The sequence below is a fragment of the Buteo buteo genome, chromosome 27 (assembly GCF_964188355.1).
Source record: "Buteo buteo chromosome 27, bButBut1.hap1.1, whole genome shotgun sequence".
Classification (NCBI taxonomy): Eukaryota; Metazoa; Chordata; class Aves; order Accipitriformes; family Accipitridae; genus Buteo; species Buteo buteo.
In genome coordinates this window covers 7,376,161-7,520,339 of record NC_134197.1, presented here as the reverse complement: position 1 = coordinate 7,520,339, position 144,179 = coordinate 7,376,161, and the positions used below count along the sequence as shown (strand labels likewise).

Here is a 144,179-nt window from a genome sequence, read left to right as displayed (position 1 = left end):
GAACCCTTTGTTGTCTTTAAGCTAATGTCTACATTATTCTGCATTTTCTTCTTCTAATCCTTCCTCTATCCTGGAGGATTTTAGCAACATTTTACTGTCATTCTGTTATGAAACTTGTTTTCCCTTGAGCATGTGGCAATTTCATTAGGTACCTGAGGATCGTATAAAAATCAAATAACAACATAAGCTCAGCCAAACTAAAAAAAAAACCATTTCTACTTAGCTCAAGACAAAAATAAAAGCACATGGGAGGAGGAGGGGAAAGAAAGAAAAATAAGGGAAGCATTATTTGCTGCATTTTGTTTAACTCCTTGCTGGCTCTATTTTGGGGTGGATCTCGGATGGTGGCTGTGCAGTAGAAGCAGCCAGGCAGCTCACTCCTGTGGTGGTCCGCAAGCCTTTCTCCAGTCCGCAGCCTGGGACAGGGCACTGTGAGGCACTGGCTCTGCTCTGGAACTGGCAACACTAAGTGTAACTCGAAGGGGGCAGACATTCGCTATTTTCATATGGATATCTCTACCTTTCACATGGAAACACAAACTATATCCTGCAGTGATGCCTTTCCTCCACTCTGCTCTCCCCACCCCAGAAAAAAAAAAATAAAAAAAAATCTTCCAGTCTTCTTTCTGGCTGAACACAGCTTGAAAGAAAAGTGTTGGAGAAAGTCAAGTGAGATTATGCAGGACTGGACCTGATGACCTAGAAGACCCTTCTAATCTATTCCAAGGGAAATCATCTCAGCTAATCCCAGAAAAACACATTAGAGTCGCATGTCATAGACTGTCCTATAAACTCCTGTCTCTGACCAAATCAGACTGCTGGGGACAAGCTAGCCATTTTGATAGGACAGGAAGGCTTTCTACCATTTTAGCAGGACAAAAAACTATTCTTCTCATTAAATCAAGTCAAACAAGAGGTTCCTTCTCCTTGGGACCTGTTAACTACATGCTTGAACATTTTCTGAAATATTATTTGGCTATACATGGACGTGACTGATGAGTGTTGTCCTATTGACCTCTGCTTGTAGGACCCAAGGGCCACTCTTATTACCACCTCATTCACATTCATTTGAAGCAGTCATTCAGAAACTCAAGAGCTTGGATGTGTAGTGTTTGCATTTACCAGATAAGCAATCTGAATCTAGCTAACATCATCTAAAAATGGGTATAAATCAGGAGCAAACCATTCAAGCCAGCTTTCTGTGTAACGTCACTGTACAGTCAAATGTTTGACTATACGTATGAGTTCCAGCTAATTAAGCACAGTTCGGTGATACCAATACAGTAAGCAGCATAGCAAAGCTGGCAACAAAGGAAACCCCTTGGCAGAGAAGGCAATGTGTGCTGTTAACGCTGTACGAATAGCATTTTAATCAAAGCCAGGTTTCCACAAGACACAAGCCCCAATCTCTTGGCTTTGGCTTAAATCTTGAGTCATTTTTCTGTTACACTCAAGCCCATCCCTTAGGATTTAATACTGCTAAGATTTTACATACACACACACACACACACACCCCCGAGAAAAGTAATAACATCAGTAAATAGCAACACCAATAAAACAAGCTTTTCATGCATTAATTTATGGCCACTATGCATGGACAGTACCACACAGGCCTTTGCCAGGCACAGAAAGATGGAACATAAATTGTTCTCAGAGTGTGTCAGTACAACAGCTGTGATAGATCACTTTTTTCCAAAAAGGAGATTTTAAAGTTGAAAATGGCTTATATAAAATTGGCTTAAAATGAATTAGCGCCAAGTTAAGCTGAATGCTTGCTAAATTTTTTTAAATAGGGTTAAGAGACAACAGAAACAGTTTTTACTTGTCTTTAAGTATCTTGAGTGGAATTTTCAATGCAAAAGGGATTTAATTAGCCAATGCTCATTAGCCCTGAGAGAGAACTGGGCAAACTAGTCCTTGAATTGGCTTTGATAATTGCAGTTTAAGATTTAGGAGCAGAAATAAGATTTGTCCTTTTGTTTTTAAAAGCAAGTCATGTTTATGAGCAAGAAAATTAAAACAGGTCTTTGTTCATCACAGGAGAGTTAAGATATATTTGAAGACAGAAACATGCAAACCCTTTGCTTCTAATTCCTCCACAGTTACCCACCCTGAGTGCTTACCCTGCCTGATCCTTCTGGGAAGCAGTCCTCCCCCTAAAAAATTATTTACACCTCTTGGACATGAAAGGTGTCTGCATCAAGATAGACATCTAGGAACAGACCAGCATTCAGGGGACAGCAGGATTTACTGAAGAAAGGATTCAGTGAATGGAAGAGAGTTTTGTCCACTGCAAGTGCAGCTAAAGCTCTGCACTGCTTTGTGTGTCCTGGCTACCCTAGGTAGACACTATGAGATCTTAGTAAGTTTGCAGATGACACCAAGTTGGGAGGGAGGGTTGATCTGGAGGGTAGGAAGGCTCTACAGAGGGATCTGGACAGGCTGGATCAACGGGCCGAGGCCAATTGTATGAGGTTGAACAAGACCAAGTGCCGGGTCCTGCACTTGGGTCACAACAACCCCACGCAGCGCTACAGGCCTGGGGAAGAGAGGCTGGAAAGCTGCCTGGGGGAAAAGGGCCTGGGGGTGTTGGTCGACAACCGGCTGAATGTGAGCTGGCAGTCCACCCAGGTGGCCAAGAAGGCCAACGGCATCCTGGCCTGTATCAGAAATAGTGTGGTTGGCAGGAGCAGGGAGGTGGTCGTCCCCTGTACTGGGCACTGGTGAGGCCGCACCTCGAGTCCTGGGTTCAGTTTTGGGCCCCTCACCACAGGAAAGACCTTGAGGGGCTGGAGCGTGTCCAGAGAAGGGCAACAAAGCTGGTGAGGGGTCTGGAGCACGAGTCTTATGAGGAGCAGCTGAGGGAACTGGGGTTGTTCAGTCTGGAGAAAAGGAGGCTGAGGGGAGACCTGATCGCTCTCTACAGCTACCTGAAGGGGGGTTGTAGTGGGGTGGGTCTCTCCTCCCAAGTAACAAGCAATAGGACAAGAGGAAATTACCTCAAGTTGTGCCAGGGGAAGTTTAGATTGGATGTTAGGAAAAACTTCTTCACCGAAAGGGTTGTCAAGCATTGGAACAGGCTGCCCAGGGGTGAAGTGGCTGAGTCACCATCCCTGGAGGTATTTGAAAGACGTGTAGATGTGGCATTTAGGGACGGGGTTTAGTGGTGGACGTGGCAGTATTAGGTTAACAGCTGGACTCAGTCTTAAAGGTCTTTTCCGACCTAAATAATTCTATGATTCAATTTTATTATCTTCAGGACTATTGAATAGTCAATTCTAGTCCCATCTAGTGCCCTTGAATTAAGGGATGTAACAGCATTTTTATCTTTGTTTCGCTGAGTGTATTATGCTTTGTCTGAGCACATTACACAGCCCAACAGGACAGAAGAAACTAGTTCTACTGCTCCACTTACACTAGAAGGATCCCAAGCAGCACCCCAGTGCTCACTCTGTGACAGGCTGTTCATTTTCAAACTCTTCAGCCACTGAAGTATTTTTCCATTTTAGCATTAAGCAAAATGCAGATCCGTCTTTAAGGCAGTAGTAGGCGAGGGTGGTCTAGGATTTAAAAGGCCATCCAAAGCCTAATTATTCTACTATTTCTTTGACAAGGCTAACCCACAGCTGGCCTGTGCCTACAGCACACCAGACAGACAGACACCACGTTCAGCCCATTCCTTGGGCACCCGCCCCAGGGTGGGATTAAACAGACACATACAGCATCTGTTTCCTTCTGTAGAGCTGTTCTGCAGAGAGACAAAGAATCTCCCTATTTCCCTCTTACACATGTGCATGGATAATTAATGAGCCCTATACAGTCAATTGCTCCTTCCAAGAGACAAAAGAAACAAGGTTACTCACTCTCCATTCATACTGTGCAGAGTGTTTTCAAGGCAGAGACCGTATCTGGCCAGAAGAGTTAAAATAAAGCCCTTCTCCCACCCTCTCAGCAATTTTGAGGATTTATCCATACCTTATAAAGCTCCATGACACCAGACTGCTTTTGAAAATCTACTTTCTGCTTGCAGAAATGAGCAGCCAGGTGGACAGCAGTCTCCGTCCCTGCAGGACAGATAAAGCACAGAAGGGTCACAGGGCGGTCTTGTTACCAGGACTGAGTCCTACTCTGGGGAAACTACCTCTTTGCTTAGAGATCTAGACACCAACAAGGACCACTTACTAAAAAAACAGAAATCTGAGGTCTGGAGACATTTTTGTATAAAGCTTTCTATTAAGATACCTTAACTTATCTCAGACCTGTTGGACCGTTTCATCAGTATTTGTTTCTTTTCCTCCCATTCCTTTCTCTGGTTTAATCTCCCGAGACATCTTCTCCCCATTTGATTTTTAATTTTGTGGAAAAGGCACAGATGGAGGAAGCAAACAGAGCCTCCTAGAGGCAGCATCCAAATAGTCCCCCCTCCCCAAAATGAGGCAACTAGGCTTAGAGCACTGCAGAAAAGGCAACTTCCAAAAAAAGACTCTGCTACTTTACCTAACACCAACCACCCTCATAAGAGAAAAAAAGGGTGAGGAAGGAAGAAAGCACAATTTTCTCCCTACCCCAAATCCTCAACAAGTCCAACCTCCGCACACCCCAGTTTCAGACAATCAAGCTTGCTGGAGCAAAGTCATTTTATGGGTAAGGGAATCCCTTAATTCATGACAGCTGTCCCTGCCCTGACACCCCATGTACTTAGGGCATGCAGCTGTGGTCTCTCTTCTGCTAAAGAGAAGCACTTAACCTCTTCCCTGCTAATCCCAAATGAAGGCTACAGGCACTAGAGCAGACAGAAAGTGAATGAGACTGATGACTTTTTATTAAACCTTGTGTATGTGATTGCTATCAACTTTACCGTTGAAACAGATTCAATTTCCAAACAGAAACAATTGCCAGACTTTGCTCTTCCCCCGCAGAGTGACCACACCACATGCCATTCTGGTTTCCCCTTTTAATTTCAAATTTCTTCTTTTCTGGGAGTTCATCACCTGGCAATGAAACACGGTCTCTGGAGTTTCCTGAACGATAATGAGTTCAGTAGATCTGCAGCATACAAAATAGAGATAACAGATGGTGAGTTTGCATTAGTGTGATAGTTCAAATCAGATAGACACGTTAAAGACAATGTCCCAAAGGTCCCCAAATTTGGTTCACCCTGCAGAGAGGTGCAGGGACATGTGAACTGGATTGCTTGGGTAACTTCAGCAGCATTACTCCATGGGCCAGGGGAAAATATCTCGCTGATAGTAAGGGTATTGCCAGTAATTGCAAAAACCAGGTGGCAGAGGAAGAGGGGGTAGGTATTGATATGGAATGGACCATGCTCTTCGTTCAGGTTAACGTACTAGCTGAAGATGGAAGGGAGGTTTGTCCATGGGTGTGCACCTCCCATCTTCTTTGAAGGCATTTTGCTCCCTCAGCCTCAATGTTTCCCACACATATGCTCACTTCTAAGCCTCCTGACCTGAATATTCATTTAAGGACCAGATCTCATTCTCCACCGCACCACTGTACACGGGGGAAATGTACCGTTTTAGAGTGGTTTTACTGAAAGGGCAAAGAGCCCCATGTGGAATTACAGAAAAAGGATTCTGTGAGAAAAAAACTTACAAAAACACGGGGCCCAGCCTGAAGCTTACTGCAGCTTACGTGAATCAGGAGTAACTTGGTAAGCTGGTGAAGTTAAATGGACAGAATTCAGAGCAGAGAAAAAAGCAGACCTTTTAGCCTCATAAAAAACAGTGTGTGTGTGTGGATTTACCCAAAGGCATTAAGGAGAGGCTGTAGTACCCCATTAGTGCTGCCAGCTGCCACACACTCTCACTTCACATGGTAACAGTCATATGGCCTCAAGACACCTTCACTCTCCCATCAAGACAGAGTTGCATCTGCCATTAGCACATTTCAGATCTAGTTTTGGACTCTGGTTTGCCCTGCAAGCTCCTGCATGCCATTTGGCAAGGGTTTATGTCATTATACACAATTAATCTGTAGCCTTCTCCCTTTGGATTGGGAAGAACAAGCTACGACTGTACTCAGCACACACCCTCACTGGGCTGCAGCTTTTATCCTACATCTGGATCCGCTCACTAAGTCAGTCAAGCACTGTAAATATATTTTAAAAACACCAAGACTTGTAAACGCTGCAAGAAATGATTACTGTATCTAAGTGATCAAGAAGAAATATGCCCTTTCAGAAATATGAACCATCTGACTCCAGAAAAGAAAAAAAGAATAAACAAGGGCAAGAAACTGCTGTTGCTTACAGTTGGATTAATCCTAACTGTGCTACACAGACACCTGATGCCATTAGGTTTACACCGAGTGTCACTGCATGTTGACCCCACTTATAGATGTAAGAGGTGGATGGTCCCTTCATATTTTTCAACAGCTGGGACTTGCATGGGCTTAAATACTGTAGTCAGGTAGGCGACAATACTAGTGGTACATGGCTACATGGGAATGATTAGTTTAATTAATTTCTGGGTCATTATAGGGATCAATTCTGGTGTTGTGGCCCATTAAGCTAGTTTGGTTTGTCCCAAAGCACTTGGTCATTATTAGCTCAGAGTCAATAAGCTACATCACACAACCAGAATCAATAGATGGAAAAGAATTTTGAAGGAAAAGAAAGAAAAGGATGGATTTTGATCTCACTTAGATCAATAATTTCCCAGAAATTGGTGGGATTCCCTGATGTAAAATCAATGTGAGCAAGTTCAAAATTGAGTTGTTTTGCTTTGTCAAGAAGATAAAATGGAGAGCTTGGACTGTGCCTTTAAAGAGAGACATTTATAGATTAAATTTTATTTGCAGCATCTTGCTCTCCAGAGATTTTCTCCCCATTTATAACCTTGAAATATCTGTGTTCAGGGAGGGAATAAAGGGATTTTGCACATCTGCCTGAAAGGAACCTTTGATAGTACTTCAGGTCAATCATCATTCACAAAAATATTTACCCTCTGTCCTTGCCTAAGATAGAATAACTGATGCTCCATTTAAAACCAGTATTTTCATTTAGGACACACCATTGGAGACATCTGACATTTATTCCCCATGGTTTTAGCATTAACCTAATGTGTAGCCTGGCCCAAATGTCACCCACGGGGATGTGAATTCTTCAAGGGAGCAGCCCCATTGCCCCATGCATTTTGCACAAGTGCGTTATCATTAGAGGTGTGTTTTTGAGTGCTGTTAGCATCAGATGGTCCCACCCTGGGCTATAAAAGTCCACGGGGATAAATCTCAGTGTGACCGAGCTGGTGGCAGCCTTTAGGACCCCTGGAGAGAAAAGCTGTTGAAGGATATATAGATGGACCAAGTCCATACAGTAGGTGTTTCCAAATCGTGAACTGAACTATGTACATAGGTAAAATAAGCTTTTTTGCTAGCGATCCTTTGAAAAAGTTCCAAGGTGGTTTTAGATTACTAATTGGCAAGTAGTGAAGCACATTTCACATAGGACTCCAAAACGTGTGTAAAACCACACATAGTAGGTAAATGCATGCTCTGCTGAGTTCAGATATAATTAGTTTGTATGGCACCATTCAGCAAAGCAAACAGCAAGTTGTAAAGTCATAGTTATATGATCAGGCTATGCAGAAGCAAAAGAGGATCCCCTTACATCTGCAAGTTAACAAGTTATAGAAAGCTCTTCTTTCAAGTCCGAGCAGGACAGGGGATTAGTGAAACCAGTTTTCACCTCCAGAGTTTGAACTTGTGTTTGACCACTCATCCAAGGAAGGTGTGAGTGAGTCATATGGTCTCACCCTTGTGAATGTAATAAAACCCATGAATGGTACAAAACAGCGAAGCACACCTTGATGTAACGATCTGCCTCTGCTTCAAATTTCAAAGGAAGCTTTTGGCGAAAGAATAACATGGTGTGCTGACTACAGCCTCTGAGAGCTCAGTGTTATCTCCGAGTCCATGGTATCTGTGCAGCAAGTCAGAGGCTCCAATCTTCAAAGCGTATGGGCAGGGGTTACTGCAGGGTTACCCTCAGCATGACCCCGTGGGCACTCCGTTATTTCCCAGTAATTGCCTGTTTCTAGCTGCTACAGCATTTCCTGCATATAAGAAAGTTCACTTCTTAACTGAGGTATTGCTCATTTACTGGGTAGGAGGTAAGGAACAGCTCTTAAGGGTAGTCAAAGAGCTGCAACTTCAATGCCTCATTTTCACTGCAGTGACTTGTTGAGCTCCTTGTTCTGTAAGAAAGTTACAGCTCCAACGGCAATTTGTAATCATTGATAACTGGTAATGGTGGCCCTCTGAGCTTTGCTGAAAATCCTAGCCAAAATGATCATCTCCTTTGGCTATCAACTATCCCGTTCACTTACAATGAAAGTGCCAGAAGATGGAAACACTACGAAAAGTCACTCCATTAGGGTTCCTTTTTTTTTTTTTTTTTAAAATATTACATCTGTGCCTGCAGTAGTTCATTTTAGAGTTGTGACATTTGGCAAGCCCCCAGAAGCCCCAAGTGTTCATTAACAGCACAAGCCAAATGCTCAGCAAGGAGACTGACAGTGTGAGTCTCTGAACTCACCTCTTCAGGCTAAATCTTTGCAAAGAGAGAAAAACATGATAGCTTAGGAAGACATGCAGATAGAAACTTCACACCCATTCTGGCCACCCAACTGAAGTTAACTCCCTGTCCCTATTTCAACTCTTCTCCAGTTAATGGTTGCTTTTTAATGAATGTCGACTGTTAGGATAGGAAGCACTGTCAGCATGGAGTAAAGGTCGTGATTAAGAACACAGATTTGTTTCTAATGTATTTGTAAAAAATACTGGAGCATCATTACAAACTGCCATGGGCTTTAGGCAGTTCAATCTCCAACGCCGTTTATAGACTGTTTTGCTACAGCTACCCAAAGGATGATAGTGACAGCAAGATACGATGACAAATTCTGCTCTCTGGACACTCGTGGTGGGATTCTCTGCCTCCCCCTTTCACCATCTAAGGAAGGTGAAATTATCGCTGCTGTGAATTTTATGCAGTTGAGGGTGTAACAGAAAGGTTGAGTGAGTTCAGCTTTGGAGGTGGAGGTAGAAGTTCAGGCCTGGGAACAATCAGGACTTTTTATCAGACATTTCAGAGCACCAATCAGTGCACGAAACCAAACTCTGCCATGAGGCAGAGCAACAGCTCTGTTGCCTTGCAGGTGTATCTATTACTGATGTAATGCACCTCTGTGCTTCCAAAAAGTCACATCAATTGGTATTGTGTACATTTTAATGTTTTGCTTGTTCTCCTTCCCTCTAAGAGGATGATTATGGTCTTACCTCCTCTCATTCATTAAATCAAACCTTGTTCTCAGCACAATGAAGAGCATTCCCCACTGGATAAACTTGCTCTTGTGCTGAGACCTTGTCAGCTTGGTTTCAGCCTAAAGCAAAATTTTCTGGCTGGGTTTATAAGCTCTTCAATATAAAGGGATTATAATGGAAATTGCAATTTTGCCTCAACTCTGAGAGCCTGCATGCCCTGCAATGAGACATTCAGTACCCCACCAGACCAGTACCCGTGCCCTCGGGCAGTATGAAATGACCACTTTCCTGTGTGACAGCTAAACCTCATGACTCGATACAACTGTGTGGTACGTTGCTCCACCGATTTGTTTTTATAGGAGAATAATTAATTCACAGTGACTGACATTGTTTTATTCCCACCCCATCACTGGCATCTTGTCTGAGTTACATCATATCCCACAAATTGCGTATCTTTTTTGGCTGCTGATGCTCTCTATTCCCCCTTCTTAACTATGATACTTATTATAATCTGCTCTCTTATACTAAGGCCAAGACTCCTGCTGTGTTTCCAGGTAATGTATTCTTTTACTGAGTGATTCATTGGGGAGGAGAGAGGAAAGAGAGAAGGAAAAGCCTCGAGACGGAAAATGTCCAAGTTTCATGATTTCTGAGTCTCTGAAATAGTTCCAAAATTCCTTGGTGTTCTGGAGGTCTTTCCCTGCACGATGAAAGCACTGGGCTTTTGTATTGTTTGCTTTGTTTTGCAATATTTTATGATTCTCATATATTCTGAGTTGTGTTGATTTGTGACTAGTTTTTCATCATTACCCCGGGAGGAATTTTCTCTGGAAACACAGGAAAGAAACAACGCCCTGAAGTGAGACACTGCAAATGAGCAACTGCCATCAGACGATGGATTCCGTTATTTACCCAGTTCTTGCAGAATACTGCAGCATCTGATCACTTCCCAAAATGATAAAAGTGAAAATACAAGCCTCTTTCTCCCCCTCCCTCCCCTTCCCATTTACCTCCTGCATCAGGTCTACAGGCTATTACATAGTGAGGAAGAGCCACAGTCTTCCCCAGCCAGGGAATAAGGCTCTGTGATTAAAGAGGTAACCATGGATGCAAAACATGTCAGCTCAATTCCATCCTCCAACACATATTTTCTGAAGTGAACTGCCTAGTACAGAGCATCTAAAGCCCCTTGATTTGTAATGAAACCAACAGAAGTTATAGATTTAAATCTTGTTAGGAAACAAGACTCCAGTCTCTCTCTGTCTCAGATGCAATCTGTGAAATGAGGATATTAGCATCTCCCCAGCTCACAGGCAATAATTGATCCATATAGATATAGAAAACACTCAGATTCTGAGGCCATGGGAGCTGTTGAAATACCTAAGAATGATGACTCCATCTCCTTGCTCTGGGGTTATTCTTGATTTACAGAAATATAAATGAGACCAATTTCTCGCCATTCATATTCGAGAACACTTCCACAAAAACAGTGGTTCCTTGAGCACTAGAATTCAGGAACCTAATTTCCTATGGATTTGCATCTCTATGCTAGGAGTCCCTCTGGATCCTCTAATGAGCCCTGAATTCATGATACAGCCATTCTTTCAACTGGGCACTAATAGGATTTCTCTTCTTTACCTAGCCGCCTACGTTCATGAAATGTGTTGAGCTTGTTCTCCCTACCTGTCTGTCTAACCGGCCACCAAGGCTCGTTTCCACTAAGAAATTGCCTTCACTAATTTAAAACATTCATATCCTCAGCTGCTGTAGCAGAAAGGGTATAAAGCCTAATACAATTAGTTTCAAGCCAGCTTTACTTACACAGGAAAAAAATTACACTTGCTTTCAGTTCTGATCTCCCAAAAGACTCTCATCATTTCAAATTCTGTTTGTATATCCCTGAAACTATATTGACATCAAATCAGCATAAGTTAAGTGAGAATCAGTTAATGGAAATTTAATCTATATCACTTAAAATTTTGCATGTCAAAATCTTGGCTTCACTACACAGTGTAAGGGGTAGATACAGAGCATTCTCACTACAGCTGGTAGAACTACTCCCAATGTGCTAGTATAACTAAAAGCAGATTTGCAAATATATCCATATCTAGGGAAAGTGGGTAAAATCCTAGTTTCAACTTTGTAGTTGAATGTAAGGGGCAATAATTTCACCATGAGTTTTCTCTGGAGCAAGAAAGAGTGATTCCATCAGCTGGGAAGGGTGTTTTCATGTTCCATATTGTTCCGTAAAGGAAAATAAAAGCAGTAAAAGCTGATTTTCATTGGAATTTGCTTGACCAGGTTTATAAAGACTTGTAATAAAGAAGCATCAACTTTGAAACACGTATACAAGCTCAAATTTGAACAACAAGCTTCTGGTGCAGTCTGCATTTTTTACCCATTCTTTTGCTTCAAAAGCAAATGGGCCTTTTTTGGAGTATATATAGAACAATGTCTTTTGGACAGCTTTCACATTAGGTGTCATTTTATGAAGCTGAGTTTCTTATTCTTGGCTACTGACACTAAAGCTGCAGTTTTTATGAGCACATTTTAATGTATCAATTTATATTCAGAACAAAGAACTTAGGGTTATCCCATCATCAGAAATCCTTATGAGCTTGATTTTTTACTGCTTCCATCATGCAAAATTATGGTTTGCACAGAAAAATAAAACAAGGTTTTCCTTTCTTTTCTTTTTTTTTTTTTTTTTCTTTTCTTTCCTCCCACAGTTTATTTTTGGAATAGCAAATACTTGTGGGTTTGTTTTTTTTTTAAAAAAAAAAAAAACAACAAGCATTTGTTGCATATTATAAATTGGAATGGAATGTGCCTTTTCCTACAAATGCATTAACCTGCTAGCCAGATGTGTATTTTGGCACACTGACTGAATGCTGGTTCTCTCATGTAAAGACCCACAAGACAGTTTGGGTCTGAGCTGTGTTATCTAGTAGGGCAAAATTCTTGCAGTATCAACCAGTACCAGATAAGGGTTCCTTTTCTCCGGGTTTTTTTCAAAGCATTGAGAAAACCCTATAAACTCTAAACAATTTATGTGAAAGTATTGAAGTGCCTATTAAAGATGTTCAGGTAGGGAAATTCTCACTAGCATGAAGTAGCCAAAAAAGAATCATATGTTTCTTTGCACCGATACTCAGAGATCTGCTACTTATTCACAAGACAGTAAGATGACATGTCAGTATTGTACCATTTGCCAGAATGTATGTGTGTGTTTATCAAGGCAGCATGAGTCTATAACTCTCAAGGCAATTTTTTTTTTCCAATGAAAAACTGCAAAAATACATCAATTCCCCACCTCCAGAAATTATATTTTCTTTTGAAAAAGCATTTTGATGGAAAATTTCTAGTCAGCTCTTCTTTGCATAAATTCTTAAAGAATTTATGTGTGAATTCTCTGATGCTTCTTGGTGGGTGATAGCATCCCTTGAGGGCAGAAACTCTTTGCAGCATTTCTTGCACAGAGCTGCTCTGACCTCCGGGGACTGCACACCACCATATAGCTCCATGTGTGTCACGGTCCTTGCAGGATCAAGGTCTTACATGGTATTTTGGAGTTTTCATTTACATAAGCATCTGTGAAGGAACATGCTTTAAGTATTTTACTCCATTTAGGCCCATGACCTCAACAGAGGAAAGCAGAGCAGAGACAGAATTTATACCAACATAGAAAGGAGCTATGTTTTATAAATGTCTCTATCCATCAACTTAAAAGTTTGTCTTTTTGTTGCCTCCTATACTATAATTCCCTTGCACAGCAAACTCCTTAGGCAATACCTTCAGATTTTAAACTATTTGGGTGTAGTGAGAACTCTACATTTTTACAGGGTGCTCCACCTTTTTCCTGGAGTCTTGCCACAGCTTTGCAAGTCAAAAGAGATGAAAATGGACCTGGGAACCAATCCAGCTGTGTATTTTACATCAGATAAGGCTGGAAAGATTTCATCCTGAGACTATACTCCTCACTCACTATGCTCAGCAAAGAGAATATATGCTGTATCCATGGGGAGAAAATACATTATACAGAAAGCTGGACTCCAGAAAAAGATTCCTAAACCCCACCCATAACCCATTTTAAGAGAAATACCATTCCAGCTCTTAAAAAAACCCAACTACTCAAAGGTACCAAAGATCCTCAGGTCCATTTTCCAGAAGACATTTGCTTTGGTTGCTTTCAAATCCCAGGGCTTGATTTCTTTGCTATGTCTCACTCTGTTAATCCTTTAGTCACTTAAACTGAGATGGAGTTTGCAAGAACCTTCTTGAATGTTGCCACCTAGAAAAATCCACGTGCTGTCTTGACACAGTTCATTAGGAATTTATCCATCACTGATAGCAGAAACAGATACTCAGCATTCAATCCAAACATGTGACACTGCAGGAGAGAGCAATCGACGCTGAGTATATTTATGAGGAAATGAAAATGGAGAAAAGCTGGGCTTTTGGCTTCTGTCCACTAAGTTCCTTCACTTTAAATGTTTGCCCAGGCTTGACTGTATCTCTGCATATTGTATTAGCCCTAGCCTTACATAGCTCTGTTTTCATTATTAACCTACAGAGGAATTACTGGAAGACTCCGGTGTGTTATGTATCACATAAACCCTCACAGAGCTGCTATGGCAATAGGCTGGACACCAGCATTCTTTTTTTAACGCTCTGGGGAATGGACCGATACTTCAGAGAGACTAAATAAGTTGTCCCAAACTAAGTTACTTAGAGCTCAATATAATTACGTTTTTCCCTGCAGAGGTGGTAACAGGAGGCTAAACTGTATTTTGGGCTTCCCATTCAGTAACATCCACTTTTCTGCAAAAAACAAAGTTAACTTCATTGTTTCTCCTCATTTAGGATTACGAGAGACATTCAGGGTCCTGTGCAAGATGATTAATGTCTTCAGCTGCCAGTGAGGCAAATGGGAGTTGAAGATGCTCAGGTTTGCACTTTAGTTAAATGGATTTCTGCCTGGACGCAGCCGCCGGACTGCAATATCCGCTCCGGAGGGAGTGCCCATGGCTGGGGTTGCTTTGCAATTAAGGAAAAGCTCCTGAAAACAGCCAGGCTGCACCAGAACAACATACCAGGGCTACTTGTTTCCAGCAACGCTCATCAGAAGATGCTCAAGAAAAGTGGCTAAAAATGAGGATGCTTATAGACCCGCCTTTCCCAGATACACCCTCCCAGCTGCCACCCAGAGGTTTATTTCTGCTTTGTGAAGGTGATGTTATTCTCTCAATTTTCCAGCCTGTTCCGTGTTCATGGGACAATGGCATGTCCCTGCAGACAAAGGACAACATTGTCCCTTTTGATTTGTCCCTCTAACCTGCACTGCACATTTGAATCTTGTCCCATGCACTCAAAAATCTGTCCCTAGCCCCAGCAGCATAGATAAATAATATTTCCAGCCTTCCAAGAAAAGAAAGGGAATGAAGGACAAAAATGTCCCTTCATTTGTCTTTTGCATGCTGGATTTTACTGCAGATTTATTAATGTCTGGAAAAAATCATTAGCATTCTTTAAAAAGTCTAACTCTCCAGCCAAAACTAAAATTAATTTGATAGATTCTCCTTGACTCTCAGTTATTAGGTGAGTGCAGAAAATGTTCATAAACATGAAGGACCTTGACACTGCAATCTGAAAATTGCCCTCATAATAAATTAAAGATTTTTTTATAATGTAATTTCTCATTGCACTTTTTGCCCTGCTCCTTCTTCCAAATAATTTTTTTGTATATATTTCAAGCTCCCTCACTTTCTTACAGTTGCAAGATCTTTTATGTGACTGAGCGGTGTATTTTGAAATATTATCTTCACCAAATAGTTCTAACAGCAAACATGAAATAAAAATGTGAGCAGTACTGTTCAGTGTCACTTCAAGACTTCACAGTGTGCTACAGTTTGGTTCAGATGTTCATGAAGATATTCTAATTAAAAATCCCAGTGGATTTGCTTTCTAAGAAAACTATCATTTACATGATAATGTTTTATGTCTCGCAGAGAAACTGCAAATAGGCACTGAAAAGAAAAAGAAAGAAAAAATGCCTGTGCTGCAAGGACATTTATATATGAAAACTGGGTCAGAAATCATTACAAAGATTACAGCTATCAGAAATACGGTGTTTTCAGGTGGATAATTGGGTTTATCAAACTGCTTTTTAATTTTGGTGATCTGATTGGAAATCTGACATTGTAACCTGCATATGATATCCTTCAGTCCTCCGATTTCCATGTAAATGAGAAGAGAATTTAGCCCACTGAGTGTGATGGGAGTTTGCCTTAATAAGCAATGAAAGTTTGGGTCCAATGCAAGACAGAGCTGAGTGTGGAAGAGCAGTATCTTGCTGGGCACAGGTATGAGATGTTGTCACTAATACAATCCTGAGATATATTTTCTCGAGTTTAAAACTGTAGAACCCAATTGTACTGTGTAGCCACATACATTTGATTAGATTATTCCAAAGTCCCTGTAAGTGGAATTTAATTCTTTTTTTCTCTCTCTTTATATTATCCGTGGTGATAGTATCCATATGTCTCAAATGTAAGATAATTTTACAAACTTTATTTTGGGTTTTTATAAATATTTACATTTTCTCATAGTGCTGTTTCTTTTATATAAGTCACACTGTCTCTGTCTCACTGTTGGTCACACGCTTTCGTTGCTTGTAAAACTGTACAACATTTTCACACATCGAGTGAAAGCAATAAAATTCCCCTTTTGCTGGTGTCAAGAGCACATCAAATTAATTTACTTCAAGGTTCTTTTTTTTTTTTCCAGATTTTAACAGTTAATAAATTGCTGTTTTGCTTTAGAGAAACTAAATGTTTTGCTTTCTCTGACAGAGTGTCGGAGGCTCAGTGCCACCCTTAATTACCACAAACCATGGGAGATCTATTGACTTAGGTGGAGCCACATTACTCTAACAACTGAAGACCTGCTCTCTAATGTGCTGTGAAAATCAAGTTTTCCAGGAAACGCAGTACAATGAACTTACAAGCTAAATAGGGAAAATGTGATCCTTTGCTGCCTTTTTTACTGCACAGGCCATTCATAAGGCACCCACCGTTATGGCAACCCGCAATCTTTATGCAGCTGCTTTAGAAGCTGAAAAAGACACTCCAAGCAACAGGCTTAAACATTCACCTCGGTCATATCTCAACCAGTTGCCCTACATTTTCAATAATTTTTTCCACAGTGAGTACTCATACTACAATGCTTTTGTCTTGTGGCGTTTTAGCACAACCACTCTAAAACAAAATTGAAAACCTGTATAGACAGAAATTCAACCTCTGTGTGTGTATATATATATATATGTATGTATGTATGTGAAAGTTATTCTTTCTCCAGGCTCTGCAGTCTTCACAGTGGCTGAACTAGTTTAGTTCAAGTTGCCAGAAATAGCCTTTTCAGGCACACAGAGCTCGTAAAATGGTAGGTGAAGTTTTGAGCGATGGCAGCAGGGGACTGGGACAAAAGCTGTTAAGCTACCTTGACTGTTTTCCGCGCTTGTGCTCCCACTGTGATTAACCAGTCAGCTGCACTGAGCTGGGATCCCAAACCCTACATCTTCTCATTTGCTCCAGTTGTTCTTTTAAATCTGCAGAAGAACTTAGAAACAAAACAGGAAAATGAGTCTTGTGACTTATTGTAGGTGGACAATTAATTGTTCCAAGATTACAGTCATGATTACAGAGCTTTCATCTCAGGTGATGCTAATTAGGTATTTTAATTCTTCTGCACACATACATGACATCAGAGCAAATTCACTGCAATAGCACTGGGGAAGCCGCATGCAAAGCCCCTCTGCTTATCATCTCCAACCAAACAGCCCTAAAAACTACTAATCAAACACATGGTTTACTGAAATAAGGCACTATCTCAGTTTCTGCAGTGTCTAAAGCCCAAGGTCTCTGCTCAGGACAGTTTGCTAGTTGGGTTTAGGAATATAGTTTTACCTATCACCTATGGTAAAGCTATGCCCAGGTACAGCAGTCCACCCTGCAACCACTCCTCCAACTGCAGAGCAGACAGACAGACAGACAGGCAGGAGATAAATCTGATATATATGCAGCCCCGACAGAGTAAACACAAGCACTTTTCTTATCAGTGTTTGGGTGAAGTTCAGGCAAAGCCAGAAGCCGAAGGAGACATCCACTTCTCCCTGCTCCTGCTGAAGTTGGAGAGGACCTGGGGTAGGTCCGTAAGGGATCCGGAGGAGGAGGCAATTAATGCCACGTAGGCTGGGAGCCATCAGCCTCAAAATGCCTGGCAGTGGGCGAGTGTGCCGTCCCTGCTCCGGCTTGGAAATTCAAGTACAGTCGGAGGGAGCTGCGGAGGAGCCGCACGCCCTAACGCGGAGTGGGATGGGGCTGCTCTCTGCCTGCACACCCAGAACTCTGGTGAGCACAGGGAGTTAAACTGGTTACGCCAGTGATGTGGAATCAGGCTGCTAATGCAGGAAAACGAGGAGGAGGGAGGAGGGCAAAGCAAAGCATGGGAAAGCACATGGGAAATTTGGGAGGAAAAATAATAAAACGGGCTATAACTGCTTAGTAAACATAATTTTTTTCTCACCCTGGGAGAACCCTGTTTTTCTGAATGTATCCTACATCATAATGGCACATGGAACAAATTAACTTGCAGCCGTGACCTACATTAGGATCAGAAAAAGACTGTTCTAGCTAAAACAAAGTTGTGAGCTGATGTTGTCAAAATACTGAGCTGTTGTTTTCTTACAGCCTTTAGGATGTTCCCCTGCAGCAAAAGGCTTCAATGTATTCAACAGCAGAGTGTGTCTGTTAATAGCTTTCAAGCATTTAAGTCCTCAAATCCCTGGGAAGCATGGCTATCCCTCAGTCATTAGCCTCATTTGATCTAATGGGACAAGCACAAACAAGAGCAAAACCAAGGAATTGCAGGAGTGGAAACAACATTTCCCAGAAACATTCAGTAGGTGTGAAATATCTGGAGTCCCCAGCATAACCACATCAAACTAGTGAGATATATATCTACTTGGCACATCCGTACTAGTTTTGAAATTGCTTTAGCCCTTTTGGATTATATCCAAAGTAGGAAAAAGCCAGTACAATCTCCTCTTCTGCAGAAAAGGCAAAGCAATATTTGTTCAAGGGGCCTGTGCGCATAAATGAGCCGTGCACACTGGCAGAAGGGCTGGATCCTATTTTTGAAGCCATATTTTTTGCAACCTAAAGATGCAAACCTGAGAAGGCAGAGATGGTTCTCAACCAAGACGTTGAGTCCCAAGCCCAGGAGCAAGCGCAGAATCTTCCTCTTCCCTCTGGCTGGTTTTAGTCTCGGTACGTTTTCAGCAGTCCGGTTCCTGCGTTCACTTCCATTCCCCGTGTCCCAAATTCAGTCTACACCCTGTATGTGGAAATTAGCCTCTTGTGAAAGGATTTGCAGCACTATTCCATAACAAAAAGCTCCAGCGTGCCCTCCCTGTCACTCTGTTCTCTGAGGCTGTTGAAGTGGATACACTAACCCATAACCAAACAACCTTTGCCAATGGACTTGAATATCAAGTCACAATTAGGAGGCTGCAGCTGACGACGCATAACACAGAAAAGTATGACAAGACTGAAGGAGTGCCACAAAATGTCACCAAACATTATCAACCGCCATTGGGCCTGGAGCTTTCCCAGGGAAGCCTGCCAAGGAGGCAAGAGGGTCCGATGTCTGCGACTCGGTGGCAAGTAGCTTCAGACAATGTAAGAGACCCAGAGTTGTCGTATATAAATCTCCGAAGGCTGGTTAAAAAACAGCTAGTGAAAGCAAGTGAAGCAGCAGGGAGAGAACTCTGGAGGCAAATGTTAGAGCATCACCGAACCATATGCAACCCTACAAAGATAATGGCCCTAAATTACCTCTCACTTGCATTGGTTCATTAAGAATTTGATAGAGCTCTACTGGTGCCACTGGAAGCCTGTTCAGAGAACTAAGTGGACTCTGGATCAGGCCCTAGGACTGGAAAATATATTAGGTCATAAAGTACACTATTACACATTTTATAAGGGAAGAGCTATCAACGTCTGCTCCACCCGGAGAACATACAAAAAACAGCTGGAAATAAAAACAGCTGTGCATATCCCAGCCCCTCTTTAGCTGCAGCTTCTTCCAGCTACTCCTGAGCTCATGTTAGAAAGACATTTCTATGGCTCCCTATCTGTAGGAGGAATCTTAAAACACTGAGAAAACAATAATGTTCAGTGACGTATGTGAGTAAAATAATTACAGCATAAATAAGATATAGTTGACATTATTGTCAATTATTTGAGCTACCCTCTGGCTATGCAAATGTGGACAATGAGAGATGTGTTTGCAGGCATCTTTAATAAGTGCTTCTTACATCACAACTTTTCAGCCAAGATTTTGATATTTGCTAGCCAGATTTAAAACTATTCTATGAATACAGTCCAAATCAAAGTATCCGTTGCTTATCATAAGATTCTTCTGTTAAGGTCTTCACAGAACAATGGGCAACAGGGATATGTAGTGGGTGGAGGTATTGCTAATGAGACTACTACTTATTCCCAAGGCAGAGATTTTTAGACCTGTACTAAATTACCTGCCTCCGGGGCAAAATTCTTCACTCTCACTCACACAGCTGATTTTGATCACACGTTCTGTGCTAGATCCATTTGCAAGTCTACCACCATGTCATCTGCACTTCCAAGAGGGAAAAAAAGATATATTAATCTGTAGATGGATGGATCCGTGGTGCAATCTGGACAATTTTGCATTTAATTTCTTTTCCATCGTGTCTGGGAGTTGGACCCAAATGGTGTTCTTTCATCATGATTTGCCTTCTCCTTTAGTCATATAAACTAAAATATGTGTTGCATTGAACTGGCTGCTTGATCTCTGAATCTAAATATCCAACAGTTGGTAAAGAAATTGGTTTACTTTTCTGGCATATAACCCTGGCTCCCTGGGAATAACAGACAGATATTTAATTATTATAAGGACTTCTATTTATTTTCCTAAAAATAAATGATAAAAAATATAGAATGCTGTACTTCTCGGAGTGCCCTTGTAAAATATAATGTATCTGAGTGGAAAACTTGCCCAGAGTTTTCCATAACACACCAAATTAAATACGAGCTCTGTTTGGAAAAGACACACAGTATGCCTAAGGCTGTTTTAGTACTGCTCACATGGAAACATCACACCATACAAGTCTCCATTGTAACCCACGCAAAACTGATATTGCTCCCCAGGAATTCAGTCTCATGGCCTGGGCTGGTGGAGTAATAGATGTCAGTCTGCATGGATAATTGGGAGATTCCTGGGGTTTTAGCTCTCTGCAGTAATGCTAGCCTCAAGTTGCACATAGAACAGATTCTAGTAATTCACTGTCTCTTTGACTATGGCAGAACTACAGATGTCTATACACAAGCGATGACTTTTGGAGACTAGCGTTGCTAATGCATATATATCAGGCATATATGTCCTGAAGTTTTAGGTGAAATGCTTCTCCCATCTGATTTTATCCATGGGATGAGAAGTAGAACTAAAACAATTGCTCAATCATGACAGAAAAGCCTGAAGGTGATAATATCTGCCAATTTAATGCGAAAGTTGCCATGATGTAGAGGAATTCCTGGGTGACATAGTGCTGTGATGGCAGGTCCCCCTCCCAACACTTAATAGTAAAGCTATTGCCACTGAAGAGGAAGGGCACAGAGAACACCAGTGACATTGAGTGTCTGGGCCATGAAGATCGAGCCTGTTGAAATTAGTTTTTAATAAATATGCTAACACAAAGGAAATTCCTGAACACTGAACAACAGCTAGTGTGGTGCCAGGAGTCAAAAGTGGAGCTGAAGTGTGAGCCAGCTGGCCAGCAGCAATGCCAAGCAAGGCAATGGAAAGTTGATAAAAACTTCAGTTAATAAAGATAATTAATTAAAATAATAAAGTATAGAAATATAATTAAAGCCAGTAATCATGGTTTTATGGAAAACAGGCCACATCATATAAATCTGATGTCACTCTTTGATGAGATTACAAGTTTGATTGATAAAGATAACTGCAGAGATGCAACACACTTAGAGTTTGGTGAGTCATAGAACTCAGCAGAACACAACATGCTCATTATAAAAAAAATTATGAAACATCTGTAGAAAAGAGGTTGCCTGTAGCATGATATGGTTGCAGGCCAACCACAGTCAATGGTTGCAAAGCTTCAACAATCTGACATGCAGGAATCAACATCAGAAAATAAGAAGTTAATCATGGAGAGCAGTGTGCATCATTTAGCAATTTGGGGCACTTGCGATACATTTTAATGCAGCCAAATGCAAAGATTCAGAGCTATCAATGAGGAATGTAGGCCATACTTGCAGCAAGGAGGACTACATGGAAAGAAGTGAGTTGGGAAAGAGTTAAGCAACTGAATATGAGCCCTTGTTCTAGGAAAAGAAAAAAGAAAAAAAAAAAAAAGGCAAATAAGCAAATTTGACCTTTGGATACACTAGAAGAAGAGAATTGGCAGGTGGATTTTTACCTCTGCACACAGCACCAGCAAAACCATCCTGTTTTAGCACTTGCATTTCTTAAGGCTGCTGAAAATTGGAGTGAAGTGTCTAAAATAATTTAGTAAAATGTTTTACATATTATTTATGGAATTCAATCAGTTTAACTAACCAGCAAGACAATGGAAAGGTGACTTGGTTCTTGGTTGCGGTGTGTTTGTACACACAAAAGAAGAAAACTCTGGGTATCAAAGGACCCTTTCATCTAAAGGAGGAAAGCATAACAAGAAGCAAGGTCTGAAATGTGAAGCTATACAATTTTAAGTGAGCAATTAAGAACACATTTTAATAGGGAGAGGTATAAATCCCTTGGAGAAAACACTGAGGAAATGGTGGATTCTGCCGTTCTCAGCATCCACAAATCAAAACTAGATTCTAGTTGTTTTTCTGGAAAAAAATAAAACAAATACAAGTTTTCAGGTTAAATATGGGGGTAACTGGCCTTCATTAAACAAAACGTCAAAGTAAATGATCTAATGGTCCTTTCTGGCCTTAAACCAAATGAATCTCTGAAGAAACAGAGACTGCTTTCTCTTTAAAAAAAATCACATGATGACTTTTGGTTTTAGCCAGTTGAAAACACGATCTAAAATTTTCAAGGTTTTGACTGGTTTTCCCATTCTGCCTTGAGTATTTCAAGCAGATCAGTATAAAAATTGATAAAACATATTTCCCACCAAAAAGGAGAGAGTTCAGTCAATAATTTCCATTGGCATTCATGTATTTTTATATGTTTATGACTGGCTTTACAAAGTGCTGGATTCCTCTCAGCATTTCCTGGTGAAAAGCAGAACACTTTGTCATTGAAACATCCATGCAATTTTGTTTTGTATTTTCTTCTTACCTGTATATAATATTTTGTGAGTAATCAATGAAGTGAATGAACCTGATGTATGAAGTCATTGTTTATTTCTATCTCTGCAGCCAGAAAGAGTTACATCACTGCCATCTGCTAAAGTTTTTCATTTCTGTAGCACATGATGAGATCATATTAATGTGGATCAGTTTCTCACTGCAGCACCGTATGTGGCATCACATTTTTTGCATACCTCCATTGCTGTATCATACATTAGCTTAACAGACAACTACGTGGATTTGTGCAAATTTTGGATCCGAAGCTCATGAAAGAAGATGAAGAAATTTAAATCACCTAATGGGATGGGACCTCCAGGACCAGTTTTTCCCAGCATTGCTTATGGTACGTCTTAGTCCTTCCCATCACTTTCCCATCACGATGGGAAGACAGTGTGCTGCTGCACCACGTGGCGCTGATTCACGTGGTCTGAACCGCTTGACATAGCTCACACTCACAGAGCAAAACCTAAAGAAAACAAGAAACACCCTTTTGTCTCGCCAGCAAGGTCAAGGTTGGGTGTTTATTTAGTGATACGGCCAAATACGAGTTGGTTTATCTCACTGGGGCATTCCACTTTGGGAAAACAAAGGATGAAGTGGTGGTTCCTCATGAAAGGCAGACACTCTGCTGCGACCTACAGGCCACAGCCGGTATGAGTTGGACAAGAAATGCCTTTTTTTTTTTTTAGTAAGAGATTTTTCACTCGGTTTTCCTCTCAGTGCTTTACTGATTGCAATGGAATTATTCCTGAATTGTTCAATAGCAATGAAAGGAGAATTAGGTGCACTCTGTTTCCAAAACTCTTCCCTAAGAAGTACCAACATATTGTCCTCCATCCATCTCCCACCCACGCCGGGCATTTACAGCTACTCTCTCTTTGTAGCACTATATTCACAAAGTAAAAAAAAAAAAAAAAATCCTGCTCCATACACTTGCTTAAGGTATATTTGGAACAAGTACACAGCAGAGTCGCAGTCAGAGCTGCACGCTTCATACCAACCTTCCTCCAAATGAAGTGAAGGACTCAGGGGGCCAAATTACATCCGAGGTGTCAGGTTGGAGTAACCTTGGGCATCTTCACTAGATTTTCCCCATCTACCAAGTTTGAGAAGATATTTTGTCAAATAGCCAAGTCTCTATTTCAACTCCTTTACCACAGACGTGTGAAGAAGCACTTATAATGCTTGGAAACATCTTCTCGTCCACCCATGGGGAGCTCACAGCCCCTTGGTTTTGCTGATGACAGTCAAAACTCATTCCACGTTCCTGGTTAAAGCATCAGTTTTAATTATGGGAAAAATCAATCTAGGACCCCAAGGAGAGAGCCACAGCTTTGCCCGGCTGGTAGTGGTCTGACTCGCCATCTGTTCTTCCCTTCGCCTCATTTTCCTGTTGGGGGATGGTTGCAACCATCAAATTACTAAGTAAAAAAAACATGTGGCTGATTAGACTCCACAAATAATAAGTAACCAAATCACCTAGAATATGGTACACATAGGACGTGGAAGCTGTGCTTTTCCGGTCTTTCACCATTTGTTTGTCGCTATCCTTTGTGCTTTTGAACATCTCCCTTTGTACATGAACACTTCAGACGCTGTCAATGATTTGCTTGAATCATACACATTTCCAAATAACTACATGGCCCTGCACCTAATGGTAAGCTCAGAAACCAGAAGCAGTTTGTAAATCATTCACAGATCAACCAGAGAACAGAGCCTTGGAAAGTACTATTTGAACAGCTATAATATACTTAACAATATTGCAACAAAATGTTGATACTTGGAAATCAATAGGGTCTGACAAACTAAGTATAACTCTGCGGTCACAGACCTGAGTTTAACTAACTTCAGAAATATTACTAGGCTGGATGAAGATGAAAATTGGCCTTTTCCTTTACAGAGGGAAGAAAACAATGATTTCCTGCACTGTGGTCACGTAGAGATTTCACCTCCCTGCTGCCGCACTGCTCTCCTGATAAACTGTTTAATCTCCCTGACCCAGGGAACACCGATTCTGCTGATTTTCTAAATGCAGTCAAGACACGCAACATGCCTCCATCTCAGACAAGTCTGGAGCCCTGAATGAAGCAGCATGACGGGACATGCACCAGAGCTGCAGTGAGGCATGAGTCAGCCTCCTCCAGCCATAAATCTAAGTCATTGCAAAACTCCCTTCCATTTATTCCATCTGATCCTCTCCCCTGATTAATTTTGCAATGGTGTAATTTTAAAAGCACAGTTACACTCTCTGAAGGAGGTACAGGATCTCTCAGGGAGTCTTGGAACAGTGTTGCCAACTCACATGATTTTTATCTTGAGTCTTATGATTTTTGAGCATTCTTCAGCTTTGGCTGCCAGAAGCGTGCAATGACATGAGAAACACAGCTAGCTCCTCTCTTAATTTTTATTAATAGTAATTTTCTAGACTTTATGATTGTACCCTAAAGACCCAGAAATCAGAACGCAAAGGAAAAAGGGGCCAATTTATTCATTTTAACTGTGATTTTTAAGATTACTGGGTAATTCGCAAAATCCTGACTCAAGATACTTTTCTGTTGAAGTTGGCAGCACTGTTTGCTTTCCATCCTCACTAAACTGCCCCTTAATATTATTATAAATTAACTGTCTAGGTTATTAAAGAAATGGGGAATACAAACTCTCTGTATCTGGAGGCAGAACAGCAACCCGAGTCATTTTTCTCAGGAGCTTGCAAAGGGGTTGTCGGTACTGGTTGAGGAACGGGGCCATTGGGATGCTGGGGAGGAGAAGGGAAGGAGCTAGGTCCTAAATGGAAAGGCAGAGAAGAGAAAAAGAAGGTGAATTTGCCCTCCCTTAAGGAAAAGCCACTCCACAGAGCCTCCCAGAGGCAGAACAACCTCTTTGGCTGCTTCCTCCAGGATGAGATGAGATGAGATGAGATGAGATGAGATGAGATGAGATGAGATGAGATGAGATGAAATGAGATGACATGGGCTGGTGAGAAGCAAAGGCACCTTCTGCAAAGCAGGTCCCCACGCCCATGGCTGAGTCTGCTTTTCCTCTGGTTTCCACAGGACTGCAACTAAGACCAGCTCAGAGTCAAGGAAATACTGTCCATATTTAACCAGCTTTGAACCCAGAGGGCCAAATCATCCATATTCTTGCAGTTACCCAGCTTCCAAGCTGAGCTTCTCCTTCACCTTTCCAGGTCCCAGGGGCTGTGCACACAGCGGATGCATCCGCAGCATCACTGCTCTTCAAAACATAAAGGCTTGTGAATAAATGGGAGGGGATTAATTCTGTTCTTGGGCATTCAGAAAGGGTTTTGCTGCAGTCTGTTGTGGCCCAACCGTGCTGCTGACAGGGCCAAAATCTCTGTGTCGTTAATACAGCATCCAAGCTCCCATATAGGGGAGCTTTGTTAGGGACAACCAGTTTTGACCCTGAGGAGGCATACGACCGTCAGAGCCACTGTGTTTTTCAGGGGTAGGCAGGAGGCTGTGCACAAGTCACCTTTTCCTCTCTAAGAAGAGCTGCTTTGACACCAGTTAGGCAATGGGGACTGTTGCTTATAAAGGAAGTGCCTCTGCCCCAAAAACATCATGCCAGAATATTCTGTGGGTGTACGTCCCCTTGCTGAGCTGTAGCACGGTCACTACCTGGTGGCCACAACATGAGTCCTCTTACACTTGGCATCTTTTTGAAAATGTTACCTACTGAAAGCATTTAATTAACTGATAATTTTAACCTTCAGAACAAACAAAACAAAGCGCAAGTGTTAAGCTCTGATGACTTTGGAAAGAACCTCAAAAACATAACCTAGGCATCCCCTGTAGGCACCAAAGGCAAGTGGAAAGGTTGCCAGACTTTGCATTTGTTTTCAGATACTGTGGTCATAAAGTCAGCCTTCTACTTTTAGAGAACCTGACATCATTTTTGCATGGGAGGAGGCATTAACAGCCTATTTGGGCATTATCTTTGAGAGAATATTCATTTAGCAGATATTAGCTATCTCTGGATAGTAATGCACCACTGAAGAAAAATGTGTTTTGCTTAAGTGTTCATTACAATTGCAAGTTTCACTTGCTTTAAAACAACTTGCATATTAAGTAGCAATAATGTAAGCCTCATTAGGGGCTGCCCATATGTCTGGCAGTGAAAAGATACATAGCTCCGGTACTGTGAAAAAAAAATAAAGATTTGCAACAGTAAGCTGTTCCCAATCTTTTCCACTGGCAACGCCGCTCTGCCAAGCTCCTTATCCAGGTGGAGGCTCCCACTTCTGCTGCTGGTTTGACCTGCAGTCATTCCTCCTATCCTTTATGAATAACTACTCGCATATCTTTCCATCTGTCAAGTGGTATATTACTCTGTAAGTGCAAAATAGATGACTGGTATGTCCATTACTAGATTGGACGACTAGCAAAATAAAGTGATATTCAAGGAAGATGAGTAAATGTATCAAAATGCAGCACTAAGGAAGCATTCATCCCAGTACAAATGGAGAATTATGCTTAGCTGTACCGAGCTTTGCCCCAGAGAGAAGGAGAGAGACCTGGAGAGCTGAGCCTTGTAGCTTGGTAATGTATATAATAATATTGGGAGAAGGGTTTTGACAAACTGAACACGTAAATATGCAAATTTGCATTTGTAAATTTGCAAATGTAAATTTGCACACAAAGATGTAGATTTCTAAGTGTACTGAATATTCTGGGAATGTGGAGATTTGGCTCTTTCTGAGTGAAAAAATTCAAGATTTGGTGTATTAATAGCCAGACCCAAACTAATAATGGAAGAATTTCACCCCAAACTGTAAGAAGTAGTGTATTTTTCATGCCTCTAAGCAATAAATATTGGTATTTCCTGCAATCTATAATACAATTAACTTCAATTTCTTCTAAGCATGCATTTTTATGAAGTTAGAGGAATAAAAATTCTGACTTTGAAACACAGTCATACTAATAGTAATAAGCTACAAAACATGTAAGATCCAGTTTATCATTATGCCTCAGTTGGATGAGATTAGCTAATCATGCAGCTTATTTTCCAAACATCTATATGCTGCTATTGTTTGTTTGTTTGTTTGTAGTTTTGGCAGACAAGCCTCAAAAGGATGAAAAGCATGATTAAGGATTTATTTACATTTTCTTTAAATATCAGCAGCATTATGTTATGAATGATGCTTTTAATCACCTACCCAATTCTGCATTTATAATGTCACCCATAAATTTTGAGCACTGATTTTTTGACAAAGCATTGCTGGTTTTATGTGCAAACCTACGGAGCCTCATCTAACCCTCATAAGAGTCAAGAATCAATGGCTCTTACATACATCTGGGCATTCAACCAGGTCCCATTGGTACCTTTTCAATCACACAAGAGCAACAGAGAACTTGCAGCTTCACCTCAAAATCTAAAGTCATGTTAAATCTGTAGTTTTAAAGCCAGTCCTTGGAAAGGCAGAGGTGAATGCACTCACTTTTACAAAGAGCAGACCTACTCTTATTGGTGGCTTTTTAGCAGTAGCTCTGAAATCAGTGTGCAGAGAAAACATTTTTATCCCTATATTTCAGATAGGCAAACTAAGCATGAAATTACATAGCACGCCTGAGAAGATCCCTCAGTTTACCATTGCTAAACATGGGAATCCTGCTCCCTTGGCCATCACTGCTCCTGCCTCCTCCTTGCACAACCTGTCCCTTATAAAATACACCACTGAGCCAGTTCAACCCACTAATCCGGCAGAAAACTATCCACTTTTTCCACCTGGTTAGCAAGTTTGCAGCAGTTAGTTACCTTAAACCCACACTTTTGCATCTCCAAAGCCACTTTATTGCAGAGGACTACCATGATATGATCACAACATTATATAAAATTATCAGCATCAATTATCAGCCTTGAGCCTGATTTTACCCCCACTCACACAAATCAAGAGGAACCACACTAGCACATAAAAGAGCCATAATTGAGGGGAGACTCAAGGCTTCAAGATCCCTGGGTACCCCAAACTGCTCCTGCCTTTGTGGGCTGTAGTACACAGGCGACCCACTCAGCACCTTGGATGCTGCCCCTGAGAGGGGAGGGAAAAAATCAAAGGCTGAGAACAAAGAAGGTCATTCAGCAGCTGTTTCAATCCTATCTTTGTTTTAACCATAGCCTCCAAGAACTAAGAGCTGGGAAGACTTATTAGGTCATCCTAGTCAACTGCCTGCCAAAGCAGGAATACACTCTGTAGTATTTTCTTGAGGGCTTTTATCCAGCTTATATTTAAATGATTCAAGTAATGGGGATTCCACGTTCGACCAGACTTTGCTGTTTGGAAAAACTCACTGACAGCCAGCTTACATTTCCTCCTGCTCATTTTCATGCCATTCTTACTTGCCATGCCTGCTTCTACCAACCAACACAACTTTTCCTGTGCTTTTGAAGCAGCTTCCCTGTCCCTGCCATGCTGCACTCAGGACGGGATAGAACGAGGGAAGAGGTTGACTCATGTGAAGTACAGCTTTAAGTACAAATGTGTCTCCAAGATCTTGGGAATATTTGCTCCTTGGCTGCTGGCATAAAACACAGCATTCCTGGCAATATCCTGAGAGGTTTAAAGCACAAACTGGTGATCTTAAACTAGATACCCTGCCCTGCTGGGTGTCTCCACTGTCACTACTGACAGCTGAATTATACCCCTCCCTTGAGCTTTTATTTAAGCCATTCAGGCTTCTTTTAAGCATCCCTCCATTTACAGGCCTCCCGCCCTAACTGACATCCTTCCAATCTGTCCAAGGGAGCTTTTGTTCCCCCGACCCACTCCAGAGAAACGAGGTCCTTTGCAAATTGCAGACCATCCTTTCAATTATATTTCTATAGTAATGCTGGCACATTAGTTCCACTTATCCTTGGTTAATAGTTCAGCTTATATTCAAACAGCCATTAACATAAAATCAACACAGCAATTTTGTATGAATTCTCATATCATTAATCCATTTAAAGTGGATACACAGTTCACACTCCAAATTCACTTAATTATTGACTTAATAACATTTAAAGAGGCCATGGTCTTTGGCTCCATTGGAATGCAATTTTTTTTTTTTCCCTCCCCTCTCCCTACTTCTATAGGTTTTCTGCAGAAGTCAATTTTGCGAGGTTTGGTTAACGCTTGGAGGTAGTGAGGAAACCCCCACCTAATTAGAAGTTCAATCTCATAAGGAATAACCTTACAGAGCCTGTGGGCTGGTTGGTAAGAGGGTTGAAAGAGCAGAAACGTCCGTGACAGGCCATATAAAATGGACACCATTCGCCCAAACCCTTCTGTGGGAGGCAGCCCTGAGCATCCCAGCCTGAAGCACCCCGGGGGGGCTCTTTCAGCCTCCTCCATCGCCGTGGGCCGCAGGAAGCCCCCACGCTATCCTGCTTTGGTGGCAGCCACGAGCCCTGCTGAGGAAAGGGAAATAATTACATCTTCCTCTGTATCTGATATAATTAGCTCTCTAGCTCTGGCAAGGACGGCGGATATATCATGATAATTTCTAAGCACTACACACCAAATTAATAGTTTCATCAAAATTGTCTATGGAGAAGCTTGTTTTCCTCCATGCTTCGATTCAATACTTTTTTCTCACTCCTTCCCCATCCCTCTCTTTTCTCTCCTTGATGTCATCCATCGCAAATGATGTTTGCGCTTCAGCTGCTGTTACAGGGCAAAAGCAATCAGCAAGCAGCGGGTCTTGCATTTCACTTTGAAAAATGTCAGGTTAGGACTTGTCTGAGTCCTCGCATAATTTGTGCCGCTGTTGGAAGCCGTTCCCAGAGACTCGTCTTCCTCCAGTGGCTCCGGTGGGATTTGGGAGCATGAAAGAAGATCTGGCGAGGATCAGAAAAACATCTGAGAGCCATGGGGAAAGGTGTGCGTGGCTGACAGACCACTGACCCTTCCAGCCTCCCTGCGTGGTCTGGGCACTTCCCTGAGGACCTCTGGTGACAGAGAGGAGGGTGCCCAGCACCACGCAGTGCCGCGGGCTGGATTCCACCTCACTGTCACGCAAGGCAGGGCTATCGGACTCAAGCAGGAGGTAAGTCCGTGCTGGATGTGCTGCTTGCCAAAAGTCCTTGAAAACTACTTCGAGCCACCCCTGTGATTATGGTAGCTCATTTCATTACCTTAAGGCCACTTCTGTTTGACCTGGCTACGTGGCAAAGCCACATCTCACAGTACAGACATATCCTACACCCCCTTTTTCTCCTCTCCAGGATATCAGGGCAAGGCAGGCATCCCTGCTGCCCGTAGTACGTTCATAGCACTATACTGGCAGGAAAACTTCCCTATAATAGACACCAGTGCAGACTAATTGCATTAGGCTTTCTGCTTGAGAAGGGTCATTGGAGCCTATGAGGCTACTCTGCTTTTCCCTGCCTTTCACAGAGAAGGAAATGCTTGGAGGACCGTATCAATGGAGAGGAGCCAAGTTTTATTAATGCATTCTTGCCACAGACATCAGCAAAAGCAGAATCAGATGCACAGTGCTGCAGATTATAAGCAAAGATTTCAATTTGGATAGTGTAGTAAAGAAAAGAGCAGAACAGCCCAGGATGGACGATAACCATAGTGTGTGGTTTCTTCTTCTCAGTTGGGCCTTAGGGTGTTTCCCACATCTTCACCACACTTAACGCCATTCCCTCTTAATTCAGGCACATGGGAATCCCCAGGCAGTATTTGCTTGTGACTGCCTTTAAAAGAATGGGTAGGAACTTGATAAAGCTAGGTGCAACTTTGCACCCATTTTATTGCTTGCTTAGTTATCCCTCTGAGAATAAGTCTCAAATCTCAAATAGGAAACAACATTTATCTGCACCAGTAAAAGCAGTCCTTTTTTGTTTAATGTCTGCTGATGCATCTACTTATTTTATAAGGCAACACTGTAATCCTGCTTTTACTAGAAAACACAATAAAAACATCGAAAGGAGTCATAAAACTGCCCCTGAAACTCTGTGACATTTCACAAATACTGGCAAACATCTCCATGTTCTTCCTAAATTTGCCACAGATTTTCCAAATATTGTGTTTAGAAAACACAGTCCTCAAAGAACAGCTTCTCTAAACAAGGTCCAGAGCCTGATTTCAGGCATTACGGAGATCAGCAATCTCACTGCGGGCATTTACGTGTTCTTTGGGACCACGGCTCCTCTTGCAATTGCTGGGGAGACGCAGGAATTGAGCGCTTGCCCGTCCCTACCCGCACACGCAGCAGCGATCACGACTCTTAGCAATTTGAAGGGTATGACAGGCCAGGAGAAAGTCTACTGAAAAACACAGACTGCTCCTGAACGGCCAGATTCGTGTCAGGATATTCATTATATCGCCCAGGCAGCGCACAGTGTGCAGCACCCAGGGCAGTACAACTACAGCAGGGGCTGGATCTTGCCGTGGCCTTATGGCTCAGCCCTGCAGCGGAGCTCACCGCCCTACGGCACAGGCATCACACATGGGACTCAAGAGCGTGAAAGGCTTTTTAACCAAAACAGCTATATTTCCACCTAGCATTTTTAAGAGGGGGGGGGGGGGGGGGAATAAATAACCAAACTCAAATTGTTTGAGTACAGCACACGAACAGGTCAGGGTGCAGAGCACACCCACAGTCTGCCCCCCCCCCCCCCAAAAAAAAATTCTGCATCAGATAAATCCCCCGTGCAGTGACTCAGACAGCGTGTCCCCTGAGCTGCGGGTCGGTGCATGCGCTGCTGGCGCAGGCAAGCTTTCCGGGCAGGCAGCCCTGCCAGCGCTAATGGTCTCACTGCGCTGCTTCTCATCCTTGAACGCCCAACCTGGGACGTGTCTGGACAAACACGGCTGCTGAGCTCTAGCCTCGAGCCAGAACAGACTCGGCAGCCGGAATGGAAAAATACCTCTTTCCCGTGTGTATCCATTCACTCCTATCGGCTGCTGCTCCGACCTCCCCGTTCCTCTCCACGCTATACATGAGTTAATATAAACTAACTTGGAGGGCTGCCCTGCTTTGGAGATTCACGTCATGCTTCCTGTTGGGCCCCTTGCCATCCTCATAAATCTGTACTAAAATTATGGTGGTTGTTCCCAGAATAGATCATGTCATAATCAAATCTGGAACAATGCGGTTAAATATTTTCTCCATCTTACTGGATCCAGCTATTTGCTGTGGAGAAACACCATTGGAGGGGACAATTTAAGGTTAAGGGACCTCAAATTTAACACAAACACCTTTTCATGAAGACACTTCAGAGAAAGAAAGGAAATGAGTCACTGCTGGGCTCCTCTGGGGCATCCGCCAGCAATGCTCAGCTGGAGGGATGTACCTGTGGATGCCCCAGCTGTAGCCAGCTCCTGTACACAGCTTCCCTCTTCCAAGGTGCTGCCTAAGAGGAGCACCGAGATGGTCAGAAATACCAGTCTCAGAAATAGAGGTAATTTGCAGCAAGACAGCTGTCTACGGTCCCATCGACTTCGTTGGGATGAAGATTCAGAGTCCAGTTGTAGACCTGGAGACCACAAGAAGGTCCAATGATGCACAGCTGTAAATCAGAGAACAAACACCAAAAATTGTCTTTCTCTCCAAAAGGTGGAAGTTATGGAGATACATCCATACACCCCCCGACGGCATTTGCACATAGCAGGTATTTCAGGGAGGACACTACAGCACAATCTGCTTTGTCTTTCTTGCAGAAACAGAACAAAGAAGAGCAATACTTTGATTTCCATGTTTGTATGAAAACAACATAATCCTGATTACTGTATATGCTTCTTGAAAGGTAGAAGGACACATCTACACTTTCATCTGTATTTAAAAGAAAAAAAAAAGAGGAAAATGAGAAAACATGTTCATACCAATCAACAAGACAGATTAGGATTTTATCCAGTGTATGTTTTAGACAGATGGGCCTTTCTTAATGCCTTGGATTTTCCCTCTCCCCACTTTTTGCAGTTAAGATGCTCAGCCAACTATTCTTTTCTATCTGTGCTGAACCATGCCTACTCCCCAGAAAAAGAAGACAACAAACAATTTAAAATCTCATGTCCAGCCTTGCTTCCCAGACCTGAGAATTCACTGTACTTCTTATAGAATTACGTCTCTGGTAATTCAGCCCTACCTGAAATCTTTAGCTCCTCTCACGATTTTCATCTAGAGTTCTATGATCTACATAGTCCTGATCATTTCTGCAGAGATAAATGAAGTGCAGAAAGACTGAACTACTTGAATAGAACATAAGAAAGTCTGTGCTAATGAAGGGACTAAAAGCCATATCTGCCAAATCATTGATGGACCTCAGAGCACTGGAATTTTATCTGTAAGAGCATTTTATTGCAGCCCTGGGTCACAACTGGACATCTTGTTTCATGGAGGACATGTTCAGATGAATTTCTCTTCCACATCAGAACAAAACACCAACATTTTAAAATTCCTTGCAACAGAAATTTTGGATGAAATAGTTGCTTTGGATTTATCAAAACATTTGGTTTCTGCATGAATTACTTATTTTTGACAGTTTCTGTGACAGTAGGAAAAACAGAATTTGAAATTCCCCAAGGGGGAATTGAAGTTTCTTGTTTTACTACTGCAGACATGGACCATCCCAATGCTGCTGCAATTTTCTTGTCTGTTTTTTTTTTTTTTTTTTTACCCCTCTACAACAACAACAAAAACACAGCTAAACAATATGATTTCACAGTTTTGATTCTGTCCCCGATAGAAAGATACTCTGTGAACATTCCTATGGACAGTCCTGTCTTGTTGTCAGAGGTACCAATCAACTGAACAAGCAGATTTTGCTCCGCCTTTTTTGCTTGTAGATGTGCATGTACTGCCCAAGCACAGGGTTGCTGTCGTACCATTGCCTCTCTCCCATGTCTTTTTTTTTTTCTTCTCCTTCCTTTGCTCCATCAACACAACTTTTCTGCAGCAGAAAGGGATGCAAGGCTTGAGTCAGTCGAGCTGCAGTTCACAGCAGGATTCTAGAAGTGCTGGGGTTCTCAGATTGTGAACAAGGATTTCAAATAAGAGGTATTTGCTGTAACATGAAGCAGATCTAGTCTAAATTGAGTTTTTGGAGACGAGCAGGATTCTCAGCTGCTCTTTAGGAGGAAAGGCCCATCTAAATTGTTACATCAGTTCTGCAGCCGGGTTTCACAGTACTCATTAACTACCTTGGGGGTTTGGGTGGATTTTTTTTTTTTACTCTGCATCAAGTATGCATTGCTGTCCATGTGGGCTTTTGCTGTAGGCTGCCACATATTTTGCTATTGTCTCTTCCTTCCCGCAAAACCATTGAAAATTCCTCTGCCTCATGTGTTATTTACAAGTTTTTGTGGTTTCTTGTTTTATCAGTTTGAGTGGGTGGGGGAAACTCAGTTTTATGGGTTTTTTTGCAGAAAAGTAGAGAATAGCTTATCTCAAAATCTCCCAGTAATGGTTTGCAATTTGTCAGGGACTACCCTGTTTGACAGAAGATAGAATACATGTTCCTCTGCTTTGGGTCCTGAACTGAAACAAACTTTCCTCTGAGCAGGCTGCGATACGGAGTGCTCAAGTCTGAACACCAGACAAAAAAAGCGAGCCAGCACCACAGTTCTGGTCATGCAGTAATCTGTGGCTGACAGCCTGTTTTCCACAGTGGTTTTTGCTGTACTTACTGGGTTAGGTTAAAACTCCTCCCGCGTTAGTCGGGCATCAAAGATGGGAGGCAGATTTCTATCCTCAGAGTATCAGGATCAAAGGAAACAGCAAATGGAAAAAGACAATACCTACATTAAAAAAAAAAAAAATGTATAAGAAGAGTTTAGAAAACATGGTGGCGTGTAGCACTGTTTCCTCCTTCTTGGGTAAAGATCACACAATGATTATTTCCTTTCCTGGTTCAATCTGTTTTAGCAGAGAGCACAGCTCCACCTCAACGTGCGGCACATCAGGTGGCAGGTTGTACCAACCCATCCCGGAGAGATTCTTCCGAGAACGATGCACTGAACAGTCCTCCCCAGCCAACACACAGGAAAAAAATAGCTGTTTGACCCCCCTAGGGGCTGGGAACAAACAACACTCAGGACCTGAAACATTCGCCTCTTGGAGCTAGCAAGGGGAAAAGGTCTGCATGAAATGTTCTGTTTGTGCAGGTGAAAAAAAAAAACCAAAACCAAAAGCCTTGCTCTAGCTGAGAAGCCACCCATATTTTTTCAGCTGCATTCGGCACAATTTTGTATTTGCATTTAAATCAGCACCCTTGGAACAGGGTGGAGTCCAGGTTTGAGAGCCAAGAGTCACTTGAAAACATCTTGCTCTGCGAGCCAAACTTTTCTTATTTGATATGGCCAGAAAGATGGGAAATGCCTTGATGGGGCCTTTGAGAGATGCTCCCTATGAAGCGTCCTTTGAGCCTGTGTTCACGCAACAGCGACGCGCTGCTCACGACACCCACTGCCTGGTGTGGGTGCCCTTACACCAGCAGAAGAGTGCCTGCCCCAGTGCAGCTTATTCCTCCAAGCCTAGGGCTGGCTTGCATTAGGAAGGATGTGCTGGTACAGCTCGACCACACACACCCCTAAGGGAAATACAGCTCACACCCATAAAAGAATTCATTTGTCAGGATAGCAAACAAGCTATTACAGCAAAGGGATGTTGTTGCTGTATAAGTCTCTCTCCATTAAGGCTTTTCTCCAAAATTAAAACAAAAAAAAAACGGTAGAGAAATTGTACTTCTGTGAAGCAGTAAAATGAAGGTCAGCATTTGAGAAAAGATTTTTCTTTTTTTGGAGGGAAATATATGTAATCCTGACCATTTTTCACTTCATTGAAAGAAATCATGGGTGGATACTGTTATGAAACAGTTCTGGAGAGGTCACAGAAAGGTAGTGGAAATTGGCTATTCAGAATGAGAGAGAAAAACTCATGTTTAAGTACAGTACAATTTTACTCAAACAGCTAAGAAAGATGGGTGATAAATATTAAATAACTCATAATACTATCATTATTTATAATGCTTACTACAGACACAGGACACAGATTTGAAATAGGAAATCAAGCCAATTTTTTAATTACTAGTGATAAAATGCTTTAAACTCTGCATTAGCTGCAACCAATACAGTGCCTTTGATTCCACTAATCGATCTTAATTGATTAAATGAATGCACTTCATCTTTGAATTTTATTGCCAGCGTATTCTGCCACTTTCTATTACAATCCATTTCGGAAGATACCTGATGATCATACCTGAACACCCTTGATTTCATTCTCACTTTCATCCTCTGATTAATTACCTGGTTTCAAGCAAACCCGGAGCGCACGCGTCCCATTTCTTATGAAAAGATGGTCCCATTGGCTGCCAGCCAGCTGCTGACAACCCAGCTTTCCTGCAGCAAGGGACTCCAGCACAAAAATGCATCTAAAACACAGCACATCCAACCTGACCGAGAACAAATAACCTTTTCTACTCGAGCCTCTGCCTCGGTCAAGTGTTGCACTGCATAGAAGACCCCTTTCGTTCATGTATTCCTTTCCATTAAAGGGTCTTTGGGCATTTTTAAATGAAGTGTCAATATACAGCTGCTTAATAGAGAGTTTTATATGTGCTTCAATATTCTGTTTAAATCTAGTTAATATTACGATGTTTTTCCTCTGAAATTTACTCTGGGTTTCAGGGTGCAGTTCTCATTCTCTAGAGAATCTGCAGAGTGCCTCTTTGAAGGGGAGGGTGGCGGAGAAAGCCCCAAGAATTTGGATAATGTGAAAACTGCAGCTGCAGTATTTGAGTTAGAGACAAAAGAATTTATTCACCTAGAAGGGAAATATTCCCTGAGATGGCAGACGGCAGAACACCCAAGTTACATTTTGCATAACATTAATCATGAAAGTATAGGTACTCAAGCAGTCACGTAATGAGCAGTGTATTACAACCAAGTTACTAGAGGAATACAGGCCTGCATTTTGGTTATTTGTCCCTAGGGAATTCAGTCAGAGCTCATCATGTGAACTCAGAATACAATCTGACCCATATATGCTATGAGAGTATTGCACATAGCACTGACTGGATTTCTGAATGCAAGGGAAAATGTGTTAGCACAATCCCCAGAATCTATATTCATGAGGGCAAGCGAGGTAGATAATATGCAGAGACCAGCAGTGCAGATAATTAAGAGGAAAAGGAAAATAAGTTCTGCAAGGGAGAAAAATGGACAATCTCTTTTGCTCTGTCACTGTTTTGAAGAGGGAATGTTCCAAGAAAAGAAAACTCTCCTGCTTGGGTTTGAGTTATCCTAATGACTGGGGATGCTGTCATCACAGTGATTAGGTTAGGCTGAAGAATGATAAACCTGCAAAATATCTTTTTGTCCTCACCACAAAACAGAAATTCAGGAAATACTCGTCCACACGAGACACAAGCCTCACAGCCTGCAAAGATCAGCAATTTTTACAAATGATTGCCATGCATGTTAACATGGCATGAAGGCGCTCTCAGAGCAAAGAACTTCCCCAGCTTCCAAAAGCTCCAGAGGGGGAATTACAACCTGCAGATGATGCCTTTGTTACAATCCACAGTCTCCAACAGAAAATACATCTGGAGCCAGCAACTGGGATGTGCTTTAATACCAGAAACATAATTCCTCTATAACACAGTATAAATCAATGTCTATTTTCTTTTTCAAACTGATGCTTACTAAGGCTTGTCTCCAAGAAAATGGCTCTTCCAAGTTCCTGCTGCACTTAAGTTTTATCTTATATATAGATCTTTATCTTATCTACTGCATGAGTCAAGTAGGGGAGGAGGCTTTCTTATCTTTCTTAGCCAACAGGGAAGAGCTTAATGAAAAAAAAATATCTTATTGTTCTTCTGTTACAATCTGCTTGCAGCTCCCAGTGAGGCTCTGATACCCGATGGAGATACGCTGATACCCATCACACTGCTACAAACATTTCTTTAGATCCAAATCGCCCATCTGAGTTATTCTGCAAGAGCCTAGACAGCATTTCACTATATTTTTCCTCCATCTTCTGGACTTCAGAGCGTGCAGGTATGGCTGTATTGTAATCCGTAGCTGGAAAGTTTCCTCATTTATATTAAAGATTTAGTGTGATAAAGTTAACCATGTTTACACATGAAAGGTGATTCAGATTAAGACAGCAGTCTTCATAATGTCATGGCTGTTTCTCAATAAGTCCTTGTGCAGACAGCTGTAATTTCAAAAGATCCTCTCCAGAGCAGACCTGTATTTGGGGCATTTGTTGAATTCAGAAGTTAGTATCTCTGCTGCCACAGTTTCAGGAGAACTTGAAGACAATTTAATCTTACTAAAGAAATGCACTAATAAGTTTAACACCTAAAGGAGAACCACCAAAAGACTATTCCTTCTGAAGTGCTAGGAAGTATTTTGACTTTGCTAATTTATTCCTGCAAGGGAAGGCAAATAAGATATCCCAGCATATGTCAGCTTTTATGATTTTAAAAGTTTCACACAGGGATTCACACAGATATAAGTTTTTCTTACTCTTTCTGAATTACGGACACCAGAGAATCAATTCTTCAGGTGTACCAAGGGCCACAGCCCTGACTGGCTTTGTTTTCCTTTATCAAAATGTGATTAAAATACCAATTCCATCTTATCTTTGCATCAAATTTGTGAAAAGGAGCCATTTTCTTGCAATAAATTCCTAAAGATTTCGTGACATGAGCAGCAGAGCATAGTAGAAGTGCATAATAAATCAGTCCAAATTCTAGCTGTGTCTAAAGGGTTTATAGAAAGCTCTCTATCCGTTTTTCACACTCCAAAATCTGAATTATAATTAATTTCAGGAATCAACCAACCTACCCTTACTTTAAAAATGTCAAGCTGAGGAGTGCATTATGTGAGATTACAATTAATCAGAAGTGCAGGCGCGCACGCACACATCTTCCCACTTAAATTCTTTGGCCAAAAAAATATTACAGGAGCCTTGACAGATACTAAATGATCTTTCCAAATAACACTTGCTGGTGATAAATGTTACAGTTTTGCAGCCTTGTGCTAATACAGAGCTTTTCAACAGCAAACAGGCATCATTTGACAACTCCTGCATTAACTCTAACAACATGCTGATGGCCGTGACAGCTTTCTTTCTCTTGCATTCGCTATCCCATCTGGAAAGAACTCCAGGGATGGAAGAGCCCAGCATGGTAAATTATATAAGAAAAATTATCAACATTCACGAAACATTAATGAAACATTAAACATAACTGTTTCTTAGGACAACGTTGTTATTTACTCATTTTCTTGCACAGATTAAATGAGTTATGAATAACTGCTGCTGTCTTTGGCCCCAGTGGTGCTTTCTAGTCTTGCATTGCCCCGATGAAGGGCAATGGGGCTTTCTCTGCCTGGGTCTAACACTCTTCAGAATACGTGACTGCACCCCAGACTACCCAAACGTCCTCCCAAAAAGCAACTTCACGTTGAGAGCAGAGCACTGGTATGCTTCTACATATATGACAGGAGCTCCCTGTCTCTGCCCTTCAGTGGCTAACCAGCCCTACGTGCTGGGAGGGAAAAGATCCAGGTTGCAAACACCACCCATAGTGAAAGCAACCCAAAATACGAGTGTTCGCAAGCTCACCCTCCCCTCCACTGCAGCAATGTCTGACCTTCCCTCTCCTCCTGCCCGGCCATCTCCCCAAATCTTCCTGCCTGGCAATCACACCAAGAAAGGGCATCTCCTTTCCCCTGCGTCAGCTCCCAAGGTGCTAATGAAAAGGCTGGACATAGTCTGTACAAGGCAACAGTCCCAGAAATATCATTTTGCTTCACTGTCACCTGCAAGGGGTGAGGAACAAAAATAACTGCTCCCTAATTTTAAAAGGATTTCAAATAAAAGCACCTCCTCTTCCATTTATCTACCCATGGAGCTATTTTTGTCCAGTTCACTGGGAGAATTGTTACATTCTCTTGCGCCTAAAATATTTTGCTGCTTTAATCACTGCACAGGACTCCTACCTGCAGTAAATGAACTGAGCCAACAAGAGAAATTTATTACAGCCGCTGGCCAGAGATCAAATTCTTCTCTCATCAATTATTTGGGCCACTATTGTTTCTAGCAGTTTCTCCTCTTAATAAAACTGATCGCAGCCAAATGTTTGGCTGCTTCTGTAGGAAATGCCAAGACTTGTTATTTCATTATATGTGTGTTCTCCTTACTTATATAAAAACCCTTCCAGAGAATATACAAGTGATGAGCATTGTCTGGCTGACAAAGTATGACTAAAGTACAAGCTGAAGAGCTGCAAAATAAATTCATCCTCACAGTGTTGTTGATGATTTTCTATGCAACAATTAATAAAAAGGACTTTTCTTTTGCCCCTCTATCAGAGGCAGAGCTGACAGTTTGTTTTTTTGGTGAGAGGAAAAGGAGTAAAGGAGAAAAAGTCTGAGCAAAGTCCATCCCCCTAGTCCAGCACTGAAAGGAGGACATTACTTCTGCACGACCCTCCAGGGAAGGGCTGATAGAACACAGAGTCATCTTGTCCCTAAGAAAGCTCTTCCATAGACTGTGAACCAAATGCAGGGATCAAGTGGTAAGGACTTAGAGTCTACATTACTTTTTCCTTCCCTTGTAGGGGCACAGTTAGGATGCTCTCTTCCAAAAAAAAAAAAAAAAATATCCCTTGGCAATTCCCACGCCACCTCTAGAGCAGCTCCAAGGGCCTGTGGATGGGAAAGCAGAGTCAGCCACAGCAGAGGCTAGGAGCAAAACAGTGATACTGGTCTGGCAGGGAAGATGCAACAGCACTAACCTGGGAAGGACTGGAGAGGAAACAGGGAGTTTCTCTCAACTCAGGAGGGGCAGAAAACCACTTCAGGAGTCAGAGCGCTGTGGTGAAATGACCCACGTGAGCTGGGGAGCAAGAAGCCGGAGGAAAATGCATCCCCAGCCCCTGGGTAAGGGCTCTGGCACGGGGCATTATGCAGAGAGGGACTTTGCCATCTCAAGCACCAACCAACTTGTTCCCAAGACCCACCAGTTGCTGGAAGGTGAAGCTGGATCATAGGATTTATCACTGGAAACACAGATGATTTGCTTGGAGGAGCCATCCTGACAGCTTCACAGAAACAGGAGATGACAGTGGCATGGCAGGAGATGAGTGAGGTCTCCCTGCCACCGTGAACTTGGCACCAGTGGAAAGGCGGCAGCGAGGGAGCTGCTGGGAACAGGCCTATTTCCATATGTTTCTTTTTGAGCATGGCATCACCTCAGGAGGGATTAGTGTGAGAAGTCAGGGCTCTTCCCCAGGCTAACAGGAGCTCAGCATTTCATAAAAGATGCTGGCAGCTTTGGGGACCCTCGGCACACACGCTGCAGAAAGACACTTGCTTGTCCTTGAATAAAGGGCTTTAGCATATTGTGTGCTGTGCACGCAGGTGGGATGCTCCTGTTGGAGGACTAAAAACCATGCTCCCACCTCCCCAGAATGAGAAAAGAAACCAACAAGAAGGAACCGAGAGCCCATAAAAGCACTGAAATACAAACCATGTTCCTAAGGGTTATAAGCCTTCGCTTTGGCAGAGGTGCCATGAGAAATCCTTGCCAGGGATGGGCACAAAGCAAGCACAGAAACAGAGAGGCCTGGTTGTATCTCAAGGACTTGCCTCATTCAGCCTAAAAGCAGCTTTTACAGCAGTTTTCCTAATGGCATTAAGGCAAACATCTCACAGCTACTCTAGCTCAAACTTGCTTCATGTATTCGCCCTGAAGTCTAGTTCAGCAGCCTTAACCAAAGATCACTTCAGCAGTCTCTAAAAGAACAAGCTTCCATAATCCATACTTTTCCAGCTCTTTCCACTGTCTCTACAACATTTACTCAAAGGCCGTCGAGAAATATCAGTCAAAAAAGCAGGTGCTATAAAACTTCTTCTGCTCTGTGCTGGGCAGGCCTCAGCACCCAAGCAGAAGGGAGGAAAGACTTCTGCTGGGAGACACAAAGCAGGAAAGTTGTGGAAAGCAATTATTCCGACACCAGCAGGAAGATTCAGGGCTAACCCATTAAGGCACCTCAGTGCTACGTTGCTCTGCCAGGGCATGTGAGCTCTCAGAAAAACAGGATTTAAAAGCTAGAAGATTTAACATCTCTGCCACTTAGTGAACTGAAATTTTATTCCCATAAGAAGACTTTTGGGTCCCATTCATGTTTCTGAAGAGACTTTGTGGCTGGAAGTGAAGCTCCCTTAATAACAGTGTAGATGTGACTAACCGTGATAGTAAACACTATGAAGTGAGTTAATCTGCTAGCAAAATCATCCACATCCCTAGTGGTGTAGCACAAGATATTCTTAATCTTGGTTTCATGGATGGTAGGGCTCCACACGACGATGAAAATCTCTTTATTTTAGACTTCTTGTTGGTAGAGCTGGATTTCACAGTTGCCTTGTGATGTGGAGAGAGAGGTCACAGTCCTGCGCAGGTCTGATTCCTGACAAACCATTTTTTATATCTGTTTTTGAAAATACACCATTCTGCAGCCCCAATCCAGGATTTCACTGAAGTCAATGAAAAGTCTAATTTGAAGAAACTGTCATTCACTTGATAACCTGAATTTTCCTCTCACATTTCTCAATCATAGTACTCCTATTCCCTCATTTTCAGCTATGGTTCATTGAATTACTTGTTTCAGAGGTCAAAACCCCAAACACCTCAAAGCTCTAGGTTTCTTCTCATTCTTCTGTTTCTAACCAACTAGAAAAGCAAGAAAGAAGTAAAGGCAAGACTCAGATCTCATTCACCCAGAACACAGCTGAGCACCTGCATGCACATAAGCAGTGCAAAGACCAGTCAAATTAAGCTAGAGAAAAAGGTTTGTACACATCATCCACTAGCTCTGAAGATATCTCCACGGAGTCTCATTTGCCCCGATTCAGGAGAAAAGCTCCAGAACCACTGAAATGAATGGCATCTTGCCATTCACAATGCGGACTTTTGAATTACCTCCGTTATCTTGCACAAGTCATTTTGCTTCCCTTTCATTCACTTTATCACTTTGGAAAGTGAGAATAAAAGTATTCTTCTACTCGACTGAATTACCTTTGAGATCTCCCAGTTTACCTTTGAGGCCTCCCCCAGTGGAAGTCACCAGTCTGTGTTATTACAGTTAGATCAGTCTAAGACCAGCCTTGGCAAAGCATGTCAGAAGACCTCAACCTTGGAGGTCTAATTAGAACTCCAGTTTCTAGTGGGAACAGAGTGCTTAATCTAGAATATGAAGAAATTGTCTTGAATCTACTATATAAATTGATTTAAGAGATAGATGAAAAATTAAATGGTATAATTCCAAAGGTTAACAAACTCAAGGGAGTCATTAGACAAACTGTGAAAAGATCATCAGTTTTAAAAAAGAGCTGAATCAAAGATAATGGAATTCAACCGTTTCAACTCAGTTTTCCTCAGTTGAGGAAACATTGTAAGTTCATGTCAAACAAAAGTGTTAAACGGTAATTTCTACAACGTTTATCTTTGAGTATTATGTTTAAGTGAGGCTTTATAAGGTAAAGGCTGGTGACTAACCTGCTGTAGTGGAGAAGTATTTAAGATATTAAACATGATCTAAAAATGATTGCTATAACCCATCATTTCCTAATCCCTTAACTCTTAGGAAGAATTTAAAATAAATTATATAAGCTTTAGTAAACAAATAAGTATATCATATAGGAAACTAAAAATTAAGCAGACTACCTGAAAAGGAAACGTACATATTGTAAGTGAGGTTTAAGGGAGAGTTTTCCAAATTACCTTGATGAATTAAGAACCTAATTCTCATTTAGGGGAACACTTCGGAGCTATGATAAGGAAAGATTTTCTTTGGGAAAATTTTAAACTAAAATTACATGACAGAAGTACTTATTTTATGATTTTTGACAACAAAAATACACAGTGCAAAAAGGCTCCTGGAGCTCCTGATTGCTTTCATTTCATTTCTCACCACAAAAGTGAAACAAGAGCATGAAGGAAAGATTATATTGCCAGGTTTCTCATTTAACAATGGTGAAGGAAATAGTTACCTTAATGCATTTGATTAGATCTTAATAATCACAGTCACCCAGTTTCTTTTTAAACATACCAAATCCTGTAACAGAAAAATATCTTTATACCGACCGCAAACTGTTTGGTCCTGACCACTGACAAGTTGTGACAACTGCACTGAGCCTTCTGGGAGAGTGTAAATATAACTGGCTTTGCACCCACGTGAGTATCATCTGTCAACACAAGAGCGTTATCAAAGCTGCAAGGAAGGTAGGGCCATGCGTTGCAGAAGTTTCCTGGGGTGCTTCGGGAATAATAAAAAGAGCCATGCACATGCATATGTAGGAAAGGGCTCAGTAAAAGTGTGCAATGCAAGAGCTGCCCTCTGAATTCCTGATGTTCCCAGGCCGTCCTCAGGGATATTCCCGGAAAAAAAGTTCTTTTTAATACTGGTAGAGCTGGTTGAGGAAAACTCTGCACCTAAGATGTGCCCAAATGCTGAGATAAGGCTATCAAGCGTGCCAAGCTGTTAAAAAAACCTGATCCTTTAATAGAAAAATAAAAATCAGTCACTGGAATGTAACTGAAACATCCCAAGCCTGAAATGGGCTTTCTTGAATTTGAGCTAAAGCAGCGCAGAGGACTTTCAGGAGCTGCTTCCCTTCTCTTTTTCTGTTTTATATTCTATCTGGCTTCTGGGTCTCTCCTGAAGGCCTGACCAGCCAAGGCTTGCAGAAATTGCAGAACGGCTTGTAAACTGCATCAGTCTCAGCCTTTTGTCTGCTGCCCAACAGAACCAAAATTCAGCATCAGAACTGAGGCTCCTTTGTGAGGAGCGCGTCAGCAGTCACACGGGAAGAGCAAGAATGCAAATCCACCACCTGCTTCCCAGGGAAAACACGGACCTTTCAGCAACAGCTGCATCTGACCACCGCTTTGTCTCCTCTAGCACTTACTGCTAAGTAAAAGAAATTAGAAGTTTGAAAAATTAAATGTTTCTTTAATAAAAAAAAGCCATCTCAACGAAGTCACACGCAGGGGCTTGTATGCTGGGACTTGGCATTCTGATACCCTCTGATGAGATACAGCAAGGCAGAATTTCTTCTACCCACCAGACTTTCTTGCTGCCTAAAACCCTAGGAGCTCAGCTCCCTTCTTAGTCCCTCACAGCTGGTTGTCCAGAGCAAGATCCTAGAGGGATGGAAATGAGGGAAGTGTGAAAATTTGCAAAAAAATATGCAGGGAGACGCACATGGGGGAACAGTAGCTCAGTGCTGCCCTGAGACTGCTGTAAAAGGATGCTGCAGATGGGAAGGGAATAATCTATTCTTCATGTGCATGGTAGGTTAGACAAGAAATAATGAGATAAAATTGCAGCTAGGGAAATTCAATTCTGACGTCAGGAAATACTTTCTAATGGTAAAGACTGTTATGCCCTGGAACAGATAGCTTAGGGAGACTGGAGAATATATGGTGCTGGTGGTTTAAAGAGACAGATGAACTAAATGACCTCCTGAGGTCCCTTCCAAGCCCATTTTCTTTAATTTAGGGTAAATCATTTCAAATTTCTCCATAGACTCTTGCACCTGTACTACCTCTAACTTTTCAGACTTAGTGGATACGCTTACTTCTGAATTAACGGTGCCTTTGGGATTTTTAAGAACAGTATATAAACCAAGTAATAATAATTATAGTATTTTATGATATCGTTTTACCACAATTATACACAGACTATAGCTCCATTTAATCCAGGAATGTCATTAGGCATCTGGCTCTGCATCCTTCATTCAGTCAAGAACATCAGCCATTCCAAATAACATTCTTCAGCTGCTCCCAAACAACATTCACAGGTTACAAGGCATTAGGCTGTGTTTAACAACACTAAAGTGTTTGAGGCAGTTAACTGGAATGGTTCAGTTTGGCATTACTCTGGCTGAACAGTTTCTGACAGTATGCATTGTAAAAAGTCTGTGAGAGAAGCACTTTTGGGGGGTGATTTATTTAGCCTTGCCACTTATTTTTATCAAAATCACAACCCGAAGAGTGGGCCTAAAGAGGCAAAAAAATGAAACCATCCAGACCTCCTGCATGTAAAAAACAAAACAAGAGTCTGGTGATCACTACGAGTCTGATCTTGCCACCCATTGTACACACTGGCATCAACCCAACAAAGCACTTAAGTGCATGCTTAATTTTAAGCATACAGGTAGTGCCATTTAAGCTAATGGAATCACTTAAGTGCTTTGTTGGATCAGGGCCAGTCTCCTCAGCATCTTGCAGTGTCAAGTATGCAGAGCAAGGGCTTCATCTAATTGCATCAGACTTTAATTGACAAAAATCAAAGTAATGCAGCCTTCAGACTGAACCCATCTCTCGAAGGCAGCTATTACAATCACCGCGAGTAGGGCACGGTTTGTTTGTGCTGTCCCAGTGCCTGAAGTGTCCTGTTGGATTTGATCCACCATGCCTCATCTCTGGTATAAGCCCTTTCTCAGCAGCTCTCATCTAAGTTTTCCATCCAACATGCTCTCATCGAAACAATTGATTTGTTCACCTGTCCCAGATGATTACACTAGCTTCTCACATAATTATGCTGTCTTTCATACCAAGTATGTTCTATCATTTGCTCTTATCTCCTCTTGATGTACACTCACGCTTAGGCTATGGACTCTTTTAGAAAGTGTTTTTACTTGTGCTTTGAAAGTCTTCATGCATCTGTGGAACTACAAAACAATTAATCAGGAGAAACACTATTGATGCTTCAGCAACTGAAGAGAGCAGATCACATAATGGACAAGTCTAACATCTCCATAACCTGAACAACAATGCTTCTTATATATCTAACTTATTATTCAACTTGCAAGCAAAAGAATAGCGTGTACATAACAGCCCATTAGCCTAGGTAGACTCACCTCTATATAAGCTCCTACAACAGCAACATTGCCATTCTGAAACAGTCCATTTCAGAAAAAAAACACCAAGATATCTAATTCAGCATGGATGTAGAATGAACTTCTCACCACAGTGCGTTCCTATAAACACAGTTATGAAAAGGAAAGAAATGACATATCTGGGAATTTGTCAGACTATTTAATTTAGTTAATGCAGTTACTGAAAAAGGGTCTTTGAGAGTTTTGTTAGTAGTGTGGGTAGAGCACAGTGGCAGCAAAGTGTTGAGTGTTCCTACATCTGTACAGCCCCACTCACATAGGCAAGCCCCTTGCTTTAATTGCCTTTATCCAAGCATGAAACAAGCACAGGGCTGAGCCACAAGCTAGAATCGAGATATGGCAACCAGAACAGTAATGGGTAAAGAAGAAGAAGTTTCCAGAAATGCAAGGGGAGTTTGTAACATCTTTTGTCATTCTATTTTTCCATGGTCACACTTAGAAAATAATCATCTTTCATCCAGAGTTGCTGAACAGACTTATGTCTGAAAGGCACGTTTCCCTATCAAATAGGGAAATATTAAGAAGGAGGTGGGGAGGGTCATGTAGTTGGACCTTGCAAAGGCAGGATTTCTGTAGTAGCTCTCTGAAACATAACTATGCCTTCAGAAATGCAACCACATTTTCCTGTGCCTTCTGCAGGAAGCGTATTTATGCAGTTAAGAGCTCAGGAAGCAGTTTTGCGCAACACCTAGAAACGATATGCCACTGAGCATTGACCGTCCTCGCAGCAGCTGGGGGAAGTGGCATCCCCAGATCTGCAGCATCTCAACTCCTCATGCTCTCTCTGATAGTACCTCTGCTGCAATCATCCTCTAACACAGACAAGGAGGCAGGAATAATTCAAATACAGAGGTAATATTTAACATATCAACACGTTTAAGTTAGCACGTCTGCAAACATGATTCGTCTTCTCACACAGTCTGAAAAAACATAAGTCTCCCCTGCATTGGAGAAGTTGTGCTGAATTTCTAAGTTCTTACCCACTCCAGACTTCTGTTGAAATTAACAGTCACGTGCAGCAACTTGGAAGATGTGAAGTTTCCAAAACAACTTGAAACAGCTCTTTCTGAAGAAAGACTTCACTTGTCGGCAACTTTGTAAAGAATTTTGTCTTTTGTAATGATCTTTTACAAGAAGACGAGCCCTTGTATGCACTTACAAACCAGGTAAAAATTAGCGATCCTCGATGAATGCACTTAAATGCACATGAATTTGGATACAGTAGCAATTTTGAAACTCCAGATTGCAGGTGCACCTTCACACCTCACAATAATACAAAAAGTCATTGGGACCCTTCAGCAATTGAGTTATTCATGGGGTCAGACCCTGAATGAATGCAAGAGCTTTCCAATTGCCCTTTGCAAGTACCTCATGTGTAAGGATCACTTTCTAAAATGTGTGGGCAAGATAAATATGAGGATATAAAAATCAATTCAAGGAAAAACTAATTTTAAAATGTCAACAAGACTATCCCTCAGCATTTACTCAGATCTCATATCAAGTCCTACAACTCTACAGTGGCTATGTCTACCAGGGTGTTTTCCCTAAAAAACACATTCTAGCTGCAAAAGTAATCCAAACACTTTTTTTTCTTTTTCTTTTGTACCTGTCCCACAGAAAAGGATTTTAGTTATTAACTCAAAATTTAGCTTTTAATCATATCTGCTCAGAACAGGGTTGAAGCTGTGATGCAATGCACAGCTTTCCTGCAAAGCATATGGTATTTGAAAAGTGAGTAGAAGGGAAAAACGACAGACAGGAAAAGGTTCAGACTTCTCTAGCCTCGGTTTTGCACTGCGTGGTAATTATACTGAAGAATTCATGACTCACTTTGGTGCACTACTGTGCGCTGCTAAATTAGAAGTTTGGCAAGGACACCAGACAAATGATGAAAGATATAATATTGCTTTCTCCAGCATAACTCATCACTATAGTCTCATGGTGTTTCAAAGGTCTTTTTTTAGCACTCTAAGAAAACAAGGTCTTTTTTAAACAAGAGCACCATATTGAATCAAAAATGTACTGTATGGAAGTTGGCAGAAATAGGTAAAATTCCTCTTAAAAAAATCAGCCTTTCAGGTAATTTGGTTAATTGTTCCCTAAAAGTTCTTTCTGTGTCTACACGGAGTATCTTACATGGAGACTATTTAAAACCGTTGTGCATTAAAGCGTAAGTGATGTGGAGATGAAGCTCTTCCACTATATAATATTCATAAAGGAAGAAAATGTTTTCTTACACCAGCTTACAAATGTCTATTGTCAAAATTATTTACATAAAGGCTCCCTAGTCATTTGACAGCTGCAGTGAGGCCAAACACACTGGAAGATGTACACATTGGGATAGCACTTAAATTAACTCTTAAAGACAAATCCTTTTCTCACAAGGATGGCAGTCTGGAATTATGCAGCACATTGGAATTAATCCAGTTTTGCCAGATGCAGCCAATCCTCCATGTAATGCTGAACTAGTTATTCTGATTTGTAGTGAGAAAGAATTGCTACCAGTCATAAGAAAGAGGCACCGGCATTTAAAAAGTTTGCTGTGTGACCCAGAATTAACTTCTCAATTTACCCAGATACAAAGCAAATAAAAATGCCCAGCTCCAGAGCAGGGCAGGGATGGGAACGAACTGCCATTAGGCATTTGCACATCTTTGCACAAAAGTTATTGTAACATGCAAGTAGTCATAAAGAATTTCACAGCTCATAGCAGTCAGAGGGTTTGAACATGGAGAGAGTGCTTAAAATGTTAGCAGAAATCCTGTCTATGAAACTTGTCATTAACTTCAAGGCCCCCCTGCATAAACCTGGCAAATTCTCAGAAATAGTGGAGGCAATTATTAGTGTTGAAGTCTCCATATGCTAAACAACCACTGCTCTGTATATTATGTATTTTGTTTAAAGGCAAGCATAGAGATTGCAAACAGTTATTTTTAACTCTTTTCAGTATACAGTACATCTGTTGTGTTTTTGATTTCCATTAAAAAGCAGAGTCATTTACTGATCTGGCTGTCATCCAGATTTCTACATGAAACACATGGACTAAGCACAAAATAATGCTGTTTTATGTGCATGGGTGCATGTATTTATTATCTGCTATGATAATTAGAAATGCAGTTAAAAATGCTTGGGGGAGCTTTGAAGGAACAGACTATCATACTTATCTTCTCATTTCCTCGAAGTCCCTGGGCTTAAAAACATTAAGAACAAGGCCGTGAAACTTTTCTTCATGTTTACATGCTGCTGCTGTGACATACAATCCCATTGACTGTAAAAGGGACACAGATCAGGGTGTACCAGATAACTTGAGCATAGCTTTAAAGAACACGCATTGAGAAAAGCCTCCAACAATAACGAGCTACCGAAATATCTGCCAACGTGGACCTCAGCCAGCAAGTCAAGCAAATTAAAAGCTGCAATCACTTCTCTGACAATTCTCCAGCAAAACTTGTCCTGAGTTTTGCCTCCCCGGCGAAAAACAGAAAATGATCAGTGTGCACCGAAGGTCAGCAGGTTCAGACTATCTGAGACCAGCAAAGGGAGGAAATTAAAACGCTGCGAGGGAACCGCAGAGTCCTCGCCAGCAGCCTTTTACAAGCTCACCCCAAAGCCTGCCGAAGTCAACTGGACTCTTTTTGTAGACACCACCAGCTTCAGGTCACATACCGGCTCGTCGCAGGGCTCCAGTGCCCTCCTCTCCCCTGCTCTCAGAGGTGGCAATGCAGCATTAGAGGAAAGAGGGACTCTTTCAAATAAGTCCTGAATTAGGGCTAGAGAGGCCAACACACCGCAACGCTGCTCTTACTGAAACTTTGAGCCGAGTGAAGAAAATATAAAGATATTCACTTGAATTTGAAGATTAATTCCAAGGTCATCGTCTTGGCAACGCTTCAGCATTTGTTTGCCATGCCTGCATGCACGGAGACCTATTTCTAGCCAGGACCCTTATAAAATCAGCAGGCCTAAACCACGAACAACCAGATGTTCAGAAAAAGGTGAAATCCAGATTGTATATTTGATTTCTGATGCGGTTACATAACCTGTCCAGGAGAAGAGGAGCCGATACCCAGCGGCTTACGCAAGCGACCCAGATGGAGCTTTGCTCGTAAGGCAATTCCTGTTATTATTAGCAAAGGCACATCTGGCTGGCCCCGCCATCCCAGCCACAGCCAGCCCCGAGCCTCTGTAGGTCCCAGCCCATTGCCATTAGGGGACGGTCCTCAATAAGGTGAGTTACAAGGCTCATCTACCTTCTGTGGCAGGTTGTGACACGGAGATGCCACTGGGTCCCCTCACCCCAAGCAGGGCAAGTGCTCACCATGTGCCCGCGTACCCACCGGGCAGATGAGAAAGTACAGTTGTTTCAGATGTGCGGAGTCTCAAATTTTTCCTCTTTAAGGACAATGTGATCTTCTCTCACTATGATTTATTCCCCTGGCCTTTATATGCCGGCTGCATATGGTACTAATTTCACACCCATTTTCAGATGATGCAATGAAATTAAATGACATGGCCATAGTCACACAGGGATGGCAGCATTAACGCGGACTCTGGGAAGAGCTCCTTGTTTTTTTGCTCTAAATATGGGTGTACCATTTTCTTTTATATTGTGTTACTGCTCTATGGCTGTCAGACTTGCCAGACTGACAATACCATCTTATGTTCCAAAACCTACAGTTCAGTTTAACTTTAGTGTCCTTCAGAGGTTAAACTTCCATGGGAAATTATTGTTGGAGAAATATGGCTTGCATATGTTTGTGCCAGAAAGCCGTTCCTGCTGCTTTTCTCCACAACTGTGATCCCTGCATTTTTATTTTTTTTTTAAATCATGACTCAGAAAGACTAAATAAAAGTTCAGCTTGGGTTTCAAGAATGCAAATGTGCATATTCAGCACCCAGGGCAAGTTTTCCCACTACTGGCGTTAGCCTGCCCAAGTTGAAAGGATAGCACTTCTGGAGGCTCCGGCTGGCAGCAATCGGAGTCGCCGCCTGCCCTTTGAATGCTGGGGTCTGGAGAGCAAAGAAAAGGAGAAAATAATTTTCCACAGACCTTTCTATTAAAAGACTTCAGAAGCAATTGCCACTGCTGTGTCTCTCACCTCTCTAAGCCTCAGTCCTTTTTTCTCCTCACTCTCCTTTTCTGCTGTTTGTTTCTCAGCCCTTCTGGCTGTCAGGTGCCAGTAAGTGAAGAACTAAATTACTTTAGATGGCACTTACTGTGGGGTACAAACAGGAGCATGTTCTTGCTGCCACTGCAATGAAGAAGCAGATGAGAAAGTGCTGCTGCATCGGAACACAGCCTCTATAAATTTAATGGCAGAAAAGAGGCTACAGGGGCAGACAAGCTGCCAATATTTCCCCCTGGGGTAAGGCTATTTGTATTTCAGTGCCTTCCAGCATCCTTACCCCTCCTGAACCGTTTTGCAGCAATGCTGATGTCTCCCTTCTGAGAGCAACCCAAAATGCCAGACCAAGTACGGAGGGGAAGGTTCAGCTGGTTTCTTTGAAGTCTTTTACAAGGAAAACAGTTTGGGTCTGGCTGGACTTGTGAGATCCATCGGCCATTTCCCTCTCATTTCGCCACGGGTTTGTAACACAAAACCAGGTGGAAAATAGAGCGATTAAGCTCTGACTTTTGTGCTGCCTCTGTAATGGGTTCACCCTGGAGTGTGCTTGGGCAGCTGTTCCACGCCGCGGCCCCGCAGCAAGCCTCGTCCCTTACCCCAGCGCCGCTGTCACCGCGCCCCGAGCATCGGTGCAGGGGGAGCACATTTGGAGCAGCCGCACAGCGGGACCGTTTCGTCCTAATTTATATGCTGATCTCCACACATCAAGTTTTCAAGTAACAGCTACGTGCCAAGAGTCTGGCAAATAGCATCTTCCTTAGCACAGAAAGTAACCCTACGGACTTTACTGGCAGTGGTACCTCCTACGTTCTCCTGCACCTCTCCGGAGGTGGCGGACAGAAGTCACACGTTGTGAGTCCTCCATCAAAGACTCCCTTCACCCTACCATCACGCACCCCCCCAAGGCCTACCCAAATTCAAGCACATACGAGTGCTCTGCCCTTTGCCATCTGCAACCCCCCCCCCCCCCAACTTCTGCCGGTGGTACAAAGCAAAGCATCCGAGCAGTTCCTGACTACTCACAGTGCTATTTCTACCTCTGGTCTCTAGGGTAACACAGAAGGCACAGCCTACCTGTAATTATTATTAGAAGGAACCTATAATTATTTTCTCTGGGTTAAGAAACAATAAAGTAAGTGGAAGAAAATAAAATAGGAAGTATAAAGCAAGTGTTCATACTGGACTGCTAGCACCTGCGCAAATGATACTCAAAGCTGCATCTCATAGTCTGTTATTTCCTTGTTTTATTATTTCATGTCCTTCATTTTCAGTCCTTCTATACAAGACATTTTGTTCTTTTGCTTCATAATTTTGTTCTTTAATTTATTTGTCCCCATTTCCTTTTGTTCTGCCTTTGATGTTTATCCTTTTAATGTTTCTTTCCAAAAGCTTTTCTTTTTTTAAAAAACCCTACCAAGTTACAATGTGCTGTCTTTGAAGCATTTTTGGATTTCCTGCTACTTTACTCTTCATGTAATTTTTATTTTTCTTGCTGGCTTGTTTGTTATCTGTGGCACAGAAGCAATCAGATACAAGGAACCTCATTGCATCAATCCACATCTTAACTAAATACAAATATTAATTTTAATTCTCACTTTATTACCCCTAGCACTTGACTTACCTACCTCATTTCCATTTGTAGACTGGAATTCTAGAGTGGACGTTAATGATAACAAGCAAAAAAATCTTTGTGGCCTTACATTATATGGAGGTCTCCAATATTATGAATGTGGGTCTTGCAGAACTCGGTCCAGCAAAGTGTTGACCATTAGCAAGTTGAGCAGGACCTCTACTCACATTGCTGGTGTTATGCACGAGGTCTCCACCACGAGCTGAGCAGGACCTCTGCTCCTGGTGATGGCATTACGTGCAAGGGCTTCACCAGCCTTTCAATCTGTTTGGTCCTTGAATATCAAACTGCCAAGCTGAAGATCCACGATCAGAGCTCCTGTTGACTTCAGCGAGCAAACAAGGAATCGAGACAGGTTTTGCTGCCACCTCAAGCTGAGGGGAACTGATCCAACTGCAGCAGCCTCTTCCATGTCACAACAAGGCAAGGAGCTCCACGGGCATGGCACTACCCCTTTGGGGATCTCGAGCATTAGCCATTTTTCAGATTTTTCTGGCTACATCAGTGCTGAAAGGAGTAACACCTTTGCAAAAAGCACAAAGAAGTCCAGTCCCTGGGCCCCGACTAACCTGCCAGAAGGGCACAATCTATATTTGAAGCCAGCTGGAAAGGAGATAGGGAGATGCATACCTTCACGCAGCAAAATGTGAGCATAGCAGAGCTTTGCAGCCACTGCTACTACAAACCCCTTGTGCTCTTGAAACTATTAGCTCCAGCAGAAACAGCAGATATGCCATCTGAAGAAGGATTCATATTTATAGAAGTCACCATATTAGCATTTGTGTGTATGGCAGTCACGTCTAAAGGGTCCCAGCTGACATGTGGGCCACACTAGCCCTGCTCTAGCTAGCTTTACTTGAGTTTCTGGAATATTTTACAAGACAACAGCTACTGCACTGGCTTGTACCTATTCTGCATGTTTTCCTATGAGAAAGGACAGAAATCAGAGCAGACAGCCATGTACAGAACGCTAATCTAAAAGATAATAGGAAAAGCTTTGCAAGGAGAGAATTCAATTCACTTTGTAACAAGAAAATGTTCCTTTCTCACAGTGACACCCAGAATGGTCAATGCTTGGTTCCTGCAGGCTCAGCTCTGTATACAGAGGTCGTGATATTTTGTCAGCAAAGAAAACAAAGGTGCCGAGATGGGCTAGTCAATAATTGACTGAGCCTTGTTACTCACTGCAATCTCCATCTCGTCACCATGTCCCTGTCTCAAAGTTTCAGTTAAAACTAGAGAATCACTTCACTGAAAAAGACTTCTTACCTTGAGGGAAAAAAAAAAAGAAAAAAAAAAAAGAAATCACCATCACTGACAACAACAAAGACTTCCTATCTGGTTTTGTCAAAGGTCACTCAGCAGTTAGGTCCATTTACACCGTGACTTCTATCAGCTGTAAAGAACACAGAACAAAGTGCACACTAATATTCACTCCTTTGGTTTCAAAAATTTCCATGGAAACCTTTTTTTTTTTCTTTTTAAGTTACCTCAGTCTTCAAAGACCCAGAGAAGGAAAAAGCCTGCACTTGAAACCACTTTCACTTTGCATGTCTGACATTCATGTTTGCAGCCCACCCGAGAGTTATAACCTTGACACTTTTCTTGGCAACTGCCCAAAGTTTTTACCTTCCAGCAGAGAAGGTAAGCGAGCAACCGCTTTCACCACTGGATTACAGGCACTGTGCATATATATTATCCCCATCCTTCTTCTAACCCGTATTCCACCCGAGGACACTGCTCTCTTGCTGTGGGCACTGTACAAACACAGAATAAAGGATAGGCCCTGCCTCAAAGCATCCCCCCTCTGAAGAGACAGAGCAGATAAATCAAGTCTTATTACTCCAACCTAGATATGGAAATCGGTGTTGGTGTCTCTCAACTAAATGACAACCCCAAAGGCAATTAGGTCTGACTTACAAGGGAGTCTACGGCAATTATGCTTCCAGCTCAGGCACCTAAGCTGTCTCAAGTGTTTGAACACATCCCTTGGAGAAGCTCAAGGCCTGACAAGAAATAAGAGAGCCAGAAAACAAACCTGCCCCCAACACCCTGGCACGCTCCCATCCTCATAGATCATCCCTCCCTCGTAACAGCACGGCTGCTTTACCGTGAGGGCTACACACATCCTCCCACCTTCAACGGCGAATGCAAGATAACCGCGTTTAATCGCTAGGGTTTACTGTTGCAACATATCAATAGAACAACCCAAGAAAGTGAAACAGTGTGAAAAAACCCTTAGGGAAATAAAGACAAATTTAGGACCAAAACTGTAGAAAAAAGTGGCGACAAAAGGGTTCCAGGAAACGTCATCCTGCTGATGGGAAGGGAGGGAGGAAAGGGAAAGGCCATCAAGGGAAAGGCCAAGCCAGCCCTGGGCCCACCTTAACTCAGGCTAAAATGGATTAATTCAGATCTCGAGGGTGTCTAGCAGGGACCACGCAGGCTGGGATTAGAGCTGCTGCCTCGGCCGGGTTACGGCAGCACTGGGACACCCTGGCAGAATAGGGCAAGTGGTAAGTCATTAGAAAGGAAATCTAGTTAGAAAGGAAGCTAATAAATTTTTAAAGCTACATATTTGTTAGGGACTAGGAACACAGAGAAGGTGCATTTTTAAATTTAAATTTTTGCAGAATTGTGTTTTCACCATGACCTACTAAGCAACAATTCAGGAGGTGGGAAAGTAAAAGGGCTGCTGGACACTCAAGCACCCTTTGCAAGCACCTGCCTTTCGCGTGTCTTTCTCTAAGCTGGCAGTGAGTTTTATGGCAAGGCTTGATTAGACAAAACTATCATCAACTGTTGGGAAAAAGAGGCTTTTTTGGGTTTTTTTGGTTGGTTGGTTTTTGTTTTGTTTTGTTTTTCAAGTGACAACTATTGCACAAGAATCCTCTGTGGTCAAAGTTTTCAGTAACTTTAATATCAAATTACCAAAAGTGGATCTGTGATTGCGTCTGAACAGTGTTCAGGAAAACACTTTAAGGACAGGATGCAAGAAAAACAGAGGGGACTGGGGAAAAGAGGAGGTGCAAGGGGGTTCTCACAAGCCCCGCTCTCATTAGAGAGACTCACTCTGCTTTGCATTTCCAATCACATCACAATGTCCTTAGGGATACATGATTGCTTGTCAATATAAGGACAGGACTAAGTTTAAGGCATTTCACGACTCAAAGACTCACCTGAAGTCCCAGTGTTTCAGACTTTCCTATGCAGAATGTTTTTAAGAGTTTGAGTTTCTCGTGGGGTTAAAGTCAGGTGTATGACTTATTCTCCAAAGAAGTGAGACCTAAATATCATCATTGTCCCTCTCCGGTAGTGGCTTTTAATAGATCTCAAAATGCTCTAGGTTATCCTTCCTACCAGATGAGGAAACCGAACTGAAGCAGCTTTCCAGCATCACATAGGCAGGGAGCATCCGAGTTGGGGAGAGTCCTGGTGTCTCCTGGGGGCAGAGTAATTTGCAGCCTGTGAGGTTACACTGCCTAGTTGTAAGAGTCTCCCATGAGGGTTTTTTATTAGTATTTAAATTTCTATTTCAGGCTGTGGCATGCTTAAAATGTCTTTGTGGTTTGCTCTCTTACTTCCTCAGGTTTTTAAAATTATCTGATTGAAAATGTAGCCAGCCAAGAGGAAAAAAGCTCAAGTTAAGAAGTCAAAGCATCCATACAAATCAAAATTAGACAGCAACAGAAAAAGAATTCCCAGAAGAGCTTCTTCAGTATACAATTAAACTGTTCATGTGTGCATGCATTCATGTCTTTGCATGCACTCAAATGGGTCTGTGTGTGACTGCACATTGCAGCACGCAGAAACTTCCTGCGTGCCTGTGTAACTACATCTTGTTTTAGCATCAGGACACATTTTCTCCGGGCATAAATCATGTAGCTCCATCAATTTCAATGAATCTGCAAAATGATTTTATGTGTAATTTAGCAAGCCATGTTTCATACACTTTAAGATTCATGCACTATTACCTGAACTCAGAAACTCCACAAGGAATACAGGTTATTTGACCACAATTCTTCTTAAAGGAATCATTGTTATTGGAAGACAAAATGATGATAACTCAAATAGTGCATGCTCTTACGTCATGCGCATCGAGATAATTTGTTTTGACTTAGTTTAAATAATCATTTTTAGATAAGAACACAACCTCCTAACAGCTAATTTTCTTTATGACATCCTACCACTTAAGAAGGTAATTTTTCAGCCTCTTTGTAATGTAGCTATATGCAAGCTTGCTGCTCCACTTGAATGACTAGAGCAAATGTGATCCCTCCACAGGCCAATCGCATTGCTCTAGCAACAACAATAACAGGTTTTGTTCTTGCATTGCCAGGCAGCTCTTTGTTCCAGCCAATGGAAGAATTAAGCATTGTGGACCAGATCCTCAGCTGATATAATTAGATGGTATTTCATTGAAATCAAGGCCAGCTGATACCAGCTGAGGAGCTAACCCTTGATCTGCAGCAGCAGCAGCTGAGCAGTACTAAACAGGCAGGGAAAAGCTTTCTGTTCCATTCCCTTGATAGGAGTTCTCTTTCAACAGGTTTACCAAGCAATCCCTGGGGTTTTGGATCATCCAGAATATTTTATCCCAAATTAAAGAATAGGAACACTCAAAGCAAAAGGCTGAAGCTGGAAGCTTTGGCCTTCTGAAATCAGTTGAGGCTGGTGATGCACTTCCAGGGCGAGCTACCCCTTGCCCAGCTCTGATGATCTGACAGCACCAGCAAGCTCTGCCGGTAACAGGGGAAGCCAATGACATGTCCCTCCTTTCACCAGTATTTAGCTCAAGCGTGCACTTCAATGTCCCTCCAGTCAACCTTAGCAAAACCATTACAGGAAGGAATGGTTAGCCACACTGCCTGTTTGATTTGGGGGAGGAGATTTGGTCAAGTTTTGCTCAAAAAATATCACATAGCTAAACAAATCGTGGGCTGGAAGGCAACAAACACAACATTAGTTTGCCTTTTAAAAAAAAAAATATATATTAGCACACCACTTCAAACACCTATCACTGATCCTCCATACACCAACAAGAAGTTGACTACAAAATCAAGATTATGGAATTGCCTTGTGTTCAGTGTCAAGCATACTCCTTAGCAATAAAGGTGATTTTCAGTGTGGGAGGTTAATATGCAGTACCCATTAGCTTGCCAGTGTGATCCGTGTTTATAAGGCAAAGCACCAATAAACTGGGTCAGCACATGAATCTTCAGAGGGAGGAAAGAGAGGGAGACCAGAAAGAGCACCCTAGGCAGCATCACCACAGGGGCCAGGCAAGGCATGCGATGCCCTCGGGACTTCTAGCATCAGGGGTAGAGGTTTTCAGAAAGGAAAATCCATTTTTCCATTAGAAGTAACAATAAAAATATTACGTTGATTGAAAATGTGCAATCAGGCCTGACTTACAGTTTGCCCTGCTGCATTCAGGCTTTACATCAGAAGGCTGTAAACTGTTATAACGGAAAATAATAGCTAGATATGTTTACTCACCTACAGCCATGCTTCATTTATTTACCTGAATACATTATCACGTACACTGACCATTGTCACTGCTCAGTGAGGCAAGCAGACAAAAATGGGGAAAATAAACATCTACACAGATTTCACCAGCAGATAAGCTATTAATTCATGCACAAAACAATGAAGAAATGCCAGGATATACGACAATAACCACTCCTGAGATCTTGATTGTATTATTAAATAAAAGCAAAAGTAGAACATGCAAAAGAAGTGCTTAGTATTAATTGGTAACATCAAATTAAAAAGCCTGTTAGATCCAAAGCAATCTTGGCTTGTGATTGTAGTAATTCAATGTGAAATTTCCAATAACATTCAAAGACTTCCAAGAAAACAGAGGAAAGCCATTTTAATTCAATGGCCAAAAAAGAAAATAAAGAGTTGATGTAAGGGACTTGATTTCATTGAAATTATTGAAATGAGCTGTATGCAATAACTTATTAATATCATAATATTCTGTTAAGAACTTATTATTTCCTTGTTTACATAATGCTAGCAATTATAGGGGTAATGCTGGTCCAACACACAGCAGAAATGAAAAGCTATTTGCCACGTACTGGAATTCCATATGAAGGCATACAGTTTAGATAAGGAGAAATATTTACATTTTTCTTACTGAGCCCAAGACCTTGAGAAGTAAAATAACAAACAACTAACTTCAACTACCCAAGTCGGGCGTTATTACAAGGACTCTATGGCTCTACACACACAAGTTCTGTGGTTAAAAGCTTGTTTGAAAAAAAGGCTGAACAACAGTCAGCAGTTACCAAAAATGTTTGCTTTCCCATCAAACCCCAAGTCTTGAAGGCAAATGTTTGAAACCAGGGAGAGGTAACCTGCATGCAAACGCTGCACTTGCGCCAAAAGCGAAGGGGCCAGGGCATCAAGGTACATAGGGAGGTAGAGCTGAAATCCAGCTGGCTGGACACATATCCCCATTTCTTCCCTTGCAGCAGGAAAAGGGAACCATTCCTTACTGGGCGTGCATCACACACACCCCAGATCCCAGCACAAGCACAAAAGCTCACGCTTGCCCCGAGTCAGCGAGGAGGTCGTCCTGGGAAGCTGCACCAGCCTTGGTAGCCCTTATACCTGGTCCCTGAGCTTGCCTGCCCTGCCCGCTCCTTATCGTGTACCTGCCACCCAATTTCCAGGCTATCCTGACTTGCAGCCCAGCTCCTGACTTATCTTAGTGGCTTCACGCATCTACAATCTGTGGTTTCCTAACCACAAGCCACCTCAGCCCTCCTGACCCAGCAGATATTCAGGTTCTCATCTCCAGCCTGGCCCCAACATCAGGCTCCCTGCCAGCCCCGCAGGGCCACCAACAGGAATGCAAACACGAGATTGTCACTTACTCTGCGTTCCCAGATGATTAGAGAGGCAGGAGGAGCCCCTTCGCTCACCCCCAAGGCACAGTAGCTCCAAAACAAGAGCAAGGTTTCATTCTTGCACCTATTCAGGGGTCAGATCAATGGGAGAGCAGGGAGGCTGGTATCCTCCTTGTGTTGAGATGTGCTAGAGATGGAGCCCATAAAGGAGAGGGAAAAATCTAGATGTGTCTTAGCTTCGTTCCCTTGCTTTACCAATCAGCACAGCTTAGAGGCACAGACAGGCTGTAATATACTACTGGTGCCATTCATTAACAGTCTCCAGGATGGGGGAAGAAAGACTCGGGAAACAGAGAATTACACATTGCCCCGTAGTCCAAAGCAAAGCCACAAGCTCGCCCTCTGCTAGTGTTTGCCAACTAGCCAGCGTGTCTTATTTCACAGATGACCACATCGATGGGTAAAGGCATCTGTAGATACTGAGGTTGCAAAACAAAGACTTATTTGATCTTATTTTCCTTTAAAGCTTGCTTTATTGCATTGAATAAGATGACAAAAGAAAAAATCTGATTCAGGTAACAGCATCTGCTCGTCCCTGCTGGGAAAGACTGAAGCCTGAAAGATATCAGGCAATTTAAGGAAAATTATACCTGCAGACTGTCAATAGGAACACAGAACTTCACACTGAAGGCAGCCCCAGTTATCCAGTTTGTAAGATATTTCCCAAGACTTCAAGGAGACTGGGACCAGAGCTGAAAGACATCCTCTTGTCCATGTAAGAACGGCACCAGCCCAAGTGACCAACCCACAGGAGGTCCACGGGATGATTGCAGCAGGAGTTGCCCTACTTTATTGCCCACACCGGGGTTACCAGCACTCTTCATCCTAAATCACCAGAGAACGAGGGGTACTTCAGAACAGTGCACTGAAAGACCCCATGGGTCTTTCTTTTTTTTTTAAAAATCAGACTTGCTAAAAGCAGGTGTTACTGCTTATTTAGCAAAGCAGGGTGAGGCGGCCTTTGCCCTTGACAGGCACCTCCAGGCAGTTAGCTGCAGATCAGCACAGGAGATTCTCCAGCTGGTGACACTTGCTGTTTCAACATTTTGACTTCACTAGCATATGGGTGCTATTTACACTATGGAAAAGCTCCCCCCAAAAGTAGTAAGTATACTCTTGCAAAAGTGAGACTCAGTTCTTCCGAATCCCACAAAAAAGATGGAAGGTGAAGGAAGAAATGCAGAGAGGGAAGACAGCTTTCCTTCATTCACATCTCGAGGGAACTGGCAAAACTTGTCCACAAAGGTTAGTCACAGAGGGAAACAGGGTACATCCACCAGTCTCCCATCTTCAGATAAAAGTCAGATGTTTGAAATGCTCAAGGAACAAAAAGCTCATGGAAGAGAGTTGGGGAGATTCAGTTCACAGGCAGACACAATTTAGATGAAACCATACTTAACTGGATAGCAAATATGCACCAAAGGTCATACTGATAAGAACAAAAATAATGTAGTTTCAAGGAATCAGTTACTTGTTCACAATACTGCTATTTCACCTTTTGAAAACCATGTAATTAATTACATCTAGTTGCTTATATTTCAAAGCTAATCTCACTTTCATTATATAACTCTCGCACGTGGAGTTACAACACGTTTGACACAATGTTCTGTTACTGCAAAGTAATAGATGTATTCAAACAACTTTAAGAACTCAAGTAATTTGCAACTTTCTCTTCATCATATCTGTAAAGGCTCACCCCCATCTAATACTATAGCCTTCAGCTTTAGTAGGTCAAACACTAAGAAAAAAAAATAATCTGCATAGCTACAACCTGTAACCTACAAACCCTACTGTGCCATGCTAAAGCAGATAATGTGTCCTATTATCTATTCTTACATAAAGTGCTACAAGCAGCTCACCCAGAACCCCTTAAAAAGCCACAGCAGAGGGAATACAAGTGATACACGTGGAACAGTGTACCCCCCTCCTCAGAGCACTAGCTTTAGCTACTCTCCTCCATCCCTCTGCTCCCAGAGACACAAGCTCTACCTTCCACCTGCCTCCTTTTGTCTCCTTGGGCTTGATTGATAATCCAGCTCAGCTGACTTCCCTAAAAGACAGCACCAGAAGGTCAGCAGGAGAAAGGCTGCAGCCACAGGCAGGAAAAAAAACCCAAACCAACCCTCCCCCCCAAAAAAAACCCCCACCCCAAACCAGGCAGATAGTCTTCCACACACCATTCATGCAGCACCCCAATCACATATCATATCGCTCTCCAGCAGCGTTGGGTTCCCCAGTTGAAGCAAAACTGCAAACATCTTCCTGATGGGCCTAAAATGCCAACTTGCTAAACTAGGGTAAAATAAGCTGAACTTTAGCTCTCTGCATAGAGAGGTAGTGAACTTATGAACCAAACTCAATTTCCCAAGCAGAACCGCACAGACTTGCTATCGAGCACTGGTGGGAAGCAACGGCACACAAGGAGCCGGTGTCACTGTCCTCATAGCCGACTGCCCAGATGCCCCTTGGCTGAGCTGATCTTGGGGAAAAAGTGGAAAAAGCTGGAAAAAGCCTTGCTTCTGGCTCCATAGCAAAACGGTTTGCCGTGATGAAGTACACCTGTACTTGAAGAAGCCAGGGTGACATAGTGGCTTCCAGGGGAATCGAAGTGCTGCATCTACAGCGAGTTGTACCTCGGAACCCTGGTACTAAGAGGTGCCCCAAGGGCAGCAAGTCTTGCTCCTCCATAAAGGTACAGAGCAGTCCATAGGATCACGGCCCTGTCAGCTCTTTTTTTTCATCAACCTTTTTTTCCCGTTGGAAAAGCAGTGGCTTCCCTTATGCAAAACATGGGGATGCTGTAACAGTGCATGGGGGGGGGGGGGGAACAGAAGCACATTACTTTTCTCACTCCTACTGCAGCCCCACTCGACGTCTCTTTGAGCCCTGCTAAGGACCATAAAATCTTGGGGACCCCCTGCCCAAAGATAAAATCAGCAGCCCAGAGCATCCCTGCCCGATCACCTGAAGACCATTGGAGTGGTTTTTCCTTCCCTCCAGACCGCCCTCAACCTCAGACAACCCTCAACGGCACTCGCTGGGCTCCGGAGGCTGCCCTGGCCCCAGGACCACCAGCTCCACTAGCCATTAGGCCACCCAGCCACGGAGCCGACCGCGCAGCTAACGGCAGCAGGAGAGAGGGCAGATTACCCCGCAGCACGCTCACGGATTATCACAGCCTACAGGACCTCGGATTAAGAATAAAGACTATTCCTCCGGTGGAAGCGGAGCACACACTTGCCGTGTTGACCTTGCTCCGGTGAGGGGCTGGGCACGATGGGGAGCGGACGGACGGACGGCCGCTCTCCAGCCCAGGCAATGACAGAGCAGAATCGCTGCTCCCAGCCTGGGCACACAGATCGCGCTTATACTTTGCAATGTTATTAGCGCAGATTCCTCTCTCCGCTACCACTTTTTCTTTTTTTTTTTTTTTTTTTTTGCAAACGTTTGTGGAACAGACGCCCTCTCCTTGCCCCAGTTGGAGCTGCAGTAGAATGAAAATGGGGGTGGGAAGGAGGGAGGAGAGGAGGGGAAAAAAAACCCCCGCTTTTGGTTGAGGTTTTCCTGTTACTATCACTGTAGCGTTTATTTAGCCAATCTCCTAACTATGACGTGAGGAAGGCAGGAATCATGGCTCGCTCATAATATTTAACACACCCACTGAAAGCTGGAGCTGCGGAGCTACTAGTCCAACCAGTCTCCAGAATTCAGTGTAGCTGAAAGAGGGTTTCACTCTGCACCTGCCAAAGATCTCTCCCCCCTCTTCCCTTCTCTCCCCCTTTCTCTCTCCCTTCCTCTCTCTAAAAGGCAGATCTGTAAGACCCAGCAGAGATCAAAGACGGGACCTCTTTGCTAAAAAGAACCTCTACTGATTTATATTAGTTTCTTTCCTCTAATCCTTCCTCTCCCCCCCCCCCTTTTTTTTTTCTGTGCCATATTTAACCTTTATGTTGCAGTTGTGCCATCAGACAGTTTTGCAGCCAAAAAAAACCAACCCAAGCCAAAGCAAAAGCCCAGCTCGGATACAGCAGCCACCCAGACTTGATCTCAGTTGAAGGTATTAATCTCTCCCAAGCACTGGACGCGATGGATGAAGAAACTGGAACCGCTCTAAGAAAATTATTTTCCGGCCAATGTTCTTAAACAGTCTCAGAGAAGAGAGGGAGCGAAAGCGAGCGGGAGAGCACTTCTGCTGCATCACTGGTCAAATTCAAAGGAAGGGAGTCAGCGTTTCCAGCACAGCCAAATATTATGGATGATTTTTTTTCTTCTGTCGCCTTTCCGTACAGGTTTTCTTAATATTATTCTTCCCCCTCCCTCCTCCCCGTCTTTTTTTTTTTTTTAATTATTATCATTTTATTTAATCAGCGCTAGCGTCTGATGCTGGTTTCTCTCCAAGAACCAGTTTTTCCCTATTTGTTGTGATCCCTGTAGTAAAAAGAGAGAGAAACCGTGAACAGATGGCTCTATATATTGCAGTGCCGCTGGCATTGTTTTCCTATTGATTTTAAAGCCTCGGTCCGGCGCTCCTTTTTTAATTTTTTTTTCCCCCCCTTTTATTTTATTTATTTTTGTTTTTCCCTCCCCCTCCTAAGTTCTTGATGATACTGAGAAATGAGGACCTATTGTTTTTAGCCTGTTTGTTTCTCGGCGCCTATGGAGATAACTTTATTGACTTGATCGCTCGCTTCCCGATCCGAAAGCAGCAAACCAAAGCCCCGGGGCGGGGGGGGGGGAGGCTGGAAGCCCCACGCCCGTCCGGGCTTTTTTCCACGAAAGCTTCTCCCTCCCTTCCCCCGCTCATTTATTAACTCCCCCCCACCCCACCCCCCCCGGCCATGAAAATGCTCCTGGTCCGTAAATTCCGGGTCCTGATCCTGATGGTGTTCCTCGTCGCCTGCACCATGCACATCATGATCGACCTCCTGCCGCGGTTGGAGCGGCGGGGGCCCGAGGGCCGGCCGGGCTGCTCCTGCCCGCCGCCCGCCGCTTCGCCTCCCCGCGCCGCCCCGCGTTGGCCCAGCAAACACACGCTGCGGATCCTGCAGGATTTCAGCGCCGAGCCGGCCTCCAACCTCTCCTCGCAGTCGCGGGAAGCGGCGGGAGGAGGAGGAGGAGGAGGAGGAGGAGGAGGAGGAGGAGGAGGAGGAGGCGGCGGGGGGGGCGCGGCGGCGCGGCCGAGGCGGTTGATCGCCCCCGGGGCTCCGCGCCCGCCGCCCCCCGCTGCCGCCACCGCCGCCGCCGCCGCCCCGCTGGCCGCCCTCTTCCAGCACCCGCTCTACCGCGCCGCCCTGCCCCCGCTGGCCGACGGCGACCTCCTCTTCAATGTCAACAGCGACATCAGGTTCAACCCCCGGGCGGCCGAGCAGCCCGAGTGGTGAGTAACCGGGGGGGGGGGACACACACACCCGGTCGGGTCCTTAACCGAGGGCTGGGGGGTTGCTCCCGCTGTGGAAACGTGGCCCGGTGCTTCTGCCCCCCCCCCCCGCCCCGGTCCCTGCTTTCCCTCTTAGAGCGTGGGGTTGAGTTCCTGGGAATTGATGGAATAGGCCGGCTCGGAGCGGGCAGGGGGTTAAACGGGGCGATTCGGGGGCACCGGGGAAAAGGAGGAACCCTACGCAGGCTCGACCGGTTGCGTTCCTTCCGAAAAAAGCCGTGAAGTCCAGAATAAACACAGGAGCGGGAGAAGGCCGGGCTACTGAGGCCAGGCCAAAGGGGTCTGTATGCCCCGATAGCCCTTCTCCAGCCCCGATAGCCCTTCTCCAGCCCCGATAGCCCTTCTCCAGCTCTGATAGCCCTTCTCCGGCCCCTATAGCCCTTCTCCGGCCCCTATAGCCCTTCTCCAGCCCCGATAGCCCTTCTCCGGCCCCGATAGCCCTTCTCCGGCCCCGATAGCCCTTCTCCGGCCCCAATAGCCCTTCTCCAGCCCTGGTGGCCCTTCTCCGGCCGTAGCCGGAGGCAGACGCTACCCAGAAAAACAGCGCAAGAAAGGGCAAGCGCGGAGAGCCTCCCTCTCCGGTACCTTCCCAGTCTCCCCCTCAGAGGTGTGGGGGCTAAGCAGTGGGACCAGGCAGTTAAATAGATGGAACTTTTCTCCCAAGCAAGGTCTGGTATCACAAAGGCATTCATCCGAGCAGGTATTTCTGCCTTCGGGATCTGCTCCGTGCTACGTTTTTCAGCCTCAATTAATTCCCGGGGTCCTAGCACCTCTGCTGCTCTCCAGCCTTCAAAGCAGCTAGTTGCCTCTGTGAATCGTATGCCCCGTTGGCTCGTAAGAAATGCTGAGAAATTTCAACGACTGAAAAATCAAAAGGCTTAGTCTAATACAACAGCACCCTCTTCCAAACACACTGACATTGTAATGTTTAAACAGCTGCATTGTACCGTGCAAAAGCTCTGTCAAGCCGCAGAGCAGCCAGCGTGAGCTAAACCTTTAGAAAGCGAGGCTAAATATTTCTGATTTCCGCCCCACAAGCGCGTGAATTGTCCAGGCCCCTTCCATCTAAGAATCAAAACTGACTGTGAAGTGAAATAACCTGAAGAAGTTCTGGTTTCTCGGAGAGGAGAGGGGGAAAAAAAAAAAAAAGAAAAAACAAGAGTCACAAATGTAGGAACATCTGGAGATGACTAAAACCAGAGGACTTCTGGATGGAAGAAATGTGACGGTGTAGGCAGTAGGTGAAGAGTGAAGTTATCGCTGCTGTCCACCATGCAGCTGCCTGTTGTACCTATTTTCCTTAGTGGCTGCAGCCAAAGTTCACAGAACTAACATGAAATTGAGGAGTTAAAAGTCATTTTAACAGTTCTTTGCTGTAATAGGGAAGGGGCAAAACCATCCAGAGTTATTTTTGAGCAGCCGGTTCAGAGTGATCCAGTTTCTTCTCGTTCTCTCTTTTTAAAAAAGAGAAGAAGAGAGAGTGGGAGTGTTTGGTAGAAGAGGTCAGGTCACCGCTGCGCTCTCCATTTCCCGACCCAGCTCCCTGTTAAATAAGGGTTCGGGATGATGCTGTCGTTTGGGTCCAACTCCTGAAAGATGTGTGCAACATAACACAACCCAAACACAACATCAAACTTGCAGCACTGTGTTTCTGCTATGTAAGGGCCTCTGCTAATGCTCTGTGGTGTCACCCCGAATTTTGCTCCTGACTTTCATGGGCGTTCAATGAGGCGCGATGAGGGGAGGTGAAAATCCATCTCCCCCTTGGCCCCAGGTGGGAGCCGGCTCCTGGCGTGCAGCGGGGACAAACCCGGGACTTCTCCCAGCCCTGTAGGGCTTTGCTTTTCCAAGTTGTCATATTTTGAAGCCCTGTTTCTTGATGCCTGTTACAAACCGTAACATTATTTTTCTCTCCTCATTTTTGGGTTTTTCATGTGTTGTTCTTTTTTTTTTTTGGTGGTAGGCAAAACGAAGATAATGAAGAATTTTTGCCAACTGGAGAAACCTCCATAGACTCCTACCCAAACTGGTTAAAATTCCACATTGGCATTAATCGGTACGAGTTGTATTCCAGACACAATCCTGCAATTGAGGCTTTACTACAAGACCTGGTCTCCCAAAAGATAACCAGTGTTGGTATGTTCAGATATATATCATTTTTTTATCATTATTTGCTCGTTGTTCAGGATCGCATTGCTGTTTGAATATTAATATTTTGCATGGCTTCTCTCTGGCATGCCTACAACATTGCTTCCTGACTTCTGTGCTCATTTTCCCTGTTTAACATAAAGAGATACTGCCAGCTCTGTATTACCTGAATAATCGCAAAAGTCTGCCAGCGAGGCAAACCCCATTCATTTTAGTCACGATCAGGCTGAAAGTGCCCTATTCAGTTATTTAAAATAAATACGATAATAAAAAAAAGGATGGAGAAAAGCAGAGAGCATCTCGCAGGAGCTAGATTTGCATGATTAGCCGATTATTATTTCGAAGGTTGGGTCTGGCAGCGCTCGTTTTCCCGAGGAAGGAGAGCGGCGGCTGACCCGCAGCCCTGCAGCGGTGGCTGCAGGAGGATCCGGCACCGCGGGGCTCTGCGGAGCCGCAGCTTCCCCGGGCATCGCGCAGGGAGCTCCCGGCGAGCCAAGCTCCCGATGAGCAGAGTTCAGCTCTGTTTATTCTGCTTGTAAATCCGCGACGGGTACGTGCCCGTGTCAACCTTTGGCTCTGGTTAAACAAGGTGACACAGTTCAGGGCTGTTCTCCGGGGCTGTGTAATGACAACGTGCGTCTCTTTGAATTTAGCTGCGTAGCAGCGCAGGGAAAAAAAAAAAAAAAAATTAACCAAACAAAAAAACACAACCCCAAACGAAAGGCCTGGGATACTAAACAAATGCACACCCCGTGGTTTGCAGAGGTAGGGAGCCGCGGCACGGCCGGCGGTTTCCGTCAGCCACGCAGAAAATGAAGTTGCTTGCGCTGACCGCAAAGTTGCTAAGTCTGTTTCAGAGGGATGAAATAGCAGGAGCTCTGGAAAAGCGCTGATGGTGTGTTGGCGCTGTGGGATGAGGTCAGCAGGTCTTTAACCCTGCAAGGCAAAAATTCCCCTGGCTTCAGCAGGAAACGGCCTGGGCAAGAATAGCACGAGCAGCCCTAAGGTTTACATTTTCCAGCGTGTGAATCACGGTGGCTGCTGAGCAGGAATAAGGGAGATCCTCTGTCATCAAGAGAGGACTGGTTTAGCTGATCCGGATGGAGTAGGTGTAAAATGCAGGATGCTTCGCCTCCGTGGATGGAGCTGCCCGCTGGCTGTACTCGGCACACAGCTCTCAGCTCCGCTGGGGCAGGATTTTGAGTAAAGCAGTTTGTGGGTACCCAGGTGCCATCCCACATGTTGGATTCGAGGGTCCAGTGGGCACCTAGCTCATGAGAGGTGACGGACGGGCTCGTTTATTAACCCGCGATGGGTTTTCTGTCCCGCAAACTCTGGATCAGAGTGATTCCTTAAGGAGCTCAGGTTTGACAATTAAGCCATGGATTTTCCCTTTTCTAGCTCAGATGTGACGCTCCAGGTAGCAGCAAACTCTGCCTGTGCTCCTCTGGTCCAGGCGGGAGGGTAACGAGGACGCTGTACGGATGTGTCCCGGGTGATTTTCTCCTTGACATAGCCCTCACCTTTCCTAACCTCTCCCGTCAACCAGTTTCTGGAATATTAGTGACACGGGCGAATGGGGACTGAGCCAGCGCTTTATAACACATTTGTTAGCGTTGCTCTTTGAGCACACCCATGGAGGAGGAAGAGACGCAGGCTGTAACCGCAGAGAGCGGCAGTGCCCAGGCTGTCCCCAGCGCTGTGCAGAGGTGATGCTCAAGCAAACCATCTCCTGGCTCATCTCTGGAGGTTTACACAAAATGCATTGGCCGTAGCGGTGTTTTGTACTGCATGGCTGCTAAGTGTATCGATCTCTAGTTCCCTCTTCAACACTTGAGAGCTCAGCCGCGGTGTCTGCGCAGGAGGAGAGCAGCGTTTGCAGCAAATTCGGCAGCATTCGAGCCACGAAGTCTGGCACTTCTGCAGAGTAGTGGGATGGTTAAGGTTGATGTAGGGACAGAGAAGCTGGTGGGAGAGAAAGGGAGGTAGGAATGAGAAGTAACAGTTTACTACTCACTCTTCACTTGATCTTCTGGGCTTGATCTTCGCTTGTGCTTCTGGGCATGTTGCTTAACCTCTCTATGCTTCAGTTCACCTAGCTGCAAAATGGTTATCATAAAAAATAGGAGTGAAATCCTAACCCTGGTGACGTAAGTGGAAGTTTTGCCATTTACCTCCCTGGGGCCATGATTTCACCTAATGTGTCGTATAGATGTGTCATGAGGTTTCCATTAATTATGATTTTGATAGAGCTCTCAGATCAAGGGGGAGAAAGGGCCACAGGACCACAGAGGAAGATTTACGATCGTTATTAGCGATTTCCTATGGGATTGTCTCTCTGTTAATGTTTGAACAAGGCTCTTCAGAGCCCAGTAGGGCCTCTTATGCCCCTAACAAAAACACCGAGCCATGGTTTCTATCAATGATTCAGTACAATTTCCATAAACTAAAACATGAGGTCCATTCGGTATTGGTGTCGGTCGCTGTGGGAACTGAGAGGGAATGATTCCTACACATAAATCCCAGTCTAAAATCCAGCGTATGGAAATGCAAGGGGTCTTTTGCCAATGTAGAGATGCCAGGATCTGAATTTTGCTGGTAGCATCCACTGCCTGCCTCTGTGGGGATTCAGGAGTTTTGTCAGGTTGCAAAGCAAGAAAAAGCATATTGTTAATATACTTTCTTTTTTATTACACAGTGCAGCATCTCTTATTTTATGTTGTTGCAAATTCTTTGGGTGTTTAAAAATATATGTTTTAAAATAACGCCTGTCAGTTTTCAGCTTACTGCAGAGCAGCAGCAGGGATTCAAAGGCATGTCAGATGATTAATAAAGAGTAATATATTTGACTAAAGGGCATTTATAGGGCTGTTATATTGTTTTGCATATTCCCGCATATCTTCTAATTTCGCTGGGTTTTTTCCTTACGGTCCATTTTTGTTGTTTTGCTTTTTGTTTTCTTTTTTTTAAGGCAGCTGCAAAGATGCCAGGTTAGAAGTACCAAATAAATGGAAACCTTCATAATGCCCAATCTTCAGGCTTCTTTTTGCAAGCAGGACAATTAAATATCCAGGCTTACATGCATTAGATGAAATGGGATATTGCTTTATCCAGTTTCTTCCCAGTGTTCAGATTTGCTTTGGCTCTAATAGAATTAGGTGATTTGCTGTGCGAGTTCTCGATACCTCCAGTAATTAGATCCAAACTGCAGCTAAATGGCTTTCTTAGCCACATTGTAATTTCTCTGCTCAGCTTGCATTATTTATGAAGGAGAGTGGTGACCAGATTGATCCCCCGCCATCTATCAGAACTGCTCACACGACTCTGTAACGTGCAGTGTTATTTTAAAATGAAAACGGTGACAGAAGCAATTCCCAAGAGCAGGGAGCACCAAGGTGACATTTTCTTGATGTTAAAGTTTAAATGGAACAAATCAATGGATGGGAAGGAGCATCACATTCAGCTCCCACAGTGACACCTAGAGCTGGCCTTGAAAAGGACAGGGTTACGCAGAGCTTTCAGGCTGAGGATGTATTCTGTGCCCTGCATCAATATATATATATATATTTCCTATTCATTTTGTTCAGCATAAAGGGATAGCTCTTAATTTGATTTAATTCGCTGAAAATTTCCTCTTGCCATAAATAGGAGCCTAGAGAGAATTGCTTTTGCACTGAGCACTGAAACCCAGTTTTCAGAAGAAGCACATGCACAGGCAATTGCACATTTCCTTTGCCTTTCATAACTGTTTATTGCCTGCATAAATAACCATAGTTAGCTATTTTCTTGCATATTTACAAGGCGTCTGTGCATAATTGTGGCAGCGCTGTCAGCAGTTTAACAACAAATATGGGATGGTGCATTGTAGAGGCAGTGTGGTCTTGGTCTTGCTTGTACTGCTGTCCAGAGGAGCTGTGCTGTGGGGTTGCCTGTGAGCAGAATAAGCTTTTGTCATTCCTGTGTTTCACTGGGTTTTATTTTTTGATTCTTTAAATTCTCTGGTTGGAAAGGTTTGGAAACATTACCTGACTGAGTTCATTTCTGAACCTGCAATGCCTTCAGTTTGTACAGGCAGTAATTAGAAAGCAAGCGCACAAGATTACTCAAGCAGTGAATAAATGCTGCAATTAACTGAGGTGGACTCTGCTTCAAGTCAGTTAAAAAAAAAAAAGAAAAGAGAAAGGCAAGACGCTAAATATTGAACATAAATTCTGGTGCTAAAGGAAATTATAAAAATCTCATCCAAAGGAATGGAAAAAGTGCTGTTGAGAACGTGTGAAAAACACAATGAAATGTAGCACCATTGATCTACTGTATAAGAAAACAATGAATCTGCCAAGAGTCAACAGATTGATTTAATGTACAGTTCCAGATGAAAGGAGGGGACTTAAAATGTACAACAAAGCCTCTGAATGGTTTCACAGATCTCTTCCCCTCCAGAAGTCTTTTCCTCTCTTGACTAAACCGAGAAAGGCCTTGGAAAAAAAAGTTAGCAGAATTGGCTGAACAAGAACAGATTAAGAGATGATGAGGGCTTGAATTTGTTTTGCAATATGTTCTTTACAGCTTGTACAGGGCCATGTCTCTAGCCTGGGGCAGAGTATTACTTGTTAAAGCCAATCAACACGTTTATGTTAGATTTAAGCTTGATCTATAAATAGGAGTCCAAAACGCATCTGAACGTCCTCTGTTTCAGATGTTAACTGCATCCCAGGCTTTGACTGGATCTCGCTTCTCAGGCATTAGCATTGCACAGCTAGATACGTTTTAAAATGAGGTAGTGCATCTTCTGTATCGGATAGTGTCTGTGGATCAGGAAGGGAATTCAGGTCTTGTATGGGCGAGGGGACAAGGTGGAGAAGTAGCAGACGTGGCAGGTGACCGTGACAACAGGCTCATAGGTGTAAATGGAGTGGGGATTTTTGGAGGGTTGATCCAAAGTCTGTCCAAGAAAACAGAAGTAATCCCACCGATTTCACTAGTCTTTGGACAAGACTCCAATCCCACAGACACTTGAGCAAAAAGATATCTCAGGGAGTTTTTTGCAAAGCCTCCTAAAGTTAGGAAGATTTCTGATCACACCCGAAAGCCGTTGCAGTGGGTTAGCAAGAAAAGTTAATGCTGCTTTCCATTTCCTTCTACTTTGGGGGGAAAAGAGAGGCTTTGAGTTGCCTGAGGATAAGAAGTAATGATGGTATTGGGATTTGTTTTTAACGCTATGCCAGTACCTCCAGGAACTGTATGAGACTTGATTTGAGGTACCTGCTGGGAGCTAGCAGGTTTATAAAGTCTTTTACAGAGCTGTTCATGACCTGTGATGATACGGTATTTTCAGAAATCTTAAAAAAAAAAAAAAAAGGTGAATTCAGAGTGTGACTAGTGGTTCCCTTGGAGTCAGGACAGCTTTACATTGCAAGGCCTTCTTAAAAACACCTAAGCCTGCTGATGGTAGACGTGACAGATTGCGATGGAGTAGCATCCTCCAGTGTCTTGGAAAATTGTATGTGCTGCTTCTGGGTATTACAATTTCTTCAGAAATGTTCCTGCGGGCAGTAGGTGAAGGCACAAGGGCATGTCCGGATGAGCAAACAGTGTTGGTTTGGGATAAGCTTCTGGAAGATGACGGGGCTCCTACTGTTTGGCCGTAATGGCCAGAGGGACTTGTTTAACTGAGGTCTGAGCAGGAAAGGGAGTTCCTGGAGGAATACAGCTCGGAAAATGAGAGGGAAGGCAGTAGGCAGATGTAACGCTAAGTTAGGACAGGGGAAGTAATCTGACCTAGAGGTCTGAGTGAGTCATCTCCAATGAGATCTGCTCTTTTCTGGCATTGCCACCCCCAAGATTTGGGCACCCTGGACTGCTCCCAAGTCTGCTTAGTTCAGAGGTGCACGAAGGGTCTTCCTGAGCTCAGAAGGACAGTCTAAGCTCAGGTGTTTCCCTCTCTGCAGGGATTACAATGTTAGACTCTGCCTAGTCTGGACTTGGAGGGTGGCTTTGAATCGCCTCCAGCCTGGCCAGCGCATCCGCGGCACCCAACGAGCAGCCAAAGTGGGAATATCTGTGTGCGAGTCCGGATCACGTGCGGGGAAGCCAACGCGGAGCTCTGGCACGGGTTTTTGGCCACGATGCATGTGGCTTCCAGCACACCCTGCCGTAAGGCACGATGGGACGCCGTTCTCACCAATGTCTGTTTTGGGGAGGTCCAAAGTTGACTCCTAGTAGCAGTGGAAGGACAACATGCCAGCAAAACTTGTGTTCAGTCGAGGCTACTATTGCAACCAATTAAGGCAATACAATAAGATGGATCTAAAAAGACCAGGGAGATGCTTTTGTCTTACTTCAGCTCAATTCCTTCTGACAGGAAACCAGGCCTTTGTGTCTCATGGAAGAATTATTCTGAATTGTTAATCTTCTCCATACCTTTCCCTGCTTGGTGATGACACACTCGTCGTTGAGTTCGGCTGCTAACAAAATCATTATGTGTCGAGTGGCTTCAATTTGCTGAGAAGGCAGTCTTCTTAGTGTATCTGAAACTTTGTGCTTAGAAAAGGGCGTGCTGGAACATCCTTTCTTCTTTTTCTTTGCATTGCTGTGATTTCCCAAACACTTGGCTTCCCAGCCCGACCTCAAAATCGGCTCTATCTTTCTCTTTTCTCTCATGGGCTTACAGGATCTTTGGTATATTTTGGACATACATGTCTCATGGAGGAGAGGGAGCCAATCTCTAAGTCCTGAGCTCCTCAGAATTGAATGAAAAACCATAAATTACATCAATTTTAGAGAAAAACCGTTCTGTCTTCGGTTGGTGTGAGCAGTCTGCAAGCAGCTGTGTTGAGGTCGGTGGGCTGGGGAGATTGTGTCTGACAGACGGGAGGCAATTCTGCCCTTTGGCACTGAGGCTGATAGTACTGACCTATATGGAGATAGCTCACATAAACAGGGGTGCAAATTCAGGTTCTGCCTTAAAGAGCTGGGCAAATCCCGCGCCTTCGGCAGCGGCTGGGCACGGAAGGTGGTTGGGGCTGGTCCTGGGCATGGCAGGGGAGCTCCAGCTGCCTCTTTGCTGTCCGGACTAACCAGGAGCGTTCCCAGAGCGCGTAGCTGGGCTGTGATGGTCCTAGGGCAGCACACGTAGGTTTTTGGCTGGAGGATTGCTGCTTCTCGTTGCCTTCAGGCTCTGGACTAGGTACAAAAACGCCTGCTGCTCCTTCTTCCCTCAGGTGCGGATCAACTGACACGTTCTGCCCAAGAGAGGGAGTTTAATATGGGTGAAAGCCATGTGCTTCTGCTTTACCTGTTCAGTACAAGTTATTTAATGCCCTTTAATTTCTAATTATTTATTTGTTCCTTTGGGATAAACTGGAAATGCAAGAGAAGGCTGGGGTCAGCAAAACAGCAAGGCAGGAGGGATTTTATGCTAGGGGAAGTATAATTACACTGACCAGATTTGCATAGCATTTTGTTGCAAAAATATAGATTACAAGTGCTGAAAGAGAGCTGATGACCTGTCAGTAATAAGGCACAGAGATGAGTAATTAAAAGGATGTGCAGCTAATGGCATTGGTTAGAGGAAAAAAATGTACAAGCTATATAGGTGGAACAAGGGCAGCTCTAAGCCAAAATTTACAGAGCAAGGTAACTTGACATTATGTAGTTCTCCAGTTGCCATAGGTTTTGTCAGAACTGTAAAGAAAGGGATTGATTATCTGGTCATTCATAGGAAGCATTTTTAAAGGACTGACTCATCCACACAGACACGACTGCCATGGCCTGCCTCTCCAAACACAGAAGTGAATTAAGGAATCAGGGTATAGGTCATTTCATTTATTCAGAGCAGTTTTGATTGAGATGGTAAAAAAGCAGCCGGTTTGCCAAAGTATATATTTATCTTTTTTAAGTAGCCTTATCATCAAGTGAAATGCGTTTTTATGAATTCTTATATTAAAAAAAAAGGCTTTAGAAACACTATAATCTGGCTGTTAACATGATACTGTCCAAATTGTTCAGACTGGTATGAATAAATGTCAGTCTTAAATTCCCATTAGCTCTTCAGCTGGCAAGTGAGCACATTTAATGTTTGAGCAAAAGCAGCCCTCGGTGTGCGGTGTGGACCCCAGTCCCTGCCGCCTCCACGTGCCCTCTCCCAGCAGAAGCAGTGACCCGCTCCCCACTGCTCTGCTCTCCTGTACGAACCGCCTTGGGATCCCTTCAGGTTAATGGATGGGCTTGGATACATATCCGTTGGGCATAGAGGAGGTGAATTTACGTATCTCTACTGCTCGGCAACAATTATTGAAATCGCAGCAGAGAGCAGAGATTGCTATAGTATCTGCTCATACTTTTAATGAAGGCGATGTCTGCTGCGCATTGGACTGTACATCCCCGCTGCAGTTGTCTTCAGAAGTCCCCCATCTCCTTCCCCAGTGCGTGTCCCTTGTTAGAAGGAACTCCAAAAGCGATTGAAGACAGAAAACAAGACTCCAATGGTCTGTTCCTATACGCGTTGCTCAGTTAGGGTGCTTATGGAGGTCGTAGTGGTCAGCTGAAGAAGGCAAAGGCATGTCAGGGAGTACGATCCATTTTTAGTCCTGGTCGGCAGCTCAAAGCCTTCTCTGATACTCTGCACCCACTGAATAATCTTTTGTCCAGTTCGGATTACCCTGCTTGGTGCTCAGATGCTGCAGTGCTGAATCTAATAGAGAGCAAAAGATACATGATTTTGTTTCAAGGAAGCTGAATGTAAGTAGATCCACGTGTAGCATTTTAAAGCGGTTTTGTTTTTTCCCCACAGCGATGAAATCAGGAGGCACCCAGCTGAAGCTGATCATGACGTTCCAGAACTATGGGCAAGCATTGTTCAAACCGATGAAGTAAGTAAAAAAAGTCTGTGTTGTAAAGTGAAATTGTGGTGGAATAGCCTGTTGCTATTTTCTAAGCTGTTAAAAGTTTACTGTAGTATCTCTCAAGGTTAACGTGCCTGGTTCCCTAGGCTCGCTGCTGAATGTAGAGCTTCAGGGTCCGTGGAAACCTTGCCCTGCTAGGCTCATACTAGGTACCAAAGAGTCTTCAGATACATTACAGCCTTCTCAGGAATGTTATTCACTCTGATCTCTGTGAAATCTCCCGTCATAAATACAGGATGTTTTCAGCATTTCTTTCTTATGTAAACTTACTCCGCAGGCCTGAGCTTTATCTCGTGTCAGTGCTCCTCTGGAATACGGCCAGACAAGAGGGATGGTTCAGAACAGCTTTGCAAAGAGCTAGATAGTATTTGTTCGATAAATTATATTTAATCCGTTGATTTATTGTTGTTTGTATTAAAGGTTCGTATTAGTCATTTGGCTGTGGCTATGCTGACTCCTATGAAAATAAGTTTATCTGAGAGCGGTACTGCAAGGTAATGAATCTAGAAAGGGAAGGACTGGGATGATGCAGCCTTGGTTTGTGCCTGCCTAGATCCCATTGAGATGAGGGAAGTTATTCAGATACAAAGCAGATGTAAATGAGTTCTGAATCCTGACCTGTATGTTTGTGTTGTAATAAAGAAAATGACTCTGTGCTTATTGTAGAGGGTTTAGCAAAGACACTCGGGGCTGCAAAATGTTTAATGAAGCTACTCAGTATCTGTGTCAAGGGTACCACCAGAATAATAAATTCATTTCCTCCTTTTGTTCCCACTGTAGGGAAGTTCAGTTAATTTCCTCTAAGACGGTCCATAAAAGACTAAAGTAACCGAGAACGAGTGGTTTGGAATATGTGTTGGCATTGTGTTACAGCGATAGTGGGGAGCACAGCTCAGGGGGTAAGCTGCTGGCTGGAGACTGAGAAATTCCCTGTTTCACTATAGATTTTGCTATTCTGACCTCAGACAGGTACAGATTTGACTTGATCTTACTTGACTGCCAGAAGGGCCAAATAATTGGTCCCACTTGCCTTCAACCCAAGTTTGAGCAGGAACCCTCCTTACGTGCTGTGTGTTCGTCCTGGGAATCACAAGGAAATCCTATGAACTTCCAGGGAGTCCAAAGCATTCGTGCAAAGGCCAAATGCCTCTGTGTTATTTCCCAAATTGCACACAAATTTCTCCCTGTTTCTAGCGGATCGTTGATTGCCTGAGAGAGGTCAGAGGAAGCCCAGGTAATACTGACAAGTCAGAGGGAAGGTGGTGCCAGAGAGCATCTGCTCCAACATCTTCCCTTCCTCTCTCTGCCCTCTCCCTGATCATCAGATCATCAGATTATCCGTTCATGGGTCCCTCCCCTATATCTACAAGTTTGATGCATATAGGTACAATTCTTAATTGTGTCTTGTCCCACATGCGAAATGAAGAACCCAGCAGGTTCGAGCAGCCTTTAAGTATTTGGCAGAATCATGGTTGTGCTGTTGGCTTTTTACATAATGTGTGATTTGTTTGTTCTCCGTTTGCTCAGATGCAGATAATCTCAATCTTTATCATTGGTATGACATTGTAATTCTGGGAATGCTAATGAGGTCAAATCACAAGTTTACCGTTTCTACTGTACTGTACACAGCCTCAGCAGGATGATGGATGACAATAGAGGTATAGCCACATTCCTGTGTAGAAGCAATTACTACCATCCACTAGAACAATAACAGAAAACGATGATGTCTTAATCACTCCCTTTGCTTGATTTGAAGGGCAGCAACACCCTATTTTCTCACCGCTCTTTGCATTACATACGCTACTGGAAAAAGCAGCGTTAGAGCTGCCGTGTTCCCAGGCACCACACCTTACGGTAGCAATGCTGCCGCGTTTGTGCTGAGCGTCGCTGAACACATTAGTGATTTTGAATAAGGATGTTTGCGAGCGTTTGTCTTCATTCTGATAACAGTGAACAGGGAGCCAGGTGCTCGGCTAGCGTAAATCTTCCGAGCTCCTTTGGCATCTGGTCCCATTGGCCTCTTTCACCAGCTTGTGGACTGTTGTTGATGAAGTTCTTGGAGAGGTTGGCAGCATCATTTCTTTATACAGAAATAAGCAGCCTAGAACTAAAAAAAAAAAATAAAAAATCAGGCTTTAAAGCTATGAGACTTCTTGTAGGACCTTCTTCAGGCCCTAGGCACCTTCCGGGCTGTTTCTGGTGCTCCCTCTTTTCTGCAGGGTACCCTTCTGATCCAGGCTTCTCAAAGCTGGCTGTGCCTTCCCAGGACAGGAGGCTATAGGGAGCTCACAGGTCAGGGCCAGGCATCTCTGGTCATCAGGACTGGCAGTATAAAGTACATTTTTTCTAAATAGAATAATTTGAGGACCATGAAATGTCATCTTGGTGGCTACTTCTGAGATGAGGTGAAGGAAGCCCTTGGTGGATGGTCAGGACGTCTCCATGCAGTGCATCCTGTGTGTTTCAGTTGTGACTCTGTTATCAGCTCCATGGCTTTTTGAAGCAGCAGAAATTATGCTTTTCTTTCTCCTGAGTTGATAAACCTCTTCATACAAGCAACCTTCTTCATGAACCCCAGGTAACAGGAACATTAAATAGTACTGAGTGTCCAGCCGCAAGTGAAAACTGGGGCCTCAGTTTATCTCTCCGTGCTGGAGGGGGCAATATGAGTTTCGTCTCTATATCAAACTGAACCGAGCCACTGTTTTTTAGAGAATAAAGTTGGCATCAGTAGGATTTCAGGCCTGATCCCAAGGAAAACTGGTAATCCAGAGTTTCCCACCCTGTCTGGGATGTGAAATGCTGAAAGCTGAATGGTGTGAAGTACATATAGGGTAACACGTAGACACGAGACCAGTCTCTACCTGGATTTGACTCATTTGAACTACCTGGAAAGCTGTTTTTGCTATACATTGCTGTAGTCAGTATCTTCCAAACTGAATAATACCTGTGAACCCTTCCCTGACACGGTCGGGCATCTGCTGGCAGGAGGGGAGATCTCCAGACCTTTGGCAGTGACTTCTGCAGCGGAGTCACAGCAAAATGTACTCGCTGGCAAATTGCTTGAAACCCCACAGAATTCATCTGACTTGCTCTGCCCTTTCCCAGCCTCCCAATTCCACGTTGAATTTATCCAGGGAGCAAGCCAGCTCCAGAAAGGCCCAGGCAGGATTTGGAAATGAGGAAACCAGAATCTGCCTTTGGCACCTTTTGTGCTCAGTGTTTGACATTAACTGACAACTCCTCATGTGGTCATTGATTCAGGCTAGTGGAGCAAATGAGAGGAGGGAAGCTTAACAGTCAGGGAAATGTGATAGCGGTAAATAAAGCCTGATCAGCTGCAATTATTTTATTTATTTGTCGCTCTGCATCTTCATTTCTGAAATAATTGCCCATAAAGTATTGCAGAGCAAGCCAAATCTCTTTATAAATCCTATGGCCCAGTGTAGATTCCTTTGCTAATTCCAAATGCATCATAGAAAAAGCGAGTATTTGCTAAAACTCCAGGGAAGATTTAATGTATTTGCAATGTATCTTACAGTTAATGTGTAGTTTTATTTAGCTCATAACAGTTCAATCATACAAAATTATTACCATATGGGACAGGAAAAAAATAACAACCTCCCCTTCTCCCATGATTAGTGTGTATAACTGTACTAGTATTGTACAGCATAATAAAATTTATTTACATGATCGCTGATATCTGCAGCTGCAGCTTTCTATATGACTTATCAGTCAGGTAGGGATGGTGTAGAGCCATAAATTTCAGAGGGTTTTGGCTTATTTGTCCAAAAAGAACATGCACTTTATAGTTTTGTTTGGTTTCCCTTTGTTTCTGCTAGCTGCTGGAGTTAAATAGCTGGCTCAGCAACAAAACCAACACACTATTTTTTTCCTTTCCAAGGCTTTATTCTTGAAGGGGGAGATTCTGCTCCAGCAGAGTCAGGGTTAGGATTCCTATTGCATATGCTGGTGCCAGGATTTTGAGAGAGGTTTTTACAGCTCCTTATGGAAAAGCCGAATAGGATCGAATAGAAAATGGCATTTTGTTATAGGAGTTGTGAGAAAAGTGTCCTGTGGTACGTGTTTAAGAATGACATCTCTCATTCCCAGTTTTATAGACTGCTTTGTAGAAATGTGTAGAAAGGGTATTCATTATAAAATCTTTGAGGTTTATTTGTTCCATTCAAAGAAATACTAGTGTATCTATCTAGTGAACTCGCTTTTGACTGAAACTGAGATAAAAGCCAGTTCTGTTCCAGCTTTAGATTTTGCTTGATATTTTTAACATCTTTCTTTCTTCTGTTTTTACAAGTCGCAGTACAGGATTGGTAAGAGCCACATGGCTGTTTCTTTCAGTAACTGAAGTTCGCAGTAAAGTCTTTATTAAAGTCGCACCAATTAGCATCAGGGTGATATCAGGCCAGAAGAGACTTTTGGGGTGATGAAATCCAGTCTCCTTGAATCGCAGGCGATTGTCTCACGAAATCCCGTTCATTAACTGATCAAACACTCTTGATCGCCTTGTTTGTACCTTTTGCCCCCGCTGTGCCTCCTGAAACTCGCTGCTGTAGAAATGTTGTAGAAATGTAGAAATGCTGTGGGAGCATCTCCTGGTTCCTGCAGCCCTCCGAGACACGACCCATCCCAGCACCAGCCACAAAATGAGCTGGGAGTCACGGTCTAGCGCAAAGCTAGCGCCCTGCCGAAATAAAACAAGCACACTCACCTTTAAGCTTCCGTAACGTTCCTGTGGCATATCTTTTGGCTCAAAGACATCCACACTGTTAGCTGGGCTGGAATCTAGCAGCCAAGGTCATGGGGAAGATAATATTTTTCTTTCGAGTGGCAAAGGAAAGCTTTTTACTGGCTTTTAAATGTCATACATATAGCGACAAAGGATTAGCAACGTTCTTTAAGTTTCTCTTTGATTTCCTTTCAGGATTGCTCAACAAATAATGCATCTTTTGATAGGGATATTAAATAAGCCAAACAATCCCCGTAATATAAACAACTGTTAATCGCTTTCATTTCCTACAGTAATATTCCCTTTCCAAAGCTGCAGTGTGACTGTTGTACCTGTGAAATGCAGCCTCCAGGCCTGATTATCATATCAATTAGGCTGGTATAATTCTTCCGAATTGGTAGCATTGCTTCCAAATCAGAGGAGTCGAAATGAACCTCCGAATCGGGGCCATTGGAAGATTGCTTTCCTTATTACATTGCATATCATGCTGTTTTGAGGAAATATATTTTGCAAACCTGTTGCATTTCAGCTGGCAGGCATCCAGTATAAACATACTGTTATAAGTCAACATAGCAATTAAATCAAATTGCAGTGTTTTCTCTGAGCAGCTAGAGAAGTGAGATATGCATACAGTAGCTGCTATGCTAGAAGCCTTCCAGGATTAACACTTCGGCACACTGGAATGTGCTGTGTGAAACCTGACTGAGCAGTCGCAGGGCAAAGTACAAACCCAGCCGCGGTGTTTTGTCACTTGGCTTAAGCCGTGTTACTCTCCCGGTCACTGGAGAATGCTGGTTCTGCGCAAGGTGTGTTACCGGCGACCTTAAGCTGAATAAACTGGTCGGAAAGGTTGAAGCTGGTAATCCCAGAATTCAATTTATATAGGCGTATTTTAAAATTGCAAGGAGCGCTGTCTCGTTACATCATGAAGAAGAAATGTTTTCTTTGCTGCTGGAAGTAATAATCAGTAATCAGATATTCTGTAGACCTCGTCCATGAGATTTTGGGGTTTTTAAGGTCATTCAAATCCTTACCTACCAAATCCCTGCTGAAATGTTTACCCGAGTGAGACTGACAGGCAGATTTGTTCATACTTACATCAGGAATAAATCTGGAGTGAACTGGATGAATTACATCACTTGATATTTAAAGTACATGAGATCTGAATGTGGTCCTAAATAAGGACAGTAGAGGTTGCCGTGTAGTATTTTAGTTCTTTAACTTTTGGTATATTGTGCATGAAATATTTTTCTCTTTTATAACTAATCCTATTCATCAGAGCAGACTTCTTCAGTATTTCAATGCAAATTGTGTTTTCGGACTCAGCCCTGCCTCTGGTCCAAATCTCATTTATGCAGACCGGAAAATTTGCGGTGACTTCAAGGGGAGCTGGATTAGGACTGAGGCTGACTGATGGCCCTGGACAGCAGTGAAATCCAGTCTTCTGTCTGTCAGCCTGCACCGCATCTCCCCTTGCCACAGCTCAGCAACTGCTGGCTGAAATATTGATCAATCCCATCCAGCCCAGGAGAGATTTGTTCTCAAATTCTGCAAGCATGTTTATGAAATGACCCCAGAGTCAACGTCTGCAATGTCCAGGTAGCGCAAAGGTTGTCCGTTTCGATTAGGATCCGCAGGGAACCGCGACAGCAGCGTTTCACCGTGCTGACAGCCAGGAAGGAGAAAACAAACCTCTTTCCCTCTCTTTGGGCACCAGCTCTGTTGTGGTGTCCCAAGCCGAGCTGCACTGGGTTTTCCCCTCCTGGAGCTGGGCAGGAGCTGCTCGGAGCCGGGACGGGACAAGATGAGTCCCGGCGGTGGGAGGGAGCAGACTGTTTTGCTGGATATCACCATGTCCGTGGGGTTCAGCCCCATCCCGCTTCCCAGCACTGGGAAGCTGCCGTCCACCGCTGCTGGTGAATTCTCCGCCAAATCCCTCTCCCCTCGCTTCCCACGGCATCTTCAGCTCCTGGCAGGAGAAGACTTCACTCCGCAGCTCACAGAAACGTCAGCCCCACAGTCCCTGGGACTGGGGCTTCTTGCACAAATAATTCAAGCCTTGCCTTTTTCAACTCGTTCGGGGTTTCTCCAGCAGATGATAACGCGATGCTCAGTATCTATTTTTGTCCGTGTCTTACACAGATGCAAATGGCCACAGGTACTGACTGTACCTGCCCCTTATCACCGTTTTAAGGAAAAGCTGAGTGGGCAGTCAGATTTTACAGTAGTGAAGTGTCTCTGCTTGATTAGCCGCTTTCTAAGTGCTTGTAGAATCTTGCTAATTAGTCTTCGGGAACAAAGACATCCTGGTGTTTATTTTTTCTTTAAAGCCAGTTATTGCAGCAGCTAACTTTTTTTTTTTTACATGTTACCACAGTGTATTAGGAAAGAAGCATCTTCAGTGTCTGATTTTAATCAAGCTACTTCTCCATTTTAATTTTCTACGTACCAAGAAATGCAGTCCTGTGGCTTTGTCTTTTAATCAGAGACCCACTTTCAGTTCCTCAGTTTATTATTTCACACATTTTACCCTGTATCATCTGTGTAGAAAAGCAGCAAATGTTATCGAGGGAAGAGCTGGCATGAAATACATAACCTGTAATTTACTGCTAAGTAACAGGGCTTGGCACACGGGGGACTCGTTGGTGCAGCAGTGAAGTAAGATGTCCTTAGTAAATCTAAGCAAAAAAACGTGTCCAAAATGTTTTCAGTGGGATATGCAGATACCACTACCCTGAAATATTTCATGGGAATTTGTCTCCGTTTCTCTACAATTTATAATCCTTAAACTAGGCTCAAGAGACTGAAATGCAGGGAGGGAAAATGATTTGTGCAAGACTTGTGGTGTAAACTAGAGGCTGAAGCTGTTTTCTCTCTGGAGCAGCTCGCACAGCTTTATCCTGGAGATGAGTTGCACTGTTCTCCTCTCCCCCCTTGGAAGGAGTTATTTTTGGATGTTTTATGGAGCTAAATTGCTCCCCCTCTGCCCTTGGTCCTTATCTCACACAGGGATAGCTCTGGGGATCCCCATGCTTTGGAGGATGGAGATGGGGATTTGGCCACTCACGCCAACATTTGTTTGGAGTTTGCTTACTCTTGGAACATCCAGCTCCTTCAAGCCCTCAACATTTCTACAGGTTTCTTGAGTTAGGGCTGCTGGCTCTCAGAAGGGGCAGGAGATGAGCAGCAGGGCAATGGAGCTGATGAAACGGCGTGTCTGGTGGCTGAGGACCCGCGTCCAGCGTTGCTGGAGGACACCAGTTCGGGCGATACAGTCCCGTGTGGTCAGTGACGAGACGAAGGCTGGGTGGCATTCGGGAGAGACCCACAACCGAAGGAACGGCGTCTTGCAGGTCAAGACAGGAAGGTTTTGGCAAAGCTGAGAGCCGTAGGAGAGAGCGCGCAGCGCCCGTCCAAACGACGCCCTTGGCGCGGTGCTATTGGTGACTCACTGTTGTAAACAAACAAAAAAGTGGGTTTAAAATAGCCGTAATAGCTGTTAATAACACAGCTTTAGGACATGCTGGACATTTTTGACTTTTTATTTTTTTCATTTTCAGTATCTGGTTCAATAGTGTTAGTACTTGTTGACTTACAATTTTCCACCCTGCCATAACATTCTGCATGTGGGTAAATAAAAGTGAGAAAGCCTGAAAGACTCATTTGCATGTGAAGAAGTAGCAGAAACCCAGAGTAAATAGCATCTGCAAATGTGTGGGAGCTGGAGAGTGGGGGGGGACAACAAAACTGTTGTAAATAGAAGCAGTTTAAAGTGCTGGATTATGTGCTATGGATAATAAAATACCCCAAGCCAGCACGTAAGCCAGATACTGTTCTCAGCAGCAGCGTCCAACTGATCCTGTTAGCACTTCAAGCCCCTTTTGTAAACCTTGCTAATCGGTGGTCCAAATTCTTCATGCAGGGGTGGTCACCCGGCCAGAGGACAAATAACGCCGTGGCTGTGCATGGAGACCTGTAATAGTTAGCAGAAATATTGCACACAGGATTCAGATACACACAGGCTGTATATGGATTTTAAGCTGCTTTGATTAGCTGGCATGAAGCGGCAAAAGAAATGAAGATGTTAAATTAATCTGTAGATTTAAGGGGAAATCTAGCAATGACTGGTATTATTTTCTTTAGTTTTCAATATGACTGGCTTGTATTTTGTTTAATTCTACCTCCTGATACACAAGAAGAGAATTTTGACCCAGCGTATTTGTGTCTCCCTGTATTTTGTGCCTGTTTGACTCACCACGATACGGTCATCCGGCCAAAATTTCAAACAAATCTCTTTTGCATCTGATTCTTTAGGGGTTTATTAAGCAGAAAATCTGACTCCCAGGGCACAAACCCCAGAGGTTTTTCAGCCTTTCGTGTTGCAAGCCCAGGTTCTGTGTCAGGGCCCTGAGTTGAGCCTCAACCAGGAGGAGGGGAAGAGCGATGCCGTGGTTCCGACGCCAGCTCTGCCTCCCCGGGGCTTTTTTTGCCGGCAGAAGGACGGGATGCAGTGAGGAGGCTTCGGGCCAGCCCTGGGCGAGGTGGGGACGGCAGCCGTCCCCTTCGGCGGACACCCAGTGCCCCCACGAGCCTCCGTGTCTCCCCCCAGTTCCCACCAGCGGCCAGCCTGACGTCTGGGGGCTCTGACACCCATAAAACAGGGTGCCCGAGGAGGGCAGAGCCCGCTTTCCCCGTTGCCTGCCTAATTCTCCCATTAGAAGAGAATTAGGAAAAAAAATTAGCTGGAAAAAAAAAAAAATTAGCTGGGAAAAGCAGCTCCAAGTTGAATCCATCTGGTTTTTTTGCAGCCTCCTGCCCCCAGGTACGAGAGCTGGGGAATTCAGCCCCAAACGTGCCCTTTTTTTGCTCTGCCTGACCTACTCGTTGCTGCCCGCGGGGAGCCGCGGGGGTTCCTGCTCTTCTCGTGCCTTTGCTTCGGAGAGTCCGGCTTTTGTGTTCCTGATTGTATCACGGCGTCTCGAAGTTCTCTTGGCGCGCGCTGGGTATTTTGGTACAGGAGCCGCTTTTTATGGGCTTCTGTAGCACTCGGGGCACTAACGCTTCGCCCGAAGCAGCGGCGAAACGTCCGCTTTGGTGCTGCGGCACCACGGGGCAGCGCCGATCCGGAGCGATTCCGCGGCTCCGGGCGGTGTAAACCCAGCTGGGGTCCTGCTCCCGTTAGCAGTCGGCGAGGCCAGACGGAAAAAATGGGTTTTGCGGCGTATCCAGGCCACCTCTTCAAATTCCGGCTCTTTTGGCACCCGTGAAATTGTCTGACAACTTGTGAGCGGGCACCGTGCCACGCAAGCAGATGGGCACGGATGTCCTGGCAGCCAAGAGCCTGGGATGTTCATCTGGCAGAGGGGAGCGAGAGCCGAGCTCCTCGGTGCTCCTGTCCAAATACCCGTCCCTCCCGAAGTTACGGTGGGAAGAGCGGGCACGGCGATGGGGTGTCTGCTTTGGGCACGGGGTGTTTCCCGGCGGAGGCGATACTCCCCACGGTCTCTCCCTGGTTCCTGCCGCTCCATCGCTGAGGACGAGGTAGTTTCCGAGATTTTTTCAGCCCCAGCTCCCCGTTTTGTTGGGGACGGCCAGCTCCAACGCTGTCCTGTGTCCTCCAGAGACTCACCCTGAAGGCGACAGCACAGCAATTCTTTTTTTAACTACCTCTGCTAGGTGGTTTCCTACGAGAGGCTGGCTCTTGGCAGAAGTGAATCCTGGGATAAAAGGATTAAACCAGCCTCTTCGAGGCTTCGCAGAAATTGTCACAAGGGCTTTCTTTAAAACATAACTCCGGGGAAGGCTTATCGCCCCAGGGGCAGCTTTTCTCACACAGGCATGCATTTCGTGATGATTGACACTTCATTAATTAACTGTTATTAATTAACCCCATAATCTGAAAGGATGGAGGGGAAGAATTCCTTGCAGGCCTGGATCCTGTCGTTTCTTTGAACACACGAGTCCCCTGTTCTGCTGCACTCCCAAACCCATCTGTCTTTGGGACCGAAGGAGCTCATAAAGAAGGCAGGAATAATGAACAACTTTTATAGCCCCCCCCTTCAACCACCTTCATTTCCTGACAGCCGCAGTTTAAACATGATTTGCAGGAGTGAGACTATTTGTACCTTTTACTCTGAGTTTAGAGGAAGAGAAACATGAAAAAAAATATTTTAAAAAAATCGGTTGTCGCCTTTCAGCCTCCCCCTGTTCCCTGCTGTGCTGCTGTGTAGGATATGATGCTGGGAAGGATGCGGGATCCGTCTGTAATATAATGCTGGCTCTGCGTGTGGATGGTCACATACCTCTTTTTAGGCTGGTCGTGCTACGAAAGCCCCAAGTTAGGACAGAAAATATTCTTGCCTCTGTTTTAGCTCCAGCGTGACGACCTCCCCGCTGCTCTCCGCAGCCTAAGCCGTCCTAAAGTGCCGAGCTGCACCCAGAGCAGCGGCAGAAGGGACAAATTCTTCCCCTGCTGACTTCAGCTGGGCTTTGCCGGTGTCCTTGAAGACTTTATTTTGCTCTAATCGTTTTGAGCCAGCCCATATCTTCTGCCAGTTCTGCCTGGTGGCCTCTAACAATCTCATATGTCAGGCAGCAGCATGATTATAGCTTTGTTTAACTTACTTTGCATTTGCCTTTCAAGGAGCAACAATGCAGCAATTCTGTAGACTAAATGTGGCCTAAGAAAAGAAATTGTCCTGTTTATCCACAAACACCAGCTTCTTGGGGTGATGCCAATCTCGATAAGACAGCAGTGGTGCTGATAAGCCAATAGTCATAATCACCGATCAGTGTTTTGCTGATGTTTTGGCAAGGGTTTGTGCCCAATATTGTTGACCCTACGCTTTTCCTATTATGTGCCGCATCCTTTGGCAGGAGAGAGCCCTTCTCAGGGATCAGAATGGTACCTATATTGCAGGAGGTGCCTAAACCCCATTATGTTTGGCATGGCTTGTTCCTTTTATTCAGGGTTGTGTATCAGGGTTCATCCCTCCCATGCAATTTCAGGCACAGCAGGATTAATCCTGCCATTTTGCATCTCTGCAATTGGGAATGGTCTCACATTGCTGACATCTGAATTACGTTTTTAACAACAATTTCCTTTGTTACATCAAACGAAGCCAAAACAAACACTGGTATTGGAGGCTCACTTTCTGGTTTAAATAACACAGACCTTTAAAAGGATGAGGGCTATGAATCATTTTTGTGTAGATACTGGGTTTGTGTTGTTTACTTGCTTGTCTGTGAAGGATTTTGTTCTTTTTTTTTTCCCTGGCAATGTAAGTCTATCACTCTTGATGCAGTAGGACAGTTTGGAAAAGCTCCCTCGTCCCTCTTATCTAACTCTACTGTTATTAGATTATTGTATTCTCTCTTCTCTCCCTTCCCCTAAAAATTTACTCACTAAAAGGGTAAAATTGCAGTGTATCGAATTGCCTGATATTGCACTGATTCTTTGTTGCAATATCTTCTAGATTTTAATAGCTACAGGCCTTGAAACTATTTTGGTGTTACCAAAGACATTTAATATCTGTGAACTTAGGGAAGGTATTTTCTGGCACTCAGCAATGACTCCGAAGCCCCAAAGAATTACACTCAACAGCCCTGAATTTCAAAGCCTGACATCACTGCGAGCAAGGAATACAAATCCATCAACAGGAGCAGGATTTTAATTGCTTTTGAATGATTCTATAGAAATCTAAAATTGCTTTGTGGGATGAAAAAAAAATCCCCACTTTTATCTGTGAAGAGGTTTTAATTCTGGTGAATAAAATAAGTGGCTGCTATAATAATACAAGATTTTTTCCCTCTGACTGTGTAGCTGTTCCTTCAGCCCCTGCCTGCTGGGATTTTATCCTTGAGCAGTGAGACATCGGAGTTCATCAGATATTATACGTGGCAATTGCCAAACCAGGAGAGGCTCTTTGGTGGCTGGAAGATTTGTGCTTCCATTACATTAGCTGTTAAAAAATGAGACCACCTGCATTCTTTTGCAATGTGACCTTCTCTAGCTGGTCATATGCTGTGTTTTCTCTGTGATCTGATCTGATTTTAAGGGTAATCAAAAGGCCAACAGTGCTTTAAAACCCAGTAATACCTTGACTCTTGCTTTATGGTTTTCTTTTCTTTTTTTTTTCCTCTTTCTTTTATGAAAGGAACAAAAACCCCTGCAGACGTTTCTACATCTGGCTTAGCTTCTGGTTAAATGCATCCTCAGGGAGTGCTGGAAAATACACCTTCTCCTGTTTAGAAGGGAAGCAAATGAGTCATATTTTCCAAAACAGTTTTCAAGGAAAGGGATATCAGAAGTTGTTTGTATTTTCCTGTTTAACAGATCTGGCGAATACTTAAAAATGGTCTGCGTCGCAAGAGAAACGCCACCGGGGTGTGAATATTTCCATTGCCTTGGCAAATGGCAAATGTCTTCCCAGCTGGCACGTATCGAGGGGGCGTTGGGATGGTCCTGTCCCTGTCCCACCCCTCTGTTTTGGGGGGGGGGTCACGTACTGTGGCAGGTTTGCGGGCAGAGTGGGCAGTTTTTTCCCCTCCATCACGGCCGGGGTGGGCTCTGAGAGGGGTCACATCGATTTTCGGGGTCTGGGGCTATCGGGTCTCGGCGGGCGCGGTGGAAGGGCTCTCCTGGGTTTCAGAGGGAACCAGATCTGGTTTCTCGTCTTATCTCAGCATTTCTGTTTGTCAATCAGCTGGAGGAATCCCCTTCCCTTGACCTAAAATATTCAGGATGCCCAAGGGAGGAATCGCAAAGAAGGAGATATACAGGGGCCCCAAACTGGAGACCACAGTGGAGATGGGGAGCCTGCCCCATCTCCTGCCTCTCCGCATGGAGACCCTTTCTGAAACCCTTTCTGAAACCCTGAACAAGCCTCAGCCCGGGCCAGGGCATGAAAAAGGTGCCAAAACCCCCATCTCCACCCAAACCGACATCACCAATGTAGCTAAACCTTTCCGAAGGCTCTCAAGGACACCAGCAGGCATCTCTCAAGTGGAGTCACAATATCATCTAATACTGGTCAGTAATAACATTTCCTTAACCAGGGATTAAAATTATTGTTGAGCTTGTTTTAGGGAGAGAAAAAAAAAAAAGACAATCTAGTATTTTATATTTTAGTTAGCATTAAACTTAAAAAAAGGTGATTGGTTGCAGCATCTGAAATTCTGCACTGATATTTTTCCTATCATGTGAAGCATGTTGATACTAACATGTATTAAAGTACAGAAAACCTTCCTATTGAGGGCTTTAAAATATTTTTAATTATTTTCAGAAATAAACCTGGCCATTATTGTATTTTTGAAGGACAATTATTTTGTCCTTCCTTGCATAACTACACATTTTAAAATACATTTTAAAATAATTATTTTTAAATCGTTTTTCTTCAAATTGACCATAACAAACCAGACAAATCTCTTCAGGATTAATTTTCCACCTAGCTGAAGAAATTAGCTATTGCTTTCTCCCTCCCACCTCGAAGCTGTGCTAGAACGGTTACCTGGATACCCTGCCTGTAAAGGATGTATGTGCTGAAGCAATTTAAATAGCCTGATTTGTCATCTAACTGCAGACATCATTAGCAAAGCATTATTTGGCTGGAACATTGTAGGCTGAACATGGATAACTCCTCTGTGTTGAGAGAGATTTAATTTAACCACCTTGTGACCAAATATTGCCTGTCTTGAGTGTGGAGCTGCAGCAAGTCTAGTGTGAGGAATACGAGCTGTATCTGCGTGGGAAATTATTCTCCTGTGGTGTATAGCTGTTGGAAATGTACTCTGCATCAGGAGGAAACAGGCTCTTTCAAATATGTTGCTTCAGAATCTACTGATTTGTTTATTTGGGGGCAAGGAGATATTTTTTGTATGATGGGGAAGAGGGAAGGGCAGGAAATAGAAGCCTGGCTTTTGCTTTTTTCCCTGTCACTTTTCTCCTTGTCACAGTCCCTCTTTTAATTTATTCCTCTGGTTATTGTCTGTATTTTTCAAATGGTAATTCCATCAGGGTGGAAGGACCCTTATAATCAGGTTTTAAAAAACATGCTGGTGAAATTACAATGATGACTTGAAATTAATTTTACTGCATACAATAGTGTGTAAAGCAGAAAATAGTGGCCTCCTCTGATAAATCCTGCATGTCAGAAGGCAGAAATAGTCATTTACTTGGAATCTGACTATTGAGCATGATCAGGGAGGTGGTCTGTGCATAACAATAAGGAACACGTAAAACCAAATCTGAGCTTTATAAAGAGGATTTTGTTAGTTCTCAGATCACTTTTTAGGTCTGGACTGAACCTAACATACCATTTTAAGGCTTTAACCAAAATCGGGTTATTTGTTATTGATTCCAGTATGATTTAGAAAACTCAGCTAGAGTCTGGAGATTTGTCAGGTAGGTTCAGTAGACCTGCATTTGCTCATCTAAGCTAATTCTGCAGCTACAGCTGAACTGCAGGAGCACCGCTATTGCATAGGTGCCAATTACATATTTCTGAACATCCTTCTTGGCAAATCAACTCCCAAATCAGGTTCGGGACTCATAGTCTTAAATGAAGCACGGTTGCAGAATATTCTGCTGATCTATGGTGCAAGTCCTTTTCCTTTAGTAGTAATTGATGTTACAAAATGTTTTATGGCTTCTGTCATTAGTATTCCCAATTGGCTCAATCTACAATTTACTTCATGCTGTAAAAATGCTCAGAATTTTCTACTGATTAGCAGCAACAGTAGGGCATGTTTCTAGATTTATCAACATGGGATATTTTTGGGTGGGTAAGGAGTCTTTTGTCTTCGAATTAAAATGTGTCTAGGCACTCTTTTTTGTTACAAATCTAGCAAAACGAAGATACTTTTGACGTGGTAATTAAATTCTTTCAGTGGCATACAGTCTACTATGCACAAGGCTTCAGTATAATGAATATATTTATTTCAAGGAAACCTACAGTATTTTCCTTGCCATTTGTAGGACTCAGCATATAAATAATGCAGACCATGCTGTGCTGCTTTTCAGTTCATCCCAGGAAATTATGCCATTAAAAATGCCACGGTTCTTTCAGGCACACACAGACACAGCAGGTAAAGAGAATATTCATGTGATGAACAGTGACAGAAGCAGCATCAGCAATACATAACCCTGCAAAGCACACCTCAGACAATGAAATTGTTTGCAGTAATTATAGCGTGGAATGAGACTGTTGTTTAACTTAACATCATGGCAGTCGAACTATGATCCGTCAAAGTGGGCTCTGAATTTGTAACCCAGGGTTAGGACTCAGAGATGCAAAATAAGGTGAAGTGCAATGAAGAGCTCTGGAGCCTCCCCTGCCACCCCAAACACGCACAGTCAATAAGCGTAATGAAAATTACGCACATTTGAGCAGTTTTGGAAAGAAAAGGTCCCCATAAATTCTTCACAGACTTGTTTTTGTTTGTGAGCACATGCTGCCATTTGAAATCTGTAATTCAGATGTTAAAATATCTCCTCCGTGAAAATAGCGGTCACTTTTGCAGTGTTCAGGCAGCAAAGATCATCTGGTGTGTAAAAGCGCAGTCGTGTCCCTTTGCTTGGTAAGGTAAGACTGTTTTCTATGTTTAAAAAGGAGAATTTACCATCTACCATTTGTAGGCATTACTTATGCATAAGCAGAGCTTTAGTACGTGTTGCAAATGGAAATCAAGTACATGATGTGCCTAGAAGGAGTTTATCTAACTATTTATGGGCTGATCACATTTTGAGCTAGAACTCACTTGGTTATTTTTAGTTAAGTAACGTTATGGTAGTAGTTGCCTTTTAAAGAAGCAAGAAAATTCTCCTGGAATTCACGGACCTTTCTCGCTGGGTCTCATTTCAAACCTTCATGTCCCCACGCTCAGTGTCCTTGGAGGAGAAGCTGAATCCCTAATGCCGTGGGGCTGCCCGTCTAATTGCGGATCAGTGAGTCGCAGCTCAGAGACGGACTTTAAACTCCCACAAAGCAGCTTTGTGTGTCTTTGTGCCTTTCCATTTTCCCTCCCAGCTGCGTGCAGAGCGCTCGCGTGGGTTTTGCCAACTTGGAGCCAGCCGCTCTGGTTTGGAAGTGGACCGGGTCTGCGGTCTGGCAACCCAGGTTAGGTTTTCCCATCCCTCAAAGGTGGTACCCACGTGGAGCGCATGTGTTTGCCCGGTGGTTTTGGAATAGATGCGTTTTCGGAGTTGGAGTTAGGTGTAACTGGTACAAAGGGACATTGTACAGGAATGAATTCAGCTGAGCACGAGGCTCGTGTGTGAAAAGCTTTTGCTGGATCTCTCAGAATAGTGCAAAAAGCCCAAAAATCTCACTGTCTTTGAAAAAAAGCCTCAATCTGCTTTCTTGTCTTTATTTTCGTGATAAATATCAACAATTTCAGGCAGTTGCTCTTTGATACACCTTTGGAAAGAAGTTCCAATAACTTTAGAGATGCGGCTGTAAAACGTAGCTACAGCACATCATTAGCATGAGTAACTATTCCTTCTTTCCAATAAAAAAGGAATGGAAAACCATTAAAACTCACGAAATAATAAGGCAGAAGCATATAATTTAATATGGTCATCTATTTGGAAATGCACATCGTGCATAGATAATCAGATGTATCAGCAGGGAATCCGCAGCCATCTAACAAGTAAGTTGTTTTTCAGTTACCATCTGACCTGTAGATAAGTGGAAACAATGTCTTCATTAAACTTACAAAACTGAATATTGATCATTAGCAAAACCAGCACTGCAAGATGCAAGGGAAGTCTTGCTATGTCCCCAGGAGCTCTGTGTGTGTACCTAATGGCCGGATTTAACTATTAAGGTCATATCAAAAATAGATCTGCTATTTGGCCACAGTGCTTACTGGCCTGCTGCAGAGGCAATCGGATTTAGGTTCTAGTTTAAAGACTTACTGTGTGTTGGGGGAGGAAAAGGTGTATCTGGAAATATGTCCTAAAAGACTTGACTTCACAAGCAGAGTCCAACAAAGAGTCTTTCGTGGGGATGAACGGGCTCTGTAGTGGAGATGAACGTTGTACTGAATGCACTTTCTTAGACTGACTCGTCCCCCCGTCCTTTCCAGCAAGCTATGAAGCAACCTGTACTAGTGCAGAGCTTTTGGAAAGCGTGTTTTCCAACCCTGCCTGGGACTGCTATAGCCTGGTCTAGTCTGTACCGGTTTCTCCAGTGCCTTCCGATAGCACTGAGCTGGGAGACTATTATCTGCCAGGTGTGGTTTCTTCTCTTTTCCTCTTATTTTTTTCCTCCGGTGTAAAAGATGAAGAATAATTGAGTGTTTAATTTTGATAGGACTTTACGGAAGGGGTTTTTTTTTGGTTTTCAGTGTTCACATTGCTCCGTCCTCTGCTCCCTGTTAGTGGAGGTGGACCAGAGCTGGATGGTGGGAGCGGGAGGTGGCAACGCTCCGAGATTCCGGGGACAGTCCATCTCGCGCTCTCAGAGTGCACAGCAGTTATGTAGGTGAAATCCCTCTTTTAAAGAATGTGATTGATGTGACAGCATGGCACCAGTGTATGTGATGCTGGAAATCAAAGGGTGGAGCTAATATTTTTAAAGATGCAATTAAAAAGGTCTATAAATGTGTAGAAAATGGAATGGCAAATTTAATCCTGCTTTGCACCTTTGGGTCAGTTTGCAGGTATTCCTGTAGGTGAGCAATGAACCCACTTTATTTTGTTTTCTTTGTTTTCCTCTTCTACCTGTTTCAACCAATAAGCTGATTCAGAAAGTAGTCTGACTGTCTGTAACTAATCCTATAATACTTTCTTGACATTCATCTTGCTGTTGAGCATTTCTGTCAATACAATCGTTGCCTGTGAGCTGCATGGAAAACAGTGCCCAGGAAAAAAACCCAAACAACAGGTTTAATTCTTACCAATATTTGTGATAAGATGAAGATCTTCACTCAACTTTATTGGAATTTACTCAGGCATATGGTAATAGCAGCTTCCTGGAGATTGCTAGGGAGGGAACTCGAGGGACCTGTAATAAAACACAAGAAGATGGCTTGTGTATTCTTTTTTATCCACGATCTCAGTCCTGAAAGTGTCAGACACACAGTGTGCTTTGGACAGAGTTGAAATTCCAGTATTAATTTAAGACTCTTCTACTCCTGCTCTTGCTTAATCCTGCAATATCCGCCTTGATATTAGCAAGAGCTGTGGAAGATGTCATGGACGTATTTAAACTAAACACTGAAAACAGAGGTTATGTCTTCTGCCCCCCACATCCAGGCATGGACAAGAACAGGGTGTTTGCTGTCACAGATGGCTCGTTTAGTTATTCACTTTAATCTGCATCTGCTCCACACTCCACTGAAGTCAATAGGAGACTTTTCCCATGACTTTGCTGGCCTTAAAATTTGAGTATGGGCAGGTCAGGTCCCAGTTTAGGAATTGGCTCTGTCCTTCCTCATCCAGTTCACCTTGAACTCAATGGGAGACCTTCCACTGAGGGGAAAGGGAGTTGGATCAGACCCAGGGAAAACCAGTAAGTGCTGAAGGAATGAAATGGTGAAGTCCAATGATTAAATCGTGCGATTGCTTTGCTCCACCATATACTTATCCTGACAGTTCATATTAAAAGGTAGGAAAACTGAAATACAAGCGTCCTTGGCTTTAGTAAAAACATAGTCCTCTCTTTGAAACCAGACTCCCACACAACTCCTGTGGGCTATGCACACACATATCTGTTGCACTGTACAGTAGATAAGCTTCATATTTTGTAGACATTTAAACGCAGTTAAAAATTCAAGGAGAGGTAACCAGACATGCACGGTTAGAGAAAAGCAGCTGCATGTCATAAATCAGGTCCATAAAAAAAAATTTTGGCAACAATGTCATTTCACTAAAGGCTTTACTGCACAACTTTTGCAGATTTTTCCTCCCCTCTCTTGTCCTCTACTCTTGTCTCTTTTTTCTTGTGCTTTTTTTTTCTAAGGTCTGCTTTTATTATCAACCCTCACATACTTTATTGTATAATCTCCCCTTATCTTACCAAGCAACCTCAACATAGGGAGGCTTTGAAGTTTAAATTAGCCGAACCTGATTTCTAAGTCTTGTGGAGGGGAGGAAACACCTGTTTCACATTGAACACTAACTCAGCTGAGTCTTGCCGGTGAAAAGTGTTCCTCTCGTTCCTCTCTGTATGCCTGTACACACACACACAAATACACACACCCCCCCTCCTTCTTCATCCTCACTCCAGGTTTGAGTGGATGCGTTTTTGCGATCCACCAAGCGTGAATATTTCTCTGCACCTTGAGCGTGGGAGTTCACCGAATGCATTGCACTTGATGGGAGATGTTTATATCAAACAGCAATTGCCCTGAGCAGCCAAGCCAGCGAGAGTCTTTCTTCCCTTGTAGTGTCGCGGAGCAGATCCCCTAACATCCTTCTCCTCTTTGTTTTTTTCATATGGGATATTTTGCAGAGATTTCAATAAGTCTTTTCTTTTTTTTACTTAAGAAGAGCAGGTTAGACCAACACTGAGCCCTTTTGAAATCCTGCAACTGCCGTCCTTTTAACTGATGCTCCTCAAAACCTCCACCTACTTTTTTATTCCTCAAATGCTGTGTCTATAACTAGGATTAAAGGAGGAGAAGGATAATGCTCTGTGGGGAGCGGGGACTATGCTTGCAGCCCCCAGAAGCAGGGCCCGTGTGGAGGTCAGGAGATTAAAATCTGCCTTCTCAGTGGAGATGCAGAAGAGGGAAGAGACGTTAATACGGCTTGATTTTCCCCTGGGAGTAACACAGTGACTCCCCGTGGGCTGCGGAGCGTTAACCCACCCTTTATCCAGACGGTTGCAAGCTAAAAGGACCCTGATGTGTAATTTCCAATGTAATTTATGACTCATGTGGTGCCCTTAATATAAAGCGTGGATTAGCGGTGGGGGTTTCCAGCCTGGAAGAGGAGAAGTTTAGAGAGAAAGTAAAGTTTTTTATAGTTTTGTAAAGCAGCACAATTAATCTGTGAAATGGCTACAAAAAAGGGCTCCTAACCCAGTACACTCTTACTCATGCAATAAATGAACATCCAAAGTTGAGAAAGATAGTTGGTTAATTCAAATTTATCCAGAGAGTGAAATGTTTGAGTTAATACTAAGATGGTCCATGGATTCTTTCTTCTGGAAAAGTTGGGGCATCGTCTGACCGAGGCTGAGAAACGCTGTTCTCAAGGGGTTTAGGAGCAAATACCCTGGAGTATTTGTGGTTGTAAATCACCTTGGCAGCTGCCAGTCAGAAAGCAACTACCTAAGAAATGCTCAAAATGATGAAGTGGTGACGTCCGCACATTCCCAAACACTTTGCAGACAGGAATAACCCAGGTGGGACACTTCTCCGTCAGGGGAAATCAGCCTCAGAGATGTGTTGAGCAGCCGCTGTTTTTTGCAGCAGGATGGGGACCCGTGCCCATGAACAGCCGGGGCATGGGGAGCAACAAAGTGGTGTTCTGTATTCCTTGTTTAGGCAAAATTCTGGCTGGTAAGAAAATGCATTAAAATATGGAAGTTTACCTGCGAACTGCAGAAGCAGCTTAGGGCAAAGACTAAGTTAGACGCCCTTCACGGAGATCATGTTTGCTGACAGGAGGAGTAGTAATGAGACAGGAGTAAAAATAAAATAAATAAAAAAAGAGAGGTTGCATAGTTTGCTTTATTAGAGCAATGAAATACCGCACCATATCAAAGCAATTCCCATTTCTTTTGTAACCACAAAGTAGTCTGAAACAGGCAATTACACCTTCTTTCCAGCTCAGAGAGGCACATCACCCTTTGGCACACATTAAGAAATGTTAATAGCAGCGGTAAGGCGAGTTCAGGGGTGCGTGTGCTTTATTGGGAAATCACACCTCCGAGGAATTAGAAACACTCAGCCCTGGGGAGCGATTATCTTGCAGTAACCACATGCCTGCTGGCCTCACTGGCATAATTATGGAAGATTCTCAGGATTTGGGATTGAAACAAGCTCGAAAAGCAAAACCCGCAGTTCTTCTGGTGAATGTTTCGGGCTGACCAGCAGAAGGACTGGGCACGAGTGCATCCCCTGGCCCCCCGTGCGGGGCACTCCGGGGGGTTCGGGGCTGCAGTGGCTTGAGCTGAGCTGTCGGCTGGTGCTCAGAAGATCTGGCATTTGCAGGAGGAAATTGCACAAGGTGCTTCGCTGTTCCGATCCCCTGTTTCTCCTTTTGTACTGGCTGTGAGGACGAGATCCAGACTTTGAGATCCATAGCTGGTAAAAGCAGCTCGCTGTACAAATGAGAATTTCATGCTGGTTTTGATGTATTGGTCTACACATACACACCATGTAGGCTCTGTCCTGTTAATGATTTTGATGGTAATTATTTATCTGCGAAATCTTGGGCACTTAACTCTGTGCCATTCAGTATTCAGTAGCTCTTGAATGGTAAACTGTAAGTAAAAAGCCAAAAGTGTTTGACTTCTGCACGGGTAGGTGGGAAGGGAGGAGGGAGCATGCCATAAGTTAGCAAGGTTATTCCTTTGGAGTCCTTGGAAAAGTGAAGCTCCCCTGTACAAATGCAGATATGTAGGTCACCCATGACACAGAACAGTGAAATGTGAAAGGATTTTTCACTTTCATAGCTGGAGCTTGAGCATCCTTTTATTTATTCTTCCAAGCCACAATAAAATGACAGCTGCTTATGGCTAATAGAGAGGTGTGATTGTATTAGGTTTTATCCCTCTTAAACAATCTTAAGAACTGCAAACATTTCGTTTGAGAGAGGGAGAGGAGAAATTCAAACTCTGAACTGCAAACTGAAAGAGGGAGCCTGTACCAAATGGGCTGAATACAGAGTGCAAACACTGTGGTGCTTCTAGTTGTGTCAATATTCAGTCCAAACAACTTCTTCCACTTGGGCTGGAGAGGAAAGTGTTGGGTCTTTATTGCTCATACATACTGCCTGCGGCCCTTCAGCCCGTTCCTGTACCTCGCATGGCTCAAATGGCGTTTCTGGAATATAAGAGCTCATACAAGTTGTCCGAGCTTTTCTAGATCTATTTGTATTTCCCTGTGTGGAGCAGGAAACATACTGAAAGCCAGGATTTGAGTCTTATTTCCAGTTAGTCTGGCAATATAAGTAAGAAAAGTAATTATTTTTTTGTTTAGAGGAGTTGCAGTGCTTTGCATGGTGCAGTTATTCGGGTACAAGGAGTCCTGAGCACACCTAGGACCTGCCGACCTCAGTGTCAACCCAAAAGGTGACATCTGGGATCTACCAAAGCCTGTGGCCAAACTGATTTGTACTTCTGGCAGAACGACACATTTTTTTCCCCAGAATAGTTGTTGTCGTGTGTGGAAAAAGAAGAAGAAAACCAACTGTGAGTCTGGAAGTGGACGGGGTGAGCGGCCAGAGCTGCTGCGGGGATCTGGTGCTTATCACAGGCTTGTTCTTGCAAAGCGCTGAGCACAAAAGAGCTCCGAGGAAGTATTAAGTCTGTGCTTGACTGTCAAGGACACGTGTAGTTCACTGGCTATATGTGTGCCCAAAGTTAAGCATGTGCTTAATGAGGCTAGAGTGCTTCGCTTAGGGCAGAGCTGAATCCTTAATAGCTCCATGTTTTGCAGCTTTTGCTGAAAAATGGGGCTAATATTTTCCTGCTTCCTAGGAGATTTTGAGGACAAGCTTACTAGCATTCACGGTTCTCAGAATGATGGGGAGGAAACTCATGAATAGAAAGGAAGAAGTTATGTATCAATACATCAGATTCACAGTAATTACTTTTTCCAACCTATTTTGAACTGGAACCCATTGTGAACCCTGGAATTTCAATGGCACATATATCACATACAGCAAAAAAAAAAAAATCCAACAAGCTGAAAGAAATTTGAGCTCTGCTATGCTTCTAATATGTTTAATGTTATTGTTCCATTAAATCCCTACCCTTAATGACCCCAGACATATTAAATAACATTCTCGGGGCTGAAGAAATGCTTCGGACTTCTAATTTTACATACATTTTTCCTCCTGTGCTCTCAGAGCTCTACAAATGTAACGTACCGAAAAACCTCTGTAGAAAATATTCTGCAGTCTTTTTCCTGAAGAAAGGCTGAAGGTACCTGGGCTCACACTGAGCTCTGTTTGCACTGCCTGTTTTTCAAAAATAGTTTTTGCAGCTGTATCATTTTTCATGTTTGCAATTTATGGCCAGCAGACAATGTACAACAGAGCCTCAAAGGGATAAATCAAGGGGAAAGATGACAGATATCATGGGCTTGGCATGGCAAAAATGCTCGCACCACTTGTTTAAGAGCACCAAGGAATCCAAGCCATACAGAAGCAGAAATTACTGATAGTAATATAGTTTCTTAATGACGATACCTTAAAGAAAGGCACAAAATATCATTGTAGCACCTTATTAATGATTCCTCCTGCTTATTTAATTGCTACGAGGCTTTTTTTCTCCCTGCTGTGGCAACAGCATTGACCCTATTCACGTTGGCACTGGGAACTCTTTTGTTGTGCTGTCAAGTACCTCTTAATCTTTCAACTCCTGTATGTCAGGTCAGGTTTCTATCTATCTCAAACATGAATCAAATCTTATTTCTGGGGTAAGAATTTTTTTATCTGCAAAGTACATCAGTGACAGGAGCTTCCCTTTCTCTCCATACCATGACTCATGTGTTTTTCTGTACAAGCCCTGCTTTTTCTGGATGGTAGAAAAAAATATCTAGCCAACGGGCACTGCCACCTAGCCAAACCATGGCATCAACATTCATCTCTTCTCCATCCCTCATCCCTTCTCCCCACCAGCACCCCGAAAGAGGGAGAGGAAGATGAACGCCCAGCAACTCCCCCACACTTGCACACCTGCAATTCTGCGTGCGTGTGCTGCCTCCCGCGCAATCAGCGTACCAGTATGGATTATATACCTCCCACTGAGCTCCCTGCGCAGAGGGTAGGCTTCTTTAAAGCAAGGTATGAAGAGCTGAGCTTCGAATTTTGGAAATGCACACTTCAGTCCCCACTACTGACCAAAAAGCAGCCATGTGCGTCATTACAACAGAAGCACCCCTGTACACAGCTTACAAAAGCGGCCGTGAAAAGCCCCTTTATTTCACTTAGCCCAGCACTCAGTGGTGCTGCTTTTCAGTAATAACCGAGATCAGCCTCTATCCCATAATGTTGGAAAAACTCATCTCATCTCAAGTATTTTCAACTTACTTGCTCTCGAACACTGTGCCTGCCTCTTAAATTTGAGATGTTTGTGGGGTGCAGGGGAAATACAGGCAAATATTATAAAGAATGATCCTACTCATCTGGTCAAATCATGTCCAGCACCAGAGCAGGCAGTATTAGATATTGATGTATGTGTTGGATTATACATTAAGCGCACGTAGAGACATCCATCTAGAGTTTGGTAGCGCTGGAGCTCACCTCTCTGGTTTTGTACGGCTTACCTGCTTTGTAACAGCCTTTCATTTTGCTTTCTTTTCCGCCGTCTTCCAAATAACACCACCACCAATAATAACAACTAATTAACGTAAACAACCTGGGAATCTGAGCTCTGACCAGGCTGAACGTGCAGCCCCCAGCGCAGGGACCCCCCCCCCCCTTTAGCCGCGTTTGCTGGGAGCGGGAAGGGGACCGCTGGCTGTCGCGCCGAAACGCGCGGGTGGGGAAGACATCCTGACAAATGTGCTTACGCTAATATTTTTTTTCCATTTGCTTTTCCCATGGTGACAGGCAGCTACTTACTAGGCAGAGCTGGAAGTAATATTCTGAATTGCTGAAGGAAATTTTCCCAGTTGATCAAACTCTTATGTGTTTTGTGCTGATCAAAGATTCTCTTCATGTCTTATGTATCTGAAAGCGCAAAAGAATGAATGAAAAAAAGAGCTATTCTCCTGTGCTGGTCGACAATGAAATGATGATTGGTGAGATTATGCCCTGACTTTACTGTCAGCACAATGTCAGTGAAGGCAACGGTATAGAGAGAGTACATTTTGAGATATTAATACCGAATCCAGAACACTAGAAAGAACAGAAAAGCCCCAAAGAAGAGGAAAATGTCTGGTTTTATTATTATTTTTATATTTTAGTGGGGAATAAAATGAATCTTTCATATTCTTGGATCATATTAGTTGCCCTGATTATTCATCCCTTCATATCATATCTGCTTGTGTAGTCGGGAGTGGTAACTCATGTTTTGCTCAGGTGAAAATGTGCTTTTCCATTTATGTATATCTATCTACATCTTGTGCATGGGGTGGCAGGAACCTTTCACGGGTGCTAGTCCAAGCAAGGGACTGGTTTTGCACAAGTGCCCTGATCTATGTAGAGGAATCAGAGGTTGCTTCAGTGTCTTCTAGAAACAGTGCGGATTTTAAGGGGAAGGCCTCAAGTAGGCTTTCAAGGCTTTGGGTTGGTTGAGTTTTTAATGAATTACGAATAAATGAGTTGTGCGTAGTAAAGAAGGGGCCTCTGAGCTGAGGAATTTGCAGTCTAAAGGTGTTAAGGCTTAATTCCCAGGTCTGGGCTTGGGGATGCTCTTTTCAGGAATGGGAGCCAGTTGTTCTGGTGTGTCTGCCTTCCTACGTTCTGGCGTGTATTCCTTCCTAGGAAAGGCACTCAGCTCAGCTGCAGCAAGTCTTACTGGGATGGTTTTGCCTTGATCATGGAGCGAGGAAGAAAAGCGAGACGGGAAATGGGCAGAAGAGTAAGGCCAGCACGTGGGGCCAAGGAGGAGAGGGCTGTAGCCACAGGCTTGTGAAAGGACATTGGGAAGGTCACGTTATAGCGACGTCTGTCAAGAATGGTTTAGGTATAGCTGATCTCGCCCTGGGGCCAGGGGGTGGGTTAGGTGACCTCCTGAGCCTTTTTTTTCTTTGATTCCGCAACTGGAAATGGAAAGCAAACCCACCTTAATATACTGTTTCCCTGTGGATCTTCTCCCCCTCTTCGCCCCACTATCCTCCTGTGGCAGGTAACGAGATATTTAGATATACAAATGCTCTTTTGGAAGCTTATTGTCATTCTCTGCATCAGAAGTTTATGATTTATATTAAGCTAACTGGTCCTTGAGCATGTGCTGTTGTCAAGCTCTCTTCATCTGCTCGGGAGAAAAGCACTCCGGGGCTGGCATGCAACAGCATGATCTCGGTATTTATCCTTTTGGCGGTTTGCTAATTATTCCTATTGCTATCACATCCCTGTGTGAATTTCTGTCTTTCTGCCACAGTAAATATTCTCTCATTTTTTCTAGCTGCAGAACTGCTACTTAAACGGGAGAAGCCTGAATATCCTGCAGAGGCCCATATTGTCATGTGGATGATAGCGATGAAACGGGCCAAACATCCTTTCTGTACCACTTAAATTGCATGTCTTTGCATTCCTGGATTGGCCACTCATTTTCTGGACCGTATTCTGCTCTTGTAAACAGCTCGTATCGTTCCTGGGAGTGCTCTTTGTAGCAGAACACTTTGATAAAGCCAAAGCCATCAGCTGCCAAGACTCCATAAGGAGTCAGAAATAGGCACCAGATATCTCCGCTACTGTAGATGTAGCTGCTTTAGCAATATCATTTATCTTCCTAAGGACTTACCAAGCCACTAAAATGTATTATAAAATTAAGTGGCATTTTTTCCACCTGTTCTAACTGGTGCCAAACGCATCGAAAGCCCTCCGGGATGATACGACTCTGCATGCAAAATCTAAGTACCCTCCTAAGGACTGCAGCTGCCTCCGAGACATCATTTTTTTTCCATGGGCTGCCTCCTTCACTTAGAATAATAAGCTTTAGATTATCTCAGGGCACTCTAGATGCCCCTGCTGCACAATCCAATTTGACATAAGGGTTGCGGGGGGGGCGGGGAGGAAATCTTGCAAGCAGACACCGGACTTTCAGTCTGAGTTTCCTACTAGTACAAAGAAGAACTTCACAGGCGAGGGTTGGGGAGATTTCATGCCTGTCTGTGTTGGAAGAAAGGCTTTCGGACTTGATGGAGCATCTGTGCTTCGGTTGCTTGCCGGAGCAAGGGGCTGCCTACAAAGCCCCACCGTGGCGCTTCCAAACGCAATAAGTCCCCAAGTCCCTCGCAGGCCACAAAGTCATTGAAACAGCAGCAAACTGCTGAGGGGTAGCCTTTTAGTCTTGTATTAACTGTATTTTATCACTCAGGTAACACTGTATATTAACTGTTGAGCCTGCAACTCGGCTCCAGGACAGGTATTTAAACACCTTAAATACTCCCCTAGAAGGGAGGAAAGCTGCTTTCCAAAGGAGAAGAATAGCGACCTATAGCTGTGGGTAGACCCGGATAATCTCCAGTTATCTGTTCCAATAGCCAAATTACGCTCTTATCAATGTTAGTCGTGTCCCTGCCGGTGCAATTACCAAACCTTGTTGGCCCGTTCCGTCTCTTAGTGATTTTGCTGCTGCCGAATTTCCCTGGCTGGAGAGGGTCAGGGTCTCCATCTGCAAAATGGGCTAACCCGAGCAAACCCACTCCCTGCTGTGGCAAAGCTCCTTGTTGTGATCCATAATCATCCCTAATCCCCACAGTTGATTCCCCTGATTACGTGTCAGAAACGGAGCGCAACCTATTTAAAAGGAGCTGTTTTCAAATCAGCGGCACGTCCTTTGATTAGTTAAGGTACACGGGGGGGGGTTGACGCAAAAGGTGTCTCTGAAATGTCTCTGGACTGCGGCATAGGAAGACAGCATGTGTCTGTCAGGATAACACTTGACTCAGATTGGGATGTTTGCCCTATTTTCTAGCTTTTTGGCTGCTGTACAGATAATAGGACCCCTCCAGAGCGGAGGAAGTCTGGCATCGAGGCAGGATTCTTTCGAGTAATAGATGGCCCTGGTGGGTATTAATCCTGGTAATTTAGGCAGGTGTATGCGAGTGATCCTGGAGACTAAATATAGATTTCCAAGTTAAAAGTTTAGTTTCTATAACGGCATTTTCTGAAGTGCCAGAGAGTCTGCAGAGCCTGCAATCTCACTGTGGTGATGAGGTTCACGAATGGCAGGGAAAAAAAAAAGGCAAGAAATTAATAATGTTGGGGTTTGGGGGACCAAGTAATTGGCCAAAAAATGTTTACAGAAACATTTAAGAAAAACTTGAGGCTTTGCAATTATTTCTGCACACAAATCGCTGTGCTGGTTTATCCAAATACTACTGAACACCAAAACAGGTCCCAACCATAGCTAGGATGGAGCTGACTCACCAGATTTATTCCTGACTCTCTTCATTTATCAGAGGAGCTTTATTTCTTGTATTTGTAAGCATGACTCGCTTTTTCTAGCCACAAGATGAGATCACAGTTGCATCTCATCTTGTGTCAAAGCAAATGTGTCCCTGTCCTGTTTAAAATCATTCTTTACTTCCCGTGTTTTCTCCGATTTGTGCCATGGCAGGGAAATTTTCATGGACTTTGATTTCCCCTTAGTTCTTATTTCTGCTCTACTAGTCTTACCGTGCTGATTTGTCTTTTCCTTATGCTGTAATTGGTCTGGTGCCACTGTGTAATTTTTAAGTGTGTGCAGTATCAACAGACCTCCATCTGTCTCTCCTCCAGAGCTTCCCAGCCTGCCGTTATAAATATCTGCCAAATCCTTCTCCAAAGAGAGATCACCAGATTCCAACTGTTTGCAAAATAAGAGCTGCTGCCAGAAATCCTCTCCCACTGTCTGCAACCTGTGCAGAACCTGTCCCCTGCACGTGGTGAGCTGTTACTGCTGGCACTGAGGAGCTCGGACCATTGCTTTAATTTATCGTCCCTCAGAAGCGTACCCTTCTGCGGAAGTTCGGCACATTGGTCTGATTGCTTAAATATCTCATTACGGGTCATTTTATTAGAAAATAACCTTCAATGGCCGCCAAGTAATAAAACCAAAATATCTTGAGGATTGGGGTTTTTTCCCCTTTAAAATGCAGTTCTGATTTAAAACATGCTGTGGGGTGCATCGGTTCCAGTGTCGTTTTAGAAGATACTTTGCTTGACCTGGAAGGGACTCAGAGTGCATGTCCCTTTCCCAGCCTGTCACTTAGAGACTGAGGGCCAGCTACCACCATCTAAAGCCAGAGTAACTGATAGGACTTGCTGACCATACGTCAGAGTTTAATCTTCCATCTCTCTATACATATATGCAAGAACAGATCATTAGAAGAATTAGCACCAAAGCAGGCAATGCCTATTTAGATGGTGCACACTAAAAAATAGCAACTTTTTTAACGTGGATAAAATAAAATCAGGTATAAACACATTGGATAGAGGAAAAAATATAGAGTATGATGTAGGTGCCCTTTTAACACTGTTAAAGCCGTTCTCGTAATAGCCCATTGATTCCATTGCTGCAAAGCTGGGTTAGGCTCATGTGGCTTTTTAAATTCAGTTGTATGCCTTAGACTGTGATCATCCCACAGGTTAGTGTTTGCTGGCGGTACGGCAGCTTACTGTGGCTGAGGAATTACCAACGAATCTCTTTAGGTGCTGCTGCAGACATCAAATTAACAATAAATGTATGTTTGAAGAAAACTCTTGCCAGCTAAAGTCAGATCCAAGGAACAAGATTCCTGTTCTATCTATGGGATATTGGAATAAGTCAGCAGAAAGGGTTTTTCAAGGTTATTTCAGAAGAGCGCTTCACGTTTGGATCTGCTACAATTTAGTTCTGCAGAGCTTTGCGAAGGAACATAAGGAATGTAAAGCAGCTTGGGGGTTTCAGAAATCCTCCTTCCAGTCTACATTCAGAATAACCCAATATTTCCAAGAGACAGAAAAGCGGGTACCATACTTGTCTGACATGGGCATGGACCATGGGGACTGTGGCTGGAGAGCGGTTTTCTGTAGATAAGTAGAGGGAAGCAGCTGCAGCACCAAAGAAACTTGGGAGTTTGTTTCATAATGTGTAGTCAGGTTCAAAAAATACCGATATTTCCATTGTCTAGATTGCACTGTGGATTTGGTGTCCATTTTTGAAGGTTTTAGGACAATCAAGTTCACGATTTTCTAGGAGGGTGTGCTACCACTTAATAATACATTATGACAGGAGAGAAATATGTACAAACAAGTCTAAGCCTGCAGGACAGCTATACTTACTCCCAAACGAATAATATCCCCAGCCGTTGCCGGGGGTGGCAGGGAGCAAATAGAAAAGTGAAATTAGAGAGACCGGACTATACCGGCGGTGATGTACTGACTGCCCGGCGTGTCAAGCAGGCAGCGCAGAGGAGCTGGGCCGGGGGTATAGCTGTGCTTGCAAGCCTGAGATCTAGCCCTTATTTAAGTCTGATTTTCTGGAGCAAGATTTTCTTGTAAAGGAACATCCGCGATTTGTTTAAAGTCTTTGGGAGATAAAAAGCAGATGGCATTGATTAGCTAATTAGTAATATTTTCTGCAACTTTTCAGCTGTGCTGATATGCGTAAAGTTTGCAAAAGCTTGGGATGAATCTTTCTTAGATTTGTTGAAGAAATTGAATATTTTAAAATATGGAGGGAAGGGAAAGTTACATACAAATGTGTTATTTTCTGCCCAACTGAAATATGTTAATCTTTCCCTTTGAATTTATATTCAGGCCTCATTTCTTCATTTTTGAGGGGAATATGCACAACGAGGTTGCAAGTCTCCTAGCTCTTGTCTTGATTTCATGGTGTATTGTGTGACGTGCCGTAGGTTTCTGGCTCTCCCGTATTCCTCTTTGTGGGCGCGCTCCTTCTGTTTTTGCATTTATTATGGAGACAAAGCAAAATATTTTTTATTTTATGCCAGGCTCACTTTTAGCTTGCCTCCTGGTGAACCCTTTGCAGCCACAGCAACGCCCTAGCAGGACTTCTGCCAAGTGTTGGCCACCTCCGTGACCACTGCTATGACAGTGGTCAAGGCTGTTTTGGCCAGAGCATCACTGGGGTGTTGGAGGCCCTTCTGACGTTGAGTTATATTGGACACAAGTCAAATATCTTGATGTTGTCTCTATGATGGCAATTATTCATCATTTAGGGCGAGGTAGAGTACCTCGCCAAGATGTTAATGTAAAGAAGAATGTCTGAGAAAGGATATCTGCCTTTCAGACCCTGCTGGTTGCATAGCAAAATCTTTATATAGCCAAAAAAACATGACACTCATCTGCTTTCTTCAGCAAGGTAGATACGGGAGGGCTCGCAGGCAGATACCAGTCCCAGTAGTCCTGGTGGTCTTTGTGGGACCAACAAGCCCCATAATTAGGGCTTGCTGCGAATTCTCTGGAGGTTTGAGCTCTGCACCTGCACCACCCCAAAGCCTTTCATGCAACAAGGTCACGGTGCAGAAGTTGTATTTTAATTGCCAGTGTGTAGCATGGGTGACGCACGAGCTGTCAGCTGGCCACCTGTGACAGCGGGGAATGAGAAAGAGCTTTGTTTTCCTCTTCTGGGGAGCTGTCCTCCCTTGCAGATGCTCCACAGAACAGCTTTGCAGTGCTTATCTCCTGTTTAAGCCTTCAAAATAGGGCATGATGCAGGTTGAGGTGGGACCCAGGCACGGTACTGGTCAACTGCCTGAGTTGTTCTCCATCCAAAAGCCATCAGGACTGGAAATTGCCTAAAGTGAGACCAGGATTTTCTCCTCTGTTATATAGAGCTTTCTATTTTCCATGGAGTTCAGTGTTGAAGCTTTGGCCTTTCCATCAGAATGACATTTTTTATTGGTTCTTAAAACTGAAGAAACAACAAATTCTACATCCTCTCTGGAGCACGGTCTTGTTAATGTTCTTTGAAACATGACATATGTCGTGGCCGTCAAACTGCAATGATCCCATTTCTTCTGAAATGAGAAAAACATGTCACTTTTGGCTCTACGTAATATAAAAGGAGAGTCATATTTTAGATAGGAGCTGCATGGCTGCCAAAGATGAAAGAAAAATGTTATTACTTTTGGAAATTTCATAATTACAGTTAATGATAATTTAATGAAATGACATTGTCTTCACCGCTATCACTAATGAAATGTTTGAGAGTGATAAAACAGATCTTGTTAAATAGAGCGAGAGTCTTGAGTGGAATAGCTTTGTGACAGCAGCCTGCATGCACAAGTCTTGAATTCCTATTTTTTTGTTACAGTCATTTAAAAAAGAAGATAAAATGAAAGCTACGTGCCAAATAATGCACACATGAAGTATTTAAAGGCCTTCCATTAAGCAAATGATACTGAACTCCTGAATAACATGCTGATGACTGAGTACTGCTCCTTAGAAATGCTAACCCTTCATTAAAACACTTCCCTTGTTTTTCTTTGCAGACAAACCAGAGAACAAGAAACCCCACCTGACTTTTTTTATTTCTCAGACTATGAAAGACATAATGCAGAAATAGCAGCATTTCATTTGGACAGGCAAGTAAAATGGATTTGCATTAAAAGAAAAGTGGAAATATTGTGATAAGTTTCTGCACTTGGCCAGCCCTGTAACTGAATTACTTTTAAAAGAGGGAAAAATGGAACAAAGGTGGGCAAACACCAAGAATAAATGAAATGGCAGATGATGAAAGGGTAGATTAATAATTAGGAAATGTGACTTGCTCTGGGAATGAGAAACCTGGCAATAAGTAATTCTCAAAAAGAAAGAGAAATTGTATTGAAGAGGAGCGGAGAAATGAATTTCCCCTGTGATCTTGAAGTGCATATGGAGGGGACCCGTCTCCCGGGGAGTGCGTCGCACAAGTGTGACAGGAGTCTGGCTCACCCCGTTAGCTCCAGGGCACGCAAATCCGAGCGAGACGTGGGGAACGGGGTGAGTATTCAGAGAGGAATAATTGAGGTGGGGAGGGAGTTCTGGTTTCACAGCACAAAGCTGCGGCCGTCCCATTTCGGGAGCGTATTTAGGCCACAAGTTACTGGGAGGGAGAGGGCAATGGTGGGTATCCCGTGCTCCTGTTAGCTGAAAGTGTCCCCCCAGGCAGAGTTAGTGCAGGGTATGGTGGATACCGCAAGACTGGGAAGGGTCTGCAGCCCTCTCAGACTAGGAGCAGGACTTAATAATAGTGATGAATTATTAACGGTATGGCTAGAAACCAGGGCATTTCACAGGCTGGGTTAGAACTGAAGCATCTTTCACACCCGAGTGCCAAGAAACACCCTTTCAAAAGCTTGAAGCTTTGGGGCCACAGATGATTTGGGGGTACGTGTAGTATTGCTGCCTTCTGGGTTGATGGTTAGGATAAGGGAACCCGTCAGCGGGTGGCACAGGGTAGACTTGCCATTAAGAGCCATCCTGGTCAGATCCTTCAAGGATCTTCTCTATTTTATTGTTGTTGACCTTGGCGTTGATCCCTTCTGCTTTATATTTTATATTGCCATTTTAAGCAGATGGTGCTGTAGGAAAAAACATTAATGGAGTTCCTGCAGGGAGGTACGTTAAATATCCGCACACTAAGCAGAAAAAGCAGTTGCTACCCAACGTAGAAAATCTTATCAGCAGACAGTCGACATAAAAATCCCACTATGGGGAGGCTTTGTGTGGGGCCTTTGCTCTTTTACTGTATCTAATAGCAATGCTTCATAGGCAGTTTTTAATGATCTATTAAGGCGAGGAAGTTTGGGGTAGAGAAAGGCTCTTCACCTAGCCTTTGCCTGTGGGAAAATTTTTCGTCTCAGGGAGATTGTTTAGGTTGGTGTAAGGGTATTAAAACAGAGAGGAGCAGAAGCAAATAAATCAAACAAATACTAAGACTGCCAGAAAAAAAATTACTATTAGACGGTGTTTGTGGAAGAAAGAGGCTGAAACCCCATTCCTCAAGTCACTTAAAAAATTGGTGAGCAAAATGCATGTTATAACAATCCAGAAGTAGCACAAAGTCAAAAATAAGTTCCTACTGTCTCTTATTTCTGGAATTCTATGTGTCTTCATTTTCTTCATGGAACAATGTGTCTCCATACTCTTCTGTGTTTTGCATCTGCTCAATACTATGTGGGGAAGTCAGAGCTGATCATATTCAGGACATATTTTGTAATATATTATACAAAGGATTATCCAGTTTAAAGTTGATGGGCTTTTTACTCCTTAAAGACCACAGATAAATGTGCCTTCAGAGTGTAATGAACCTTCCTAAAACCTATCACTATCACTGTATTTTAATCCTTTACATAAACTATCTCTTCTCTTTCTCTTCCAGGATCCTGGATTTCCGTCGCGTGCCACCAGTTGCAGGTAGACTGGTTAACATGACGAGAGAAATACGAGATGTTACTCGTGACAAGAAACTGTGGAGAACGTTTTTCATCTCACCAGGTAGTCTGGGAAATAACACTATATTCTTTCTATCCTGCTGAACACGTACTTAAGGGAACAATGTGTAGATTGCTTAATTGCTCAGATATTTCTAATAGAACTGTCTTCTAGACCTTTGAATAAAAATGAATGTGGAGACATAGCCTACAAAGAAGACTTTATTGTTTTGAATTGAGTGCCTTTTCCCCTTGACAAATTATCCACAGAGACAGGCTTTTATGTTCACAAAAGCAATGTATTCAACAAATGTTTTATGTAGAGCAATTTCTAAAGCAATTTCTTCTGTTGCTCTCAGTTTACCCAAAACCTTATTACTTAGCCCATTAATTATTTAGACTTTTTTCTCTACTGCAGTGTGATCCGTCACTTCTGTTGGTCAAATTTCTCAGTTTTGACTGGAAGACCCAAACCTAATTTTCTCAGAGTCATGTACTTCAGTTTTTATTACAACAGGAGTTTGAAAAAAATCAAGCAGATAGATGTGTAACATATCCTGCTTCCAGCTCAAATTCTCTGCTGGGCAGAGGCCAGAGTAGAAGTGACCTGAATTGTTCCCAGTCCTCGTTCTTGCTTTGAGGACTGACCCCGGGAACCGATACCACTCTCTATTACTCTTCCCTCTTTCACAACATCTGGTGGCACCAGCCAAGGATGGAGCTCCACAGGGTGGGAATTTTACAAACAGGGTAAACCACGCCCTGCTCACCAGAATATACAACTGGAATAGGTGAAGATGGGCAAAGGGTGGGAGAAAGTGGTGTCATCTCTGTTTAGCATCTGGGATGCTGAGATGGAGAAATTAAGGCTCTGAGTTAAAGGCACAAAAATACATGCTTAAGTATGTTCTTCAGGAAAAACTATACAGGGAAACGTTCAATTTAAAGCATGTAGCTGTGTTCCAGTGAGCTTAACTCATATTATTTCAGCTGCGTGCAAATGTGCTTTGCTGAACTTGGGCTGTGACTTGTGTAACAGGCAATCTGGAGCAGAAATCTCCGGAGATCTCTCCCTTGCTCTGTGTGTGATTGGCCAGAAGCTGTTTATCCGAGATCCCTAAAGTCAAGATCCAAAGACTTAATTACAGTTTCTTCCGACATAACTGTAATTTATTGCTGTTAGCTAGGAACCAGCCCTGTCATTGCAGAGCTTTCTCTCTTAAAATGTTTATCACACTTTTGTGATCACCAGTAAAGTCATTATTATGGCTGTTATTTTTAGCTTCATATTTATGTTCAGCTCTGCAGGACACAGTTGAGCAGACAGTTATTTATTCCAGTAACTTCACTTGTAAAATCCATTACATAATTACAAAAGATTTCATCTCACCCCGTGTTATGAGCGCTCCAGTTTTACATGTACAGTCGTGGTGACAGTGGTGACAGTACATGGTGACAGTGTTCACCAGACCTGATGTGCAGACATTTCTGTGTGCTCCAGCTGGGCACTTGTGCCTCGGTCACTTTCTCTCCCTCTTCTTCTTTGTTTCTCTCTGTCTACGTTTTTTTTTTTGCTTGATGTTTTTGTAGGCAAACAATCACAGACAAAAGATGGCAAAAAAATCTTGTGGCTGTTTATGTGCACAAGGTACTTTGGCTCCTTTGAAATATAAGCCATTTTATTCCCATTTTAGCAAGTAAGACATGGATTAGTAGGTTTGCTTGCTTTTTAGTCTTCCCAGGTTATATATCAAGGCTTAGGGCTGAACTTGAGTGATTTCTGAGAATTATAAAACTGTACTCAAGTACTGAGCAGCTTAGAGCAGCCGGAGCATGGCAATGCAGAGTTAAGGCTGCCGGTTCGGATGAAGATCTTTATCTTGTCATTATGAAATTCTAGACATCCAAGGGATGATCCAAGCATAATCCTTTATTCAAATTTATTTAGAGGCCTCAGATAAATTCAATTAAAATATTTGATTAACTATGAATCAGGCTTTTCTGGAGAATAAAACGCTTAAGCAATTAATTTTTCTTTCAATTTTACATTTCCTAAATCAATATACTTTGCTTAAATCATGTTGGTTACTTGTCAGAGTTCTTCCCTACAAGTCCCCGGTTTAATTAGTCGGATTCTCATTAACATATGCCCAACCTCCGTCTTGTAGTTCATACTGACCTTAAGAGGCAGGCATTAATTAATGCTTAATGAAAAAGTAATAAAGGTCCTAAATTAAGCATTTAGAAACAAATTCACAAACCTAGCAGGCAGCTCAGGCGGCAGATTGAGGGCAGAAAGGGGAAAAGAGGAATGTGCTGGGGAGGTGAGCATGGGCAGGGAATGGGGAGCCTGGGGACGACTGGGAAAGGCTCGCTGGTCCCCTCCGGCAGGTGAGGGGCAGCAAAGTCAGTTGGTTTTGAGGGAGAACTGGTTGCAAAGCTGAGAAATTGAGGTGGGAGGTATAGATAGTTGCAAGAAGCAGTCTGTGCCCCTGCATTAAGCTGTCGAGGCCGCTCTGGGACTCCCTTTCAGGTGGCCGTGTCTCTGCAGCTCCATCCCCAGCGGTGCTCCCTGGCACTTAATGGTCACGGGGACGCCTGGTGGCTGCTGGCAATGTATCCCTCTCCCTGCACCCGTGTACATCTCTCAAAATGAAACGAGCGCTAAATAGAATTGATTTTATAGAAAGCTCATCCCCTCGGGCTGGGAGACCACTGCTTGCAGTGCAAACCCTCAGAGGGTAAATATTGATGACGCTCATCAATACACCATGTTATTCCCTGGAGCGGCGTAGGGATGTGTTGGAAGAAACCTCACTGCATTTCCACGCCTGGGCCATCTCACTTGTCCCATCGGGCGTGGAAATCAGGGCCGGGAAGCTGGAGGCGGTCGTAGCTTCGGAGCGGGCTGCGGAGCGACATCCCTTCTTCCATTGGGAAGTGGCGATGGCTGCGAGCGGGCAGGTCGGCCGATGCATTGGGCTGCGTTCGGAGAGAAAGCAGCTTGCAGAAAAGTGCACTTCCAGGCAGTTTGGACTAAACGTGAGAAATGGAAATAGGTCAGTAATTATTTAAATGAATTTTACATCCTTTGCAGTAGGGCAGGCTGCAGTAGCCCTGCTAGTCTTACAAATGAATGGTAATTTGCTAAGAAAAAAGAGACATATTAATGATGTCAGCCTTCGTTTTGGAAGTAATTGAGGCAGCAGCTTAAAGAAATCAATGTTACACAGCTAGTAAGCACTACATTTTTGTTCATATTAGCCAATTGCAAGGGATTATGGATTTTTTTTCCCCTCTCAGCAAACAATAGCAATTCTGAATTACCTATTATTTTGAGCAGGTAGAAGAAAGATCTTTTCATGCATTGCTGTAGTAAATATTCAGGATTCTTTCCAGTACTCCAATTGCACAGGCTTGCTAAATGTCCTCTATTAACAGTCATGCAAATCTCAATAAAAGAATTGCTCTGCCAAGCAATTTGCTTTAAGGTATCTCCACTTGTTCCTTTTCTTCCTGAGAAGAATTATTGTTCAGCTATTGGGATGACGCACAGAGAATGTACAGATGAGTACACAGACACTCTGGTTCTTAATTGTTGTAATTAGTTGGAGTTTCGATCACCAGACCATGATTTTTGCATGGATTTCATTACGAATCCTATCCATTCATCCTCAGATAATGAAAATCAGACATTTGCAACACTGCTCGGGATTCTCTTGCCTCTCTAGTGCTTTGGGGAAACAATTTTGTTTTTTAATGAAGCAGGAGTTTGCAAGTTGCAAATTCGCAGCATTTGAACATTTCAGCATGTATAAACATCCTTCCCTTTGTGGTTTGCCAGCACTGGTGCTGTTGCCATTTTTCTACCCGCTCTGCAGGAGCACAAATTCTTGGCGATGACTTCTTTTGCAGGTGTACTTAGGGACAGGGCTGTGTACAGAAGCACCCATTTCGGATAAGAGAGGAACATACGGGCTGGGCAGTTTTTATGGGAGGAGAAGGACCACATTCCAACAGGCCTCATCTCCCCTTTCCCTCTTATTTTTGCCTTTGAAAGGCCAAACCCTGCTCTTAGCGTGGGATTGCCAGCGAAGCACTGGGCTTGTGTCTCTAGCTGGAATTTCACCCTCAGCCTGCTGTGCAGAATGTGGGTCACCTACTTAGGTTTCAAAGAGGCTTGCTACTGCACCTCGAAGTCTTAATTGAGAACTGTGTTCTTCTATATTTGGTACCTCTTTTTTTTTCTGCGTTTTTAAGAAACCTTGAAAATGAATGTTTCCCCAGATAATTCAGGCTGCTTCATCTCACTGCCTGTATATAAGAACTAGGGTAGACATATCAGGATGTCTATTCTGTATCAATCAAAGCAGTTAATTTTTTTAATAGTAACTTGAGATACAGCATCCTTTCATCTCCACTACCCCCAGAAATCGGATGGGAGCCGTGGAGACCAAGTACCCCAGGTCTGAGCCCACAGGGACAATTAACAGCCAGCAGAAAAAGCTTTGCCATTGAAAATAACTTCTCACCGAGAAATACACTTGTGGTTTTACTGGTTTTTACAGTTTTTTATTGTGTTTGGTTTTTTTTTTACTGGGTTTTTTTTCAGTTTGCTATCTCAGTGACAGGATGCATCCCGCCATCGCTCGGACTCCCATTGCAAGCGAAGGGGGCTCTGTAGGAAAATCAATAGCTGGAGGAGCCCAGCAGGAGCGGAACGGCCCGGCGTGGTGCAGGCAGCACACGTGCTAGCTGTGTCACTGCAGCAGCGAGTGCCATCGCTGCCATAGCCCCCGAGCTTTCCCGAAGATTTATCTGGATACGAATGTGTGATTACTGTCAAATGATTAGTCCCAGTTGCTTTCGTTGACAATATGGAGCAGGGTTTCATTGTTCCCGAAGTTAAATGCAGAAGCAAACTATTAAACACAGTATTTATCTTCCCACTGTGCAAAATGCTGTGTTTAATATAATTCCTTCTTTGAAAGGTCAGATTTACATAGTGAGCAGCAGAGGCTGCGGTAGCACGGGAGGGGCATCGCTGGGCTGTTTGCTCTTCACAAAACTGTTACGGTGGCAGATAACCGAGCATCAGCTTCCTGCTGCCAGGTGGAAGTCAGGTCATAGAAACCCTTGAAGATAAATTGTCTCAGATGATCAAGATAAATCTGGGGGGGTTCTCTCCCTCCGCAGACGAGCGGGTAATGCCGACACAGCTGAATTGGAGCACAAGCCCCACTGCAGCTTCAAATCACTGGAACCATAAACCCTCGCTGCAGCCCTGCCTTCCCACTGAGGCAGCAGGTGCCTGGGGAATAAGGGATCTCTTTAAATCTCCTAATTCTTCGGTGCTAGCCTGTAGCAAGCAGCATCTGTATGTGATTTCTTGTAAATCATCCCTTGTGGCAGCTTGGAACCCCTTGAAATATTTTGTCTGCAGTAATTCTTTTAAGGTTATAAATCACAGATGTTTCTCCCCAGTTTTTAGTGGCTGAGAATATCCCAACCTTCGTACTGGTCCAGTATGAGCCCCCCCAGTTTGCAAGCTGCCTGCAGCTGGCAGTGCTGCCCACAGGTGCTTGGACAACTCTTCGCTTTTCATCCTGAATTATGGACGAGGTTCACAGGGAGGCATGAAGCCCTCCTGGTTTTGCCAGGACGATCAAAGGAGGAGCTGAGGCACCTGTGTTAGCCCTGCAAAAGTTGTGCCAAGTCCATGCTGTGATAGCATTTTTGAAAAGGAAACCCGTGAGAGGTTATAGACTGCAGGGCAGCACGCCCAAGGCTTGCGTTAGGTTGGGTTTGTCTAGGTGTTGACTTGATTTTAGACTAATGAAATGAGTGAGTCTGAAGGAGAGCCACTGAGATGGTCCTGGAGCTGGTGCATCTGGTGTACAAGGAGAAGCTGAGAGTTTCAGATTTTTTTAACCTGGAGAAGCTGGCCCGAAGCTGTGGCTTGGACTAGGGGCCTCCAGAGTCCTTTCCAACCTGAGTTTCCCTAACCAGGATTGCTCTTTTCCTATCCAGTTTGTAAAATGGTTTTCAAAACTTCACTTTGAGTGATGAGAGTTATATTCCTGAGTTGCTTGAAAGGGAAAATGAGTGGGGTTTCTGTTTAGAAGTTAATAGGCATACCGTGTGATGAGCAGTACCAAGATTTGTGCTGGGGCTCATAGGAAATAGCCAAGCTGAGTGGCTTATCAGCCAAGGACATGGTTACTTCTTAGCTCCTGGGAAGTCTCAAACTACTGTTCCTTTAATTCAGATGGTAAGGGACTAAGTATGCCTTCTATGTAAGAAAAAGCTTTTAAAATAATTTTTAAGAAAGGATATTCTGCCTGGTAAAATGCTTTAAATTACAAAATTTAAAGTATAGACATGCTGAGTGCTCCCTTCCTTCCTTTTTTAATTTCTGTTCTTCACTTTCTGTTCCCTGAAGTACTTTTCTTTCAGTAATTGTCAGCGAGGTTTTTGACCACAGGGTAAATATTTCTGGACTGAGTCAGGATGTATTTAACTGGTATGAGCCAACCCTGTGAATGTAAATATACAGTTCGGGTTGGAGTTGTTCCTGAGCACAGAGAGATGGGTGGCCCTTATGAGTCAGTCACAACAGAGGGTTTCAAAAAGGCTGTGTCCAGAGTAAAGTAATCACAACTTAATGGACAAATCTGATGGCCATCGACAGAGGCTTGAAATGAAGAACTGAGGCAAACCGTCAAGTAGTAACACACCAGCCTTTTAGTCCAATTACATGACGTAATTCCAAGGTTAGCAGTTGGTCTTGGATAATACGGTTAATTAATACAATCAGAAACATCACGAGACCTTACTGCTCTTCCACGCTCTCCTTCTCTTCCTTCCCCAGTCGCAGCTCTTTGCCCTGTTTCTCCCTCCCTCCTGTTATCTCCGTAGCACCGGCACCGGTATCGCTCCCTGTCCCCTTGACTCCTCGTCCCCCTTGCCTTGCCTGCCGGCAGCGTACCGTCTCCGCTCGGCACTTTGCCACCCGTGGGTTGGGTCCGGCCAGGGGAGGACATCAGGGTGATGGGCAGGGAGGCGTGCTGCAGGGCATCGCGGCCGTGAAAACCCACCGGCTTACCTTTCCAAGCCGCGTGGTCTTCTGTGGCAGGCAGAAAAAATCACCTCCCTCTATTCACCAGCCCTTCTTGCCTCATTTATACGGATCCTGCCCAAAGGGAGAGTAGCTTGGAAGCGATATTTGAATTTAGGGGCCTTGTGGGGAATGAGGAAGCAATGTGACTTCTCAGCTTCGTGCATTACCATAAGGAAAGGGCACAGTCTTCCTCTAATGACATTTTATGTGCATAAAGCAATGTCAAAAGAGTTGTAGCACATCGACAAGACGATCAGCATTGTGCTGCTGTTCTTGTTCATGGTCCAACGTTGGTGGGGGTTGAGGATGAGCTGCTCTCCCACCTTCGGTGAATTCATGTGGGAAGAGGGTTCTTGTGAAGAGGTGGGTGTTCTTGTTTGTACAGAAATATGTGGTCGCAGCTTTGGGGAGGTTTTAAGGTAACACACGCTCCAAAACCTGCTGCAGGGGTTTTTTTTCTGTGGTTGTTGGAGTAACTTGATGCGTGGAGAAAGAAATTTGTGTTTGAGATGTGCGCTGACAGAGTTACATCTATGCTATTTCCACCCTCCCCACACACCCCCACATGAGTCTTCATGGTAAATAATTCTCCTTAGTAAAACTGCCAGTTCTTCTCATACCAGCAAGTAGATGAATGAAATGTTGTTGTCTGTTCTTAAAGAAACGAGCCAAGATTTTGAAAGGTGACTTAATTTTGGGCACGTGCCACTTGTTTAGCTGTGGCATTTGGGATTCCAGCCTGGGGTAACAAATATATCCCAAAGGATGTATCAGTCTGGGAAAATGAAGGAGAAGGGAAAGGATTAAAAAAAAAAAAAAGTTTGGTTTTCTGGAATATAAATAGACTGGAAATAGTCACAGAGAGCTCAGCATAGGGCGTGATCCCAGGCACTGAAATGAATGTCTTTCTAGTGGTTTCAGTGGAAGAAAACTATGTGTGGTAACGGGGTTTTGGGTCCGAGATTTATTTCTGCTCATACAGACATCAGTGCTTTTGTGAATTCTTGAACACTAATTTAAGGGTAGGTTTTAAAACTCTTTTCCTTTATTTGTCAGCCAACAACATCTGCTTCTATGGAGAATGTTCCTACTACTGCTCAACAGAGCACGCCCTGTGTGGAAAACCAGATCAGATCGAGGGGTCTCTGGCTGCTTTCCTACCCGATTTGTCTTTAGCAAAAAGGAAAACCTGGAGAAACCCTTGGAGACGTTCCTACCACAAGCGCAAGAAAGCAGAGTGAGTAGTGGTGAGCAAAGGGTACGCCAGCTGCCAAGGGCGAGAGGAAAATAAAGCGGTGCTAACAGTTACTGCCCGTGCCTGATCCGAAGCATCGAGGCTTAGGAGAGCATCTGCATTTCTTCAGCAGGTCCAGCTCCTGGGAAGGGACAGAGTCCTTACACTTGCCAGAACCTCCAGCTTATGGTCCTGAAAGGACCTTCAGTGGCATAATTCCCTCGTGGGACAGATACCTCCAGTGGCTTTGACAGGATGCAATGGGACCTGTCTGAGTCCTATCCGAGAGAGAAAGATTCACTGCTATCAGCAGCCCTAAACAAGTCTCAGATGTTCTCATCATATGACTGATGGTGCAGCTGGTCTCCTAAATCTTTAAGCTATTAGCCAGATAGTTTTCAATCTTGTGATTTTCTTCCTTTTGCATCAGTCACAATCTTTATCGGTTGCCTGCATTACAGGAAGCAGCCTGAAGAATTTGCTGCCTCTACCTGACCCTGCCCTCAATCGAACGTGATGCAAATAGATCTTTGCAAAATAACATTTTTTTGTAATACTCGGTAAGCTTTGTATGTCGCATAAAATATCGAAATATTGGCTTTTCCAGATGGGAAGTTGATCCAGATTATTGTGAAGAGGTTAAACAAACCCCCCCGTATGACAGTGGGACCAGAATTCTGGATATAATGGATATGACAGTTTTTGATTTCCTAATGGGTATGTTTCATCTCTTTCAAAAATTAAATGCAACATTTAATTAGAATAAGAACCATTTCTTTCTACACCGCTCTGCATAGCTCAGCAGTTTGCTAAAGCGTGGATGAAGCTGCATTTACTGTATGTGCCGTTCTGGATGATTATGAGAAAATGCAGATTTACATGGTTATATATTCCCATCAGTGCAGATTAAAGGAACAAAGATGTTCAGAAATGCAGGGTGCTGATGAACGCAGGTCAGGCTAGTCTACTTCACAACAGTTAAGGGCTTCAGAGTTTGCTTTAGTGAGTGCTTTACCATTGTAATGTATGGCTCCTGGATGCACATGCAAGGGCTGTTCGTTATTAGCACATTGTTCTCAACCTGCAGTAGTACGCACTGCTGCTTGCTCTATAAACTGTCAGAGGGGGGGGAAGAAAAGAAGTATTGCTTGGTCACAAAGGCAACTGTGGTATGTATCAGGAAGGTTTCTTGTGTTTATGTAACCTGACTGGAATAAAGTAATTATTAACAAGCAGGTAATAGTTGCCTATTCCAAGCCTGCTCAGTGGTTAACACTGAGACATTCTCATATGAAACCTGTTCTGCTGCAGCTAGTGTACCTGTAAGGTGCCAATATCCATACTTGATCCTTGGACACATGCCAGCATGGACACATCCTCTGCCATTGCCACTACTGAGATTTCTGCGATAGGCTGCAGCAGAAGAGGCCAAATCACAGCTCAGGAGCCATATGTGGCATCGCTAAGTGGCTCAAGACCCCTGCCATGAAGACAAAATTCATAGCTTGGCACCAGTACTCTGCACATTGACCTTTAGAAGCAGATCACGCCTCTGCCTGCCGTGGGTGCCCAGAGCTGGTCAGCTGTACCACTGCAGTAGCATCCTGATCCATATGTTAGAGCCATAATATCGTTTTGGCTTTCCAGGCAGCCAGAAATTTGGACAAAGTTCTTACTAGAGGAAAAAAAGAATCTTTGGTCGTAGTTCAAAAAGTTTAATACAATATTAGCAAAGTCGTATGGATTAACATCCCTGCTTGAAGGATGCATTTTCCCCTCCCTAAGCTAAATCTCACACCCGGCACATGTACCAGGGGTGCTTTGCACGCCGTACTGACCCAGCGCTGGCGTAGCAAAGCTCGTTTTCACCAATGAAGCTCTGCTGGCTTAGGACATAGCTACCTCACGGGTGACCAGGCTCCCCAAACAGTTGAGATGCCATCGTACTTGAGAGGGATTTCCTTGGCATACACCAGGAGGGGTTGCTGGAGGGTGGGAAGGTTGGGTTTGTCTCCTGATGGGTCCTCTAGAGCTTAAGTATAAAAGCTTGAAAAGCTCCCAGCGGTGTAACAGCCCATCTTCCAGTATCGTGCCCTTTGGGGTTTCCACAGTAGAAACAAATATGCTCAGTAGATCCATTGCTTTCTCTGCCCTACACAGCCATCGTGTCTGGGGAGCACTGGGCTTCTCACTGAACCGTGGCTTTTGTATTATCTCTGGCTTTTGTATTATCTGCAAGCCAGAGTGAGAACGGTCTTTTTTTCTCTTTATTCCATAGGTAACATGGATCGACATCACTACGAAACCTTTGAGAAGTTTGGAAATGAAACATTTATTATCCACTTAGATAATGGAAGAGGGTAAATACCTTTAATAATCTTTCTGTGGAAAAAAAAAGAAAAAAGTTAGTCTTTAAAACAGCGTTTGTCATGCTCTTGCTCTTACCTTTAAACAGGTTTGGAAAATATTCCCACGACGAACTTTCCATATTGGTGCCTTTAAACCAGTGCTGCAGGTACGTTTCACCTCTGGAGTCGTTTCCCTTTTTATACAGTTGTTTCCGCTAATAGGACTGAAATGTTGAAGTGAATCTTTTATTGCGTACCACGGAGAGGAGGAGAGGTTATCATCCTGCCCAGGGAGCCTGACCTGAGCGAGCCCTGAGCGATCACACTAACACGTTAAGCGCTTTGTTGAGATCAGGACCTCGCAGGACCGAGGCTGTGAGCTGTTGTGAGAGAGGCTTTATTAAGACAAAATACACGTCCCATGGAAGTCAAGTGGCAAAACTTAGCCCAGCTTGTTCAAGTGCTTCACGATGGCTTGCCTCGGTGCCCGCGGCCAGGATTTTCAGAGAGGAGAGGTGATATTTAGAGTTCCAGCTCTGCACGACTGGGATGCAGTGTGAGCTCTGCAGAGGCTCTGGGTGTCCCAGCAGGGTGGACTGGCAGGAGCCCCCGCTGCCATCGCCCGTGCCCCAGCTCCATGCCACGTGTGCCATGCGTGTCATTGCCGAGATGGGCAAGACGCTGTGAAAGCTGCACCGGGTCCAGTGGGTGCCTCAGCCAGCCGAGGAACACGGGGGCTGTCCGTACTTGACTGTAGAGCGTGCTCCAAAACCTCTCCACCGCTAAGGGCTCCCAAAGATCGCTGGCCAGGTGACGATGCCAGCCGCTCATTAGGACTGTGACAGTGCCTGGTTCTCATTATTTCAGAGCACATAATAAGGTTTTTACACTATTATTGCTGTGCCGACTGTATGCCTTTTAGCCCTGTCAAGATCAATAGTGATGAAAATACTGATTTGCTTTTTTTTTTTTTTTTTTCTCCTTTTTCTCTTTAGAATAAGGAAGTCTACCTATCTGCGATTACAGTTGTTAGCCAAGGAGGAATACAAACTCAGTCTCTTGATGAAGGAATCTTTACTAAAAGATAAAATAGCTCCCATTCTCTACCAGCCTCACTTGGAGGCGATGGACAGGCGGTTGCGGATTGTCCTCAAGGCTGTTAGTGACTGTATAGAAAAGGATGGTTATGACAATGTGGTTGAAAATGACTTTAACACTGATGTTAACACTGTTACGACCGAGAGGTAGTGAAATCGCAAGACTACGTTTTTACCAGCCAAGTAAAGAAGTTTCAAAGAGGAAAAAGAAAAAAGAAGTCTTGCAAAAGACTGTATATGCCACTTTGTGAATTCAGTGAATTCAGAAATGAGCTATAATTGTTCCCAAAGTAGGTAAAGTGTAGACTCTGCAAAGGATTAGTTCATTAAGAAAAATAAGTCTAATGTGATGCTTTTCATTAGTTCCTAAAGAGAGATTATGAAAAGATTCAGAAAATACTCAGATCATTGACAGACAACAGTCTGATAGCAAAACACCTCCTGTCCTTTTTGTATAGAAAGGAGGCCTTTACTTAATATTTTGTATTTATATATGGTATATCTATGAAACCCCAGACCTACCTACCAAATTTAACTAAGAGGGACGGCATAGTTTTGTGACTCACACTTTATTTGTGGTGACAGTCCACTTAGTATTTTGTGTTAACCCTTTAAGTGCTCTAATCCACTGTATCTTATTTAAATTGAATGCTTTTTTTCCCAGCTACTCAGTATTTAAAGGGTTAAGGCATTATGAACTTTTAAAGGCAAAAAAATAATAATTATTATAATAATAATAATAAATACAGTGGTTACCAGAAGGGAATTTCACTGATTGTGCATTGACAGGAATACTTGAATGTTGGTTTTACAAAGTGATGTAAAATGACAAGTTGTACTATTTGTCCATAAGGAGGTGGCAGCTCTTATCTTTCTAGACTATCATAGCTGAGCTGCTACTTTTCAACTTTGCTTTTGATAGTTTTGTGTAAATATATACATATATGGGTAAAAAGCTGCTTTCAGCAGCTCTAGGCTTACTTTTGCAGCATTTTTGTGGAATTGTTTGCAACGTGGTAAAAGTGCAATAAAGATATGGCAAAATGTGTAGCCGTCATGTCTAAATGGATTCATTTTCCACTGGAAATCTGGTTCAGAGCGAAGCTGTGCACACCAGCCAAGTATTCCAGAAGCAGTTGTTTAAATTGTCATCCCCTTTCGTAGCAACAGCAAATCGAGCTGAAGTAGGGAATCGGTGATTAATATACATTACAACTCAGATAAGGACCATGGTGTTGAAAATGGCTGATCTGTCATATGAAAGCATTGTTTTGACGACCATTTCAGCATTCCTTCCTCTTGCAATTATAGCTGTAGAAACAAGCTGTATAGCAACACCTCTAAAAGATTATAGCTTGACACGCTGCCCAGAGGATTTAGATACATCAGTGCCTCTGACTTGGGTAGCAAAAGCCTTTGTACAACCCAGAAAATCTCAGCCTAAATGATCTAGAAACATGGTATTCTTAAACAAATAGTTCTGAATCATGTTCAGCTGAGTTTCTGTAACACGTGTGTGGAGACTTTCAGCCCAAAAGCAAGCTATAAATTGAACAAGTAGCTGTATTTGACTTGTGAAAACATGGTGCGGTACAGAAAGAATCCCTCATCGCTCTTTTGGGTGAGGAGAGAATTTATTATGACAATATTCGTCACAACTATAATTCAAAGCTGTCATTTGTTTCATTTTATGTCTTTCTTCTCAGGGACTTATAAACATTTACTTTAAAAGCTTGTAGCCAGATAGACTAAAATGTAGGCATTTCAGCATATTAAAATTATGAATGAGAAAAAAAGCTGCTATATAGTCTCATTCACTTCTTAGGTTGATATATTATCACCAAAAAAATATGTCTTTTACTATTTTACTGCCCATTTCAAGTTCCCATGACTCTGACATACGTGACATACAAAGACAACATAACATTCAGATTATACAGCTGTCCATGAACTTGGAAAATTTCTGTGTTACCCCATGGCTTTTTTTAGCTTTCCAAGACCCACCTGTGGTAGCAAGGACATTCTCTGTAATGCAGCCCTTGCACTGCAACTCTCTCTCCCCATCAGCCAAAACCCCCAAAACATAGGACTGTAAATGGGTGATATTATCCTTGCTTTATCCTCAGTGCCTGGCTGTGATTTTCCTGCCGGCGCAGCTTTTTCTCACGATGAGATTGTGCCAGGACAGCAGACAGGGGCTATAAAATCCCCTTTGCGGTACAGCTCTGCTTACTGCTGCTGGGCTCAGGTCAGCCAGGGGTTCTGGAGCTGCAGACCTGGCTTTCTTTTGGAGAGCAGCACTTGGCAGCATCTTAGCTCAGAGAGGGGCAGATAGAGTGAAGGTCTTTGTTCTTTAGAAGCTGGGTTGCAGGTCAGGAGCTCCTGGCAGGCCAGTTCAAGATGAAGGGCTCTGCAGAAGGCTGCCTGGTGCTGTCAGGGATATAAACTTACTGTCAGGAACCTGATTCTGAATTTCTATAAGCAGAATTAGTAGTGTTTCTATAGAATAATTAACTAAAGGTCACTTAACCTTGCCATACTGTAACCAGCTCTGTAGGGTCTCCAGTTTCTTTCCTTTCCTGAACTTTGAAGCTTCCCCTTGCAAGCTCTGTTACAGCTTTCTAGACCTATAAAAATTCTTCTTGTTTCCAGGCCTAAATTAGACACACAGAAAAGCTGAAAGGGAGCCTTTTCTTTGGCCTGAGATGCAAGCATCTTGGAAGAAGGGAGGTATTAGCTAGGACACTGGGAGAGGTTTCCTTTGCTCTGTGACTCCAATGAGAAATTGGGGTGAATTAAGCAGAGCTGAGCAGTTCAAGCCTAAATACGCTGCAGGGTGCTCAGGTAATGAATGGCAAGAGCTGAGTTCAGGCCCTTTGTGTGGCCGGGGGAGCTGAGGACACGGGTCTGATCTGGAGGATATTGCAAGAAGCGGAAGGGCTGATTAATTAAACAAGCTGCGGAGTTGCTTCTCGGTATCTACCAGGAAGCTCTGGTGTGTTTGCATTCATGCTGCCAGGTAGCTAGAGCTTTGACTCATACTAATTTTCTAGGTGTTTGGGAAGGGAAAAGAGTTATCGCCTTGTTCCGCTCTTTCTTTTTTTTTTACGTGGGCAGGGGTGAGTGGGCATGACAGATGGGAAACTGGAGCTGGGGAGTGAACTTGTGGCTCTGCCTTTCAGCTCTTGGGGCTCACACAGCCTCGAGAATAGCTCTGTACAGCCCAGGGAGGGGCAAACCTCCGCTTTTGGGGTGCATCTGCGTTGCCCCAAGACAGAGCTAGCAGCTGGCCCGAATTTCTTCCCCTGAAAACCTCGTGGGTTTTGGAGAGCCTTTAGGCAAAAGGCGCTGCTCTCCTGGGTGAAATGCATCCTTCTACAGGCAATGAGAGCTTTCCGAGCTCTCTCAGCAGTGGGTGCAATTTGAGGGTGCCTTTGCACAGGGACAGCTTGGTTTTGGGGGGTTCTCGTAGGGAGGGCACTTCAGCACGCACGTGTGACAGCAGATTACCGCAGTGTGAGACGATGGCTCGGAACGGGCTGTCATTGTGCATTAGGTCAGTAATCCGTGAACTAAGGAGGATTAGCATGACGCGGTGTAACATCTCTTTAGGAGTCCTACATATCTACCAGACAAAAAGATTCGCTCTAAGAAGATAAATAAATGTCAGGATCCAATTGGTTTGTCTCCAAATCGCAAAAATGGGTGTAGCAACAGCACCTAGACAATAACATACCAAGAAATCTGCAGTAGTCTATCAGGGGCATAACATGCTCAGCACAATAAATAACAGATAAAAATAGATAATATACTTCTAAAAGCACCTAATTATAACTGTATCTGACAGCCTAGAATAGCCTACTGTATTCTCCTGAGTAATTCATGAAAGCCTCGTTTTGTTTTGCTGTTTTTCTGTTATTTAAGCATCAAAGGAAATTCACACAAATTAAAGAAAAAACTTCTCATCGTTTGAATTAGATATCACTGTTGTGATCAGCAGTACCGGGTAGAGCCTGTGATGTGTATACAAGCTGGAAGCCTGAAGGAGATTGCAATATAAGCAACAGCAAAAAGCATTGTGTGGGAGGAGGGAACCTGGGATTTCAGCCTGACTGTTGCCTTTGGGTGCTGAACTGAAAATGAACTTGTGTTACGTGGGCTTTAAAGGGAGGAGTGTCCAAAGGGTATTCTCGTTTGTTCTAGTGGGTCTGTACGTGGTATCTATAGGTCTGAGGGGATCCTGCTCTCTTCCATTGCAGCAACGGCATCGTCCCCTTAACACATCCAAACTCCACCTGAAGAATGTCCCTGCGTCAAGGCTTCCCCAGCCTAAGAGTGCTCAGTTCCCAGCTTGGAGCTGGACATATACTACAGCCTTGGTAATTTGTATCCTGATGGAGCATACTGTCTTCTAGTACTGAATGCATGACCGCAAAATTCATTTTCCAGATATCGGTTGTTTCTATGGACTTCCTTGCAAGTGGTTGTTTACTAAAATATTTGGGGCTTAATATGCAGAAATGGACATGCACAAGGAAGATTCTTTTTAAACTGTAAATTGAGTGTTTGAGGGAAATGTTGATTTGCCTGGGACAAGTTTTCACGTGGAATTTCAAGTTATTACCAGTTAGAAGCTGCTGGATTTCTTGAGAATATTTTTTTATGCTAAAAGTGATTCATAGGTAGCCTCCAGCCATAACTCAGTCTGTGACCAGATCAAACTGAATTATCTGCTTGCTTCTACATTTGCATCGGTAAAGTACAAATCCAATGCTTTTGGGGGCTGTCTAGAAAAAAAATTAAAAGCAATTCAATTTGGTGGGTCAAAAGACCTGAGAGCTGAGGTCAGACCAGCTCTGGTCATGGGTAAAAATGAAGCATAAGCAAAAAGGAGGCTATTGATTTGGCGGTACCAGTATCTCTTCCTCTAATGCAAGGTCAGAGCAGAAGTTTGTGTCCAGAGACTGTCTTCAAGAGCTGCTGGAATACATGCTGTCTGCTGCTCCATCTTTTTAGAGATATTAAACACTTTCCAAGGTTTTGGATGCAGCTTCGATGTAGTTAACATGAAGAAATAAGGGGATTTTGAGCAGGATGAGGGGAATGCCTGCATTTGTATCCAATCCACTAACTGAAGACTTATGTGCTGGAGATCAGCTCCTCTCTCTCAGATGACCTTCATACACAATCAGCCCCCGTCCCCTGTCAGAAGGAGCATGTGTTATGCCTTGAGTCTTGCTCAGATACGGGCCCAAACCCAACAGCTTGCAGATGGAATTGGCAGCTTGAGCTAAAGCAGAATATCTCGAAATTGGAGGTGTCAGATCAGAGCACTCTCCACTTCTCTGAATGTGGGAATCTGGGTCATGTCGTCCCTTGGCCACAGTAATGAATGACATTAGGATCCCTATATAAATTCCTCTGCCACTTCTTCTGGAAAGGTGCTCGCTGATTGATAGACATATGTACAAAACCACCTACATGCTTTAGTCGACCCTGACATCACTTCAGAATACATCCCAGGGTGACTTAAGATAGATCCTACCCGAAAGACAGACAATTTAAAATCTCATCCCTCCAGCTGCTGGTGCTGTACTAACGCCAGAGGTGGTTGCTGGAGTCTGTTGAAATATGGTGATCTCTGTACATCCGCATTGCTCGCTGGAGCACCTGGATACCTGCAGAAGGTGCCATAAATCAAGTGAGGACTACAATCTGCATGCATCTTCTGAATCCTCATGCGCAGCTAAATGACAAATGAAAGTTAAAACTGTCAGCAAAATGTAAGCAATGCAGCTGAGGAAGCCCAAGCTGGGGGAGGGAACGAACCCAAAATGACAAAGGCAAGTTGATGGTCAAATCCTTTCTTGCACACACTGATACATAAGCCAGGAGCAGCACTTATTGCTCTGATCTCAGGCTGAGCTTTGGAAATGGAGGACAAATCCTCTTCTGATTTGTAAACTAAGCAAATCAGGCTATCCAGAATTGCAAGCAGCTTTCCTTCTAGCATATCCTCCTTAGTCCTTCACCATAACAATTTGTGCAAGCTCTTAGTGTAGCACCAGGAATCTTTGCCACAGGCAGCACTTTATAAATAGTGACGATAAAAGGCTTTTCTGGTTAGTCCATTGAGGGAAGTTTGCATCATTTTCCAGACCAAAGCAGAACCCTTTCAGCTGTCTTTTAAGCAACTCCTTCCTAATCAGTGAAGTCAGTGAGAGTTTTACAGAAGCAGAATTTAGGCCCATTATCTTCTTTCACTGCCCCATTTACAGATAAATAGTCTCTCTGACTTTCTCATGGCTTTCTTAGCTCTACACTTAAATAATTTATTATTATTGTTTATCTTTTCTCTATATTTCTAGCTGTTTGCTTCACTGATTTTCACTAGGTTTCCATTTTTAATGGATGCTTTTTTAACCTGAATAAAATCCAAAAGTCATTATTTATAAATTAAGGCATCTATAGCCAAGTCTTTGCCTTGTAATTGGAGCTTCATTTAAATGCCGGCAGTGGCCTTTAGACTCAGCTGTTTGCAGCAAGCTTCCTTAAGTTGGTCATGCCTACAGAGCCCTCACTTTGTGACACGTCTAGTAGACTTCTACAGGAGCTTGGGTGATAATTCCTGTGAAATCACTTATTCCTCCAGAGCCCATTCATAAGAGCCTGACCAAGTGCTTTACCCTCATTGTCCATCTGAGGGCTATATTTGAGGACATCTTCTGCACTATCTGTACCTGCACAGCTGAAGACCCTGTCTCTGTACGCGTAGAAAAGCCTTGCTGAACTTTGTTCCTTAAATTCAGTACAGCAAACCCCTTCTTTTCTTCATCAGGAGGGACCACAAGTACGGTTGGCACAAGCAACCCGCTTTTCTGGTGTAAGCAAAACCCAATTCTTATTGATTCAGTACCTACGGATCCTCCTGGCTTCAGTTGTTATCCTGAAAGTCTCACTGAAACGGGTGTTTTGGTCCTTCAGCATTGCTCTGTCACCAAAGGATTTGGAGGGGGCGGCTCTGCCATGGTAGCTGTTATGCCTTCTTTCCTCCATGTGTTGGCAACAGGTGAAGTAAAAAAAAGTTACTAGAAATTTGGCTGAGCCCCCCTGATGCCTTGCTCTCCTAAAAACTCTTAACAGCTGTTAAGAGCAGGGTAAGGAAGAGGAGTCTGTTGGCTAGCTTCAGGTTTGCTGGAAGAAGTGGAAGGAAGCTCTTCTCTCTGAAGAAGCCAAAATAGGGTTAGAAAAGCTGTGTCATGCCTTGGGTGTTTGAATGATAGCTCCAGTGGAAAAATAGTTTTTGTAGCGTTCAGGACACGTGGTCCTCACGGTAGATTTTTTCACCTCTTAAACAGGCAATGGCAGAGCCATCCCACAAAGCCTCCACACTCCCCAGAAATGATCAGTATTTATTTATTTTCCTGTTAGAGGACCTAATCTAGCGAAGTTAATGGAAACCTTCCCCGTGGTTTCAAGTTTCTTTGGATCCAGCCCAGAGCAGCTGTGGAGGGCCAGTGGTACAGAGCTGCTCGCCTGAGCTTCTGAGAAACACCCTGGAAATAAAGATGTTAAAAATTAAAAGACCTTAATGGTTGTACCAGTGTTTTATTTGACCTGGTGGTGGTATAGGTGGTTCCTGGTTAAAGAGTAAGCCCGTAGCTATTTACATGGGGCTTAGTTTTGCAACAGGTGAAAATAAATGTTACCAACCAAGGCGGGAGGCTAAGAAATCAGAAGAAAAATATATGGACTATACAGTCCTGTGTAGTCTGCAAAGAGGATACAAACCAGCTGGCAAACTGCTGCATATTTATGAGAGCATCTCACACATCCTTGCTCTTATTAGAGCATCCTACCTCAAGCGTGCCATGCTTGATTAGCATTTTAACAGGTTCAGACACTTATTTACCAGGTCTCCCCACTTTACACCCCAGACTGCATAATTCAGACATTGAGTCCTGGCGACTCGCAGTATGTTGCCTGTCTAACGGCATCCCACAGCAGCCTAAGAGCCCGTTCCTTACACATTCTCCTGTGTTGCTAGAAATTGTGGTGAACTGACTGGTTAGGCACCACTTCAGCCAGGCAACAAGCTTCTTGTTCATTCATCAGCCTTCAAACCCCTTTGTAGCGATTCGTCTAAACCAGCACAACCCAGAGGTGTGGGTTCCAATGCAGTTGTCCGGATTAAGTCAGAACCCAAACACATTTAAAAAATTACCTAAAACAAGGAAACCTGTTTAAATAGGACCACTATTTAAATAGAGCAAAGGCATAAAGAGGTCAGCAATGCACCAATATCGGTTAGTTTTAAAAAGCAGCTCCTACTTCCACGGCTTTTGTGCTGCATCGGCACAATCTGTGCACCCTGTTCCCCTATTACCAGGCACAAGTGGGTGTCTGGCTTCTGCTGTAAATGAAGTCATTAAGAGGACTACAACAATCACCCTGGTTACGAATCACATCTGCTTATGAACATCACTCGAAGGAAAATATCGGCTATATCAATCTGTTAGCAAGCGGGGAGTTTGGTGCAGCCAAACATTTCAAAACCTATGAGCTGGGGTTATTTTCCTGGAAAACTGGCTTCGTGGCGGTGTTCAGAGGTGTGGGTGCACATCGTGCAGTTGTGGAGCAGGTTTTGGCGGACTGTGGAAGGGATCTGTGTCACGTATAACGGACATAAGTCTTACTGCAGGGATATACCCTGTAGATGCTCTCCTGATGGCTTTCTAGCATCTGAATTACTTTGGAAAATAATATATTTTTAGAACCATCCTCTGAGTCATTGAAGGGGGAAATAAAAGCTCATAGTTTGGTTCGCTCAAGCAAGAAAAGTTGCTTTCCTATCAGGGAAGCGTCATGTCTGAGTTCCAGACACTTGAGTGAAGGCTGATGTACATTGTCCACGTTTATCACCGCTGCTTTGGACTTTGCTCAGTGTATGAAACCATGATATGGCAAAAATGTGTTTGGAAGTACAGCTAGCAGCTCCTTGTATTCCTGCATCATGGATCTGGGGGAGGCTGGATAATCTCCCTCCCCTGCGTTTCTCAAGGCAATTGTCCAAAAGCATTTTTTTCCTCTCTCTTTTTCAGGGAATGTACTATGGGGAGCTGCATTTTCTTCTTTCTCTGCAACATGTTCTAATTTATAGGATGAGATTTGTGGTAATTGAGTTCAGAGCTGAAGGCTGAGCCTTCTCCATATCCCCTGGGGTTTTCCTGGGAACAAGATGGATTGCCCAGTATGCTTCAGGCAAAAAATAATGAATGAATAAATAAATACATGAATAACAGCATGCCTCATTTTGCCTATCTCTTAGAGAGAGAGGAAGCTAATTCTTTAAGTATCAGAAATGTGCTCATTATGCAAAAATGGCAGAGCAGATGCACATATTCATAATAAGTACATTAAAAATCTCGTTTTAGCTCCTAGAGGACAAGTGCAAGTGCAAAATTGGGTGCAATTATATTTATCTTCCCACCTATGGTGCACACTCATTTGAATATGTATTTGTTTGAGCTGGTTGTATCTAGAAGCATGGAGTTTCCTGTGATTGAAAAAGCAAATTATTATGACTACCAGCCTACGATACTTCATATCAGAGGCTGGATCCAAGGTCCCCTGAAGTCACTAAGGCAGCCCTTTTTGAGTCCAGCTGGCTTTGCATTAAGGCAAGGGCCGGTCTCTTGTGCAGCCAGTGCTAAGTGTGTGTTAATAGCAACACAGAAGAGCAGAGGACACAATACAAGTGGGGCTGTTCATCATAACTATCACTTAATCAAACTAAAATGATGAACTGATAATTGGATGTCCTTGCAAGGACTGCACAGAGCCAGAGCCCTGGGTAGGGTCCCTTTCATGCAGAGAAATAAATCAGAGAAGTAGACTGCTGTGGCAAAGAGATTAATCTTTGGCATGAGTGTGAACAATGGTGGAAATAAGTGTTGCTCATGAGACCATCGGTCTGTGCTTGACTGTGGTAATATGCTTGGTGCTTGTGAATGACAGCAGCTGCTCTTTCCTGCCCTTAAAGTAGCATTAAAGACTGTTGAAGTTCTACATGTCCAGGTCTATTAAATGGTGAAAAACTGACTGGGTCTAAGGCAACTACTTCAACAGAGAACTTATACGCTTTCACTTTGGCAACATAAAATAGCGGTAGAGATGTAAGACTAAACCCAAACAAGGACAGGGACATTGGGAAGAGACCTGGAGAATGGTCCCACCCAGGCAAGGAAGATGGACAAAGTCTTCCACTGGAAATTCAGCAGCAGGCGTATCTGACAATATATTCAAAATTCTTTTCAATTAATAGTAAAAGTGGGATTTGTCTTCTCCCCAAATCCCAATCCCTGCACCATCTGGGAAAGCATAACCATTTTTTGAAAAATACAACAAAGTAGTTACGAAAAATAGCACTCCAAAGACCAAAAGTCAAATGAATAGTAAGGAAAAGTTTTTCTTTTACAGGGGAAAAATTAACAAGAACAAGAAGAAAATGCTGAAAATATTCATAAACAGAACTAATTCTTAAAAAGTGGCCTAACAACATTTTAACTGAAAACTGTTATTCTTCTGTTCTTGCTTATTCCTGCCCAGCCTGCTCGGCTGTGAGGCTGTAGTAATGATACTGTTGCCACCATTAGAGTATTTGGGCACTTTCCAGTCCTGCCCTGCATGACTGACATCTGTCACAGGTGGTTTTACTCAGCCAGTGCAGCATGCACGTAGCAAAGTATGTATTTTGTCTGGGGATTTATTTATTTTTTTCCACTTTAACTGATCCCATTACTCTGATTCCACTGGAGAAGGCAAACCTAAGAAGTAGCACTTCCATGTCCGGATCAAAGCAGAGAGCAGCGGGGTTTCCCGCAGCCCCTTTCTTCAGCAGGACCACAGCACGTAACCTCAGAGAAAGCTCAGTCTCCTGCACAAATGAATCCTTCTCTTACCGACAACTGTTTTGCCAGAGGAATGGAGCCGCTGCCTGCCTATTCCAGGGTGCTATGTAATAGATATCAGCTGAAAATCTGCTTTTCAAGCTTTGGTGAGCTGGGATTAATTGCAAACAGTTTGGCATTGCAGGTTCCCACTTGGCTCCATTTTTTCAGTCGCATATTACGTGTAATCTGAAGCCAGCGCTTTTTCCATATTTCTTTTGCAGTACCAACAATAATTCTCTTACTTTTCCCCCCCTCTCTCAAGCAAACAAGTTAATACCTACATTTGCTCTTCCATTATCCCTAAAATAAGTGCAACTCCATAATTTGAGAGGTAGGATGTCTTTAATTTTATAAGAAGCGTAGAGTTAAAAGATAAAAGCTGGCAAAGCAAACTTCAGCATTGTGAACAGTGCGAAATTCAGCATCTGTGTCTCTAGTTTTATTTCTGAAATGAGTGTTGAAACCAGGGTGATGGGTACCAATAAGACACTACAGCAAGAATACTAGTTAATTACATGAAGAGAAGAATCTCTGTTAAATTATTCTGGGGTTATCGTAAATATATCTGGAAATAACATAAGACAATATAGCTGCCATTGTTAGCAGAGCAACCTGTGTGAAACAGGAAGAAGAAAAATGCTGTGCTTCTGGGACTATTTTTATTTCTATAAAGAAGACTTTTGCAAGTGCTTTCATCCTCTCCAACATACAACAGGAAAGGTTGTCTGCTTTCCAAGATTTAATGAGCAACACTTCTGAATACTGCTGTGGACTCACAGGCGGTTTAGTGAATATGGTGCCAGTGGAAAGTCACCATCATCCAAACTGAAAGAAAATATGGCTTAAAGAACAGAAAATCTAATGTTCAAGATTGTGGCTGAGGAATACAAAAGCTGAGTCTTGTCGCAGGACTATAAGGCTGACACAAAACGGCACCTTCAAGGTATTTAATTGGGTCTAGTTCTGCCCCATAAGGTGCCTAACGATTTGGGTCAAGCCCTGAGTATGGTTCCTATTGGGTTTGCTGGGCCAAATCCTGATCTCTTGATTTGCACACTGGCATAAAACCAGATGGGATTTGTCAGAAGGGAGAGGTCACGGTGGCAGACATCTGAAGCAGTCTGCTGTCCTTTACGAAAGGTGAAAGGAGGAGAGTGCAGCTGAAAGCAGTTTTCTAAAAGAAAATGAAACAAGATATATTTCTTTTTGCAATCTATTCTTGATTTCCTTACTTAGATGGAAACAAAGGCAACAACACAAATAGAGAGTGTGACATTTAGGTGAACAAAAATTAAGATGAACTAAGCTGCTGATTATACCTCCAATATGAAGACAAAAGACATTTTCCAAAATAACTAAATATTGTACATTTATCCATAATTAGGGCATTGCCAGAGAGGAACATGAAGGTAAGAAGACAAAGACAGGGAGAGAGGGTTTTTTATAGCTCAAGGTTTTTTTAAGATCATTAAAATTGCCACCAGAAATATGCTGAAAAAGACAAGTTTGTGGGCAGAAGCACCACAGAATGAGGAAGAAATGCCACAGGAAGGAAGAAGAGTAATTCTAGGAGTAAACAGCTACTTTTAGAAAATGCCATCTGTCCTGAATATGAGTTTGCCATATATTGTGACTCAGAAGTCCTTTTCCACTGAATTCCCAGCTTGGGCTTTGTTAAAAGTCGAAAACGTTAACCTGACTCAAATGAGGTCACATCCCGTCATTTATGTGTACCTTCATCTAAAGCCAAAACTTATCAGGTAGGAGAATCTCCAGTTCCAGAATTCATCTTGATTCCTCCTCTGATTTTGTGACATCACTACATTTTTTCGCCTCAATTTGTCCATCTATGGAAACTCGCGGGACCTGTCTGTCTTGGGAAGTGCATAGGTTAAACTGTTCTCATTTCCTAATGCATGCGGAAGATAAAGGAGTATGTAAACGCCAGGATTCATCTTCGCAAGAGATGCTAAAAATTCGATATTGCTTAAAATCACAGTTGGCAGGAGATGGACAACGGGTGTAGAGGGGGTCACCTCTGTCTTTTGCAAGGAAAAGAGTCTGGGATGTCTAAAATGCACAGAGAAATGAACTGGTTTAGGTAATGGAAGGAAAAATACATTAATAAGCAGCTTTGCAAGCCATTTATACTCCATCTTCTAATTATCCACAAACATTGGAGGTGGGAAGTTGTCTTCTGAAATATGTTATTCTCCATCAAAGATTGTTTTCTTCAGGGCTTTCTGTGATATCAGTAGGAAATCAGAAAATGAGAGGGAAAACAATTAATAGATATAAACATCAATCAGGCTGGAAAAGAGGCCAAATGGATTTGATCCTTTGAGGGAATGTGGCAGGCTTTCATCGCTAAGTCCTAGGCAACTCCTAAAGGATGAAGAACCGAGCAGCGAAGGAAAAAAAGGCAGATCCAATTGAGGATTACATGGGAACAAGCTTAGGCAGAGACTGTCCCCAAATGGCTTTGTTAGGGCTTTTTTCCTTATATTTTCCCCAGAAAGACTTCCCTTTGGATAATAAAACTGTGCTGGGAACAAAACCAAGCGGGAACACCCCACACAAAGAGTTGTCTTCGGTCCAACCAGTGGCAGCTCCCGACGCCCTTTCAGATGCAACATGGGGGACTGTCACTGTCCCACCCGCCTTCGTACAACGGACCCCAAACCGCTAACGTCCCTCTTCACCCACCTGAGCCAGCAACAAAGAGGAAGGATAAGAGTGCCACATCAAAAGTCTCTCCTAGTGAATTCTGACTTAGTGCAGTTTTTAATAGCACCCTTTGCGCATGATAGTGATGGGGGAAAAAATGCATCTATTGGCAGAAAATGAAAATTAGGATAAAAATGCTGATTTTGGTAGAAAATAAAGCAGCAGGTGCTGACTCAAACTGTTTGAGGTGGTAGTGACCTTGTCCGGAGGTTGCCGAGTGTGGTGGGACATGGGGCCTGACTGATTCCTCTTACTCTGGTTTCACCGTGGTGCAACTCCAGTGCTTTCCATGAATTTTCCACCTGATATATCCAACCATACATGAGATTACAAGTTTTTCTTCGTTTCGCTACTTAGTACCAGCTAGTCCTGCTCTAGAGCTCTGCTAGTGAGCACCACTTCCATCCACAAGTGGCTCTCTGACTTTAAGAGGATTACCAGTGCAAAGAAAGTCTTCCTCATGTTGAAGTACTGGATATTGCAAGACAATCTTGCATTAAGCGAATGAGTTGAGCATGCTGAGTTTTCCAACACCAGCTGGAAACCCTCTTGATACTGGCGCTGCTTTGGTGAGCTGGTGGCCACTGATTTGGACATTCAAAGTCAGATGTCCATGGAAATTCTCCAGTTGCTTCCTATCAGCCACCCACTCTTACCTCTTCCTGCAGAACTGGAACACGAACACACAGCATCCACACTATTGCATAGATATGGACAGGGGCATTTAGGACGCACACGCTTTATTATTGTATAAACACTGCTTATGGCCTCCTCCAATCCCCTGCGCAGTAGAAGAGTAAAACCACAACCTGCTACAACCTGCTCTCGAACACCAGTGTACAGAACAAATTAAATATTTCAGCATGGGTAGAAAGAGGGAGGGAAACTTCAGGGAGTCAGACTGCTCTCAATTAGCAGTTATCTCCAGCAGCTTGTCTGATTAATGGCTGCACACTGTGCCTATATAATAGGTGCAGGGAAGGTGCTTTAAAAGTGCTTTGCTCCTAATTACTGTGGAGACCGAAACGGTGGGTATCTCTCGTTAGAGTAAACATCTTCTCAGTCCTTCCCCCAGCTCAGATGTAACCAAGTGCCAACACTGGACCTGGGCGAGCAGACCACGTCCTGGTGGGAGCGTAGCAGGTACCAGCTGGCTACTGCCAGCAGAAGCCCGAGCATGATGGACTTGAGTAAGGTTATGTGCTTCCATCAGCACTAAGCGGCCTCACTTCAAGGGACTTCATGCCCTGCGTGGACCAGAGTCCAGCTCTTCTGGAGCTGATCCTCAAGGTACAACAGCACTGATCTGTCATGCCAAGCACAAGCCTTCTCAGAACCAGGGAGTGCCAACCAACGTGTTGGCACTTAAGCATTAGCACTTACAACGTAACACGTCGGACCCAGCTTGTGGCTGAACTGTAGTCCCATTCCCTTTTCTGCCAGAGGCAGTGACTTTGGACAAAGTAATTTATTGTCTCTATGCAACAGAGCTAAATCAAGTACACACATATCTGTGTCTTGGGGTAGCTTAGCTGAAGTGTGAAGAGCCATATTGCACAACTGGACCTAAACTGCTGTGACTTGATGTCTGCCCCAACTTCTCAAGAGTTTGTCCACTCAGCTTCTGGCTTACATGATGTGCTATAACTCTTTCCCAGTGACTTACAGGAAAATCTTGTCTCTACTTCCAAGGGAATGCATTGGAAGATCATCGAAAACTTGAACAACTTCAGCCTGCATCCTTGCTCCACGGGAGGAAAGCAAGTGGCACAAGTGAATCTCTCTCAGCCTGCAGGAATCAGCAAGCCCAGGCTCAGCACACCACCAAAGCTGAGCAGAAGTGAGACCTCATGGTTGTGGGCACGAGGCAGGGACTTGGAGTCACTTCTTTCTTTGGTCTGCTGAGAAAATGGTCTTACACTCAGTGGACAATTTGTTCCCTGCCAAGTCTGGTTTAGCATCTACAGAGCTCTCTCTTGTACCTTACGTATCAACAGGTCTTTGGGCTTGGTTTAGCTATTAGGACACACTGGTGCGACTTTCAGGCCAGACCAGTCTGCTGAACTGGTTTCAGCAATGTGGGCCTCTGGCATGGCAGGGGGAGATGAGAATGATGTCCTCTTCACCAAGCAGCTTCTTTGCTTTGGGCATAAAGGTGCAGGTAATAATAGCCACCAGCCAAGAATTTCGAGATTTTTTCAGAAAAGTCGCTCTACCAGCACCAAACCCATGGCTGTACTATGAACAGGAATGCAACAACATTTCCCAATCACAGCTGAATTACATGAAAATTACAATCAGTTCATGGCTATCTGGGCAACCTTATTCTAAACCTTGCTTCCCTCCCCTCCTTTACAGTAAGTTCACTTAATCGCACATTCACTGCAAAGTAAAGAAGGGGTTTTAAGTACATTTACCTTGTAAAAATATCAAATCTTCTTTAGAAAAAAGCACTGGTGAATTATGAATGAAGGCATGCAGTGCTGAAAGTCCCCACTTATACATTTTTAAATGTAGCCTTTCACTTCTGATAATACTTTTAAAAACCCACTGGACTGGAACTTACAGTCTATTGCAAAAAACAGCCATATTTGCACCACATCCCCTGATCTGAAGAAGTCCCAGCTGCTCCAGTCATGCTGTCCCCCTTGCAACCTGGAGAAGAGGCCATCAGGTCTGAGCAAAGGTTACTTCAAAGGGCAGGAGAGGAAGAATTCATTGTAAAGAGCAATTATACACCGAGAAGAAAATGTAAAGATTAAAAAATAAAAAAAATTAAACCCACAAAAATTCATTCAAATTTCCAGCACCAGAGTTCTTATTTTGATGCTTTGGTGGGCAGGATGGTTGCTGGTGTGGACATGCCCAACCCCACTAAGGGACATCCATGGCCAAGCAGTTTGTCCAGGTCCCCAGACCTGCGCACAGACTCGGATCTGACACCTCCGTTGCCAGCAGTGGCACATTGACCTGCCAGGTGTTGGAGGGGACGTGTCCACCTTGGAGGACACAGTGAATGGCCGAAATGTGCCAGAACGAGCCTTTCACTGAGGCTCCTGAGCTCAGGTGTAACGCTGTGCCAGCACAGCTGTGGGGCACTTGGCTGGCCGCTGGGTCAGGGCCGGTGCTGGGTGTCCTCAAACACTCCCGGGTGCTGAACGTCCTTAAAAACCTCTCGAGGCTCTCCTTTGCAAACATTGTTATTTTCTTCTGCAGACTAAGAGACCTACCACGCTTGAGATAAGAAGCAACTAAATTCAGGTTACATGAACAAGGAGGGAGAAGAAAATCCCCAGCTTATCCTTTCCTCTCATGCACTGTCTCTACCACCCTTTCTTCAGAGACAATTTTTGTTACTTCAGAGTTAAAGGCCAGGAGGGGACCTTAGACCCGATCTAAACCTGATCCTCCTTATGTCAGTGTTTCACCAGGTATCCCTGGGCTGAGCCCAGTAATTATCTGATGAAAGCAGTTACCTGAAGGCAACTACAGCTGATTTGAAGCCACAGGGAAATGGCAAAGTGGCCTGCTTCCCTCGGCAGCTTCTTCTGATGCCCTCCGTTTAACATGGGCGCATTCTCTCCAGTCTGAATGTGTCACCTTTTTGCTATGTCCTTTTTCACCACGTTATATATATCCTGCAGTCACATTCCCTTGCAACCTTCCCTTCAGCTAAGCTCTTCCAATCTGGCAGTGTCAGTCTTCTGAGCTCCCATCAGCACTCTGAAACCCTTCAACACGTGAACGGTCCCATCGCTGGCATCACAGGTGCTTGATCAGAAGCAAAACAACCTTCTCCTATCTATCTACTCTCCAGTCCAGCAATCGGACCACATCTAGGCAATTACCAACTTTGTAAACTTAGGCCTTATCTAGAAAATCTGTTTTCTATTTATTTAGCATTAATTATAGTCCTGTCCATGCATTTTATCTTCATAGGATTCACTGTCCACCTCTTGGATGACAAGATGTCCCACCAGCAGGAATGGCTGGCCCCATCCAAGTACTGACGCAGCAGTAGCACCCTTCTAGTCTGGGACTTGACCGTGTTCAAGCTATCAAAAAACAAATTCTTGTGGCCCAGAGACTTCCTCGGCCGATTCTTCCGAGATGCTTAGTGGCAAGAATAATTAAGTCTGATTTTTTCACTAGCAGATGATACCTAGCATTTTCCTAGCTGGATGGACCAGGAGGTACCAGCAGAGCTCATGTGAGAAGAGAGCTGCTTTCCAAATACAGAAAGTATCTATTGGATACCTCCCCCTTTCCCATGACTGTGTCAGCTTCCGTTATCTCTACATAACATTAAGCCTGTGATTTTGCTAGGATATGTTTTTGCTTAAAAACAAATCTCTTTTATTTTCCTTAGCCCTTCCTGCTCTGCATTTTTGGATATATATTTCCCCCTCACATTCATTTTCTGGACCAAATGATCTCTAGTTTGTGTTTGCTGCTGCCCATTCATGCACAAACTCTTTCTCAGGTGGTATAGGTTGCTTTTTTTCACTCTAGCGGGTGCATTTATTTGATCAGTGAATCGAAAGTGGGCTTCCACCTCAAATTGCTGTCTTCTGCCTCAAGTGGAATTTTTGCATGATTTTTGCATTTTAAGAATTGGCATGGTTTTATTCCCATATTCTTTCCTTCTTTTTTTTCAACCAGTTCCACTTGACAGTGATCAGCTTTGGGAAATATCTCCTCTGCAGCACAACATATACACTACTGGTTTTGTTCACTAAAAATTTACAGTCAGCAACCTGTGGTTCTGAGCTATAAATACTGCAAACCATTAAACCAGCTCTCTTACTCAGCTCTCTGATATTTTCCAGTCTGACCTCTGAAACACTGTGCGTTTCCTGACACAGACTCCTGGATTAAAAAAAAAATTTTTTTTAAAAATCAAATAGAATGGTTTAGGTAGAAACTTAATGTGCAAAATATCTCAAGGTAAAATACAGTACGGTGCACCAGGTTTTAGGAAATATGCATATAGCATATGGATCTGGCTCTCATCCCAACACTTAAGGGAATTACCAGCGGCGCAGCGTTCCAGTTCCCCGTCGTTGGCAATATGCCTTCCTGTAAATGCAATTAAAAAATCTCTGCCCAGAAAAGAAATGGGAGAGACCCTAATCAAAGCAAATGACAGTCTTTTCTCAAATTTTTTATCAGACTGCACCATCTAGAGGGCGGCAACAGCATCACCCAGCTCCAGCTCGGAACCGCTCCTGGAGGGGTACCACCGCTGCAAAGGTATTTCTCCATCCCACTGTATAGAGAATATTTCTATAGCCCCACTCCCTCCTTGCTATAGTCGGCGCAGCTCTGCAGGAACGTGTGCTATTGAAAAGGTTTTCCTGGCTCTGTGCGAATTGCTGCCAAGGTGCGCAAAGGCGAGGGGCTGGGTGTACCACGGCAGGATGAAATAAGTCCAGGGACGTGACCCTGACCACAGTAACTCTTCCCTGCCCTCATTAGCATCAGACTCTTCCTTTAATTATAGGTATAATATATATAATATATTATATATATTATATTTTTTATATATATAACCTTTTGTTATTATGGTCAACCTCTAACCAGTAAGAAGCCTTTATACAATATGGTGTATACAGACCTCTTTCATTTCTTCTGCTTACATCTTTTTTTAAATAACTATCCTCACCATCTCTGCGTGAAAGTTCACTGTGGCCAAGCACATTCTGTAGCCGAGCAGACCACCATCTGGAGCCAGCAGTTGTATGGGTGCTCTTATTAAATTCACCTTAAGCTTAATAGTCACCTCTTAATTGGCAAGGGAAGTATTTCCTGGTTTGCTATGTGACAACTGATTTGTCAAACCATTAACCAGTTTATTATTAGGTTATTAGCACATGCTACTGTATTCATCAATGCACTGTTCAGAGGAGGGTGAATATTTTTGCCAGGTTACATAGTGATCCATGAAATCTTCCTAGCTAGAACTGAGGTCACCTGTGAAGC

At 43.5% G+C, this 144,179-nt stretch overlaps 1 protein-coding gene across 2 annotated transcripts; it reads left to right on the top strand.

The window, feature by feature from the left end:
• The first annotated feature begins 64,944 nt into the window (after positions 1-64,944).
• On the top strand, positions 64,945-125,562 carry FAM20C (FAM20C golgi associated secretory pathway kinase). 2 transcript variants are annotated; one of them, XM_075058381.1, is made up of 11 exons: positions 64,945-65,349; positions 65,440-66,669; positions 68,693-68,865; positions 77,669-77,747; positions 110,797-110,889; positions 112,668-112,783; positions 120,896-121,076; positions 121,681-121,790; positions 123,352-123,433; positions 123,529-123,588; positions 124,417-125,562. In XM_075058381.1, exons 2-11 carry the CDS (start codon positions 66,131-66,133, stop codon positions 124,667-124,669), a joined length of 1,686 nt encoding a protein of 561 aa, XP_074914482.1. In that variant the 5' UTR covers positions 64,945-65,349; positions 65,440-66,130; the 3' UTR covers positions 124,670-125,562. The 2 variants fall into 2 exon arrangements, with proteins under 2 accessions (XP_074914482.1, XP_074914483.1); XM_075058382.1 differs by lacking the exon at positions 110,797-110,889 and having other exon boundaries at positions 64,945-66,669.
• Positions 125,563-144,179: the final 18,617 nt, after the last annotated feature.

Bases quoted from the DNA above. Each gene is read 5' to 3' on its own strand.
- FAM20C (XM_075058381.1), top strand. From the start codon at position 66,131: ATGAAAATGCTCCTGGTCCGTAAATTCCGGGTCCTGATCCTGATGGTG. The intron at 77,748-110,796 runs GTAAGTAAAAAA...TTTTCTTTGCAG, and splicing joins GCATTGTTCAAACCGATGAA to ACAAACCAGAGAACAAGAAA. The intron at 123,589-124,416 runs GTACGTTTCACC...TTTTCTCTTTAG, and splicing joins CCTTTAAACCAGTGCTGCAG to AATAAGGAAGTCTACCTATC.